Here is a 121896-nt window from a genome sequence, read left to right as displayed (position 1 = left end):
GAAGACTTGAATAAAAGTTCCGTATTATTGCAGTCTTGTTAAAACAACATGAGAAAAGCATGCAACAGCCAGTGAGATATTGTCTACACATGTCAACCGTTAGTCATGGCATATCCCATCCATTTTTATATAAGGCAACGCACACGTCTTGTTAAAACCAATCCTGAATCCCAACGGGTTTATCACACTCCTGATTAACATATGGAAAGGTCACCGTTATACCTGTCAAGAATGCAAGATGCAAATCTTGTGCCCACTGCAAACAATACAATAAGATTATTAATACATCTGTATCTGATACATGAAGATAAATATATACATGATCTACTAGTGTCCAAAGCCTCATTGCTCTAACAATGTCTTTTAAGCGATAATCGTTGCGTGTAGACGCTGCCATTATTAGCTTTTCGGCCGATCAATGATTTTATGTTGAGTTTAAAATCCATTGTTTGGCCGGGCAGCTGATAGCAGGAACTGCATGCTGTGATTCTCCACGGGAGTGCTAATAACATTGTATTCAGCTGCAGTCCCCTGGCAGAACAAAGGGCCTGTATGCAGATGACAGACCACCTAATGTTATTTGCATACAGCAAAGGAAGGCTCATTTACATGCAAATGAAGATAATACGCTACAAATTAGTGCCCAGTGGCAGCTTATGCAAAATGATCTCTCAAACTGTCAATCATCCTATCTTTTTTGAGCGATCATCTTTGTGTGTAAGTGGGCCTTAAATCACCATAGGTTTACTATGGACAGCACAGCCCCAGCGTCCATGAACAGAGAATCTCCGCTCACAGGATTTATATCGCAGCATGCTGCGATTGCCGCGATTCTCCGCGGTGAGCCTATCTATTAGATAGGCTCATCTCGGAGACCTGTCAGTGCTCCCCCTCCTCCCCACTAGTGATATTCTGCTTCGGCCGTGGACAGGGGGACTTAGAACGTTACATTTGTACCCAGGAGGGCACCTATGATAGCGGGGTAATCTATCTCCTTGCTTGTATCTGAGTGAAACACGCTTGCACAAATTTGGTTGTCTGCTAATGGATTTTTCCATTGTGAGCACAAGATTTGCATGGCAGGACTATTTGCCAATCAAAGTAAAGTTTTCAAGTCAATTATCACTCAGTGGCAATATAAGGTACGTCATGTCATAAATTGCAACATGACAAGCGCCATCTATTTGATAATATGTGCGGCTTGCAACATTCCGTATGTTGGCTGTACATTTTGCCCATCAAAACTACAATTTTAACCATCACCTCTCAGATAGCAGTTATGTTGGCACCATGCACACTTCTATGGTATTGCAGTACATAAGGGTAATATTGATGCATTGAAAGCGGTGGAGATCAAAGGAAAAAACTCAGGCTGCATTTTCATGGGTGAGAAACTCGTGCGAGTTCTGTGCCATGCAATATGGAGGGAACTCGCCCAAGTAATAAAAACATTTATATAAAAGGGTTCATTTACACAAGCGATTTTTTGCTGAGACTGTTGGTCCGAGTTTGAAAAATGGTGGCATGTCCTATTTTTGTGTAAATGTCGCACAATAGTAGGACGTATAATGTGCGGGGTTTCGCACCTCGTACAGCACTCGGACGGGTTGTCTGTGTGCTGTGCAATGGGAGTTGAACCAAAGAATCTCAGGCACAACTCACATGGCCTGTTTAAATACATCATCAGAAGGGGAACAAGGCTTCACGTGAAGTATGCTGCTTTTATTCCTTATAGTGCTCACATCTCAGGACAAGTATAGGATACTACGACTGGGCGGTATAAAGGCAAGTAAGTATACTGACACTGGAGAAAGAAGAGCATGCGAAGCGGTAGCTGGGTGGGATCTTTGTTTTCTTGCATTTAACTTATTTAAATACACCCCGCTTGTCTTCTGCATCCTCCACTCCGAGCGCTTGGCTGTATAACAGCTGGGCGCTCCGAGCGGGGAACAGCTGGATGCAGAAGACAAGTGGGGACACCACGCTTGTCTTCTGCATCCTCCGCTGGCAGCGTAAGGTGATCACTCATCTTGAGCGATCATCTTGGGCTGCAAATGACGCAACGATTATCGCTCAAAAGTCGCTTGAGCGACATCTTTTGAGCGATAATCGTTGTGTCTAAATAGACCTTTAACGTGATATGATACCGCAGTGTGCCGTGCTATCAGGGTGATTTATTTACACCTTGAAACACTTTGCAATAAGTTTGGTGTGTTAAGATAAGAGAACAATAGTCCAAAAAGGGTTAAGATAACTTTCTTTTCTTTTTTGTGTTTCTAATATGAATGTGCATCCCATCCTGACTGCAGGTCTCCTGACCCGAAAACAGAGCATCCTAGAAATGTATGATGCTTAGAGTTCAAGTCAGCCGTCTCATGTTCAGGCCAGGATGCACATTTGTATTGTGGACGCAAAAATGTGACCAAAACATGGTGGTGTGTCACTGGCCTTCATGTCAAACAAGATGTCACTTTGCAGCATTACCAAGTTTTACTGATTAATGAACTTTCCATATGCTAATTAGGAGTGTGATAATGCCGATGGTATTCAGATTGTTTTTAACAAGCCACATTTATGGGTTGTTTTATATAAAAATGGATGATGATCCACAAGGGTACATCCCATGGCCAAGGACTAATGTCTGAAATGCGTAGGTGTTATCTCACTGGCTGTGGCACGCTTTTGTTATGTTATTTTAACAAGATTGCAATAAAGAAGGATTTTTTTAATTCAAGTATCCTTGATGCTGGAGTCTGCTGTGCCTGCTACATCCATTTAGTACAGAGCTGTGGTAGGACATAGAAATGTGTGAGAATTTTTTTCCTGTTGGATTTGTATTGGGATCATGCCATGCTGGATTGGATGCTGTATGTAAGCATTGCTTCTAGTGGAGAGTATGTATGTTGATACGGCTCTCAGTGGTACCTGTAGAGCAGTATACGAGGGCTCTGAGCTCCGCCATACATGGCTCCGCTATGTACATGGTCTCTAAATATTATAACTTTGAAATGGGATAAAGAGAAGGAGCTCATCTGTGTGGGGGAATGGAGTGAAAACGTCCATAGGCTCCACAGGGTTGTCACTGCTTTGCTCCTTATTCCAGGACCATAGCAAGAGTTGTACTGAAGATACAACAATATATTATCTGTTATCAAAAAAGTTTACAGCTTTGTACTAGAATTAGGGCTTATTACTATTAATTTTGGCACTTATTACGCATACGAAAGGAGTCAATGAAAGTACATGGATTTTCATGTACATTAGCATGTAAACACTGCGTGTAGACATAGGCGTACATATAGATGTTGCTGGGGTTGCGATTGCGACCCGGCCCCTGAGCCCCAGGGGGCCTCCTTTCTACACACTGACCGCATTACTTTCACTAATGTCTCTGTGCGGGCTGGCAGCTTCTTCTGCACATCGGCGCTTCCTTACGGACCTCCGCTCAGACTCCTCCCCTTTAATGAGTGCAGAACCAGATAGGAGAGGAGTCTGAGCGGAGGTCCGGGAGGAAGCGCCAGTGTGCAGGAGAAGCTGCCGCCCCGCACAGAGACATTAGTGAAAGTAACTGCGGTCAGTGAGCGGGACCTGTGTGATGGGGGGGGGGGCCCTGTCTGATGGAGGGGGGAGAGAACGGGGGGACCCTGTGTGATGGAGGGGGGAGATAAGGAGGGGGGAACCTGTGTGAGGGGGGGGGGAGGGGGGAGAGAACAGGGGGGGAGATCCTGTGTGATGGAGGGGGGAGAGACCGAAGGGGGGACCCTGTGTGATGGGGGGGAAGAACGAGGGGGACCCTGTGTGATGGGGGTAAGGGGGGAGAGAACAAGAGGGACCCTGTGTGATGGGGGTAAGGGGGGAGAGAACAAGGGGGACCCTGTGTGATGGGGGGTAAGGGGGGAGAGAACAAGGGGGACCCTGTGTGATGGGGGTAAGGGGGGAGAGAATGAGGGGGGGACCCTGTGTGATGGAGGGGGGAGACAACAAGGGGGACCCTGTGTGATGGGGGGTAAGGGGGGAGAGAACGAGGGGGACCCTGTGTGATAGGGGGGAGGGGGAGAGAACGAGGGGGGACCCTGTGTGATGTGGGGGTGGAAAGAACGATGGGGACCCTGTGTGATGGGGGAAGGGGGAGAAAACGAAGGGGACCCTGTGTGATGGGGGGAGGGTACGAGGGGGACCCTGTGTGATGGGGAGGGGAGAGAACAAGGGGGACCCTGTGTGATGGGGGGAGGGGGGAGAGAACGAGGGGGACCCTGTGTGATGGGGGGAGAGAATGAGGGGGGACCCTGTGTGATGGAGGGGGGAGACAACAAGGGGGGACCCTGTGTGATGGGAGGAGGGGGGAGAGAACGAGGGGGACCCTGTGTGATAGGGGGGAGGGGGAGAGAACGGGGGGGGAGAGAACGAGGGGGGACCCTGTGTGATGTGGGGGTGGAGAGAACGAGGGGGATCCTGTGTGATGGGGGAAGGGGGAGAAAACGAAGGGGACCCTGTGTGATGGGGGGAGGGTACGAGGGGGACCCTGTGTGATGGGGAGGGGAGAGAACGAAGGGGACCTGTGTGATAAGGGGAGGGTACGAGGGGGACCCTGTGTGATGAGGGGGGAAGAACGAGGGGGGACCTTGAGTGATAGGGGAGGAGAGAACGAGGGGGACCCTGTGTGATGGGAGGGGAGAGAACGGGGGGGACCCTGTGTGATGGGAGGGGAGAGAACAGGGGGGACCCTGTGTGATGGGGGGGAGAGAACGAGGGAGACCCTGTGTGATGAGGGGGAGAGAACGAGGGGGACCCTGTGTGATGGGGGGGAGAGAACAGGGGTAGGGACCCTGTGTGATGGAGGGGGAGAGAACGAAGGGGGACCCTTTGTGAGGGGGGGGTAAGGGGGAGAGAACAAGGGGGACCCTGTGTGATGGGGGGAGGGGGGAGAGAACGAGGGGGACCCTGTGTGATGGGGGGAGGGGGGAGAGAACGAGGGGGACCCTGTGTGATAGGGGGGAGGGGGAGAGAACGGGGGAGGAGAACGAGGGGGGACCCTGTGTGATGTGGGGGTGGAGAGAAGGAGGGGGACCCTGTGTGATGGGGGAAGGGGGAGAAAACGGAGGGGGACCCTGTGTGATGGAGGGGGGAGAGAACAGGGGGGGGAAAATGAAGGGGGACCCTGTGTGATGTGGGGGTGGAGAGAACGAGGGGGACCCTGTGTGATGGGGGAAGGGGGAGAGAACGAGGGGGGACCCTGTGTGATAGGGGGAGGGGGAGAGAACGGGGGGGGAGAGAACAAGGGGGGACCCTGTGTGATGTGGGGGTGGAGAGAACGAGGGGGACCCTGTGTGATGGGGGAGGGGGGAGAAAACGGAGGGGGACCCTGTGTGATGGGGGGAGGGTACGAGGGGGACCCTGTGTGATGGGGAGGGGAGAGAATGAGGGGGACCCTGTGTGATGAGTGGGAGAGAACGAGGGGGACCCTGTGTGATGGGGGGGAGGGGAGAGAACGGGGGGGACCCAGTGTGATGGGGGCAGAGAACGAAGGGGACCCTGTGTGATGGGAGGGGGGAGAGAACGAGGGGGACCCTGTGTGATGGGGGTGGAGAACGAGGGGTATCCTGTGTGATGGGGGAGAGAATAAGGGGGACCCTGTGTGATGGGGAAGAACGAGGGAGATCCTGTGTGATGGGGGAAGGGTAGAACGAGGGGAAGTGGGGGATTCTGTGTGATGGGGAGGGGAGAACCAGGGGGATCCTGTGTGATGGGAGGGGGGAGAGAAGGGGGGGGGAGACCCTGTGTGATAGAGAGTGGAGAGAACGAGGGGGACCCTGTGTGAAGGGGGGGGAACGAGGGGGATCCTGTGTGATGTGGGGGAGAGAACGAGAGGGACCCTGTGTGATGAGGAAGAACGAGGGGGATCCTGTGTGATGGGGGGGGGAAGGGGAGAACAAGGGGGACCCTGTGTGATGGGAGGAGAACGAGGGGGATCCTGTGTGATAGGGGGAGAACGAGGGGGATCCTGTGTGATGGGGGGGGGGGGGGACCCTGTGTGATGGGGGGAGAACGAGGGGGATCCTGTGTGATGGGGAGTAGGGGGAAGGAGAACGAAGAGCATCCTGTGTGATGGGGAGTAGGGGGAAGGAGAACAAAGAGCATCCTGTGTGATGGGGAGTGGATGGGGAACGAGGGGCGTTCCGTGTGATGGGGAGTGGAGGGGACGAGGGGCGTTCCGTGTGATGGGGAGTGCTGGGGGGGGGGGGACGAGGGGTGTTCTGTGTGATGGGGAGTGGGGGGGGACAAGGGGTGTTCTGTGTGATGGGGTGTGGGGGTACGAGGGGTGTTCCGTGTGATGGGTAGTGGGGGGGGAACGAGCGGTGTTGCGTGTGATGGGGAGTGAGGGGGGAACGAGGGGTGTTGCGTGTGATGTTGTATTGTTATTATGATATCTCCAATGTATGTGTGTGTATATGTGTGCATATATATATATATACAATTTTTTTATTTTTTTGTTTGCTTGTTTCAACTAATTTTGAGCGATAATAATTAGGCGTAAATGGGCCTTCACTGTACTATATGTATTGTCACACGGTAATGTGGGTAGTGCAACCCCATGGTGCTCTGTTTGTTCAGCAAAAACACATAACAGGGCCGTAATATGTCGCTATAAGGAGTCATGGACTTGTGATCTAAAACGCTATGTCCTAATAACCACGGCCGGATTTCCGCCGCGTAAAACGCGGTGTTTTACTGTAGCTATTAGGTTCTATTGAGCCTAATAGCTCAATGCAGATGCTGCAGCATGAAATTACCCACAGCATGTCCTATTTGCCGCGGGTATACACGTAGACAGCTCCCATTGTAGTCAATAAGAGTCGCCAGTCACGCTATACTTCCGCTGTAGCACACCAGAAGTATAGCGTGAATACGCACCCCACCCACCGCGTCATATGATGCTGCCAGCGGGTCATGTGACACCGCCGACGCGTCATATGACACTGCTGGCGCTTCATGCGCTGTACTGCGCATGCGCGCCGGAGCATCATGCGGGGCTTCGTGCAGCCGATCCGGAGGTAAGTATGGGTTCTTTGGGGGTGCGCCATGACAGACTTCGCTGCAGGACAACATGGCGCTGTGGGGTTTGGAGCAGGTGTGGGGGACAACATGGCGCTGTGCGGTTTGGAGCAGGCGTAGCAGACAACATGGCGCTGTGCGGTTTGGAGCAGGTGTAGCAGACAACATGGCGCTGTGCGGTTTGGAGCAGGTGTGGCGGTGGACAACATGGCACTGTGGGGTTTGGAGCAGGTGTGGCGGACAGCATGGCGCTGGGGGTTTGGACCAGGTGTGGCGGACAGCATGGCGCTGGGGGTTTGGACCAGGTGTGGCGGACAGCATGGCGCTGGGGGTTTGGAGCAGGTGTGGCGGACAGCATGGCGCTGGGGGTTTGGAGCAGGTGTGGCAGTGGACAACATGGCACTGTCAGGTTTGGAGCAGGTGCAGCAGTGGACAACATGGCACTGTCGGGTTTGGAGCAGGTGCAGCAGTGGACAACATGGCACTGTCGGGTTTGGAGCAGGTGTGGCGGTGGACAACATGGCACTGTGGGGTTTGGAGCAGGTGTGGCAGACAGCATGGCGCTGGGGTTTGAAGCAGGTGTGGCAGTGGACAACATGGCACTGTGTGGTTTGGAGCAGGTGTGGCGGTGGACAACATGGCACTGCCGGGTTTGGAGCAGGTGTGCTGGAGAACATTTGTCTCCACCATGAATGGTATTTCTTGGGGAAGCACAGAGGTAATGACTGAGGAACGAGTTGTGAGGGGACAGTTACATGAGGGCGGAGCAGAGAGCGCGGGACAACATGTGGTGTGCGAGGAGGAGCCGCCCGGACGGGTGAGGAGAGCTCTGAGGAGGGGACACTGCTTATCACATCATGGACGGGGAGCGGGCACTATAGGGACGTGTTGCCGGCCGCCTCCATGCACCGGCCTCGGGATTATCTGGATTATTGACCCTGACTACATCCCGTTACAGGATAGAACTAGAGTAACGGCCGCTCGCCACTTATTCATAGCGACGTTTATACTGATGAGGTACTAGAACTACCCCACGTAATCGGTGTAGCACCTGCCAAGGTAGCAGGACCCTATAGGAACAGGCTGTACCACTGGGACACGAGAGGGGAGAGGAGAAGGAAACTTAGTGTAGACTCCGGCCGTTCCTGTCCGCCGCTGATGGGCTCAGCACGTGACCTCTCCCAGCTGCGGAGCTTGTTCGCCGCCTGTGATGTGAACGGCTCCGGGCTGGTGGAGCTGGAGGACTTCACCGCGCTGTGTACGGAGCTCCGGCTGCAGCCCCAGCTGGTGCGGCCGCTCTTCCGCAGACTGGACGTGGACGGAGACGGGTTAATAGACTTCCAGGACTTCTGCGCCGGCTTCGAGGAAGTTTCCGAAGCCCTCAACTTGTCCGCTTATCAGCCTGGCCAGCCGCCCCCTGCCTGGGAGGAGCTGGAGCGGAGGCTGGGGGGAGAGACCCGGCACCTGACCAGGTAACTGTGCATTGTCACCTATGTAGTGTGTCCGGGACCGGGTCACTGGCTGGCCTCACTATAACACCTATATATAGGCGGTCTCCAGACATGACAGTCGCAATACTTGCATATTGCAACATTGTATCTAATGGCTTTCAGTGGGATCACCTTGCGGTCTTCCATCCAATGCAACAGTAACAAGGTAGTTGCAAAACATTCCAAACTGTTTGATCTGTGATCAGAAGGTGCTTCGGATTTTGCCATCATAGACTGCAGTGCAAGGCCTTCTGATTGTGATGTGGCCGTGTTATTGAGGCTAGGGCTACGTGACAACGGTCGTCCGATTCAAGATCGCGGTGTAGCATTGGAATCTCCTAATCTTAGATAGAAGCCCATGCAGGTTACTTTGCAGGTTGCCACAACTTACAGATCATAAAAATAAATCCAACTTCGCTGGATGGTTTGTGATTCGCGTGTCGTGCCAACTTGCGAATAACATTATGACCTGCGGCGACTACTAATAATTATAATAAGGGGATTGCACCGTCATCTTTGACTGTCTCGCAGCCAAAGTCACCATGTAGCCCTAGCCTTAAAGGGGTTGCTTGATTACAAAAAAGGGGGAAAAAAAAGCTGGTTATGGGTTAGAACAAGAAGGGGGGCATACTCGCCTGTTTTCGCCCCCCCCCCCCCCCCGAACAGGTCCCGTGGCCGATAGTGCTGATGTCCTGACACTGTGGCCTTTTGACCTGGCCGCAGCAGTCGCCTGACCTCCACGGGGCAGCCGCACTGGTACAAAGCCACAGGGGCAGTGGATCATGAATCGGAGCACAGGAGGGCATGCTGTGACTAATTTTACACAGACCATCGGTCTGCATTGCTCCACTGATATTAATGGGTCCAGTTTTATGTCCGATTTTGCTCACTTACAAATTCGCACAGACTTTGAATGAAAAAACTCATCCGTGTGAATGGGCCCCTAAGCACATAATCCGATGCACAGCATGTTCGCCAATTTTTAGCACAATTTGAGTCAGAACTCCAGCACGTTTTACTTAGGGCCCCACCACACTGTCCTCTGCACCATCCATTTCACGTACGCAGTGCAGCGGTGTGTCCCGGCCTGACCGCCGGTCTCCGGACCACAATTGGGAGCATCATATGCATGTATGATACTCCTGAGTTGTACGCATTGCAGCCAATACATTCTGCCGCTAGAGACCGAGTACGGGCTGCAGTTGACACTGCGCATGTCCCGGAATCTGACATTACAGGCATGCGCAGTGTGAATATACATTTTTTTATTTCAAATTTTCCACTCAGTTCAGATAGAGGAGATACATATGGAAACGCTGCTCCTTCGCAGTGAATGCAAATGGACAGCGTATGATACGTGGAGAAATAGAGCATGCTGCGATTCATTTCTCCTGCGTAGCGATATGCAGTGTCCACACGCCGATGTGAATGGAAGCCCATAGGCATTCATTGCTAAAATACACATGCGTAATATGTGGTGAAATATGCCCATGTGAATGAGCCCTTAGGCTGTGTTCACACGTAGCTGATTTGCTGCAGATCTACAACAAATTTCACCCCTTCAATTGAAATCTGTCTCGATCTGCAGCTACATGTGAATGCCCCCTTACACTCTGTGGCTCACAAGGCAGTTCTGATTGTGGTTTCAGAAAACAGAACGTGACTGCGTCGTAAATGTGCCAAATGTAATAATGGCATGCGCCATTTTTGTATTAGTTCAAAGTAATCCAGCCAAGAGGGGGTGTCAAGTCTCTAACATGTTTAGCAAGATGTATCACATAGCGTGTGTCATTGTGATAAATTTGGTGCAGCTTTTGTCCGTACAGTCAGGTTTGCATCAGTAATCGCAAATCTTCATCCGTGTGATCCTGCCACAAGCAAGTTGTCTGTGGTTTCTTCATATACATCCCTCATGGACAGGGGTCACTTGGAGAGTATTCTGAGGGCCCAACCTCTAGAAGAAATGCCCGTCAAGCTGTGTTTTCATGGCGCACAGGACATCACTGTGCCATGCGATATGCATGCGAGTACGATGTGAGGTTTCCCATTGAAATCAATCACACACACTTGCCGATCCTCTGGCACTTGTGAAACATGTGCCTGAAGATCGCGATTGCACAGAAGTGATGCAAGGGGTTTTCGAATGCAAAAAAAAAATGTCTCGCCGTGAAAAAAACTCATGTTGGCAAGCATGATATCAGGCCTAGTTTCTTGGCTCAAGATCGCACACTCGCCCGTGTGAAATTAGCCTTAGTCTCAAAACCCCTTTAAGCGCACGTTCACACATAGCAGAGTTGGTGCAGATTTTCCCCTTAGAAAATAAGCACCAAAATCCACAACTCTGGTGCAGATTGTGAGGCGGATCAACAAGGGGTGAAATCTGCTGTGTATCCATCTTAAATGAATGAGCCAAGATATGGAATGTGACGCAGACCTTTCATGCAGGACGGAATATTCTGCACTAGCCTTGTAGAAGGTGCCCTCCGGCAGAATAATTAGCCCCAAAGTCCGTACTGCTAACAAATGGATTTTGAGATCGAATTGAAAATAGTTAAATCCTGACGGCAATTCTGCATCAAAATCCAGTTGGGCTACAAAGACTTCGGTCGGGTTGCTGATTTCCTGCTCTGCAAGCAGAATAGTAAAATAAGTCCCCAGCACTGATGTGCACAAGCCCTAAGGAGTACATTACATGGCCCCTTGGTCCGATGCAGCCACCCCACCGCACCAGACCTAGAAGCTTCTGCAGTTCCTTACCAGTCATGGCAGAATCACTGCTGAAGCCTGTGAGTGGCTGCAGTGGTCACATATACATAGAATGGCATGTCATACTGCAGGAGCTTCTTGGACCGGGATGACTATGCTGGGGATTGGGGGCTACTTAAGGTTTGAGTACTACTTATTGAGGTGTTACCTGGCCATACTCCCACAGCCGTGTAATACGCAGTGAATGGAATCCATGAAAGTCATAAATAAGCGCGAGAAATAGATTGCAGCATGCTGTTTCTCTGCGTGTTACGCAGCATGAGAACAAGGCAGCGTATGCAAACTGTCCATACACAATACATGGCTAGCTGCGCATGTGAGATATGCAATAATGCACAGTAGACTCGCTGCTATACGGGATCTGTCTGCATCAAAACACCCTTTAAAACCCAGCGGTGACACCCACAGCTTTTTACCAAAACCCTCGTGGACATGAGCCCTAAGCGGAAACTTGTATAATATTTGTAAGCAGGTGACTGATGAGGCGATGTCAGCATTGACAGCTGATGACACCGATGTAGCGCCCCCGAGCCATGAGGCATGATAATGTACTGTATATAGCCCCGGAGTCTGCCCTCTGACTGTGAATGATGCTAGTCAATATTTGCTATGAGGGCATTGTCTGCTTATTCTGTCGCAGAGAAAGCCTCCTATCTGCTGTGTGCTATTACTCTCTGGCATCCTGCCTTGTTCTCCATGTCTGGTTTCACGGGGTCAGGCTTACTAATACATGTCATTCTGCGGATCTCTTCTGTAGATGGATGCATGCTTTTTATTTCTTATATATTTTTATTTGTTCACTTATTAAAAAATGGAGCCTAAATCATTTATACATCTCTAAAGTGGATTTCACATAGGCCCATGCACATGGCATAGTATGGGGGCAGCGAGGGGGAACCTAGCAACCAATGGGTGAGGGCGGCACAGGAGAACTTGAAGGGTAAATTTTTGGGTGTTCTCAGGTTTCTGGAAATCTCATTTTGATCCTCCATACAAATTTTTTTTTTTTGTCCCAGCAAAACGAGACATCCGACTTAATTTACCCATCTTAGGCCTATAACCTCCTATCCCTGCGTACAACATATGTATACAAAAACTATCATTAAAACCAAAGATTGGACATTACAGGATGCTGAACGTGGCATAATAATTACCCAATATTCACACTGAATATTATATTAGGAGTAAACAGCCATGAAGTAACTAAGATATGCCATGCACATTTCCAAAAATCAAAGCAATAATCACCTACCAAACATAATGTATTGAACTGCACCCCCCTGTCCAGCCCCCCTTGTCTATTCATACGTCTCTCCCAGGTTCATCTTTCATAAGATGCACAAATGTATGCGTCAAAATGGCCATATTCTTGGTATGCTGGAATAGGCCCGACCCGTGTGACCACTTTGGTGGTCCATCCCTGTAGGATTTTTAAATGGACAGAAAAGCCTTATCCACAGCACTTTTTGATCCAGCTAAAAAAAATGTAAAGGGGCAGAAAGCTAGCGAAACGAAGAACAAACTGGTCTCTGTCTCTTTTAAATATATTTTGCCATTAGGTTTAAGAAGTTTGACTGAGCTGAGCTCCTAGTCACAGAGGTGGACCTTACCGGCTTCTCCCTGCCCTCATCGTGCAGACTGATGGCTGTCATCCCTTTTGTGCATCGGGAGGGAACTGTCACTATGCATGCTGTAGGCGGGAGAGGCCGGCGTGGCCCACCTCTGTGACTCGGAGCTCAGCTCAGAGACAAACTTCGTGAACTGAACGCGGCAAGGGCATGCATTCCAAGGCTATGGCGACAAGCGTCACCTCCCCTCCCTCGATCTCATTGTGGTTCCACGAGACGATGGAGATGGAGGACCTCACTGCATTAATTAACGACTCACAAGAAAAGTTCACCAAAACTTGGTACCATTGGACTGCGTTAAGGCTTTTTATGTATTTTATTTCTGTATGTACGTTATAATGGCGACCATGTGAATGGGGTACTATTCCCAGAAGCTTGTAACTTTCCATTGTCACGTTGTAACTATGCAGGACATCCAGAAAGCCTTTTATGCCAATGTCTGCCATTAAAATTCACAATTTTTTGCGAAGCTAGGGATTTACACACTAATGTGCAACTCTCCAGCTTTTTGCTCCATTCTCAGCACTTGTGTGACAAGTGGGTGTGTCTTGTTGGGAGAGGGTGTGGCTACTCTGTAAAGTATACCAGAAATGTACTTCAATTCGGACCTGGCATAGATTTCTGTGCAGGTGCATGGAGGAGCTGGGGTGCATCTAACACATGAATAGCCGTATGCCTCTTCATGTATTGGACGCTGCAGAGGCTATTTGCGCTAGTAAAAAAAGGAAAACCTAACGGAACGCAAGCAAACGCAAAGCTTTCTGTTTTTATTTATTTTAAACTATTGAAATCTCTGCTCCAAATTTTGCAACGGAGATGCAGTGCTTGGACGCGGTGTGAGCGCGCCTTCATATGGTGCCGGCTTCCAGTTTTGCACCAAGACAGCCGCCCGTCAGTGTTTTGGCGGAGTATGTAAACAATCTGACAAGTAGTCTCCCCTGTTCTACACTCCGGGATTATGCTGTCTGCTGAGCAGCCGTGGACATGTTTTCCTCTCGCTTTTCTCCTCCACCAGATACAGATGTTACTACTTGGTCTTACCTGTAAAACTAGTCCAGGAGGCTGAATCAGCGACATTGTTTTCATATTACAGTGTTACATTTCACTTGTGTCAGACCGGTGGAATGCAGATAAATAAATGTGACAGATACGTGAGCGAGGTGTGCAATATCCCTTCATGCTCTCTTGTAATAGCTCATTTCTTTTTTTTTTTTAATGGTTTCATTTCGTATTTTAATTGCAGACACTTAATTAAGTTGTTGCCAACATTCAGGCCTCATTCAGACGGCTTTATTACAGGTTATGCCTGAGAAGCTCGGGCACAACTCTCATCAGGCAGTGCACAGTGCCCACTGCATGTCCTGTTCTCGTCTGTAGTATGGATGAGAGTAAGACATGTAGTGGTTTTTGTTGTATGTGACAGCCAATGTGACAACTAGCAATACTGTGTTTCCACAAAAATAAGCTGTACCCTGATTTTTGGCTATTTTCGGGGAGGCTTGAAATAGAAGTCCTACCCTGAAAATAAGCCCTGGCTAGACCACATAAAAAAAATGAATACATTTCCTAGCAGGCGTGGCCTGGGTCCCTCCCGCTCGTCTGCGAAGTTCTGTAGCTCCGCGGGGCTTCCTGCACTCTTCAGCCACCGACAGAATATCACTTCCTGGTTGCGGCGTTCATAAATCCCGCCTCCAGGTAGTGATGGCTCTGATTGGCCAGCAAGCGCTGCTCTCAGCCAATCAATGCAGCGATTGCTGAACCAACGTGACGACTGTGATTGGCTGAGAGCAAAACTTGCTGGTCAATCGGAGTCATTGCTTCATGGAGGTGGGATTTATGAATGCCACAACCAGGAAGTTATGTTCTGTTGGTGGCCAAGGAGTGCAGGAAGCCCGGTGGAGGTACGGAACTTCGCAAACCTACGGGAGGAACCTGGACCACAGCTGCTAGGTATTAATAGGACGCCCCCCAAAAATAAGACCCTGTCCCTTTTTTGGGGCAAACATTTATATAAGAAAGGGTCTTATTTTCGGGGAAACACAGTAGTACAAATGGCAATGTTTTTGTGCTGAACCATCCCTCTAAAGTGCTGGCCACTAAGGGTCTCGCCTCCTTCAATTTTGCCTTCTGTCATGTGACATATGTCTCTTGTAACAGACACTGATTACAGGAAGTGGGGGGGGGGGAGGGTGTGGTATATGGCTAACTAGAAATCTATTGTGGAGAGGGAGGGGAGGAAGGAGCTGCAGACGGGGGAGGAAAGTAGTCCTTATGCTGTAGCTAATAGTGCGTGTTTACTGTGTCACAACTACTGCTCAGTACTGCTGTATAATGCTCTCCATGATACTGTTAAGGGTGTTCTACAGAGATAGGAGAGCAGGATATCTTCTCTCTATGTGCAGTGTATGGCGGACAGCGCAGCGGCCACTAGCTCAGGGAAAACTGAGCATTAAAGATGGAACCTGCAGAGGGGAAAAGCTGGTGGTAACTGCAGTATCTAAGTCCTATAATGGCCAGAAACTCATGCGCACACGTGGCAGCCTACTTTAGAAAGTCACCTAAAATGACAGGTATGCTTAAAAAATATAAAAGTCAGCATATTCCACTAAACCATCCAAATAGGCTTGGTATTTGAAGGATTCTCCAAAATGAAAAGTCACCAAATCATTGAGACGAACCCATTGATTCCTGATATCCCCAGACTTCACACCACATTGATTTGAGGGGCTTTTTCCATTGCCCCCTTCCCTTCCACGACTTGCCAGGCACAAATGGGGTTTTACATGAAAGTATACCTTCATCTTTGATAAACGAGGCTGTAGTCCGAAACGTTGCAACATTTTTGTCTGTATGTGAAACCTCTATTGCCAAATTAAATCAATTTTTTTAGTAATGTGCATCCCATTCCAATAGTTTGTCGTCGTTCTTTTTCTGGAATTTACCGAGTTCGTCACGACTTTATGGTGTTGTCAGTACAGTGTTGTGCGTCAGCGGTAAAGGTGACAATGGCTGGCACTTGTGTGACAGAGGCCGTCACACTGAGTCACTGGTCATTGAGTTATAATTCTCCACCTAGACTGCAAACATTGGTGATGATGTAGTAGGTATGTGTGACTGTCCCAGCAGCGTTACACCTGTTTGTAGAAGATAGAAAGTGCCATTGCCCACATTCCTTGCCATCCCAGGCTTGGCCCGCTGAGCGTCATGTCTTTTTACTAGATTTATACATTCCTGATCCGGGGTTATTACATCTACAATCGCTGTGTTGGCAAGGTGCAGTGGTTGGCAATTAACGCTCTGTGTCAACAGAATAATTTATGGTTTTTTTTTTTTGTTTTAGTTTTTTTAAACTAGAGGAGATTCGTATACAAATACTGCACTCATAGTGTCAAAAACAGTCCCTCCCTAATAGAAGTTGACCAAATTAAAACTTTGTGTGATTGGAACGTTGCTATAAGTAAGTGATTACAATATCAGAGCAAAAGGATAATTTATTGTGCAAGACTGAACACAGGGAGGCTTTAGTACCCTGTTGTACCACTTCTAGCTTGTATACAAGATGTGATACAGACGGGCATGGAGGTTCTAGTACCCTGTTGTACCACTTCTAGCTTGGATACATGATGTGATACAGGTGGGCATGGAGGCTCTAGTACCCTGTTGTACCGCCTCTAGCTTGGATACAAGATGTGATACGGGCGGGCATGGAGGCTCTATTATCTTGTTGTACCGCCTCTAGCTTGGATACAAGATGTGATACGGGCGGGCATGGAGGCTCTATTATCTTGTTGTACCTTCTCTAGCTTGGATACAAGATGTGAAATAGGCAGGCATGGAGGCTCTAGTACTATGTTGTACCGCCTCTAGCTTGGATACAAGATGTGATGTGGGAATGTTGTATGCCTCTAGCTTGGATACAAGATGTGATGCGGGCATGGAGGCTCTAGTACCCTGTTGTACCGCCTCTAGCTTGGATACAAATTGTTATACTGGTGGGTATGGAGGCTCTAGTACCCTGGTGTACCACTTTTAGCTTGGGTACAAGATGTGATACAGGCAGGCATGGAGGCATACGGGTTCCATATGGTATCCAGCAGCATATCTCTCCACATTCACTATAACTGAGTCTTTAGATCGTGCTAACTCATAGACTGTTGAAGTTGGCGTCCCAGATGGTCCGACTAATGCTCTATTGGTAATAAATCTGGTGACTGGGCAGCAACGGAAGTGTGACAATGTTGTGGAGGCTCCTTTGACCCCCTTGTGTGTTCGGCCTGGCATTATCCTGCTGGAAAATGCCTCTTGGAAGCCGCCATGAGAGGAACACATGTGGCTGCAAGATGTCCAGAACATATCGCTGAGCTGTCATTATCCCTCATACCACTACTAGGGGTGACTGACTGTTGTATGCGATGGGGACCCAGACCATCACATCAGCAGGGGGCAGTGCGCTGCTTCTCAGCAAAGGCAGGATCGAGGCGCTCACCCAGAGGTCTCCAGATACGAACATGGCTGTCCTCAATGCTCAAACTAAACCTGGAATTCACTCAGTAGCAGTCCAGTTTTGTCTTTCACTGCAAACAAGTGATGGTGGGTGGGTGTCAAAAGTAGTACACGTAATGGGCGCCATGAGACCAAATGTAGGTCAAGCACATGAATATAGTTCAGACAGACACAGGGGTGTAACAATGGTGCTACCGGTCTCTGGATGGCAGACAACAAAACAGTTGGAGCTGTGCGTGCTTGTTGGATGACCTCTCTACTAGTTGTCTGTCGATGGCGTCCTTGTCGACTTGTGTATGTGCCCTTATGCATCCGCTGGTCCTAAGAGTCTGGTTCGAAACGGCCCAGGTGGTCGGTAATTCATCCATGTGACCATCCAGATCCTTGCATTCCAATACTGCATCCCTGATCAACCTCTGTTCATTGGGAGAAATTGCTTCGATTGCGTTGTAGAGGCGTCTAGTGGTCAACAAGTTCTACACAAGCGGATAGAAGGAGCCTACACACAAGGAGCCTCGGAGAGCCTTTTATAGGTCAAGCGTGGAAACACTTTTAGGGCCTCAGGTGGCAAGACCGCTCATCTAATCACAGCACACCTCTTGTCATTTGCATATCTGCCTGAGGTGTAACTGCATGCTGAGTTTTGCAGCAAATCGACAACTACTTCTAGATCAATTTGCGCTTCGGATCTTATCCGCAGCATATGGGTGACATTTCTTGAAATCTCATCCATATTGCCTGTAGTGTAAAATGCCACTGATTTTCTACAACTAGTCCCACTGCAGAAAATCCAGAGCAGCTCTGCAGCGTGTGAACGAACCTTTATAGCGAATTTGTTGCAGAGGTTTCTGGTTCTGGTCATTTGGTCGGGGCAGCTTCTGCAGCTGCACATGGATTTCTTCAAGGCCTGTTTAGATGAGTGGCACTGTAACAGACAAATCTGCCATCTGTGAATTCACCCTAATAAGGGTAGATTTGTGTGTAATCTATATATTATATCTTGATCACTTTTTTAAATATATTTTTTTAATCCCTGTGTTTGCTTTGCAGTGAGACCAGAGAGCGACTATGGAGTTTACATCAGGAAATTCAGGGAGTTCCCGTACCTGGACTTCTTGGGCAATATGAAAAACTTGTTGAGAACATGTCTTATGACTTCCGTGCTCTGCGGCTTAATATGGAAAAACTGGAGTCCATTCTGAAAAGGTTTGTTTGGCAAAACCTGGATCTAAGTGTGAGATCGCTATTTTCCTTCTTAGTAACCATGGTGAGAAGAGTTGGTCTGCAGGGGGCGCTGTCAATAGGACTCTTGTGTTTTGTTGTTGGGCACATTGGACAGGATACAGTGTCAACAGCGCAGCATGAAAGCAGGACATGGGGGCAGACCGTGCTCTCCGAAGCAGTCTGTTTGCAATTCCTTATGAGAACTAGTTAGTAAATTAGTGCTACCCTAAGGCTGGCTCAACGGGCGATAAAATTGTGCGATGCTATAGTGTGTTAAAAAAGGTGAATTATGAAACCAATGATTTTCATTGGTTTCTTTCATGCGATATTATGTGCAAAAAAAAAGTAAATTGCAGTATGTCCATAATGTTGTCTAATTGTGACTGTTTACGCAGGGGTGTAACTATCAGGGGTGCTGAAGGTATGTCACACTTGGGCCCTAGAGCCGTAGGGGGCCCCATATGAGATCAGTAGTACAGTATAAATGAAGCATTAGATTTGGGGGTCTTGTTACAGATTATGCATTGGGGGCATGCAGCTTCTGTACTACTTTAGTATTTTGAGCAGTTTGCATCATGCCCGTCACTTCTTCACTTGCAGAGAAGCGGAGTGACAAGTGGACGCGGCTTGCTGTTTGGTCAGGATTAAGACATATATATAAAATGCAACTTTAAAAAAAATGTTACATCTCTATACTACGCAGATCCTGGATTAAAAAAGGGGCTGTACTTTTTAAGGGGTTCTGTCAGTAGAAAAAAAAAATCTATGCTTGCCTATTCCTCCCCAGTCAGTTGCCTTGCGGCATCTTCTCCTCCTCGATCTTCTCCTGGCTCCTCCATTTCCCCGGGTCACCTCACCTCCAGCCGTCTAATTATCTTCTTCCTGTGACTTTACATACGTTGCCGGTATGCTCCTTCCTGCAGGGCAGTGTATGTTACATCACTAGTGACGTAGCATTCACTGCATAGCAGGCAATGCCGATCCTCTGCAGCCTGATTTAGCGCAGGCGCGAGCTTTTGCCAGAACTGCGCATGCGCGGAAGTGAGCTGTAGCGAATGAATGCTACATAACGGGAAGAAGAGGGGCCGGCCGGCTGGAGGTGATTTTTGCTTGGTCCGTGTTATGAATTTTCCTTACAAGGGGTGTATCGCTTGTTTTGTGATTCCATAAGCAATAGTACTTGCACTCCAGCATCCGAGGAAAATGTAAAAACAATTCTTCGTTGATACATATTTATATCATCATGTATAAAAAAACGAAAGATTGCTTCTAATTTTCCTCTATTGCTGGAGCACAACTGCTATTGCTCACAGCTGAGATAGTGTGTTAGCCGACGGGGTCTTCATGCATCTAGTCTTACCTGTATTCACGTGAGCTGATGGAACTCAGAATCCGGTAGGCGATGACGTGGAATTCGTGACTTTTCTGCAATGTCAATTGCAGTAGGGCCGCTGGTCCATTCGGAATCCGCACTAAAATAGAGCATACTGCAATTCCTTTTTTACTCCTCTCGCGGAACTCGCAATTCAATTCCGCGAGTATGCAGGAAGAGGCGCTTTTCAATAGCATGTAACAAATGGTATTTCTTGGGATCTGCAGTGCAGACACCGACCGCGAATTCCGCAATGGAAATCTGTTCGTGTACAGCCAGACTTACTTAGGCCTCATGCCCATGGCTGGATCGGATTCTGACGATGAAATCTTGCAGCGGAACCAGACCTGGCGACTCTCAGAGCCCCCCACCCCCACCTCCCCCATCCTATACTCACCTGTCCAGATCCCCAGTGAGTGTCTCATCCGGCATGCATCCGCAGTGCCCACTGCGCCAAATATCGTGGGACGGACTGCTTCCATTCACAGTTGATTTCCACTCGTGGGCAGGGGAGCATCATTAACACAGCATGTCTATGGACGGTCATTGCTGCGGAATTCGCAGCGGGTGCCTGGCTGTTAATTCGACAGCAATAATCCGTCCGTGGTCATTAGGCCTTAGACAAGCATTTTTATATGTTGGTCTGAGTAAGTCTTTCCTTGTGCATATTGAATGTTGCATAAATTGCGCACCGCTCTGCTTGTGCTGCTACTCGGTTTTTGTTACTATGTGGTGTCTGTTGTAGAACGGAGGAGACAACCGCTTCCCAGATGGTCGAGCTGGAAGAAGATTTGCAACGTCATTTTGTTAAACTAGAAAGTCAGATTCATGAGAAGGTAAGATGGCACAGATTGGACTGACCGGGTTCTAAGTATTATCTTTGTCACATGGTGCGATTTATTTATTCTTTTCTCCTGCTATCCATTTTCCAAAGACACGGAGGCAAGAGCGGTTATGTACTCTTCATGGTGCCTACTGTATCATTAGCAATACATTAGAGCCAAAATCACTGAAATACCTACAATACATTCACTGCAAATATTACATTATATTCCAAGGAGTGCAAAGTCACATCACAGAAAATCCTGTTGTGTGGAAATTATCATTTGTTTGGAAACTTTGGAAATCACCTCTTCAGTGATGTGTTTGGTCTCTCAATGATCTGATCATGTTGACCGTTTTAAAAGCACCTTTTACACGGGATGATAGCCGGGTACAGAATTGCCTGACGGTTGTCCCAGGGGTGATCGCTCCTGTGCTTTTACATAGGAGCGATGATCGCTCAGTGAATGGAGGTGGAGCTGCCGGAGATCGTTCCAGCCCTCTGCTTCCATCCACAGTAAACAGGCAGTCGTTTATAGATGAACAGTTGCCTCTTTACACGTGCCGATTGTTTGATTTTTATGCCTGCGTGTTCAAGACGATCATGCAAGCATTTACTAAGCCTGCTTGCACATGAACGGATTGGATTCTGCAGCGGAATCCGAACCTGTGCCCGATTGGCATCCATGTGTATCTGTCCTTTCTGTACTGTGGATGGTACCACCGCCGTCGGGCATGCGCAGTACGGATTTTTTATTCTTGTTGTTCTGCGCCATCGCTAGGCGATGGCGCGGGTACCCACGGCCTATCCCCAATGTCAAATGAGCCATGGGTTGGATGGCTTAAATTGACTTCAGTGGACTTTCATTGACTTCCAGTTGTCAATGAAAGCAGTCTATGCGGACACCGCACAAAAATAGAGCAAGCTGTGATGTTTTTTATTTTATTTATTTTTATTTTTTTCCTTCCGCTTGCGGAAATCGCAATTAGTTTCCCCGAGTGTGCAGGAAGAATCGATTCTCCATGGCATGCTATGGATAGTATTTACTATGGAACCGCGGTGCGGACGCTGACCGCAGTTTTCGCAATGCAAATCAGTTTGTATGCAGGAGCCTTAACTATGGATGTAGAAACTGAGTGCACGCAATGTAAGAACACATGATAAAAGGTCTATATAGCATTACATCAAAAGAAAAACACTTGGGCCATATGTAGACCTTTTATGTTTTTTGTTTTTTTTTATATGATTTTTGAAAAAATTTGTTTATTTACAAAATGGCCCAGGAATCAGCTGATCGGCAGGGGTCCCAAACAGCTGACCCCTGCCAATCAACTATTGATCTATCCTGAGCATAGGTCATCAATAGTAAGTTCTGCACAACCCATTTAATTACATATACATGAAGTTAAATGAGGCTTACATTCGTTTAACACTTGGTTCAGACTAGGTCTGAAAACTCCCTAAGGGCTCCTGCACACTAGCATTTTTTTAATGCTGCGATATCACTGCGTTTTTGTTTTTTTTTAATGCAATTGTCAGTGGGACTTTCTAATGTTAAAAACGCGTCGCACAAACGTGTGATGTGTTTTTAACATTAGAAAGTCTCATTGACAATCGCGTTAAAAAAACGCAGCGATATCGCAGCATTAAAAAACACAAGTGGGAAGGAGCCCTAAGGCCACATAGGGCGCATTATACAGTGATTATCCCGAACACCATACTAACCGAGGTACAACCCCGCCATTGATTTCAATGGGGCCTCGCAGACCAGCGTTTTAACGTAGTGCTTCTAGCGCTATCTGCTCTATTTTTGCGCGTTTTAGTATTTAGCGCACCTCATCCCCCATCACTATGTTGGGATGCGTTAAAAATACGCTGTAACATGGAATAAGCCACTTTCAAAACCCGCGCCAAATGTCTCAGGACTTCAGCTGCGGAAATCTTGCGGAATTTCGATGAGGTCCCACTGCGGACCCCTCCGTGTGAACCCAGACTTACTCTTTCATCAAAGAATCCACCCTTGGCTGTGATGACAGCATTTATCTACTTAAATAAATCCATATTCTCAAATTGGCTTTTTGTTCATTTCTGAAAAATGGATGATTTATCACATTGATGGTGTATTAAAACTAATGAGCTATGGTGTATGTATGCAAAACACACGCAAACATATAGGTCATCTGTAAAAACTTACTTGATCTTCCAGCCAGTTTTTGAAGTTGAGGTGCTAAGATCAGCTGCTCGCACTCATGCAGGCGCTCATGTGCAGTACAGCTTCTTTTGTTTGTATTTCCGAGCCGTCTGTTAGCGATAACGTGGGTACCTGCAAGGTAATTGCGTATGAGCTGCGGGTATATCTGTGACCATTGAGCACAATGGGCTCTTTTTTCCGCAAACTGACTACACAATTCCGACCCGCTAATGTGAGCAAAACTACGTAATCCAAAGCATTTGATTGATCCGCGGATCAATCGCTCTCAGAATCTGCAATTCCTATCCGCTTGGGTGAGAGCGGCCTAAAAGTTTCAATGACTTAAAAATGCAAAGTTTAAAAAAAATAAACAAATAAATAAAAAAATGCAAATTTCATACTACATTAAACGATGTCTTGGTGTGTTTTTTTTTTTGTTTTGTTTTTTTTAAAAGGTGCATTTTCATAGGCCAAATAATTACTCGAGTGAATTCAAACGATGGTCATTCGGTGTAAACCCTGCCACTGACGAGCAATGCTTCGCTCATCGTTTACTTTAAGCTTACCAAAAAAAAAAATACTTGCTGGTCGTTTAACCCCTTGAGTGGCGGGTTTCCTACCACCCTGTCGTGCCCACCAGGGCAGGTTTTTTAAAATGGTCTAATCATTGAATTTCAACTAATTTTGCAGTTGCGTCTCAAGAGCCATAACTTTTTCATTTTTCCATTGACATGGCCATATAAGGGCTTGTTTTTTGCGGGACAAGTTGTGATTTTTTTAAACAGGGGGGAGGGAAAAAAAATGGGGAAAAAAGAAAAAAAGGGGCCATGTCTAGAGATGAGCGAACGTACTCGTAATGAGTACTTACGCACCCGAGTACCGCCATTTTCGAGTACTTCAGTACTCGGGCGTAAAGATTCGGGGGGCGCCGGGGGGCGGGGAGAGGCGCGGCGGTGCGGGGGGGAGCAGCGGGGAACAGGGGGGAGCCCTCTCTCTCTCCCTCTCCCCACTCCCCACTGCTACCCCCCGTGCCGCCACGGCGCCCCCCGAATCTTTACGCGCGAGTACTGCTGTACTCGAAAATGGCGGTGCTCGGGTGCGTAAGTACTCGTAACGAGTACGTTCGCTCATCTCTAGCCATGTCATTAAGGGGTTAAATAATGTATTAACTTCCTTCTCTGGGTCATTACGACGCATGGATGGATACCACATGTGTGATTGTATTTTTGATTTTTTTACAAAGTAAAGGGAGACAAGTGTTTTTTATTATTTTTTCTTTAATAATTTTTTAACTTTTTTTTTTTTTTTTTTAATTTTTTTTTTTGACCCTTTAGGGGACTTCCACAGGGACCCATCAGGACCCCAGATCACATTCCGGGGGTCCGATGGTGACAGCCCTTTACATGCTGCAGTGACAGCCCTTTACATGCTGCAGTCACATAGACTGCAGCATGTAAAGGGTTAACACAGCAGAGATCGGAGGTTTACTCTGATCTCTGCTGTAAGAGCAGGTACCTAGCTGTCCTCTGACAGCCAAGCATTAAGCTCTCCCTGCCACAGAGACCATCGGCTTGCTTCTGACAAGCCGATGGTCTCTCTGGCAACCTGTAAACAAACCAGGAGATTGCCGACATATCGGCAATATCTTCTGCTGGTTTTTGAAAGCCCTTGCTTTGTTCTCTGTGGGTCTGTGCAGGCAGAGCACACTGTCACAGCTTGTGGCATTGTGCTCTGCAGCTCCCATAGTGATACATAGCCCGGAAATCTTCCGGGGTATATCACTATGGGCAGTGGAGCTCGTCACGGAAATTTTCCGGGCGTGCCACTCAAGGGGTTAAAAAGTTGTCTGGTGTAAATTCACAGTCTTTCATATTTGAATGACTTGCAAAGTAATTTGCATGGAGGTCTCTTCTACAGGCCGTCTTACACGGGCCGACAGTTTTTTTTTGTTTTTTTTTAACCGCTTCTCGCTCAGAGAAGCCAACGAGTCAATGAGGGTTTTTAGGCTGGGGTCACACGGGACGGAATTTCAGCAGAATTCTCGCAGAATGGCTGCATTAAAAAAAAGGCGAAAATTGTGCTGGAGAAGCGCAGCTTCAAAACCCACCGCCTTGGGTCAATTTTCATGCAGCTAGGCCGCAACGGATTGGCTGCATCGTGTGGATGAGATTTTTGCTAAATCTCGTCCACTTTGCTGGCTAATCGCGGAATTGGGAGCCATGGGTGGAATTGCCATGCGGACTTTCTGCATGGAAATTCCGTGACAATTCCACCCCGTGTGAACCCAGCCATGAAGTTAGTCGTTTAAAAAAAAATATATATATTTTTTTTTCTGCATTCACGCTAAACGATTATTGCTCAAATTGCGCTTGTTTGAACCCCTTTTGAGCGATAATCATGGTGTGTAAATGGGCCTTATGAACGATAGTTCAGAAGACGACTAAGGAACAATTATCACTTTGTCTAAAAGGCCAACAATCTGTCGTTTGTACGTTTCCCCAACTTTTCTGAGCGAGTATCTGAAGAGTTGCTCCTTGTAAATTTACGCCTGGTCAAGAAATGACCCCACAGGGAACACTACTTTACAATAATCTGCAGTGAAATACCAAAAATTAGATGACTAGTTCAACTGATGGCATGGTGTAAACGAGCTCATGAGACAATTATCATGTATTGTGGAGTGGAATATAATTTGCTGAACGGCATTTTCAGTCAGTTAATGTATTAAGTAGTTAATGAACATACACCCCAGGGGAATGCTGACATGGCTAATAAATTAGGATGCATGAAGACGAGGCACATTCTCTACATTTTGGATTAGGCATGCTCCCCGTAATTTGCATGTACATAATGCATAGTTGGTGTATTACAATCTCCTGATGGATCGTGGCATGGAGGTGATAAGGCGTGAGTATGCTGCACTACAGGCATGTGTAAGTGCTGAATGTAATGCATGTTCTGTTTGTTACCTGCTGCCTTCAAATGTCATGTATTGTCTCAGGAGCAACAGAGACTCCAAGCTACAGTCCAAGAGATGCAAAGAAGACACGAGACTGAATTATCAGAGCTGCAAACCAAGGTTACCAGGCTGGCAAAGGTAAGCTTCATGCTGTAGTATACGTTCATACATAAAATGTCAGGCTCATGGTCAACAAGTGTAGAGACTATTGAATGGATGGATGGATGGATACACAGTATGACCCCTATGTAGAACAGTTGTCGGACATCCAGCTGTATCATTCAGTTCATTTTCTGAGATTTATGCGGTTGAAACTGACATACAATTTACAACTGCTGACACATTAATGTTCTCTTATGGTACACCGCAAAGTTCAGCAACTACAGACAGGGAGAATATATGCGGTAATCTGCTTGTGCCTAAGATTATTAGAAGTCACAGAATTCCCAGATGACTTAATCTTTTTATTTATAGTTGGCAGTACACAATTTCTTATAATGCATAACTCAGCTGCTGCAGAACTTCTCTTTTGGAGGAATTGGAAACTTCATGTCAGTCATTGATTAATATGAAGAGCCCTCTGCCTGTTTTATAGAGTGTTTTTCTGAAGTAGATGATGCAGAGAGAGATGAAGCACCTTCTGACACATGCTGATAGGTCACCAAACGGTTCTTTTTAAAGGAGCCCTACAGCAATTTTTCCTATAGTACCACAAGGCTTCTCACATGCAGACAGCCATAGGGCCCTCTTATATTAAAGGCTCCTTCCCTGTTGTAAATCTGTATTCACTGGCTTTCCACTGAGCCATTATAGAGGGCTGTATGACGGTGCCAGGGGATGGTGTAGGAAATCGGGAGGACAGAGTAGAGCAGACAAAGATGCCATAACAGAGGGCTATAATTCACTTTGAGTGATTTTTTTTTTTTTTTTTTTTTTTTTTTTTTTTTTTCTGCTCTCATCAGCAATGAGGGGAAATAGACCAGCAGCTACCCAGGGATGAGGGATAGCTGTGTAGTATTGGGTGGGCGTGATTATGCTACACAACCTCTGAAAGGGGGAGCTGAGCTTGTGTGTATTCCTGAGAGAGACCAGCTGATTAGCTGAGAGTGCCTCCAGGTAGAAACTTGAATGCAGGAGAGCCTGCAAACCAAATAAGGAGGCTTTCTAAATGCATAAGAAGGAAAACTCAATTAAAAAAAACAGAATAGTGCGCCATTTGTTTTCTGCAGGAACTTTGTAAGATATGTGTGTATTGTGTTTTTGTTGTTTTTTTGCTCAGCAGCTGAATGTCATGTGACTTGCTTTTCCTGTGTTAGAGTTTGCACCAGAAGGAGAATACTGTTCATCTACTTATAACTGATGCATTCTGATGTAAAATATAGACTGATTTTCATCTGAGCGATGTGATAGACTTTCAATTAGATAACTGTTGACTTTGAGTCCAGCTCCTCCATTTTTGTTTCTATGGTCATGTGTTGTGAAGTGCAGCTTTCAATCGCTGCGGCAAGACCTCTTGGCTGCTGATCATACGATTTCCCTGCAGATTGCCTTGCCTCACCTCTTAGATGGAATGTGACATTCTAAGTATAACTATCTTTTTACTAATTTCTTTTTTTTATATTTTTATTTCTAAGCACAATGATGAACAGAGAACTCAAGAAACCAGAGAGGAAAGTGCGAAACTTAAAAAACAAATCTTTGATCTTTCCCAGGTAAGCAAGTAGAGCACTGTCACATGTAGTAAGGGTGGTATTAACATTTGCGTCAGGAGGAGCATGGAAGGGGAATCCTTATAGCCAGACAGTGCCGCATGGATCCCATTGACTATAATGGGGTCCATTCGCTTTCTGCTCAGTTCTTTCTAGTATTTTGTGCCACATCTGTGACAGAACCTCCAACCAGATGTAACAACGCTGATGTGAAACGACCCTGAGACTTGTCCATAGTTTACGTGATGGCAATAAGCTGCATGTTATCAGTCACTTTGTTCCCAGGAGAGGAACTAAATTTGAAATGTTTTTGTATTGCAAAGCTCCGTGTAATTTTTAGGTATTCCATATTCACAGACTAATTTAATAGAAAACCAATTCATCTAGGTGTAGCCTTGATTCATTATGATATAACTCTTAAATATTTATTTCCCGTTGGGCCAACATGTATTGCAGCTCTCAACTAAGATTGTAACTAGAGATGAGCAAGTATACTCGCTAAGGCACATTACTCAATCGATTACTCCCTCTCTCCCGCCCGCTCCCCGCCGCAACTCACCTGTCACTCGCACCGGCCCCCGAATCTTTAGAGACGAGCGGGGAGATACTCGGCTAAGGCACTACTCGCTCGAGTAATATGCCTTAGTGAGTATACTCATCTCTAATTGTAACCGCTCGCATCAGTCTCTGACTCTATTGGAACTCGGAATCTAAATTCACAATCTCAAACACACTAGGGCTGGTTTCATAGGAAGCCTATTAACTCATCAGTATAATGTTGGGGGAAACCTGAGTAGTGAGAGGAAACCTACACAAACTGAGGTAGAACTGAAACACCATGGAGCATATTGTCCTTGGTTGGATTGCAACCCAGTACGCCTGCGCTACAAAGAATCATCGCTAATCCCTGAGACCGAAAATCAGAAGTTAAGAGACTAATACAACACAGCTGTCTGCTATCTCTTAGTATCTAGGCAGTGACCAGTGAACCGTACCACACAAGGCAAGTTCCCTTTATTTACTCTCTACATGCTTCAGCACGGTGTATTATTTACTTGGTGATTCGTACTCGAAGTCGTGAAAAACTTTTTCAGATACTTCTTCTATTTTCCAAGTAACTGATTTAACATGTTAAGACATGTTTTGATTCCGATTCAACTAACTGCTACAGGTACCATTTATTTATCTGCATAGCTTATCTCTCAGTTCTAATGGGCCTATTAGGCTGGGTTCACACAGGGCGGATTTGCCGCGGCAAATCCGCCCGCGGCCGCTAATCTCGGGATTAGCCAGCCATGTGGACGAGATTTCTCAGAAATCTCATCCACACGGGACGGCCAATCCGCTGCGGTAAGTCAGGCTGGAACGGCCGCAGCCGCGGTTTCTGAATATGCAGCATGTCTGTTTATCCTTTCTTTCCGCCGCGGCCGCGCTCTTCTCTGTGGAGCGCGGGCTGCAACGGAAAAGCGAGCGGCCGGGCCGCTTCAAAGCCGCCGTGGGTTTTTCCGCGGCGGTTCTCCCGGCGGAAATCTCGCGTTTTTTGCTGCGACCAAAGCGCGGGATTTCCGGCGGGAATACGCCCCATGTGAACCCTGCCTTACACTGAACTAATTCTCAGTTGCACGAGTGAATGAGCTGGTGGCGTCCTTACTAGCTTGTTCGCGCTCCTGCAGCCTCCTTAGACAGGCAAATCATCGTTGGAAATTGTGAACTTATTCAGTGTTTCATATTTGTTCACTCGCATTGAAGCTGAATGATTGATTATTTTTTAGTTCTCTATGATATAACTTCCCCAGTTATGACCTTTTACAGATATATTTAAAAATATCTCTGTTTTATCCAGTCTGCTTATTTGCATTTTTCTGTTCATTTAGTATAATTCAACACTGTTTTATTGCAATGATGAAAGCTGTGAAAGAAACAATTGATAGAAATACATCCTTAGGCAGTCACAGGATCATTCTCTTCACACTTTAATCAAAAATTGGGAAGACTATGGCCACTCACAGATGTGCTTTTTACCGCAGCATTTTGACCGGCGCGGAATACCATTCCCATTAATGTTCGAGCGCTGTTTGCTGTTTTTCTACCGAGATTAACGCACCTCCTCACCCATTACTATGATGGGGTGCGTTAAAAACCTCTGTCGGAGACAGTAAACTGCGTCCAAAAATGGCTGTAAAATCGCGGCACAATGCCGTGATTCAAATTGCAGCATTTTGTCAACAGTGTTTGTGTGTCCTAACTGTAAAGACCTTTCACCCAAAGAAAATAACCAAGAGTCTACATTTAAGCTCCGAGTGTATGAGGACATAGGCAAATTGCTATAAAATTAAAATATCATAGTTTGGCGTTACAGCTTCATATTCTTGCACTCCACATAACCTAATAAGAACATTAATTGTATGAAATATACAAGGTACAGACTATTTGGTGTGTATTTTGCCACAAATCTGCTGTGATTGTGCTGCAGAACGTACATGTGTTACATTCAGATTGGAATTCTTTCACAGATTCCATCCCATCTATTAAAAAGAGTAAAATCCACAGTATTTGTACAACCTCATGAGCATGCTGCTGCTGAAGGGAAGATTTACCTCTTGCTCATATTTTTCCACCAAATGTTTCCACTCTATATGGATGTGAATTCTGAACACCCCCATTCTTGTGTATTACACTCTAAAGCCTCCCTCACACAGGCATTTGCAGAAACGCAGCATTTTTGAATGCTGCGTTTACTGCTGTTTTTAGCCCAGTTTCAGCAGCGCCGTCATGCGTTATGCCAGCTATTTGGCTGTGTTTTCAGCACAGCTGAAAACTCAGTTAAGGATACTGAAAAAAGTAAATAAAAATCAGTACTCCAATTGCAGGTGCTGTCGGCGTCCCCGCCGGTGTTTTCGGAGATTCGGGCCGGCTGCCAGGCGCTTGTCAAGCCGGCATAGCATCAATTGCTAGAGACGGGGATTGAATTCGCCACCTCCCAGCAAGAGATTGTTCTGATTGGCTGAATCGGCTCAGTGACAGCCCTCTCGCCCAATCATAGTGAGCGCTATTCAATCCCCGTCTCTAGCAATAGATGCTTTGTTGGCTTGACAAGTGCCCAGCAGTCAGCCCAAAGCTCCGAAAACACAGACCGGGACCCCCACGACACCTGCAAGGTGAGTATTGATTTTTTTTTTGTCTCTCAGATAGTGTAGCTAGGATGTTTAGGGCTGCCAAAAACACGGTACCAAGTTGTACCGTGTTTTCGGCAGCACTAAAACTACTGCCCATTCATTTCAATGGGCGACGCAGGGCTGAAAAAGGCCAAAGATTAAATGTGCATTGCTGTCAAAGCGCAGCGTTGGAAACTCTGTGCTTTGACGCTTGTGTAAGAAGCCCCATTGAAATGAATGGGAGCGCTGTACAGCATTTAGCGCTGCGCTGAAAAAGCAGCGCTAAACGCTGTACAAAGCAGTCTGTGGAGGAGGCCTTGCATAGCTGCGGAATGGCTTGCAGAATCTGCACCACAGAACTATAACCGTTTCTTCTGACCTGCGATGGATGTTCCGGGGTATACACACCTCACCCGGTTTCCTCCTCCATACCTTCATTAAAGCTATGACCTATAAAGTACCTTATCTCTGATACTAAATTACTCAGCTCTTTGCACTGAAGGCTGTGACTTCATCTGTTAATATATTACCAACTGGCAGTTAAAGGAGTTTTCCAGGGAAGATACTATTAATGACCTGTCCTCAGGATAGGTCATCAGTAGTTCGACTGGTCAGGTCCTGAGCCGCAGACCCCAGTCAGTTGATTGTGTGCCCAATGACAGCACCGTTAATGCATAGGGTTTGGAGTGGAAGACGCTGCTCCAACCCTGGTGTAGTGGCAGGTGCTTGTAATTGCAGGCACAGTTATCATTGAAATCCATGCAGGCTGCAGCTCACAGCTTGGTTTACCTCAGTAGTAGTCTCAGATATAGAACATCAGAAGTCTCCAATGTATGCCACTAGGCACAGAGTGGCGTTCTTCGGTTGTTGCCTTCCAGTGTTTTAAAAAAAAAAACAAAAAAACCCCCAAAAAACATTATACACAGGCAAGCGTACCATACAAAATATAAGCATGCCAACACCTATCAGGCTAGCTTATGCAAAAAGGACATTTTGGGCATAAGCTAGGTGCATGGGGTCCTATGGATACATTTGCTGTGTGCACTGGTATGTTTCCCAGTGCATACTCCCAATGAGTAGTAAAAGTGAGCTGTGAACAAAGCCTAATAGCATTTTTCTCCCTTTTTTTTTTTTTTTTAAAGGAAAATGTAGACTTGAAACGGACCCTACTAGAGACGCAGACAAGCATCTCGCTACTACAGACTGACTTGGACAGGCTGAAAAATGACTTTACTGATCAGCAGGCGCACCACGCACGGTGAGGAATGGAGGGAGCTTCAGTTGTTTAAAGTAAATGTAAAAGTTCAGTTTTGTGTACTTAATTTTGACGCTGCCTAATACAGCGAGCACAAGACCTACAGCAAGCACAGGACGTGTACAGGAGAAGACAGGAAGATAAGAGTTACACGTATTGCCTCTCCTACTATATCTGCAATGTTATATGCTAAAGGGGTGTTCAAACTATAAAAATAGCTTCCAGCAATATATGAAAAGATGGATTACTCACCTGTTCACCTGCCTGCGCTTTAGTACTGATGCTCTTGTAGATCTCTGCAGGGCCCTGTTTAACATTCCAGCAGCAATGATATGCCATGACCACTGAGGTCAGTGATTGGCTGCTGATGTGTAAAACAGGTGAGGCATTTTTTTTTTTTTGCATTTTAGTACATACTGCTACCACTAATTGGGCATATGAACGTCAGAGAGGGTTGCAATCTTATAGGACATACGGACTGGGGTTGTCTTCCTATGAGAGCCCCTTTTTACAGGCCGAAATTCAATCACTTGAAGAGTTCGTGGTTGAAATACATTTTGTAAGTTTTTCTTCTAAAATGACACTTGGTCTGACTTCATTAGTGCATAAAGGGTTTCTGCATAAATACATTCTACTATGCAGACCAGAGGTTATCGTTGGCATGTCTGCTTAGAAGACATATGTATTGTTCCCAGTGCAATGCCCAGCTTCCAAAGTAATATCTCCTTCATTTTCTTCTATAAATATAACCCTTTGGTGTGTACATTTCTGGTAGTGGACCCCTTAGAATATCTCAAATAATGATATAGATGATGTACACTTCCAAAATGAGTTTCTTTTTTTTTTTGTAATCCTAAAAATCATTATTACCTTCATATTTCATCAGTTTTGCTCTTATACTACATAGAAGGAAGGCTTTAGTATGACACTTCAGTTAATTACTAGTATCATGGTTATGCTGAGCCACTTGCATTGAATCAGAGAAAACTTGATGTTGTCTTATGTCCAAACCTGAAAGGATGCTGAAGCCCCTGTTTAGCAGGATATAACAGGCTACCAAGAGTGTAATCTGTTAATGCTGTAGGTTTAAATGGTCACTGCGCTTTGGGACAACTTTTGCTCATGTGATAGCCAATGGGATGACCATATAGGTAAAAGGTATTTGCACTTTTGAATGTTTTTGTGTTGAAAAAAATCACTCTAAAGTGCTGGCCACTAGGGGTATCCCTTCTTTTTTTAACGTGCTGTCCACTGCCTGTTAAGTCTTTTTCTAGTAACATAGACACACACCAGTACTAATTACCTGAAGTGGAACAGGGTGGTGCCTCATGCTGCCCATAAAAGTTTATGAAGAGGGAGGGATGAGGGGAGTTGTAGGGAGAGAGAAGCAGAAAAAAATCGCACAGATGTTGCAGCAGCAACTAGTAAGTGATTTACGGCTACTGAAATTGTATCTACACCGCTCAGTACCTCTTTAGTGTCCTCAATGCTGATCTCATTATTGAGTCTGTGTTTTACACAGGGTTAGGGAGCAGAATCTGCTGTTTTCTCCATGTGCAGTGTATGGGAGACACCACTGCAGCAGTCCCCTCCCACCAGCTTGGGGACAACTGAGAACTGGATATACAGCATGCAGAGGGGAAAACTGCTGAAAAATGCAGGATACAAGTCATAATGGCCATAAATAGTGTTATCCCTTCTGCACACACGTCATGTTATTCTGAAAAGCCATCAAAGTGCAAGTATGTTTTTAAGCTTACTCTTTAACTATAGTCTCTTCATATGTAACAGAGAAAAGTTACTAATGAAAACCATGATCGAGGAGACCACAGGATACAGCAACCAGATTAAGTTACTGAAGTGAGTAAAAGAGTTTTATTTGTATTTTATTTAATATAATTTTTTAATATATTCATTTTATAATCTAACACTTGTATTTTGTAAATACAATATAAAAAGTAAAGTTTTATTAGAAATAACAGTTGTTTGAGTAGATGTAAAAATAAGATGCACGTTGGGACCATCTACCTTGTGTTATCAGTGGCCAAAAATAATTTGGAAATCTGATGAAACCATAATTTCCTGGTGTCACGTACAGGAGTTTAAAGGGAAATGGTGACCATGTTTGTTCTGCTCTATATGAGTGTAAACTAGTGTCCTGATTACAGCGTTGTCACTTGCTTGTCAGTATGCATTAGTTTTGATGAAGTCAGTTTATTAGGTGCAGTGCAAACTGAGTTCTGTGTGAGCCAGGAATCCTTGTATTCATTAGTGACAGGCTCCTCCTGTCACTGATTGACAGCCTTCACCCTATTACATTGCATAGGGAGAAAGCTGACAATTGGTGGTGGAGGGGAAAGCCTGCTGCTTATGAATACTGATGACTACAGAGTGTGCGCGGGTCTTTGATCAGACTCCTAGATCACATTGCACCTGATAGCTTGGGATTTTATGAAAACTATTGACAAGTGACACACAGCTATAACCAGAGTGTCTGTCACTAGTTAAAGGGTCTCTGTCATCACCTTTGAGCCCCATAAACTACATTATGGGGCTTAAAGTTGAGGAGAAGGGGTTCCAGGGAGCTGCTTGTTGTACTCACTGGGTGACTTTCACAAGGCTCTGTGCATGTGCTGTCCCGTAAAGGGGAATGAAAGAGCGGGTGCACACCGTCTTGTGAAAAGAGCACAGTGCTGGAACCAGGGACCCCTTCTCCTCACCTATTTGAGCCCAATAACATAGTTTATGGGACACAAAGGTGAAGACAGAAGCCCTTTTACCTAGTGACCTTTATGTATCGGAGGCTTACTTTTGTGTCTGCTCTACATTTGCAGTGAAGCCAACAGGTCTCTGTATGACAGCAATGACAGCATGCGGTTTGCACTAACGAATATTGAAAATGAAAAGAAAAGGGTGAGTGGCGAGACAAAGGCATAAAGCTGCATAGTGGCTGGTTACAGGTTACAACTAGAATAGGCTGAACTGGATGGACACTTTTATTTTTTATTTTTCAGCCTTACAAACTATGGTGCTCTGTAAGGTTTACCCCTCATCTTACAAGTTACCAACCTGTAATGCATATAGGACTATATTCCATATATACAAGACATACCGCTCAAATCCTGGGCCTCAAAGGTTGCATGCTCATCTTGCACAAATTATAATCATCCTTAGTCTAGTTTCATATCCAGCTGTGATTTACTTTCCAAGTTCTACATCCGGTTTTGTTTTAGTCATGCCACACAAAGAGCGTGATCTCCACAGTGGTAATTGACCATCTTGGCGTTGCACAGGGAAGTTGTTCAGAACTTCGGACAAATAAGCATTAGATCCTGCCTTACCATTCAACAGGCGATGCTTTTCCTGACCGGTTTTGAGGTTTCCTTCCTGGAGGTTACAGCTTAAAGGGGTTGTCTCGCGGAAAGCATCAAAATTTTAAATTACCCCATTCCCCCTGTCACCCCCCCCCCTGGCATAAAATAGCAAATTAAAGCGGTTTTTAAATCGCTTGCTACTCACCGATCCGACGAAATAAGGAGTTTAAAAAATCTTCTCCCTAAGATGGCCGCCGGTCCTTTCCCAGGGATGCACTGCGGTCTTCTCCCATGGTGCACCGCTGGTCTTCTCCCATGGTGCACCATGGGCTCTGTGCGTTCCATTGCCGATTCCAGCCTCCTGATTGGCTGGAATCGGCACATGTGACGGGGCGGAGCTACGATGACGACGCGGTGACCAGCTCTCCGGCACGAGCGGCCCCATTCACCAGGCAGAAGACTGCACAGCGCAAGCGCGTCTAAAAAAGCAAGAAGCCAGCGAAATTAGACGGAACCATGGAGACAGGGACGCTAGCAACGGAGCAGGTAAGTTAATAACTTCTGTATGGCTCATATTTAATGGACGATGTATATTACAAAGTGCATTAATATGGCCATACAGAAGTGTATAACCCCACTTGCTTTCGCAAGACAACCCCTTTAAGGCTAGTATTTGTATGACTTTGTAATACAGACTAAATGTAATCTATAGTACGTCCATGTCTCATCTGTATATTCTTTCATCGGTGGTTTCTGTTGTGGGGGTGCAGTGTGTTTTAGCTCAATGGAAAATACCAGTGAATGCAAATACAGATGCAATATGAAGTAGCCCTAAAAACTTTCATTGCCTCCATATTACTTTCTACAAAGCACGGATTAAATATAGATTTGATATATGCTCCTCTGAAAGCGGCCTTAATCCATGTACACACTAGCTGTGAATGGAAGGTGCACCTGAGAGCTCCTGGCACAACTAGCATCGAACAGCACATTGACCTGCATTGGCATGTCGTATTTCTCCTCTGCGACTAGGATTTCGGCATGGAATAGGACATGCCATGAGGTTTTTTTTTTGTTTTTTTTTTTCCACGTAGACAATCATTTTGCATGAAAAGCCATCAATGTGCCTAGCCTTATAGGTAGTAACGGGCCATGTGCTGGCCATTCATTAATACAAACAGCAACAGCACACTGAACAAAATACGTAGTTATGGGCCTTTAAACTAAGTGTTTTTTTTTGGGGGGGGGGGGGGGGGCGTGAAACCTATCATGTGTGAACTTTTCTAAAACAGATCTGTTGCGGACATTTCTGCACCGGTTTCATAATTCAGAATCCACCAGTGACTAAGCTTTAGTTATAGACCTTTTTGCAACAAATCTTCCGTGTGTGAAAATACCCTTTAAACTTTGGTTTCTTTGACCTTTTTGAAGTACAAGGAAATTTTAGCCTGTTTATAGAAGGACTTTTCCTATTTCTATTACTCTGGTAACTGTTTCCTCCTTCTGTTTCAGCATTCCTCCCCAAATCCTCCAAAGGATGCCCCTGTGATTACCTATAGCAGGTAGGATGTAAATCTAAATGTACAGCACACTTGATGAGTAGAGCTGGTGGTGTCCCAGTGTGTGAACTGCTGAATCTAATCTGTGCAGATTAATGTCCTGAAGGTTATTAAAGCGACCCTCTGGTCCTGAACAAAGATGGCCGCTCCAGCTGCTCTGACTCCCTGATGCACACTGTGCGCTACTATGCATCTTTAGTCTAATAGGCTAAGGGCCCTCTTACACATGACCATTATCGTTCTCCTTTGTAACAGCCTGCAGAAAGTGAACAACTGGACATGAAATGTCTAGTCATTCCCTTTCAAGCAGCTTAAAAGATGAATGTCAGGGGGAGAGCGGGGAAAGAACTCTTCTCCAGTCACCTCGCCTCCCTGCGGGCCGCCCTGTCAGCGATCCAGCGATGCTCGCTCCTGTGCACAGTGAGCATCACAGGGACGAGTGTCTGGCATCGTTTGCCTGCCACTCGTTGCATGTAAGTGAGCCCTTAGACATTACACACTGCAGTGCTGCCCACATGAGCAGCATGTAGTAATTTACACGCTCAGACTACCGATGCATACTACGGCTATTGGGTAGTCAGAGAAGTAGTGCCAGCATCTTTGTCCAGGCCTGGACAGTCGCTTTAAAGGGATTGTCCAAGATCTTATAAATTATTTATTTTTTCATAAAAACGGGCTCCCTTTACCAGAAAATAATAAACAACCTTAGGGCTTATTCCGACGTGCGTATATCGACCGGGTTTTTACGCCCGGCCAATATACGCTGTCTCTCTCTGCAGGGAGAGGAGGCGGGACGGGAAAAATGCACTAAGCTCCCGCCCCCTCTCCACTATTTGCAATTTGAGGGGGCGGAACATAGCGGCATGCCTGCCCCGCCCCTCTCGTTGCAAACAGTGGAGAGGGGGCGGGAGTTCAGTGCACTGCTCCCGGACCGCCTCCTCCCCCTGCAGAGAGGGACAATGTATATTGGCCGTGTGTGAAAACCCGGACGATATACGCATGTCAGAATAAGCCCTTATACTTGCCTCTCCCAGGTCACTGCATGTTTTGCAACATACTCCGGTCTCTGCGCTGGGTCTGTTTACCGGGTGCAGTCAGCCTATACATGGGATGTCAAACACCACTGCAGCTAATTGTAGATCCTAGTGCTTGAATGCTGATGTCTAGGATTGGCTACAGCAGCTTGTGACTCCTCTCAGACAGGCTGCTACAGCCTGTAAACATCATGTCACAGGGAAGACCTGGAGCTGTCAACATGGGAGATGCAGGGATCTGGGAGAGGCAAGTAGAAGACAGGCTTCACACTGGCTTAAGTGTATTGACGGGCGCATTTGCGCAGTGTATTTGTGCGACAAGCATCATGATTTTACATGTGCATATTTTGCTATATTTTTTGCCCTGCATATTTGCGCATGCAAATAACCCAAGCATGCTGTCTTTGATTTCAATGGGCAATTAAGTTTAATATGTGCTATTTTCGTGCGCAATACGTACAAAAATAGAACGTTGTTTTCTGGCATGGGGAGCCTTTCTTTTTTCTTTCTTTGCCATTCCCTCTTAAGTTCTTTTTAAACCTATATATTTACACCTAATATTCACCTTCAGCACCATTTTCTATTATTCCAATGCATAGTGTAGGAATTAATAGGCAACTTTTTGAAGAGTCTGAAGTTTTTTACAAAGTTGCTTCACGTGTTATTTTACAATAATTCAAGCAATAAAAATGTAATGATGCAATAATTCACAAGCGATGTGTATCACCTGGTGCGGGGAGGGTTCCCGTCCTTATTTATGTGCTGCTATTGGGAAGAAAATGTTTAAAGGTTTTGAAAATAAGCTGTACAACTTCTATTCCTTAAAGAGCCACTCCAGTGACTTGTTTTCCATTTGTTATGCAACTTCTCTCCTCAGTGTGTATGTATAATAATTTATAATATATGTCAGCTAGTATTACCTTGTTTAGCTATTTCTCTCGGATACACCTGAAGAGGAGGACTCCAGGAACCATCATCTGATCTCCTTCCGACCACCTGACATTTAATTGGCTTTGTTCTCTCACAGTCACTTGTTCAGTTAGCATTAGAGATGAGCGAACGTACTCGGTAAGGGCGATTTCGCAATCGAGCACCGCGATTTTCGAGTACTTCACTACCCGGGCGAAAAGTACTCGGGTGCGCTGTGGGGCGGGGGGTTGCAGAGGGGAGTGGGGGGTAGCAGCAGGGAACAGGGGGGAGCCCTCTCTCTCTCCCTCTCCCCCCCCCCCCCACTCCCCGCTGCAACCCCCCCCCCCCCCCCCCCCCCGCTCACCCACAGCGCACCCGAGTACTTTTCACCCGAGTAGTGAAGTACTCGAAAATCGCGGTGCTCGATTGCGAAATCGCCCTTACCGAGTACGTTCGCTCATCTCTAGTTAGCATCAAACCTGAATTATGCTATTACAATGGGCTGTACCACATAGTCCCATCAGAGGGGTAGACAGAAACTCCTATCGCGATTACTGCTAATGATTAGAGGCTCCTGTCACACGCTATAATGAAAGTCATCGCAGCTCATTCTACTGACTGTATACTCTTTAGTTCATTAAGGAGAATATAGAGGATAATGATGACTTGCTGTCCTCTCAGAAGGCAGAGATGATACAGACTCTAGTTGTCCATGTGATGCTGAGTTGATGCATCATGGAATTGCTAGCATATCGTAGAAGAACAAGCAGGGGGAATCTGAAAATCAAGATGTCTCATAAGCATCAGTCAGGAGGCTGCACTGCATAGAGTTAACTAAAATATACATAGGGAATGTCCAGAGTGTGACACTCAAGTGAGGGGTGCAGGGATAGAACAATGTGCTTTCTCTATAGTGGCCCTTTAAATCTGGTATAGAATTCTACTAAATTAAAGTGGCACTCCAGCTATTTTTTGTGCCTGTATAATGGTAAATCACCAGCAATATTTTAGAAGTGTAGTATCCTTTTAATTCCAACTCAGTTGCATCCATGCATTTTCAACCCTTTCATTATGGGCAGCTGTGTCATGATCCCAGTCTGACATCAATCCAGAGCTTGTAGACTTACTTATCCTTCCATATGCATTCTGTGTTTAGGGTTTTCTGTATTGATGTCTTTGTAGCTCTTATGGAATTTGTTACACAGTTCTGGCTTGTAGCCGTAGACCACATGTGATTAACTTGACACCAAGAAGCATTTGGAGTTACACTTGCTGTAAAATAAAACTTTTTCAGCATTTTAGTCTCTTGCGCAGGTTGGATTGTAATGGATTTAAATCCATATTGTTCTCTAACTTTCCTCCTAGGTTTTCAGCAGAGGATGATCCTTATAGCAAGTATTCTGATGTCGCCAGCTGGGCCAATAGATGTAAAGACAGTGGTGTGTCCCTACCCCGAAGCCTTGGGTACAGTGACATAGAGTGCTCAGCAAGTGACTTTGGAAGTGATCAAAGCCACAGCTCCGATGAGCCCTGGGAAGGGAGTGTTTCCTATGTCAATTCTGAAGCAGAGGTAAATATATATATATATATATATACATTTACTGCATTTGGCAGCTATCGAGGAGTTCCCAACTGGGAGAAATGCCTTTTAGTAGTTGAAGCCATGTTACTGTGCTCTTCTAATATTGCCTTTTATGTTTGCAGACAATGGAGGCTAGATCAGAAGTGGATGGACGGACTAAAGGGAACCCCTCACAGCCATTAAGCCGTTGTGGCTCTACTGCCTCTTCAAAAAGACGACTTACTGTATTTACTCCAAAAGTGAGTAAACCATTTTGGACTTTAGTGATTGAGGAGAAACCATCTGGATAGCTGGTGTATGTATTTGCTACCAGTGCTGTCGTACATATCATTGTGGTTGTGTTGGGTACTGCAGCTCAATCCCATTCACATGAATGTGCTAACTTATGGTTCTGTGCCTGGGTGAACAATGAAAGGGACTTGGCTCCTTTATGTAAAGAATTGGTGGGCCTAGCAGGAGTAGGACCCCCACCTATTAAATATTGATTGCCTATGATCTGGACAGGTCATGAATATTAACTTCTTGGGAAAAAAAAAACTTTAATTTTGGTCTGACTTCTCCACCATTTATCATCATTACATGTCTAGACATTTTCTGGTGACAAAGCAGTTTATGCCGTTACATCAGCGTTTCCCAAACTCCAGTCCTCACAACCCAACAGGTTATGGGCCATTTACACAGGACGACTATCACTCAAAATTAGTTTGAACGAAATTGAGCGATAATCGTCCAGTGTAATTGCAGAAAAGTAACTTTCTATTTGTTATCGCCGACTTTCAGTCAGCATAAAGACCATCGCTGGATTGCGGGCTTGTTTGGGTCGTGGGAACTGAGGTTTGGGAAACGCTGAGTTGCATGCTGCTCTGGATCATTCTCACTGACTGTTCAAGTCAATATCCCCTCTTTAAAATATTTTTACCCCAATCTAAATATGCTTAAACTTCTGCATGTTATTATACATTGAACTCATTAAGAAAACCGTGCATAGTCCTAATCTCCTTACCAATAACCTGGCGATAAAAGGTGGAGATTCACTTTAAGAGGTCTAGTGGGCAATCTTATCAGTGATCGACAGCTGTCTAATAGCTGCCGATCACAATGGGACCGCCCACTGGACCATTACGGTGGAGTTCACATGGTGCGGAACTTCCATGCAGACCCTTCGCACGAAAACTCCGCAGCATTTACAGTAGCAGTGACCTTGAAATTTCATCCACAAGCTGCGTAAATAACCCACATAAAACCTGTTAGAAATTGAATTCCGCAGCATATGAATTTTATTGCGGTCTCTGCTGCGGAATTTGCTATTTTATACCCTGCTTTAAAACCTGCATCAAATGTTGCGGGTTTGGAGGCAGACTTTCCGCAGCTGATCTGCAGCAGAAGGCCCGCTGTGGACATTCTGCTGGAAATCAGCCCTGTGTGGACCCAGCCTAAAGTGCCTTCTGTCAGAGCCAGGGTTGCAGTGGAAGTACCTGTGTAGTGGGCGGCACTCTTAAAAATCTGTTACAATTGCAATAATGGGCATTTTTTCTTGCATGTACAGTTCAATGTGGCTTCTGTATTCGGTCAGTGTCTCAGTCTTTTTACTTCTGCGTGCCATCCATTTTTCATGTTCTCAAAAAAAAAATTGAATAAATAAAAAGCCAAATTCTTTTTTTTTTTTTTTCCTCTGAATCATTAAAAAAATGCACGCAGATGGCATTGGTGTGCCATCCGTTTTTTTTTTGTTTTTGTTTTTTTTGTTTTTTTTCTATTTCTGTTGACTTAAATGGGCAAATCCCATGTGTAAAACGTATCGGAGTAGTGCGTGCAATGATTTTTCTTTCACGCAGTTCGTGTCTGGGGAAAAAAAGCATTAGTGCGTGTGTTGTCACACAGTAATATGGGTCTGTAGGCCGTCCGTATCTAGTCCGTTTTTAAACCTACTCCACATGAAATTAAAAAATGGTACTGTGCTGAAGACCTTTATAGTGCATCCTTTCCTGCAGACCTATATATCGCTGTGCTCCGTTCCTCCTGCTCTATATCATACTACCTGCAGAATGCCCTGCGTTTTCAGGCTGCCAACTTCCCTTTAAATCATTGTTGCTTTGTAAAACCTTGCTATTTTTGTGTTGATTTGCAGAAAGAAGGTCTGACGCTGGGAGGATCTCAGTCGGCCAGTCCCATATACAGGCTCGTCTTGGCTGGAGATGCGGGCTCTGGAAAATCCAGCTTCCTTTTAAGACTGTGTTTGAATGAATTCCGAGGCAACATTCCAACCACATTAGGTGGAGTGCTTTAGATTTCTGTATTGACCTAAGTGCAGGATAAACAACCGTGTACAATGTGTCTCCATCGGTTCTTCTCTGTACCTGTCCATATATCTCTAGTTGTCTTTCTATTGGTACACAGTGTACCCTCTGCAATCACTTGGAAGCAGTTTGCTTATCTAGTTTATTAGATCTGTGTGCTCCTTACCCATTTCGGAACCTTTGCCCTTGATTATACGGTGTTTCTCCATCAGATCACTTTATTAGCCGTGAACTGCCCTTGCTGAGTCTATTTAATCCTCAGGTTTATTTTATTTGGTAGTGTCTTGGCTATCCACTTGCTATAAACATAAAGTTAGGATTTTTTTTTTCTATTTTAGGAGTGGACTTTCAGATGAAGAAACTTCTTGTTGACGGAGATTATACAACACTACAGATCTGGGACACAGCTGGCCAAGAAAGGTGTGTGCAAACCTTAAAAATATGTGCCTGTCTGCACTCCTAAAACACTCTAGCTTAAAATAGCTGTAAAGGTGATGTGAGATACTTACAGCACAGTTACAGAAGTATTTAAACTTTCTTGTAACATATTGTCTCAAGAGGGGGACTGGCGGAGCTATGGAGTAACATTAGTTTGGACTACTAAACAGTGAACAAATTCCATTTGATGGAAGGGAACGGACAGCTGCTCTCAGTGTAATGTCCTCCACGTATTTAGATGCTTGAAATAACCGCTTATAACCTTGGACACTTTGTATTGGACTATCAATTGGGAATAAACAAGGTTCTACAGGAGTGCGCTTTGACTAAAGGTTGATGATGATTAAATAGATTTCCAGGATCCTCGCCTTCTCTTATCTGCATTTAGGAACCTGTTATTCTATCAGTGGTTATTTAGTTATTTGTAGTTTGATTCTTTACTTCCTGTGATGGAAATCCATTATGTACTGAGCTCTTTAGCGGGTTTACACACAAATATAGCAGCAAATATAAGCAGTATTTGGGTATGTTTACACATAGCCACTTCTGCATCACCTGACCAGTGGCACTGAGCTCAAAAGAGGACGCTGGGTGAAGGGGTGCGCTGACGGGGTGAAGAATTGTGAGATGAGGGGGAGCATTGTCTCTGCTGAAATCTGATGTGGGATACATAGCTGATTTTGAGTTAAAATCTGAACTGAAGCTGCAGATTTTTACTCTTTTGCAGAAATGGTGCGGATTTTGCCTCATGAATGTACCCTTGCAGTGTAAATCATGGAGGGGAAGTCAATCAACTAATTTCTGTGAAATGGGTAAACTTCAGACTACTGCAGACTCCAGTTAGCAAGATGGACTACCATTAAAACTTTTATTACAACCTAAATATACTCAATTCTATAGTGTATAATCCTAGAAAAAGGAGAGGGAGAAAGAGATTAAGGGTAAAGCTATCCCTATTCTAATGCTACAAAAAAATGGACCTTTCTATCAATCTTGGAAAACTCACCCTGACAAGGGCGATCTCAACAGAAAACTCCTGTATATGTCTTGTTGCAATCTATGTTAAGTAAATAAAGTTTATTTTTTTGGCTGATGTCATTGGGGGGACACAGCGAAGATCTTGGGTATAGCTCCTTCCACTTGGAGGTGGACACTAAGCAAAGGAAGAGTTGACTCCTCCTATCAGTTATACTACTTCTGTAGCCACTCGGGTAAATCTTTTTTAACTTGGTGTCCATAGGATGCAGATCTTCAAGATCCTGGAGGTTTCTTTCTTCTTTTTTTTTTTTTTTACTTTGTGGGTTCACAGGGTGACAAATCCCCCTACTACTCTACTGAGGAGAGGCACCAGGGTTGCCACTAACTTCCTTGTTGCTTCTCTACTTCCCTAAGGCAAGTTGACACAGAAAAGCACTAACTCTTCTATGACCTGCTAGTGAAGATCCTTTCGCCTGGATCCCTGGGCTCCCCTTCCCCAGTAAAGGACCTATCGATCACTCTGCTCGCTTCTAGTCACCACGACCATGTGTAGGATTTCCACTTCCAGTGCCCATGATACCCTAATCGCCTCCACGATCGCCCTGCTCATGCCCTTTTGGTTGCTGCCCCTTCCAGCTTGCCTGCGCTTATTCAGTCGCCGCCCCTCTGGTCTCTCACTTTTTTGCTCACCTTGCCTCTTCCAGCCTGTTCTCACTTGCTCACGAGGAAGAGGCCTTCCCGTTGCATCTGTGCATGGATTGCGCTTGCCACTGATAGGTGCTCGTATTCTGCCTGCCTACGATTGGCTGCAATACTCTTTTGGTCGTGGAATTTCGGCTACTAGTGAGCGATTCTGCCTCCAATTTTCTGCGCTCTCCTCTTGGGCACCATGTTCGGTGGATCCAGAGGTCTGGAGGTGGTGGTTGGGATGAAACTTGAACCTGGGCAAGACCTGCCTTAGGCAGCTCCTTGCCACCCTAGTCCACTGTATCCTCGTATCCTTTACATTATGCACAAAGCTAAGCAAATTTGCCTTGTTACATACAGCTACAATGTCTGATTCTTGTGGGGAATTCCACTTTCATGCAACTGGAGCCTCTTTGCACAAACTTACAGCCTCCCAGACCAGCCAGTGGATCTGTCCCAGGGATACCCACTACCCTACAGGGTCCTGAATCAGAATGGGCGTGCTGCTTCTCAGTGGCTACCAGACACCCGATATGCATATGACGTGAATAATTGTAGATAAATTGAATGATTTAGACCCATATGAAGCATCTTAGTGGATTATTATAGCACATGACTGCCAGGTTCTGGGGATTTTTATGTGTAATTAATTCTTAGAAGTAATCTTCCAGAAATTAGATATACATCCAGATATTGAAATGGTAACAAGAGATACTTACTTACTTGATTCCCTGAACATTGGGTGCAAAGGGGCATCTACAGGAGGCTGCTAGTGGGATCACTCTTGTCAGGGTGAGTTTCCAAAGATTGATAGGGAGGGCTATTTTTGGTAGGGTCAGACTAGGGATAGCATTACCGTGCCTCACTTTCTCCCCCCTACCCCCCTTTTTTTTTAAGGATTACATAGAATTGAGTATTTCTAGGTTATAATAAAGGCTTAGTTTTAATAGTAGTCCCATCTTACAAACTGATAATTTTTTTACTTCCATTTTTGATTCACCCTGTGAATGCCAATTGGATTTAACAATTGTAGAGTTAAGTTTTCAACAGGGTTGTATATTAGGAATTTTTTTTCTAATGAATTTTCAACACCTATGTGTTGTATGAGGCTGAAAAGAAACGGGTGCAGTTTTTGATGTGAAAGGAGAAGTATAGGCCCTTTCTTTATATCTTCTGTTCCTTTTTCAAACCCCTTTTGGTTTTGGCTCTAAAAAAGCGGCATGAAATCTGTATGTGTGATTTCAGCCTAATGCTAAAATTATCCAATGGCGCAAGCAGTAGGGGATTTCCAGCTGACAAACAATACATGAGTATATCAAGCGCAGTACAGGGAGTCCTGAGTTTTGTGACATCAATGCTGGAACACAATCTCCAATTGCTGCACCCCGGCCCAAGACATTCTTCATCTGGGAAGGTAGACAGAAAACATGAGGGTGTGAGTTGTAATCGCAGTTACTCTCTTGGCCACATTGTTCTGTTCAGTATGTCATATATGTGTGTTTTGTCATTTCTTTAAGGTTTCGCAGTATAGCAAAGTCTTATTTCCGTAAAGCACATGGGGTTCTACTTATGTATGATGTCTCGTCTGAAGCCAGCTTCCTCAATGTACGGCAGTGGATTGATGAGGTCAAGGTATAAATGTGGTGTTTTTTTACTTTAGCCCATGTTAATGTTTAATTGGAATTACTTGCTATCACAACAAAGATCCTACTGTAAATCAAGTTGCTATGGGCAAGAACTTCGCTGATTTTTATTATTTTACTCTTTTGCATTTTATTTCCATAGACCATTCCCAGTGAGTTTTGGAGTGGATTCACATGTAGCGTAAATTCTACAGCAGGCAAAATCCATAGAAGAATTTTATGCCATGTATTCTTTGGGAGATTCCACAACACATACGTGGTTTAACTTTTATGCATGGATATGTTTTGCTTCTGCACCTTTTTCTATGTGTGGTGTGGAATTTTAAGTAGACTTTAATGCTATGTGAAATTTTGCACCAAAATTTGCAACACCACATCCACAATACTAATTCCAGTAGCTTCCTTCTACTCAGTTGCTGTTGTTGAATTTGTGGCGTGTTTTTATAAAATTTGTTAATGCACTCCTTAGGCCTCATGTCCCGGGCGGATCTCTGCAGCGGAAGACCTGCGGAAACCATTTGCGGAAGATCGCGCACGTACTACGGCTCATCCTCGCAGAAAAAAAATCCGCAATCCAACCTCCCTAATTGATTTTAACCTTCAAATCCGCAGTGCATCCACAACTATATTTGCAGATGCACTGCGGATCGCACCCATTGACTTCTATTGAGCCCGCCCGCACGGAATTCGCACTGAAATGGAGCATGCTGCGATTTGTTTTCCAGACCAAACAGTCTGCCAATCAAATCTGCATGCTGAAATTCAGTTGCAGATGCCAATGCTTCCCTATGGGCACTTTTGAATTGCGGTTCCTTCATGCGAGTTACCCGTGCGGATTCCGCAAATCAAATCCACCCGTGAACGTTGGGCCTAACTAAGCTTGCAAGATCTTGTGTTTTCTTTATTCTTTGACTATTTGTGTGTTCACCACATGGCATTGTGTTTTTTCCTCCTGTTCTAGAACTCCTGTGATCAACCCATCCCGTTGATGCTTATAGGCAATAAAACAGACTTGAGAACAGAGGGCAATGAATCTGGAATTCAGACTGCAATGGGGGAGAAGCTAGCCATGGTAAGTGTAGAGTAATATCTGTCTAGTTCATGAAGTATTTGTATTCGGACCCGCGTGCTGAGCTTTATGTCTGGTTTGTTTGTTGATAGGCCTATAGCTCCCTCTTCTGTGAGACCAGTGCAAAGGACGGCACCAACGTAGTGGAAGCTGTGCTTCATCTAGCCAGGTAATGTCCTACCAGAAAACCTACGCCAATTAAAGGGGTTCTAAATGAAAGTATATGTTGTTGTAAACCTGTGTGAGCAGTATGACCGCTATAGAGAATCAGATGATGGTTTGACCCATGGCCATGACCACAGAGCTGCTTACAAGCTTATGCGTCTTGCCTTGTGAATAGGACACTGCTGTTGGTTAAACCATTCTCTCCTCCTTCCCTTCCTTCTATATTTGGTCAGGGCATCCTCATTTTGAGGGCTCGCTCACACAGTTGTATGTCTCCCAAGTTTCAGGCGAGCATAACATACACAGTACATGGCAAATATGCAGTTAAATCTCCATGGCCTATATTGATGCATGTAATACATACCAAAACGGACATGCTATGGTGTGTTAGTTTTTCTTTTTTCACGTGTGTAAACGCAGTATGAGTGGCCCAATAGAAAGCAATGGGCTTTTTGCGCCACATATTACTTGCATAATACCCGGGCGACATACGCCTGTGTGAGGCCCTTTTTATACTGAGCAGTTTAGGGCCATTTACACGGGAAAATTATCACGCAAAATTCATTCAAACGAAAATGCGCGATAATTGTCATTCTAAATGCAAAGCCATTGTGCACTATTTTTGCTTATTTTTTATGTTTTATATGTGTCTCTCACTTTCAACCGGCATAAAAATCATCGCTGGTTGCTTATTTCTCGCTACGGCTAAACGCTCCCTGCTCAGTGCTTCACATACTCGGCGGTGCTCTACCTGCCTAAACGCTGTACATGAGCGCTAACAAGTAGCGGAGACGTCACCCGCTCGTGCAGAACGTTTAGCCGACAGTCAACCCGTGTAAAGGGGGCATTAGCAAAGGTGTTGATCTGAAGTTATTAATGATGGCATATAATATTGTATTGTAATAGAAGGATCGGTGATCCAGGGATTATTCAGATTGCCAGATTGGAGTTGGGAAGGAACTTTCTCCCTCAAATGGGGAAAACTGGCTTCTCTCTCATTGTTTGTTTTGGGTTTTTTTTTGCCTTCCTCTGGATCAACATTGGGGGGGGGGGAGGGTAATAGGCTGAATTGAATGGACATATATGTCACAATTTACTGTTCTCATCTGTCCATAGAATAGGCCCCGTGTCTCCTACCACCCTTCCCCCTTCACCCTCCCCATTCCTTTGTTCCAGTTGAGTGGTGGCCAAGCATGCACGCTGCCACTTCATTTATATCAATGCCAGAGTACAAGTGTTCAGATATTTCTGGCATTCCTATAGATCTGAATGGAACAGCAATGCACATACTTGATTATCGCTCCATTCAAGCTGATCCTCGCTGCAGTGAAAAGGAGAGGGAGACATGGGACCCTCATTCTTGGGTTTGCTGGAGTTCCCAGCAGTGTGACCCGCCTCACTGAGCAGACTATTATCACCTATCCCATGAATGGGTGATAAGTCACTTTGGGGATTACCTTTTTATGGGTTCTGTTGTATGGTTTATGAACTATAAAGGCTAGTCAGTGAAGTGATAGTAAGGTTCACAGCATCCTGGCAGGAATACAGAACATTGTTCCATTCTACAAGCAGTAACAACCGGTGCTAGACGGACCTTGTTGACTATAATGGGGTTCTTCCAGCACTATTTTCTCTGCCATTTGTGGTGTTTCTGCACCAAAGGCTGCAAATGGGGCCTGGAATACAGATGAGGACCTGGCCCGACTGAAAGCTGCTACTTAAAAATTGTATGAAAAAATCATGAGGTCTTAAACTTGGTTCACACAGTGCTGATTTGATCCTTTTCAAAGCCAAAACAAGGAATAAATCCTTAACACGTAGTTCTTTTTGTTGGGTCTTCCCCCACTTTTAGCTAAAAAGGCCTCCCAAACCGCACAGAATCTGCGCTGTGTGAACACTGCCTCGCTGCTACATTAGGAGGTCATGCAATTTGCATTTGTCTTTGCAGGCAAGTGAAGAAATCTGTGGATGTGGCAGAAGAAAACGCAGAATCGGTGACTAAACTCAGTATTGCAGAGAAGTCGTCTAAATGCTGCGAGATTTAAGCGCACATCAGAACGGCGTCCTGCGGACATTAGAATATGGAAGGCGTTTTTGTTTAATCTGTTATCTGTGATGGAAGGATCCTCTATCCCAGCAAGGACAAGAACATTTTTAAGGTTGAACAAACATTACTTTTTAAACGAGCTCTCAGGAGAACAAACATTTTGTATATTATTATTGATGATAAATCCCTTTTTTCAACTTCATTTGGATATATTTTATGACTCCACTGCCTGTAACTAAGCGGCTTAGGAATTTCGAGATTGATATTTTAAAGTTCGGGAGGCTTCTCAGCTGGATGACAATTGTGAAGTGACCAATAGTGCTAATTTTAGTCTAAATCTTGTTCTGTGACACGAGGCAGAACGGTAGAGAAATGCTCCTCTATGAGGTCCTTTGTGTTTACTTATGTTGCACTGTGATGACTGCAGCTCGTCCTTGTGGAATGGACACTTCATATTTGACAAGGCACCTTTTGGGCTCTTGTAGAGCTGCAGTATAAGAACTATAAACGTTGATGCAGAGTTATACTTTTTATGGTAAATAAAGCTTTTATTTTATGTATTTGTGAGTTTTATAAGTTATATACAATTGATTCACTAGAAATATAAGTGTTCTTATACTAAAAAGTCCCATGGTCTATATGTAAAGGGCGATGGCAGTTTTGCAGCACTTCTAAGTTACAATAAAAGCAATCCTACATTAGATGAGTAAATGACAAAATATGATACTAAGGCCGCCTGCAGGCGGGTGGAAATTCCGTGGCGGGATTTCCGCCGCTGGAAGCCTGCATAGGATTGCGTTAACAAACGCAATCCTATGCAGATGGCCGCGCGAAATCTCGCACGGCAAACAAATCGCGGCTTGCTCTATTTCTGTGCGGGGCTCTCTTTCCTTCTGGGGAAGACTGATTTGGTTTATATTCTTGACCATGTTGTCCAGGCCTGTAGAAAGTTCAAACATTAACTTATAGGGAAGTCAACTTCCACTAGGTTGGTACTTTCCCATTCCTCAAAATTGAGTAAAAGGACTACAACATCCTGGGGACAGTCACATGTTCCACATCCAATGCTTTGTACCTGATCCAGTGCAGTAAATGTCCTGTTGGGGGCTTTATATCGGGGAAACAGGACAAAAACGGAGAGCCAGGATGAGATCTCATCGCCACTCAATTGTAGAGGAAAAGATGGAATTACCTGTGGCAAAACATTTTTGTGGTCATGGACATGGCATAGAGCAGATGTGCTAAACAATCAAGCGGGGTCCGGTGATGGACAGTTCTTACCTTTCTGTTGCTGGGTGCGGACTGTCTGTTTAATGTTAATCTGCTAGACGTACGTTATGAAAAGCTGATTTTTATTCCTTCATTATGTAGCTATCCCCCAGTATATATGTTGGCTAGTGTTGCTTTGACAAAGAAATAACTAATCAAACTCCTGGCCTCGTTTTGCTTAATCTCGAATATGACCTCGAAAAAAGGGGCCATGCAACGATTCATCACCCATGTATAGGACTCCATTCAAAAGAATAGAGCTCATATTCGCGTGAGGTTTGCGAGTCTCGCAACACAAATTTTGCATGCGTTTCTCGCCCATGTGAAACCAGCCTAAGAGCAACCTCATTAGTTAGTCCTGAAAAATTGAGCCAGGCACAAGGTACAATGTCTCCCCTAATCTGATCCTGATGGTCGAAACAATCCTCTCATGCAATGTCACAATGCTAACTTTGTGTGCAAGTATGTTTTAACCCCTTCCTGTACATCATGGGAGGGAAGCGGTTCCCATGACATTACATACATGTATGACACATTTCCTGATGCCATCCGCAGCAGTAACTGACAGCTGGGACCGGAGACCACTTTTACCCTAGCCATTAACCTCTCACAAACCAATATTAAGCAAAGCAGTTAAGAAGCGGGGAGCTCCCTCTGATATCAGCCCTCTATTATCCAGCTGCAGAGGTCCAATAGGCTTCCATGAAAACTGGAGGGCGCTGGTATTGCAATGTCTTATCTGAACATTCATAGGTTCAAGTCCACTACATGACACGTAAAGGTAAAGCTAAATGTTTAAGTATACCCCACCCACCCCCATTTTGCATACTTTTTTTGAGTTTTGTATTGCCGCATCCATAACAACCATTAAAATTGTTCAATCTTGCATAGTTATAAACAATGCTGTTTTATGACTTTACTTGCCAAAAAACACAAATGTGACTAAAAAGTTGTATGTACCAAACCGTGGTAGCTATAAACACTACAGCTCATCATGCAAAAAAAAATAAATTTTTTTACAGAGCTGAGTATTTAACGTGTTTTTAGTATAACTTCACTTATTTTCCCCAAGAAAGGGATTTTGTGTACAGGTGGAAACAAAAACCATTGTATTGCCATTTATACCATGTGGTGAATGCGCTCTCATATATATATATATATATATATATATATATATATATATATATATATATATATATATTAATTAGAGTCAGAACTGATCGTCTATTGGTAGCATTTTGGAGGTAGAAACACTGCAGCTTAACACTGTGAAGAAACCCTCATATTGCTGTGTTGATATTAAAAAAATAACTAAACTTAACTTTTGAAAAGTAGAAGTGAGAAATCCCAAAAGTCACCCTGTCCTTCAGGGGGTAAAGAGGTTGTCCAGGAAAAAAAAAAAAGCTGCTTTTTTCCCCCCAAAACAGGATCTCTTCCGTCCACATATTCTGTGTGTTGTTCCAGCTCAGCCCTATTCACTTCAGTGAGTAAAAGAAATGAAAAAGGAGGGTGGAGCAAGACCCAGTGAGGGTAGTGGAATATTTATGGAGTACACAGAGTTTTCAATGATTGAGTATTTTGAATGGTGCAGGTGCTGCCAACCAGATGACGCTCCACCAGTGTGGGCGTAAGTGTAGCGAAAAGGATGTGAAAAGAACTGGTATGGAGGCGCAACACTCTAAGCTACTAGAAGATGTAGATCAAAGTCCAATGTGTGATGGTGAAAGCACTTCTTTTTTTATTATTTTTTCAGAAATTAAAAACCAGCAATGGAATACGCGTTTCGGGGAAGAACCCCTTCGTCCATTATCTATTTGTACTTATCACACAGTCCTATCCAGCCGAACTGACGAAGGAGTTCTTCCCCGAAACGCGTATTCCATTGCTGGTTTTTAATTTCTGAAAAAATAATAAAGAAGTGCTTTCACCATCACACATTGGACTTTGATCTACATCTTCTAGTAGCTTAGAGTGTTGCGCCTCCATACCAGTTCTTTTCACATCCTTTTTGCTATTCACTTCAGGGTAGATGAATTGCATACCTGGCCCAACCCCTGGACAGGTGTGGTGCATGTCTTTCTATTTCTGGACAAGTCCTTTTAACCCCTTAGAGACCAGGTTTTTTCGTTTAGTGGTACCATATAATGTACAATGCTACTTTTAAGGAGGATAAAATGTAATTATTTTCACTCGTTCATTTAGGCTAGCCTAGGTAGCAATGATTGATCTTTCTTTCTGTAAAGAAAAGGCCAGAATAGATACTGAATCACAAAGCAATTTCACTAATAAAGTTCTGCATGGCTGCAGCTGCCTCTTATTACAGAGCTCCATGGAGGCTGTATAAACTCGCATGCAGAGAGCTCCCCTAGTGGTGGTTGAAGGCAGCCTGAAAATTTTACCATTTAACTATGTATCCAGTAGCAGAAAAATAGCTACATGCATTAAGAAATTAAGGCCTAATTACCACAGGCAGATTTCCGCTGCGTATCACGTGGCAGAAATCCACGGCGTTGCCCCGCAGCTATTAGGTTCTATTGAACCTAATAGCGCAATGCTCACACAGTGCGGAATTCCGCCCCGTGAAATCATCCGTGGCATGTTCTTTGTGCCGTGGGTGTGTCACATGACACTGCCAGCGCATCATGCGCGACAGCACAGGATGCGGAACATCGGGCAGCGGATCCAAAGGTGAGTGTGGGGTCTGGGGGGATGTGCACTAGGTCTAAGCGCGACTCTCAGCTAGATCTTGGCCGTCCATTCTGCAGGCATTGTGTTATAGAGCAGAAGGAGCATACAGAGTGAGCTATAGTTTTGAGAAAAGATTCAGTATAAGGCTACATTCAGGCAAACTCCACATGGGCAAGTGCAATATGGAGCTGTGAATTTCCTGAGGACACAAGGTTTTTTCACAGCAAAACAGTCTCCCATCACTTGGGGGAAGAAACAATCCTCCTGCCGCTTCTCCTATTCGCAGCAATACCGCAAATTTGTAGCGCTACAAACTCACATGTGGCATGACTAGGTAGCATCACATGCGAGGATTTTCAGGAAGGGGGCAAGCTTGAAAATAAGCTGTAGCTGAAGGAAGAAAAAAAAAAAATACTGCACTGTCTGGATAGCCACCGCAGCTTCTCCCCATCTTCTGGACAGGTATTGAAAAATCCCAGGCTCCTGGAAGTGCTGGCTGTGATTGGCTAAGACTCAGCCAATCACAGCCAGTGTGTGATGAATGGCTGTGATTGGTTCATTCAGACATTCATCGAGCATTGGCTAAGCGTCAGCCCAACACAGCCAGCGCTTCCAGGAGGCGGGGATTTTTCAATCCCTGGCCAGAAGATGAAGAGAAACAGTACTGGGACACAGGGAGAGGCTTCAGTGGAGAGCACTTCTAAAAGGTGAGGTATGTTTTTTTTTTGGGGGGGGGGGGGGGGGGGGGGCTCCAGTAGGATTTCCTACTGTCAGTTGCATCGCACGAAAACCGAGTTTTCGTACAATGCAACAGAGAGGAAGGCTCTATCGTGAAACATGGGCTACAAAACCTCGCGAGTCGCATGCATATCACCGGATCTGCGAAGTTTGTGTCTGGTTGTTGCATGCTACAAAGCATCGCATGTGTGACATAACCCCTAGGAAAGCATGAGCTTCACATACATGTGATTTGTAGCAAAGTGACTGTCGCCCATGTGAAGGAGGCCTTATACTGAATCTTTCCCCATAAGACTAGATAACAACCTGCTCAGCTCCTCCTCCTAAAACATGATACCTGCAGAATAGACACCATGTGCAAGCTGCTAGCTTTCCTTAATCTGCAATGTGCTTGGTGCGGCTCTTCCTCTTCAGATAGAATATTCCTGCCAGTATGCCCCAGAGCCTGTGGTGCTTGCGGTGCTGTTCATTGTTGCTGATGGTGGAATTGTTTGTACTGCTGGCAAGATTTAGGATTATAATGCATACATTAAACATACCCAAAATACAGAACATGACATTTCAAGCATACCTGTCAATTTTTGGACATTTCTGTACATTTGTCAGTTTTTACATTAAAACAGGCTTTTCAGTGTAAAAGTTCTATGGTTGAACACTTCTTTAAGGCATTTGAGAAACATTAAACCTATGGAAATATACAGTCCTACATTTAAAGTTGTTTCCATAGGATATTTTTTTTTTTGTGGGACAGAAAAGTGTGATCTGCAACACTTTACTATTCAACAAAGAACACAATACCCAATTTTATCGGTTCAGTCGCGTCCGACTCTTGGTAACTCTGCAGGCCAGAGTATCCAGACATAAGGGAGGGCAGAAGTATCACTTCTGAATTACTCTTCACCACTATAGGCCAGGGGGTACATCAAGCTCTACATTTTAGTACTCTTGGTATTAAAACGCATACACTTGATGGATGGTACACTCCTGCTGTGACCAGCCCCTTATTGCCTCAAAGAAGTGATAATGGGTAACAAAAACCTAAGACATTACCCACGGAAAAAGTCACTTTATTAAATAGTTGACTGGATCCACCGTGAGTACAAAATGACAATTTAATTAAAATCATGGTGAAGTGCATGTTCACCCTTGATTTCCATGAGAGCACGCTTGCTAGAGCCGACTACTAACCAATGCTAGGTCTGCATATGAGATAGTAACAAGAGGGAAAGAAATGATGGGCCGAGCTCTGTGCAGGGTTAGAATCAAGTGGTATATTTATAATATGTACACAAGGCAGAAAAGAAATCTATGCTACTCGTTTATGACAAAAGGAAAAGGCTGGAAATGATGCACAGCGGGGAGAACTCTGCATTGGGGCAAATAAAGCCATTTAGCCAAATGTTTTTGTTCAGGGACTGGGTAATGTATCATCACGTCGTCATCATCATCTTCCACTACCAGATGCAACCTCGAAGCGCTATTTTGGGTCGTCTTTTTTCTCCGCAGCCTTTTTCTGCTTTTCTTGCATTATCTGAGCGTCTCTAAAAAATAAAAGAATAAAATGGTATCACATAAAATAATCATCATGGCCATTAGAACTGGTTTTACTAAGTCAAGAGAGATGACTAGTCTTTAACCCCTTCTTGCCCTATGATGCAAGTGTATGTCATAATGTCAAAAAAGGAAACAGAGCCTGTCCCGGAGCAGACAGGATAGAAGTTAACCGTTTCTGGACATTTAAGCCCTTTGATTTGCTTCACTAGGAATGGGGTGGGGGTCAGCATGACAAAAGCAATGCACAGCTTCTATAAAATAACAGATTGATATGCATTGGGCTTTCATTAGGAATTGCCATTTTCTCAGTCTTTGCACGGTTAACACGTTATGACATCAGATACAACAAACAGCTGCTATCAGTCTGCTGTGTCTGGGACTATAAATATTTTCGGGGAATGACTCACGGTATCCCTTAGAAAAGCGCATCGGGGCGCCAGACTTCGGGTTTGTTATCATAAATGCTGCTATTGTAGTTTTTGGCCATTTGATATAATGTAATACTGTCTTTGGCTTTATAAGACATGGTTTTACTCTTGCACTTACACTAGTAGGAAAGTGTTTTTTTTTTTGTTTTTTTCTTAACAAATTTTGGTAGCCATAAGAGATGAGCGAGTATACTCGCTAAGGCAAACTACTCGAGCAAGTAGTGCCTGACAGGTGAGTTGCGGCGGGGGGTAGGGAGAGAGAGAGATCTCCCCTCTGTTCCTCCCTGCTCCCTAATCTTTAGAGACGAGCGGGGAGATACTCGGCCAAGGCACTACTCGCTCATCTCTAGTAGCCATTTATATGTTATTTGCACTTTGTTAATGTGACTCATGTCGTGTGTGGTGAGCAGACGTATTGCTGTGCATAGCAGCGTATCTCAAACTGTCATGCACAGTCTGCACTTGCTTCATTAATTTTTTTTCTCTTAATTGCCCACTGTCTCTTTACAACGTTGCATATAAATGCCACACATACAGTGTAACTGCGTTTGTACAGCAAATATTTTACACCCATAGAGAATAATAGGACGTAATAGAACATGCTGCGTTCTTTTTACGTACGTATTATATGCCATGAATATATATAAGTGTGAATGGTACATTCATTGGCTCCGTTCTCTGTGCATTATGCGATGAAATTGCGTTCGCGTGAGCCTGCCCGTAATCTGTTTTTTTTTTTTTATTATGGCTGTAAACCTTCCTGGTTATTTTGTTAAATAGTTTGGTATTAAAGATTGTCTTATTTTATCGTCATTGGCTGCGCTACGATTCTGGTTTTAGGTTCTAGGAAAAGATCAAAAATGACAACGTTAAGAACTACTCCAAATCTGTATCTGAGTGCATTAACGCGGGAACTGAGACTGATATTGCGATATTCACTACGAGTGCGATTTTCCAGAAAGTCACATAGCTGAACATGCGATTTTGACACGTGTGAAGAGTCAAATGTATCTTCAATAGGAAAATTAAATATTGCATCACAACTGTCTGAAACTCACATTTTTCTCACCCATTGGAAACAATTGGCAAGGATTATGCGGGCTCACAGAAAAATAAAACATGTGATTTTTATATCTCCTACAAGAAAGAGGGGGGAAAAAATTTACACGTAAATAGATCCATTGAAAACAATGGGGTCTAGTTCAGTGCGAGTTTTGTACGTCTCGCAATGCAAGAAGATTGTGTGAATGCACCCTGACTCGGGTGTGTGAACTGCACCATTAGTTCAGGTAGGTGACGGTATGTTATACATCTATCTGGACATTAGATTCTCATCATTACAAGACAGATCTGCCACATATACACGTTACCTCTGCTTTCGTGCAGCAGCCGATAAACCATCATCCGCCTTTTTCCCCTTGTCTGGATTTTTCTTCATGTTCTTTGCTCTAGCGAGTTCACGCTGGTTTCCACCTGCAAAATTAAATCTGGTTACTCCTCATGGTGGCTAGATGACTAAAACTATCAAATCACTTTGGTGATAAAAAGGCAAAATAAAATAAAGATAACATGGCCCGACAGATCTCAAATCCCAGAGCTATATGCTAGGCCAAAATGAAGAAGAGGTTACTTGGAAATGTTCTCACACTTAACGTGCCCACCCCTTCTGCCTTCTATAAGGGTACAGGGGGCTTCCAACTCTTGAAGATGACAAGTATCATTGAAGAAAAAAAAAAAAGGGGGGAGGAGGGGTCAGGTGTGTTTGATATGGTACACAAAAGTCTTGTATCAACTTAATCCGCTCTTCGAATGAAAGATTCTACGAATTAACGACCTTTTTTTTGCATAGAAAAGCTGAGTCCTCTGAAATGCTCTCCACTTCCCTCAATAGCTAAAGTAAATACTGTATATACAGTTTGCTCAGGGGGGCTTGTGTTTATGCGAGGAATTTCTAGCCAGGATTTTAATTAGTGCAAAGGAAAACCATTGTCTTTTGCCAGCATGAGTAAACAAGCAGTCGTTGTGTTTATGCACAATGTTGTTCAGGCTTTCAAAGACTAAATGAATAAAAGCAGAGCGAACTAACATCCATTTTTATGCGGTAAACGAATGAATACTGCACAATAGCTTTGCATTTACATGTAGCGATTATTGCGCAAATTCATTCATTCGAATGAATTTTGAGCATTAATTGTTGCGTGTAAATGGGCCTTTACTGTTCACATCCACTGCTAGGCTCTATCATAGGTACCAAACCTTAAAAGTCACCCAAGGACCAAATCCAGTGCAGCATGGTCACAAACATGGCCTGACGGACCCCGCTGACTGTAATGGGGCCCATCATGCCGCTCAGCATTGTACAGTCCTACCCCGGATGTCCTTATATCATTTCCTTGTTTTACTTCTCTTACAGATCCGTATCCCAGACCGCTTACATTCATTTATTGATGACTTTCCAACCGCGTCTGTTCCAGGCATCTGCTTTATCCTAATCTAAAGTGTAGTAGTACTGATGGAAAATCGGAACAATGCCGCTGGCCCAGGGGAACATTACACTAGCACGAAGTGAGCGCGACAGCATGCAAAGAACTGAATGCAAAAACATCAGGGCTCGCCGCAAAAGGCTCCCTGGTATGGGACAAATGAGAGCGTCAAGGAATGACTGGTTAATAAGTAGAAAAATATCAGTGATGGATACAACGTGGCAAGGAAAAACCATTAACAGTTAGAGTGGTTGGCAAGAGATTTTTGCTTCTACGTGGGGAACCTAGTATAACTAAAATCCAACACCGGGGTAAATAACCATCCTCTAGATTAAGAATACATTACAAAGGAAGGCGGCGGACATGCAAACCAGGAATTGTGCTACACGTTTCAAGCACTTCCATGGCAGAACGGTAGTGCTTGAAACATGTTGGACAAATTCCTGGCATGCATGTCCGCTGCCTTACTTTTTAATAAATATTTTTTCTAATAACAATAGGAGTTTGTGGTTATTTACTCGCTTTCTGGAGTTCAGCTATACATAATGTGAGCAAAATCTGCGAATCCGCCTGATGTGAACACAGCCAATGAGTGACTGCGGCGGATTGTCCTGCGGCGCAACATACACAGGACTCGACAGGCCAGGTGAGCGAGTATTGCTCGCTTGTATTAGCTCAGCCGTCAGCCTGTGGAAAGAAAACAGCTTTGCATTTACATGTAGCGATTATTGCGCAAATTCATACATTTGAACGAATTTTGAGCATGAATTGTTGCGTGTAAATGGGCCTTTACTGTTCACATCCACTGCTAGGCTCTATCATAGGTACCAAACCTTAAAAGTCACCCAAGGACCAAATCCAGTGCAGCATAGTCACAAACATCGCCTGAAGGGCTGATTATTGTGAATGGAGGAGGGCGGAAGAGATCTGTGGAGCGCTCCGCCTCCATACAGTGCGCCATCACTCCTGGGCTAACCACAGGAATTGTCGCTGGGATGGCTGACAGGCACTTAGGCGCCCCACAATCATCGCGGCTAAAAGTAACCTTAGGGAAATGTATTCATACATAAAAACTAATCCATAAAGTAGATTACTGGGCAAACAACTATGTAATTGGATAAGCCCCAGGGCTCATGGCCACAGGCGGCTCTGCAATGCATATTATGTGCGTGATATACACAGTGAGAATATGCCCATGTACATGAGGCCTTAAGCTACCGTCACACGGGTGAACGCAACATGAGAAACCCCGACCGATATTGCACTTGTCAACGTGCGTTTTACCCTCGGATGTGAGGCGGTTTTCCTACCAAAATGCCTCGCATCACTTCTGTGAATATCTGAGCCTCCAGCGCTTGTTTCAGGCGTTGGAGGATTGGCAAGCGTTTCCTATTTATTTTAATGGAAGCATCACGGCATGCAGCGTACGTGACTGTCCAATTGGAAACAATCTGGAGGAGGGAATGGATGGGAAACTGATTAAATTTGCCGAGGACACAAAGCTAGGAGGGCTAGCTAACACTAAGGCCTCATGCCCACGGCCGTGTCGGATTCCGCCAGTGGAATATCGCAGCAGAATCTGATATGGCGCCCCCCCAGAGACATCATACACACTTCTCCAGATCCGTCGCGAGAGTCCCATCCGGTGAGTCGGCGCCGAGTGGTGTATTCCCGCAATACTTCCACTGAGCTCACAGCGGACGTATCGCAGGACGGACAGCTTCGATTGACTGCAATGGAAGCAGTCTACGCAATATAGAACATGCCGCGATTCTTCCCGGTGAGCGGGAAAAAAATGCAGGCGATTTCTGCTCATTGACATGGGATAATCATTTAGTACAGCATGTCTATGGACAGCTATTGCAGCGGAATCCACGGCGGGTTTCTGGCTGCGATAATTCATCCGTGGGTATTGGGCCTAAAGAAGAGAGGATTCAAAAAGATCTAGAACAGCTTGAACAGTGGGTGGCTACTAACAGTATGGTATTTAACAGGGAGAAATGCACCTGGGCAAGAAAAATGAAGAAAAAAGCACATACAGAATGGGAGGAATTGGGCTAAGCAGCAGCACAAGGGAAAAATACTTGGGTATACTAATAGATCATAGACTGAACATGAGTCAACAATGTGATGCAGCAGCCAAAAAGGCAAAACGATTCTGGGATGTATTAAGAGAAGCATAGAGTCTAGATCACGTGAGGTCATTATCTCCCTCTACTCTTCCTTAGTCAGACCTCATATGGAGTACTGTGTCCAGTTTTGGGCACCCTACTTTAAATAAGACAGACAAACTGGAGCAAGTTCAGAGAAGAGCTACCAAGATGGTGAGCGGTCTGCAAATCATGTCCTATGAGGAACGGTCAAAGGATCTGGGAATGTTTAGCTTGCAAAAAAGAAGGCTGAGAGGAGAGTTAATGTTTCTCCAAAAATAAGACCCTGTCTTATATTAATTTTTGCACTAAAAGAAGCACTAGGTCTTATTATACTTACCTAGCAGGCTCGGTTCAGGTCCCTCACACTGCTCTCTAGAGCTCTGACTTTGATTTACCAATGCATAAATCCCGCCTCCACAAGGCGATGACTGTGATTGGTTCTTTGATCGCTGCTCAGCCAATCAATGCAGTGCTTAATGAACCAATCACATTGGTTTATCGAGCGCTGCATTGAATTGGCTGAGCAGCTCCAGAAAACCAAATCAGGCCCATCCCTTCCTGGAGGTGGGATTTATGAATCCCGTAACCAAGAAGTGATCATCTGTGGGTGAACGAGGACTGCAGGAGAGGCTGGACTGAGCCTGCTAGGTAAAGATTGTTAATGTAAGGCAGCTAGGTCTTATTTTCAGGTAAACAGGGTAGCTGTCTACAAATATCTGAAGGGCTGTCACAGTGCAGAGGGATCAGCCCTATTCTCATTTGTACAAGGAAAGACTAGAAGCAATGGGATGAAACTGAAAGGGAGGAGACACAGATTAGATATTAGACAATGAGGGTGATCAATGAGTGGAACAGGTTACCACGGGAGGTGGTGAGTTCTCCTTCAATGGAAGTGTTCAAACAAAGGCTGGACAAATATCAGTCTGGGATGATTTAGTGATCCTGCATTGAGCAGGGGGGTGGACCAGATGACCCTGGATGTCTCTTCCAGCTCTACCCTTCTATGAAGCAGGACATGATTTGTAGCATTGCTGAGAGCAGACATCACTCATACGTATGACCACTTTCAAAAGAATAGAGCATATTTGCGCACGTTTTGTGCATCTTGCAATACACCAACCTTGCGAGCGTTCCCCGCCCGTGTGCATGTAGCCCAAGGACTCGCGCACACGTATGTTTCCCACATGCACAATATTAAATCTGCAGTAACCATACATGTAAGGCCTCCTGCACACGGCATCCCACATGTGGCATCCAGCTCCTGCAGCGGCGCCCGCATGTAAGTAACTGCTCTTCCGCCATCTTTTCTGTGCTGCGGGTGGGCCGGCCGTTAGCCTTCGCACATGTGCAGTAGTTTTTTTTTCTTGCGCTGTTGCTAGGCGATACTGGGGAATCCACAACATGTCTGCAATCACCACTGCAGACGGGCCGGACGGCCTCCACTGACTTCATTCCGTCCGTTTGGAGTATGCTGCGGTCTCCGCTCGTGTGCAGGAAGCAGCGGGTCTCCGTAGGCAGTGACGGGCGGGATGTGCTGCAGACTGCGGATTCCGCAGCTAATATCTGCCTGTCTGTATATTATCCCCCGCACAGACAGGGCGGCTGCAGCGGCTCATCCGCACGTGGAGGCACGCAGCTGTGCGGGCCGGCAGTAATACGCGGCGGCGCGGTTTGACCCTTCCTGCTCTCCGTTATATCGGGGTGTTGATGTCCCTGCTCCCCCTGCAGGCGCCGGTCCACAGCTCTGTCACGTTCCCTGAGTCCTACGCAGCCCCCCGCACTACTTGTCCCCGGCTCTCCAACACTGGCTGTCGTCCCAGCCGCCCCCGGGGAGCCAGGCCTTGTTGACGTGGCAGCAGGCTCCGGCCTGTACACGCTCCCATCACAGTTGTATGCCGCAGCTGCACACTCCTCGCCAATGTGCACACATAGCCGCGCTCACCCTCCGCTACTCACGGGTCATGGCTCCGGTTCTCCGGGACTCGCTCCCCAGTCCTGCGCCAACTTCTTCCTCAGTCCACTGCGGTTCACCGTTTGCCCACGCTGATTGGTTATCCCACGTCACGTGGTCGTAGCAACAGTCTCACGAAACAGCTATTTCCAAGGTGTTACACACAAGCCCCGCCCCTTCTGAGGGCGGAGCCTCTATGTAAGATCGGCGAATGGGAGCGTCCGCGGCGAGTGCTCATGTGTAGAAATGTTATTATTGTGAGCTTTAGGGTAAAGCGTAGAGGCTTCTGGGAAGTGTCACTTGGGATCAGTTAAACGTGGATTCTGACGTACTCGACGTTCTCCCGGTGGACGCTAGAGGGCAGCACGTACACGTACTAGCACTCAGGAGGCATATATTTATATTCCACAACACTTCTGCTCGATTCACAACCTGATTGGTTGTTTGGGTTGGCTGATTCACAGTGATTGGTTGTTTGGGTTGGCTGATTCACAGTGATTGGTTGTTTGGGTTGAATCGAGCAGAAGTGCTGTAGAATATAAATATATGCGAGGCTCCTCACTTCTTCCTCTACTCGCCACTAATTCTACAACTTCCCGGTATCATACAAACATGAAATTTGGCACGTCCATTCTTTAAGTCCTGAGGGCTCCCACACATTAGCTTGTTTTAACACGAATGTCAATGCGATGTGTTTTTTTACATTAGAAAGTCCCATTGACAATTGCGTTAAAAAAACGTAGCGTTAAAAAAAATCGCAAGTGTGTGGGAGCCCCAAATAAGAAATGTAAAGGTGTCACAACCTGATTATTGAATGCTAACTGCAAAAGTATTGGCACCCCTGTGTAATGTACCTAATCTAATTCTCTAACTTTAATAATGTGGTACAAGAACATACAAAAATATACTTCAACTGCTGTTGCTTCTCGGTTATCAGCCAGAAAGCTGAAGCATATTATAATCTTATCTGCTATTCTTCTAAACTCACACCATTGTAATTGGATGCCAAGAAAGCCGCCTAACTTACACCCCCCCCCCCCCCCCCTCCTGCTTTTCTGGTAGAAGGTGAAAGTACTTTCTTTCCTTCTGAGTTCTTCCTCCAAGACTCTGGCCTCCTTCACACGGGCGACACGACATCGGTGCAATAACAAAGCAGCGATATTTCATCGCTAGTCCATGCAATATCGCTGCGTTTTCTCACGGCAATACCACCACGATTTTGTAGCACTACAAAGTCGCAAGTGGTGCTACAAAGTAACATGCAGTGATTTTTTTTTGGGGGGGGGGGTGGACTGGGGCTTGAAGTATAAGCTCAGTCCCGGAAATAAGTCCTAGATGCAGAGGGGGGGGGGGAGTATACATCACCTTAGAAGCTCTATCCGGGGTACACCGTCCTCATGCAATGCAACAGAGAGGAAGGCTCCATAAGGAAACATGGGCTATACTCTGTATGAAGTTGTTGGAATGTCTTTGAATACGCACACTGGGCTTTGAGATGGAAAACCCACCAGTGTCTGTGCGCACATAAAATAAACGTAATCATTTCCTGAAGTAGATCCTGGGTGTTCTGTCAAATGTCGTATATCAGTAACACTGACCCCTGTATTGGCTTCAGTAGTAATAGTGTCCCTCACAGTAGCCCCAGTAGTAATAGTGTCCCCTATATCAGCCCGAGTAGTAATACTGTCCCCTGTATTGGCTTCAGTAGTAATAGTGTGCCTCACAGTAGCACCAGTAGTAATAGTGTCCCCTATATCAGCCCGAGTAGTAATACTGTCCCCTGTATTGGCTTCAGTAGTAATAGTGTCCCTCACAGTAGCCCCAGTAGTAATAGTGTCCCCTATATCAGCCCGAGTAGTAATACTGTCCCCTGTATTGGCTTCAGTAGTAATAGTGTGCCTCACAGTAGCCCAAGTAGTAATAGTGTCCCCTATATTGACCCTAGTAGTAAGTGACCCCCACAGTAGCCTCAGTAGTAAAAGATTCCCCTCTGAAACCGATATACTCACTCTTCTCCTGGTCTTAAGAGCGCCGCTGTTCCTTTTCACGGCACTGCTGCGTGCGGACGCCTCCTACCTTCTCCTCTTCTCCTGCGGAACCAATGTGGGGAGGTCAGGGGAGTAGGATCCCGGAGGCACACACTGTCGTCAGTCTGTGCATCTCTCAGCAGTGCCAAAGAGTGATTACGACCGGAGAGCTGCGGCACCCTGGCTGCTAATTACCTTTATGGTGACTCCATGTGCCAAAAGCTTCACAGACGTCACGAAAGTGGGACAAATGGCTGGCCCGCTTGGGACCAGAACAGTCCCAAAGCAAGACTGTTCCACTTAAATCAGAACTTCTGGTAACCTTTAAATGTACATATATTATGTTCAAAGAGGTATAGATCCGCGCCACCACACAAAGATCAAGAAGTCTCAAATTAGGGATTTTTACTCACCTGGTGCAAAGCGGGATCCCCACAGAAAGGGGGGTTACCCGCTTGCACCGATGATCCCCGTTAGCCTGTAGAACTATAGGTGCTTTGTGCAGGATCCCCAAAATCCTTGGTCCAAGGAGATGCAGCAGTAGAAGATCGCCCCAGAAGGTATCAAACCCAACAATGGGGAAAGTGCAATGTGAAGAAAGACAAAAAAATTCATTACAAATTTACACTGACTTTTATGTACTATATGTACAAATAAATATACTCTGCTACATATTGAGGAGTTCTGACAGTTTTCTTGTTCGGACTGCAAGACCCCTAAAAGAGCGCAGAAGGAGTTTTTTTGTCTTTCTTTACATATATTATGTGATATACACTACATTTTTCACGGCTGGATTCAATGGGCAAATGTAGACCGCTACATTCTTATGCAGAGATATACATTGGAAGCCTTTGCGTACTTATGCAATATATGTCAGGAAATCTTCTTTTAACCCCTTAAGAACCAGGGTGTTTTAGGACCAATCACTTTTTAGGGATTTTAGCCATGTGATGGTTTTACTGCCTTGTTTTTTTTCTTCAGCTACCAAAATTATTTTTGGTGCTTTTTTTCCCCGTGACCTGTAGGGCTTTTTTGTTTTAATCCTTTTTTTTCTTTTTTTCATTTTAGTTTTAAAATTAGTATATTCATGCTAAAATAAGTTATGGGAATGGGTTCCTCATTTTGTGTCGTACGCTTCGATATATAATTTGTATAGTTTTAATAATAATCGTTGTTTAGCACCAACTTACTCCACAGCACTTTTAATGCATGAGGGAGCTGAATCAGGATGGGGTGGGGTAGTATAGGAGGTATGGGGGCAAAGAGTGAACATGATGGGTGTAATTTGAGAGCGCGGGACTAAAATCAGGGGAGTTGGTATGCTTCTTTGAAGAGTTGAGTCTTTAGGGCACGTATGGAATTCAGTGCATCAGGGATTGTCCGGATGTCTTGGGGTAGAGCGTTCCATAGGGTGGGTGCTGCTCTGGTGAAGTCCTGGAGGCGAGCATGTGAGGTTCGTATTAGGGGGACATCTAGTCTGACTGTGTTGGCGTGTGGGATGGGTGATGTATGGACAGGAGGGAGGTGATGTACGGTGGCGCGCCGCCATGGAGAACTCTGAGTGTGGGTGATGAGTTTCAATTGAGTTCTGTAATACATGGGCAGCCAGTGCAGAGACTGGCATAGTGCAGGGGCGTCTGAGAAGCAGCTGGACAGGAAGAGGAGTCTAGCTGCTGCATTTAGTATGGATTGGAGAGGGAAGAGTCTAGTGCGGGGAAGGCCAATTAGCAGTGAGTTGCAGTAATCAAGTCGGGAATGGATGAGGACAACAATAAGAGTCTTTAAGCATGTCCATGGTCAGGAACAGACAGACTTTGCAGTGTTCCTGAGGTGCAGGTGGCAGGTTTGGGCCAGAGATTGGATGTGGGGGGGGGGGGGGGGGAGTCCAAGTCCAATGTGACCTCTAAGCAGCAGGCGTTCTTTCTGGGGATATGAAGGTGCCAGCTACTGATATGGAGATGTTAGGGAGAGGGCGGCTGGTGAAGGGTGGAAAAATTAGGTCAGTTTTTGAGAGGTTAAGTTTGAGAAAAAGGGAGGACATGGTGTTTGAGACAGCAGACATACCGTCGAAGATGTCTCGGAGGAAAGGTGCAGAAATGTCACAGGAAGAGGTTTATAGCTGGGTGTCGTCAGCGTAGAGGAAGTGGAAAGGAGGTAGAGTTTTGGTTGTCGTCGGATTTGGGTGATTTTTCTTTTTTCTATATATATATTTTTTATTTTATTCTGTAATTTTTAAACTTATTTTTGTAACTTTTTTTTTAATCATCTATGACCCCCCATGACATCATATAAGACCTCTGAGGGTCATTCACATTTTTTTATTTCACACTTTTCCACTGTAGCTGCATCTATAGGAGCCCCAGTTACAGGGGGAAACATCCCCCTGTAGTGACAATAGTTACTAGCCTAGCTGATCTGGGTCTGCTAGGACCCTGCAGCTGTGCTGTAACAGGGGCACCCGGTGGTCATATGATCTCCGAGTTACATAGTGGAAGTAATGCTTCTACTTTCACTCTTTAGTACATAGCGCTCATTGAGAGCTATGTAGCCAGGAAAGAAGAAGAAGGCAGAAGCTGTTAAAAAACGCTTCTCTCTTCTCCAGATCCTCGACTGTGTCTGAAAGCCAAGGACATGGCCTGTTACTACTTGATTGCAGGAGCAGAGGCCGATAGCAAAAATGCAGCGCCCAAGAGGTAGCGCTGTATAATTACCATGATTGGTCTTTAACATGTTAATAAGTTGTCTAAAAAATGAGAGCGGCAACGCTGACTATGTTTTATAATTGAATGTGGATATCAAACTAGATACAAGGGGAATAAAAGTTTTCAACTTCTGGATATGTATCAGAAATAAGTATAACGTAGGACAATGCACACGTCACCTAAGTAAGTTTCTGGCCATGTTTAGCAGTTTTGAACGAGTTCTGTTCATTCTGTAGGAAAAAAACATTCCAGTTATGTCTGCAGCTCCGGTTCTATCAGGCATTTTAAAACTAAAATTTCCGTAGCATGTTCGTAGTCCTTACAGAATTGGAGCCATTTGAAGTGGAGTCAGGAATACTGAATTTGCAGCTGTCGATTTTTAGTCAGTGTGTGCAGAGGAAGGAGGGGGAGGGGAGATCAGCCTGCAGGGAGGGGTGATCTAGATTTTTCTTCATATTATCACCCGCCCCCCACCATAATCCAGAAAGCATATTTGTTCTCTGATTGTCACATATGGGGTTTTCCCAGAAAATAAGTGAATTGTTGAGATGTTCATCTAATCACTACTCCACAGACTTTGACCCCACAGATGCTGCAGTTATTTCTGACTGCGGCATCTAAACATTTTTAGAGAAAACAAAATGTTAAAACTTTTTTTCCCTTTAAATATTAAAAAAATGAAAAGAACAAAAAATCACACTGCACATAATGGGTATCACCACATCTATATCAACCCATGCTATAAAATATTACATCACTTATCAAGTATGGAAAATTCCATAAAATAAAATTCCAATATAGCTATTTTCTGATCATCTCGTTTCCCCAAAAATAATAATTTAAGAAATCATATAGAACTCAAAATGGTACGAATAAAAACTTCAAACTGTCGCACAAAAAAAGAACCCCGATATAGCTTTTCGACTGAAAAATAAAAATGCTCTGGTCCTGGAACGTGGCGACACACAAAGATAATTATTTTTGTGAATGCCATAAAAATAAATCACAAAAAAATGGTGAAATAGCTTTTTTCAGTTGGCCCCAGAAAAAAATAAAATAAAAGCTATTCAATACATTATATGTACCCAGAATTGGTTCCTATAAAAACTAGAACTCATCCTGCAAAATACAAGGCGTCATACAGCTATATGGCTGAGAAAATAAGGTTAGGACTACTGGAACACAAAATGGGATACAATTTACTGGCTAAAATTAGTTATGTCACTAAGGCTGGATTCAGACGAACGCATATCGGCTCGGTTTTCACGCCCAGCCGATATACGTCGTCTCTCTCTGCAGGGGGGGGAGCCTGGAAGAGCCATGAGCAGTGCTCTGAGCTCCCGCCCCTCTCTGCCCCTCTGCACTATTTGCAATGGGGAGGGGTGGGGGCAGGGCTAATTCTTGAAACTTAGCCCCGCCCCCGCCCTGCCTCCTTTCATTGCAAATAGTGCAGAGGGGCAGAGAGGGGGCACTTCCACACCCCCCCCCCCTGCAGATGAGGACACCGTATATCGGCTCGGCGTGAAAACCAAGCCGATATACGGTCGTCTAAATCCACCCTAAGTGGGTAAAAATGCTCATAAGGCAACTGAGTTCTGTGTCAAATACATTTACATGAGATATAAATTCAAAATTTCAAATTAAAAAGTTACAATTTTAAGTGTTTTTCCAATTATAATGTGTCCATGTTTATGTTCAGTGTATAAGCTGCCGATGTATGCTCTGAACATAGAGCTCTAACCTATACAATTGTATATCAGACTGTTGTATATATATTACCCATAGATTACAATTGAAGGGCCATTCCAGTGAAAACACATTTTCCATCCCCGCCCCTAACCTGTCACACCCTGGATGTCTCCTCTGTATATTGCAGTCACTTCCATGTAGTTCAGTCCTCTGTCTCATCTTGATGGTGATTTTTTTTTCTTTTTACTTTCACATCTGTCCCATGATGCATCAGCACATCATGAGCTGAGGCTATAGCTTTTTTGGCTGCTGGACGTACAGTTTAGTTATCATTACCTTATATATTCATCTAAATAAGCTACAGACCATAAGTATACAGTCAGGCGGCCGAGCTGTGATCTCCTCTATTATAATAGTGTGAGAGGATCTTAGGGGTCATCATCAGTAACTGTGGTAGGAGTGTCTTTATCCCCCTATAGGCTGTTTCTGTGGTGGGTTCATGTAATTGCATTACACAAACTGAGAAACTTACTAGAAACTGAACACCTAACCCCAAGTTGATCTGAGCTGGTCAGAACTAAGATCTACATATATAAATCTCCCGGCTCAGGGACATTATTCAGTGGAATTAGGAATAACAGTTATAATACAAGGGCATCAGCTATTTCAAATGCACAAAATACATGGAAGTCCCCTTTTATGTTGCCCCACTGGCCTACTTTTGTAGACACTAGCAAAAGTTTTGAAAAGGCTCTGCAGGCTTCAATTAAGTATTTCCCGGTAAACAACATTCTAATGATGCTTGTTGTACAGGGGGGCCACGCAAAATTAGCACAACACTCTTATGAAGGCTGGCTAAAAAATAAAACTGTGTTGCCCATAGCAACCAATAACATCGCAACTTTCATTTTACCCAAGCAGTATAAGAAATGAAAGCTGCTCTGTAATTGGTTGCTATGGGCAACACAGATTCTCTTTTAGACAGATTTCATAAGAGTCTGGTACCGGGCTACTTCTCCGTGGCCCACCCCGTAGATGAGTGAGTGTGAGGCATAATGTGTAGATACATAATGCATCCACAGGAGGGCAGAGCTGTTTTGATAATAAACTGCACTGCATCAGGCTAAGGGTGGTTTTTAGAGATGAGCGAGCACCAAAATGCTCGGGTGCTCGTTACTCGAGACGAACTTTTCGCGATGCTCGAGGGTTCGTTTCGAGTAACGAACCCCATTGAAGTCAATGGGCGACCCGAGCATTTTTGTATATCGCCGATGCTCGCTAAGGTTTTCGTTTGTGAAAATCTGGGCAATTCAAGAAAGTGATGGGAACGACACAGCAACGGATAGGGCAGGCGAGGGGCTACATGTTGGGCTGCATCTCAAGTTCACAGGTCCCACTATTAAGCCACAATAGCGGCAAGAGTGGGCCCCCCCCCCCCCAACAACTTTTACTTCTGAAAAGCCCTCATTAGCAATGCATACCTTAGCTAAGCACCACACTACCTCCAACAAAGCACAATCACTGCCTGCATGACACTCCGCTGCCACTTCTCCTGGGTTACATGCTGACCAACCCCCCCCCCCCCCCCCCCGCACTACCCAGTGTCCACAGCGCACACCAAACTGTCCCTGCCCAGCCTTCAGCTGCCCTCATGCCACGCCACCCTTATGTCTATTTATAAGTGCGTCTGCCAGAGGAAAAGCAGGCACACACTGCAGAGGGTTGGCACGGCTAGGCAGCAACCCTCTTTAAAAGGGGTGGGGCGATAGTCCACAATGCTGTACAGAAACAATGAGAAATGCAATCCTGTGCCACCTCCATCTGGAGCTGCACACGTGGGCATAGCAATGGGGAACCTATGTGCCACACACTATTCATTCTGTCAAGGTGTCTGCATGCCCCAGTCAGACCGCGGTTTTTTATAAATAGTCACAGGCAGGTACAACTCCGCAATGGGAATTCCGTGTGCACCCACAGCATGGGTGGCTCCCTGGAACCCACCGGCGGTACATAAATATATCCCATTGCAGTGCCCAACACAGCTGAGGTAATAAATTCATGTTTAATGCAGGTGGTCTTCGGCCCACACTGCATGCCCCAGTCAGACTGGGGTTCTTTAGAAGTGGACACATGCAGTTACAACTCCCTGTGGACCGACAGCATGGGTGGGTGCCAGGAAGCCACCGGCGGTAGATAAATATATCCCATTGCATTGCCCATCACAGCTGAGGTAATAAATTCATGTTTAATGCAGGTGGGCTTCGGCCCACACTGCATGCCCCAGTCAGACTGGGGTTCTTTAGAAGTGGACACATGCAGGTACAACTCCCTGTGGACCCACAGCATGGGTGGGTGCCAGGAAGCCACTGGCGGTACATAAATATATCCCATTGCAGTGTCCATCACAGCTGATGTTATGTGAGCTGTAATGCAGGTGGGCAAAAAATTAATTTGATTACACTGTAGGCGAGGGCCCCCAAAAATTGGTGTACCAACAGTACTAATGTACCTGAGAAAAATTGCCCATGCCCAACCAAGAGGGCAGGTGAAACCCATTAATCGCTTTGGTTAATGTGGCTTAATTGGTAACTAGGTCTGGAGGCAGCCCAGTTAAAATAAAAATTGGTTGAGGTGAAAGTTTCAACGCTTTAATGAGCATTGAAACGTATAAAAATTGTTTACAAAAATTATATGACTGAGCCTTGTGGGCCTAAGAAAAATTGCCCGTTCGGCGTGATTATGTCAGGTTTCAGGAGGAGGAGCAGGAGGAGGAGGAGGAATATAATACACAGATTGATGAAGCTAAAAGGTCCCCGTTTTGGATGGTGATAGAGAACGATGCTTCCATCCGCGGGTGCAGCCTACGTATTGTTTAGGTATCGCTGCTGTCTGCTGGTGGAGAAGAGAAGTCTGGGGAAATCCAGGCTTTGTTCATCTTGATGAGTGTAAGCCTGTCGGCACTGTCGGTTGGCAGGTGGGTACGCTTATCCATGATGATTCCCCCAGCCACACTAAACACACTCTCTGACAAGACGCTAGCCGCAGGACAAGCAAGCACCTCCAGGGCATACAGCGTGAGTTCAGGCCACGTGTCCAGCTTCGACACCCAGTAGTTGTAGGGGGCAGAGGCGTCACCGAGGATGGTCGTGCGATCGGCTACGTACTCCCTCACCATCCTTTTACAGTGCTCTCGCCAACTCAGCCTTGACTGGGGACCGGTGACACAGTCTTGCTGGGGAGCCATAAAGCTGTCAAAGGCTTAAGAGAGTGTTCCCCTGCCTGCGCTGTACATGCTGCCTGATCTCTGCGCCTCCCCTGCTACCTGGGCCGCGGAAATGCGCCTTCGGCCACTAGCGCTGTCGGATGGGAAGTTTACCATCAGTTTGTCCACCAGCGCCCTGTGGTATAGCATCATTCTCGAACCCCTTTCCTCTTCGGGAATGAGAGTGGAAAGGCTCTCCTTATACCGTGGGTCGAGCAGTGTGTACACCCAGTAATCCGTAGTGGCCAGAATGAGTGTAATGCGAGGGTCACGAGAAAGGCATCCTAACATGAAGTCAGCCATGTGTGCCAGGGTACCTGTACGCAACACATGGCTGTCCTCACTCTGAAGATCACTTTCAGGACCCTCCTCCTCCTCCTCCTCCTCTGGCCATACACGCTGAAAGGATGACAGGCAAGCTGCATCTGTACCCTCAGCAGTGGGCCAAGCTGTTTCTTCCCCCTCCTCCTCATGCTCCTCCCCCTCCTCCTCCTCCTCCTCTGGCCATACACGCTGAAAGGATGACAGGCAAGCAGCATCTGTCCCCTCAGCAGTGGGCCAAGCTGTCTCTTCCCCCTCCTCCTCATGCTCCTCCCCCTTCTCCTCCTCCTCCTCTGGCCATACACGCTGAAAGGATGACAGGCAAGCAGCATCTGTCCCCTCAGCAGTGGGCCAAGCTGTCTCTTCCCCCTCCTCCTCATGCTCCTCCCCCTCCCCCTCCTCCTCCTCCTCCTCTGGCCATACACGCTGAAAGGATGACAGGCAAGCAGCATCTGTCCCCTCAGCAGTCGGCCAAGCTGTCTGTTCCCTCTCCTCCGCATGCTCCTCCCCCTCCTCCTCAACGTGCTGAGATATAGACATGAGGTTCCTCTGACTATCCAGCGACATACTGTCTTCCCCCGCCTCCGTTTCTGATTCCAAAGCGTCTGCCTTTATGCTTCGCAGGGAACTTCTCAAGAGGCATAGCAGAGGAATGGTGACGCTAATGATTGCAGCATCCCCACTCACCATCTGGGTAGACTCCTCAAAGTTTCCAAGGACCTGGCAGATGGCTGCCAACCAGGCCCACTCTTCTGTAAATAATTGAGGAGGCTGACTCCCACTATCAGGGTTAAAATTCTAAATACAGCACCAATCGGGCCCACCCCACTTGCCCCGTTGCCGGCGGTAAGAAGAGACACCACACAGGGATCTGGTATCATTCCTCACACGGGACATGGCTCTCGGCTGTGCCCACGTCGCCGTGCTTTATTACAGATTACATGAGATCTTATACCCTTTGTCCCATCCCCAAGGGGGTGATGGGCTCATAACCATATATGCATTATTAACAAGGGCTTCAGTAACTTTTTAAAACTTAAATTTTCTTGTTGCATCACTGCTAGACAATCAGGCTGGTATTCTATTTGAAAAAGATCAGAACCTTGTTGCAAAAAATTTTTAAAAAAATTTAAAAATGGCTTGCAAAAATTTTTTTTAAAATGGCTGAATTTAAAAATGGCTGACTTGCAATACCTAGATCACCTATGCCTTCTCCCCCCCCCCCCCCTTTAAACCAGGGTACTCAATTGGAACAATAGTAGCCGGGTTTACGTTAGTACAACATTGTAAAAAGATTTGATGGATGCAGATAAGGCCTGTAAAATGTTAACACCAATACCAGAGACATGAGTTACATCGGGGAAGAATAATCTACAAACATCTATTCATATTTGAAATGTGATATCCCTTTAAGTGAATTCATTATTAGTCTGATCCTGCCTGCAATATCTTTATCAAATTTCAGACAGGAGAAAAAAAAACAAAACAAACTTTTACTAGCTGTTCAAGATCCTCACCCCTCCCTTGTAGAGAAGAGGGATGAAACATTACTACGTACTATTACATCATCTAGCTCCACCCCTTCGATATTGGCACATTGCGTCCGTCTTCTCAGCTTAATTTCAGCGTAACAGTCTAAGCATCCACATCTCAACCAAGCAAAGTCCCATGCATGGGGAGGACTTTTATCCCCAGTCAATTATCTGCATCACACATTCCACCACAGCCCGAACACGGGTCACTAACTCTCATCCATCCATGCGCTCAAGTTTGCTCCGTCACCCCCCTTGGAGGTGTACCAGTCCATACAGATGCACAGAAAAAAAAGTTTGACAAACATACATACATCAGTTGAAAAACATTGAGGTGAGTGCTTTTAATTTTATAAAGTACACGATTCTATTGAGATGAGATTGTGAATGAGCGCTATTTATGACAAATTATGTGAAAAAGTTTGCTGAGTGACTGAAATATTCTATATTTCTTATCTACTGAAGCTATTATATGCTGTATTAAACACTGAAGTGTTTTAGTTTCTGTGGGTATTTTTCAACCCCCCTTGTGACCCTGACTGTTATCTCTCCGCGAATATGAAACACAGACTGAATAAGTTTTAGCTTAAACTATTGCCTGCATTTTGAAATCATAATTAACACATATCCTGGGACCTTGCAACATTCATTTTCAACCCCTGTATAAGTAAGAATATACATTAGAAATTACTATATTTCCCTGCCTACTAAGACAGTATAACTAATTAAATTCATTTCAATTCATTGTAAGCAAGCCAAGATATTAACCAAGGTTGTTATTGCATTTTCTCTCTCGCTGTTATCTTCTTGACCTTGGAAGGCTACACAGAGACTCGCAGCTACATGTCAACAAACTCTTCTCCCCTAAAAGCAAGCTCAGTTAACTATTTGCACTTACAGTATATACATATATACACATATATATCCACCTAGTATGGATTATACATATTATCTATTATCTATCTTGTATTATACACATTTTCATCTCTCTTTGCCAACAAATCACATGCATTGTAACTTCCTTATCGACTTGCTTGCTCCTTCAGCACTTTCTCTCCCCTACCTAACTGCCAATATAACCTTTAATAGACACTCTCCTGACGCCCTCTTGATCACTTACTGTACTTTTCAACATTTCACTTACGGATACTTTCTTAAACAAATAATGTGTACATACAACTTTCTCTGACTGTCTCTCTCTCTCCTCCTCCTCCTCCAGCACTGTCTAGCAAAACCTTGGTCTTCCAAGGCACCTCTCGGTCCTAAAGACCTCCTCCCAGACACCATTTTGTAATCTGCCGTGCGGGTCGGTGTCACACATTTTCATTAGAGTTTTCTTACATTTTACAGATTCATCCACACGGCGGCAGCCCTTGAGGGGCTCTGTCTTCTTTAATAAGATCTTACGCATATTACAACAACAACAATAATAATAATAATAACACGCTCCATAGAATGCATCCCTCTTAATTTTCAAATTGTCAGCCCCTTATATACCGGCAGAACAACCGAGGGTCCCTTCTCCTTATGGAACCAGCCCCATAAAATGCATCTCTCTGAAATCAAATCGCTAGCCCCATATATAAGGCAAACCGACCGAGAGTCCCTTCTCTTATGAAGCCTTATCTCACAAAATGCATCCCTCTCTGCTAAACCATTAACAACTAACTAAACTAAACTGAGTGTCCCTTCTCTTGTGAGATTAAATGAAAAGAAAGAGAGAAAAAACAAACTTCTGCAGATACACCAATCTCCACTATTATTAAAACGTTACAGACTTCAAAGTACAAATAGACTACAGACTAGTTTCCGGGTGACCGATTGGTGCGCATATCACGGTCAGTGGTCCATGACGGCAAACCCGGAGCCCACACGAGTTAACGTGTAGAACTCTTAACCCAACCCGTCCGGTCACAAACCACAGATAGTCCCTCCTGCTGCAAGACTCGCAGTAAAACACAACATAAATATATGCTGGCCTTACCTGGAGTTCTAAGTGAGTTGATCAGGCTCGGTTTGCAGCAGGACGGTTTCTCAGTGGCGTGGATCCGGGTGGAATGCGTTGTAAGCTCCGGTTTTGTCGCCGCACGTTCGGGCGCCATTTATCAGGGTTAAAATTCTAAATACAGCACCAATCGGGCCCACCCCACTTGCCCCGTTGCCGGCGGTAAGAAGAGACACCACACAGGGATCTGGTATCATTCCTCACACGGGACATGGCTCTCGGCTGTGCCCACGTCGCCGTGCTTTATTACAGATTACATGAGATCTTATACCCTTTGTCCCATCCCCAAGGGGGTGATGGGCTCATAACCATATATGGGAAGTCCGGATTTGCGGACTGAGACAGTGAAAATCATATAACAGTCATTATCTTGATACTGGCGCCTCTGGCTTGTACAGAAAATCACGTATTCAATTAACTTCAGTGCAAAGAATCACCCACTCAATTCTAAGAAGTCCGGATTTCGGGCCTGAGACAGTGAAAATTATGTACATGGTTGAACATCTTGATATGGGCTTCTGGGAAAACAGCCAAGTACATGCGTCCTTGTGTCTGGTTCGGTATCTTCTCTGAATTTCTAGAACATCTCTTGCAAAGCCTCTTGGAATATCTGATGTAAGGCGACATATAAGTTTTTTCTCTCATTTGGAATTGTATAGAACTTGCATACAGGTATAAAACATAAAAAAAACATATGGCAATATATATATATACCCTCACACCACTACGCTGCCCATGTTGGAGTTGGTATTCCACAATAGCTCTGCGCTGCTCATAGAGCCTGGCCAACATGTGGAGCGTAGAGTTCCACTGTGTGGGCACGTCGCACAGCAATCGGTGCACTGGCAGATGAAACCGATGTTGCAGTGTCCGCAGGGTGGCAGCGTGCGTGTGGGACTTGCGGAAATGTGCGCAGAGCTGGCGCACCTTTCCGAGCAGGTATGACAAGTGTGGGTAGCTTTTCAGAAAGCGCTGAACCACCAAATTAAAGACATGGGCCAGGCATGGCACGTGCGTGAGGCTGCCGAGCTGCAGAGCCGCCACCAGGTTACAGCCGTTGTCACACACGACCATGCCCGGTTGGAGGCTCAGCGGCGCAAGCCAGCGGTCGGTCTGCTCTGTCAGACCCTGCAGCAGTTCGTGGGCCGTGTGCCTCTTCTCTCCTAAGCTGAGTAGTTTCAGCACGGCCTGCTGACGCTTGCCCACCGCTGTGCTGCCACGCCGCGTGACACCGACTGCTGGCGACGTGCTGCTGCTGACACATCTTGATTGTGAGACAGAGGTTGCGTAGGAGGAGGAGGAGGAGGAGGGTGGTTTAGTGGAGGAAGCATACACCGCCGCAGATACCACCACCGACCTGGGGCACGCAATTCGGGGGGTGGGTAGGACGTGAGCGGTCCCAGGCTCTGACTCTGTCCCAGCCTCCACTAAATTCACCCAATGTGCCGTCAGGGAGATATAGTGGCCCTGCCCGCCTGTGCTTGTCCACGTGTCGGTTAAGTGGACCTTGGCAGTAACCGCGTTGGTGAGGGTGCGTACAATGTTGTGGGAGATGTGGTCGTGCAGGGCTGGGACAGCACATCGGGAAAAGTAGTGGCGACTGGGAACCGAGTAGCGCGGGGCCGCCGCCGCCATCATGCTTTTGAAAGCCTCCGTTTCCACAACCCTATACGGCAGCATCTCCAGGCTGATCAATTTGGCAATGTGCACTTTTTAATGCTTGAGCGTGCGGGTGCGTGGCGGCGTACTTGCGCTTGCGCTCAAACAGTGGTGCTAGCGACGTCTGGACGCTGCGCTGAGAGACATTGCTGGATGGGGCCGAGGACAGCGGAGGTGAGGGTGTGGGTGCAGGCCAGGAGACGGTAGTGCCTGTGTCCTCAGAGGGGGGTTGGATCTCAGTGGCAGGTTGGGGCACAGGGGGAGAGGCAGTGATGCAAACCGGAGGCGGTGAACGAGCATCGTCCCACCTTGTGGGGTGCTTGGCCATCATATGCCTGCGCATGCTGGTGGTGGTGCCTCCCCAGCTGATGTTGGCGCGACAAAGGTTGCACACCACTGTTTGTCGGTCGTCAGGCGTCTCTGTGAAAAACTGCCAGACCGTAGAGCACCTTGACCTCTGCAGGGTGGCATGGCGCAAGGGGGAGCTTTGGGAAACAGTTGGTTGATTATTCGGTATGGCCCTGCCTCTACCCCTGGCCACCGCACTGGCTCGGCCTGTGCCCACACCCTGACTTGGGCCTCCGCGTCCTCGCCCGCGTCCACGTCCTCTAGGCCTACCCCTACCCCTCAGCATGGTGTATTACCAGTAGTGCAGAAACAGAACGCTGTAATTAAATGTGCCGCTTATTGGCCTGTGGTTGGAGGCTGACTTCGTTTACGGAATGCCAGGAAATAATTTTGCGCAAGCCTGCTGTAACACTTAGCTGGCTGCGTATGATTTTGTAGATCTACTACACCCAGCACACACAGACCCAGAACACTGAGCACAGTGACAGGCAGGCCAAATAGATTTTTTGGCCAATATTTTTTAGAAAAGGCCCACTGCCTATATTCAATCAATAATATGTCTTCTGTCGCTGCCTCCACACTTCTGTCCCTGGACTATGTCACAGAACTGCAGAGTGTTGCACTGTCAACTGCAACACAGCGGTGATTTCAGAGCCCAGACAGAGCCAGGAAATAATTTGGCGCAAGCCTGCTGTAACACTTAGCTAGCTGCGTATGATTTTGTAGAACTACTCCACCCAGCACACACAGACCCAGAACACTGAGCACAGTGACAGGCAGGCCAAATAGATTTTTTGGCCAATATTTTTTAGAAAAGGCCCGCTGCCTATATTCAATCAATAATATGTCTTCTGTCCCTGCCTCCACACTTCTGTCCCTGGAGTATTACTGCAGGGCGCAATGCTCTGCACGGCCGATATACCAAAAAAAAAAGTGCAACACTGCAAAAAGCAGCCTCCACAGTACTGCACACAGTTAGATGTGGCCCTAAGAAGGACCGTTGGGGTTCTTGAAGCCTACAATAACTCCTAACACTCTCCCTATAGCAACTCCAACACGATAGCACTTTCCCTCAGCTATGTCAGAACGCATCTGTGGCGAGCCGCGGGAGGGGCCGATTTTTATACTCGGGTGACACCTGATCTCGCCAGCCACTCACTGCAGGGGAGTGGTATAGGGCTTGAACGTCACAGGGGGAAGTTGTAATGCCTTCCCTGTCTTTCAATTGGCCAGAAAAGCGCGCTAACGTCTCAGAGATGAAAGTGAAAGTAACCCGAACATCGCGTGGTGCTCGTTACGAGTAACGAGCATCTCGAACACGCTAATACTCGAACGAGTATCAAGCTCGGACGAGTACGTTCGCTCATCTCTAGTGGTTTTCCATCTGCATTGGCAGTTCTGGTTCCGATTTCTTGCTCTATTCGAGAAGCAGGAAAAAGGGAATTCCTGGGCCAAATAGCTCTGTCTTATGACGGAACCGAACAGCCACAAACGGACTCCATTGACTATAATGGGGTCCATTAGATTTTCGCTCAGCCACCCGGCATTTTAGCCAGAAAAAAAAGCGCTGCATGCAGCAGTTTTTCTTCCGGTATTTTGCGCCAGAAGTTCCGAAAGCAGATGTGAAACCGGCCTAAGATACCCTGTTTCCCCAAAAATAAGAACTACCCCAAAAACAAGCCCTACCATGATTTTTCGAGATTTTTGTGGAGGCTTAAAACATAAGCCCTATCTTGAAAATAAGCCCTAGCTGCATTACATAAAAAATACTTACCTAGCAGGCTTGTTCCAGGTCCTCCTTCTGCTGTTTGGAGCTCTGCAATGCGTCCTGCAGTCTTCCTTCACACACAAAAGATCCCTTCCTGGTTACAGGATTCATAAATCCAACCTCCAGGTAGCGATGGCTCTGATTGGTTCTTGAGCGCTGCTCATCCAACCAACACAGCGCTCAATGAACCAATGTGATGGCTGTGATTGGTTCATCAAGTGCTGTATTGATTGGCTGAGCAGAGCTGGATGAACCAATCAGAGCCATTGGGTTCTGGAGGCGGGATTTCTGAATCAGCCAATCAGCCCCGCGGCTTTGCGTGTTGGAGCTCCACAGAGCAGCAGGGGGAACCTGGCCTGAGCCTGCTAGGCAACTAGACATCCCCCGAATATAAGACAGGGTCTTATTTTCAGGAAAACACTGTGTGTATACCGTGTGTGTGTGTGTGTGTGTATATATATGTATATTTATATATATATATATATATATATATATATATATATATATATATATATATATATATATATATGTGTGTGACAATAGACTCATACACATGTAATATCTGAATAAAAAAGGATAACTCTTGTATATACTAACCATATAAAAATGCAACGTTCTTAGCATATACTTGGATCAAATCATGTGTCCCCCCCCCCCCCCCCCCCCCCCACACACACACACACACATCCAGGTTACCGTGCTCAAGTTGATGTAACAGAATTGGGTCTGTTTTTGTGTTTTTCATCTCATCATTCCTATTTTCAGAATTATTATTTATTTTAAAGCACCATTCATTCCAAGGCCTTGCATGTATGTAAATGTGGGTTAACCTGCACTACATAAAAGTAAAGCAAGTACAATAAACACAAATACTTAAGGGACAGGTAGGTACAAGAGGAGAGAGCACCCTGCCGGTGAGAGGGTGGGGGAAGGAGAGAATGGATGAGGGTAGAAGCTGCTCATATAGTAGTGTAGTGCTAACAGGGTTACTGTAGATTGTATGCTTTACTTTACAGGTTGCTTTTAAAGGTTTCAAAGTTGGCAGAGTCTGATGTGTTGGGGTAACGAGTTCTAGAGGAGAGATGAAGCACGGGAGACATTTTGAAGTTGAGAAGGAGGTCTTGTGTGGACCGGACATTACATGTGGGGAGGTATTAGGATATTAGGTCAGAGATGTATGGAGGGGAGCTTGTGAACACCCTTGTATGTCATTAGTGGATTATCTTCTTTTCTCTTTCAAGGCTTTTCTCTAACAGCCCCAAACCTATGATGAAATAAAACTGTATTTTTGTAAACCCGTCTCTTTTTACTTGGCATTGTATCAAGCGTTCCTGAGTGCCTTGCCATGTTGTGCTAAACATGGGTAGCCAACAAAAGAATTGGCAGAGGGGAGACACAGAGGAGTAATGAGGGCAGTAGTGGATCAGCCCAGCAGCAGAGTTGAGGATGAATTGCAGGGGTACATAGTGTTGTACATTGGAGAATGTAGCAGTAGTCTAGATGGGAGATGATGAGGGCATGCAGTAGTATTTTTGTTGACTTGAGGTTGAGGAAAGAATGTATCTGAGAGAGGATTTTGAGTTGGAGACGGCAGGAGGTGGTGAGGCTTATATGTGTGCATGTTAACAGAAAATGTGTCCAAATGAGGTACAGTACAGCCAAAATATAATGTGAACACCTAATGTTATCAGCTTTCAGTATTTTCCAGCGGCAAGCTCACTTATTCTTGTTTTGAATTTGATCACGTTTCCTGTATGCGAATTCTAGTATTAAAAATTACTCACAGATTTGTTTACTGTGAAACATAAGTCTCCTTGATGCGTGTGGGGGTGAAGTCTGGAGCCTGTCTGGTCTGATTCCACAGAAGAACTACTGTAGCACAAATTGATTAAAAAGTTACTGCTGAACACTTTTGGAGGTCTTATGGAATTCAGGCCTTAATAGGTCAGAGTTCTTTTGGCAGCAAGTGGGTGAACTGATGAGGGGCAAAAACCCCGAAACAGCTGTCTGTGTATGGTTTCTGGCTATTGGTCTTCAATTCCAAATTATTGTTATAAAGACTTGTATATACAGTCCCACATTGACTTGCAGGGATGCTGCCTTCCAATAGGTGGTGTTGCAGGGGTATTGTTCCATCTTCCATATTTGTATATTTCCCAGAGGAGCATGGATGATCTTATAAGTCTCCTCACTCACCTCCTAGGTGCTCTCCTTAAGGAGTGATGATACCCTTCTAGACCCACATCATAAGCATTTCGCTAGCCAAGCCAGAAACCTACAGCATGCTGATGGGGGACAAAACCCCCCGAAACAGCTGTCTGTGTATGGATTCTGGTTTGGCTTACAATTCCCAGGCATTGTTATAAGGCTTGTCTAAAAAGTCTGACATTGATTTGCAGGAATGCTGCCTTCCAATAGGTGGCGCTACAGAAGTATTGTTCCATCTTCCTTGTCTGCCCAATATTAGGCAGGTGGTTTTTATGTTATGTCTGATCGGTGTATACCATTGACCTGTGGCTTTAGGAGCAAAGATTCTTACATCAATGTCAATGCATGCAGCTACATCCTTAGTCAATAGCAAAGTTCCCTGAAAGGCTCCCAGCAGAGGGAACTGCAAACGTTTGAGACGTTGTCAGGCAGTACAATACTGAACATGAGTTTATAGCGATGTGAATAAAACGTTTGTGACACATCTGGATTTTATTATATGGTATCAAAATTTAGAGCACTGTTCAGGTCATTGGACAACTGAAATTTGGGTACACGTCATAAGGTAACTGAGGTTCTGACAGTGAAAGTCTTTTGAAGTATTAATACAACTTTGATAGTTGTATGCAAATGAGTGATGGTTTAATGCATCGACAGCAGCACCTATGGGAGGGTAACTACCTCATTATTCCATCACTCATTTGCATGGCTTTTCTCCAGGGAGCATTGCATGGCTCATAAGACTTGCTAAACCTTCATGATGATGCTCTCTACAAAGCATCTTCAAGCTTAATACCCAACAGTTTCCTGCTAATCCATGCTTTTTGTTATGGGACAGAAGAAATCGAAGAAAATCAAAGAATAAGTTGACTTCGACTTTCCGGGATTGTATGAGAAACATTAAGTAACTGCTGCTTGGACATTACACATTATGGGAAATCTGTCAGGTATTCAGGTGCTGCTTCGCGCCATTCCACTCTATCTCTGGTATTATCACGGGAAGATCAGCTGCGTGTCTGTGGACATTCTTCATATGCTACCTGCTTAATTTTTGTAACTACTCAACAGAAGAGCTACTGTAACAGAGTTTAAAGGTGCATTTAGACACAAAGATGATCACTCAAAAAATGATTTTTAAGCAATTATTTTGCATAATCTACTAATTGGTACTAATGCCTATTAGTACCAATTAGTAGGGTGTGAGCTGCCAGGAGCTATATTCAGAGAACAGACCACCCGCTGTTCGCTGAATACATTCACTTTGTTCTGCCACAGAAATTGACAGCTGAGACAATGTAATCTGTTATCAGCACTCCCCAGGCAGAGCACAGCGTGCAGTCCGTCTTATCAGCTGTTCTGCTGAAGGATGGATTTCATGCCAAACTGAAATCCATCGTTCGGCAGAAAACTGAAAGACAGGCACATTTACATGCAACGATTATTGCTTAAAAGATGGCTTTTGAATGAATTTTGAGTGATAATCGTTGTGTCTAAATGAGCCTTAAGAGGGGACTAGGCGTCTTTTTAGAGCAGTATGACATTACAGAATATAGGCATTGAATAGTCAGAATGGGTTGTTGATAGGGTGATCTTCAAAATGCCGGACATGGAGTCAGGAAGGAACCTTCTCTGAAGAGTGTTGATCCAGGGATTATTTTGACTGCCATTATGGAGTCAAGAAGGATCTTTTTTTTACCCCAGGGTGGGGCAAATTGGCTTCTGTGTCATTGTTTTTTTTTTTTTGCCTTCCTCTGGATCAACATGGGGGGGGGGGGGGCAGGCTGAACTGGATGCCTAGCATACTATGTGACATCCAACCCAGTGTTATAGCCGGCCTATAACATAGATGATGTCTATATCTGGGCCCTAGCCCTGATCCTGCCCACCATTCCACCACTAAGCAGTTCATATAGGTGTCTGAACTCCTTACCTTCTGCAAACAGTGGTGATCCAGACTGTGCCTTTGACTGGTCCTTGATTCTCTCACCCCAACTTCCTTCAGTGGCTCTGGATTATTACAAGTGACCAGACCATGTACACAAGGTGCCCCGATTCCCTTTTGTGTGCTTGTTCTCTGTGTTATGAGCCATAGGTAAGCCAGCATGTGGTTCATCCCTACAGCTGATATGCCTGACAGTATAGATTCCTGTCTTATCTCTCTACAATGGAGGAATGCGGATGCCAATAAGTTCAAATACTTTACATTTACATCATGAAGTGTCAGAGGCCAGCTGTCCTTCCAGTCTTCAGGGACAGTTGATTCTTTATTAGGTTTTTTCCATGGAAACTTGTGTCCCTGGAAGTGTCCCTATTTTCTTAGCATTGAGTAACGGATCCAAATAACCTTCTGTTAATTTCATCACTAATTTACCCAGCTCTTCAGTTCAGTTCTTTGGTCTCTTGTCATGTAAAAGTAAATGAATGAAAGACTTCTTTTTCTTTCTCAAAATTATTTTACATTTTGTCATAGATATAACAGAATAACGTAACATTGTTTACTGCACACATTCTCTAAACACCTCGTTTGTATTTAACACTGGGAATTACCGCGGTTTTCTTACCACAGGTATTGATGGCATATCCATTATATATGTCAATACTTGGCAAAGGGGATGTTAAAAAGAGCTTTATATGCAATTCCTAACAACACACGGTTGGTAGGAGTGCTGTTTTGGGGAAAAAACCCTCCTAGACATAAATAGTATATCTAATTGATATGCCATCATTGCTTAAAGGGGTTGTGTGATTACAAAAAAAAAGTTTTTTTCAACTGCTGGCCATGAGTTAAAACAAAAAAAGAGGGCATACTCCCTTGTCTCTAGCCCCCTGGAACACAACTGAGCAGCTCCCATGGCCCCAACACCCGGTGTGGATGTCTTCAAGAGATCAGGTGACCACTGTGGCCAATCAGAAGCCAAAGCATCACCATCCGAACTCCTGGCATCTGTGCTAAAATTCTGGGTGCCATGATGCCAAGAGTTCAGGACGGTGATGTCCGCACCGGGTGCTGGGGATGGGACTGTGGGAGCCACTCAGCTGTGTCCTGGAGGGCCGAAGACAAGTATGCCCTCTTTTTGTACATTAACCCATGGCAAGCTGTTAATTTTTTTTTTGTAATCACGCAACCCCTTTAAATGTGAATGTTCACCTTTGATTGCCATTTTGTTAATTTCATATTTTTTTAATATATCTTGCAGCATTATTTTTTGATACAGAGCTCCAAATCCTATATATATATATATATATATATATATATATATATATATATATATATAATCACGCTACTAAAAGTATTTGGACATCCCTATCATTAGAATGGATCATGTCTCATTAGCATGTCACGTATCATAAACCATGTTACATGACTTGCAGACTCTTGGAGGTATCATCCATGGTTTATGATGGGAATGCACGTGTGATACGCGGTGAAAGCACGGTCGTAGGCAAGAGCCCTTAAGCTATCCATCATGAAGTGCAAAGTGTCAGTCTGTCTGCGGTGGTGGAAGGAGCGTAGTCAGACAGTTGAGCGATGGAAGAGCATAGTAGGGAGTGAAAAATCAGGCCACTCCATCTTCAGATTAGATGGACGTACCTGGATCTGGGGAAATCCTTTTGCCTGGGTGTGTTGTGCCAACAGTTAAGTATGGAAGACGTTCCATTATGATCTGCAGACGGTTTTCGTGGCATGGTCTCAGTCCGTTGGTTGTAGTGGCAAGAACAATGTACACGGAGGTGTACCCTGACATTCTAGACAATAATGTGCTGCCGAAAATGTGTCAATGTTCTGGAAACGGTCAGCAATACTTCCAACAAGACAACGCGCCTTATCACAAATTCAATACTATTTTACATTTGTTTGAGGACATGGAGGCTCCACAATTAGACTGGCTGCACAAAGTTCTGACTAGAACTCTACTGCTTATTTGGTACAAACTGGAATGTCAGGTCAGGAAATGTAAGAGAACTTGCAAGACGTTTGCAGGATAAATAGAGGGAAATACAAGCTGAAGAGTATCAGATGTTAGTAGAAAGTATGCCACGGAGAGTATCTGAAGTCTTTAGTGTCCAATTACTTTTGGTAGGATACTGTAGATTGAAACCTTGACATTCTGGATGCCCGCAGTCACCAGAAGAGGGAGCTATAATGTTATACGGCACACTGAGCTGATAATAAAAACTCCCAATAAACTCATGTGCAGTAAGCTCCCTCTAGTGGTTGCTGTAGATAGCCAGAATGTTATGTTGTAGTTCTGTTTCTATGTAGCGGATTTTGAGTTCTGTATGAAAATACCAGAGCTCCAACCACTAAAAAAACAACATACTAGAAAAACAGCACAGAATGTTGGTTCTAAAATGTATTGGTGTCACAAGGTGCACATTTAGGCCATATTTACAAGGCCAAGAAAATTGCACAATTTCTGTAGGTTTGCATGACACAAAGAACTTGTGCAATGTATTAAACCATTGTTTTCAATGGGTTAACTTACACAGGCGTTTTTGCACTCGCACCAATAATGCAAGATAGAAAAACTGAAAGAGGGCTTATTTTCGTATGATTCACTGGCAAGAATAGGACTTGCAATGTGTGCTATCTGTCTGCTGTGTGGTGCAAGTTGTGCCCGAGAATCTGGGGCAGAACATGCTATCGGCCGTGTAAGGCTGACTGTCCACGGGCGTATTTTCATTGCATTCCCCACGGCGATAATCCGGCCGCAGGGAATGAAGTGAACGCTTTCCATAGCGTTGCTATAGAATGCGCAGCCCCCCCCTGTCCACGAGTGGAGAATCGTAGCAATTCTCCGCTCGAGGGCGGCAAATCGCGGCATGCCACAATTTGCCACGATTCTCCGTGGTAAGCCTATCTGTCAGATAGGCTCAGTGTGGAGAACCAACAGCTGGCTCCTGCTCCCCAGCGGCGGAGATCCGCCGCGGGATATTTCTACGCCTGTGGACAGGCAGCCTAAATCCATCCTTGGGGCGTATTCACATGGACGATTTTTCGCATGCCAGTTCCTTCCGATTGCGATATGGATCAAACACGTACAATCTTTTTATTCACATGAGCGTTTTTCTCTCTGACCAGTGGTCCAAGATAGAAAATCTTTGAATGTCTTATTTTTGGGCGATTCTTGTTTAAAGGTAAGGTAAAGTCCCCTAGTGCAAGCACCGAGTCATGCCTGACTCCTTGGGTGATGTCACATCGTGACATTTTCTCGGCAGGCTGTTTTTGCGGGGTGGTTTGCCATTGCCTTCCCCAGTCATCTTTTACCCTCCAGCAAGCAGGGTACTCATTTTACCGACCTCGGAAGGATGGAAGGCTGGCTACCTGAACCATGCAACTGAACTTGCAACCTTCAGGTCGTGAGCGAGAGCTTATGACTGCATTTCTGTTGCCTGCTGCACTCTGTGCCACACGGGGCTCATATTCTTGTTTAAAAATCACCCATTGTTTCTTATGGCAGGCAAAAAGAAAGAACTCGCACTCCCGTATAAATGCACATTGCATGCGAGTATGATGCAATTTTTCTACCTTGACTGTTGAAAAAAACATGCGATTTTCAGGCTCATGAAGAACACAAGTGCAGTGATGCATTTTTCTCGCAGAATGCAACACAATAGCAGTCAAGAATCGCACGTTTAAGGGTGCAGAAAAGTTGTATGAGAATCGCACTTGGCCGTGTGAATACACCCTTACCTTGAAGATGATAATAGTACTAGGGATACAGAATATAATCCTTTCCATTTAGTACTTTCATTAATACATGAACATAAAGAAAATTGCCTTCTTGCTTGCACTTCATCTACAGCACCAGAGCCCGTCACCTGCTGATGAGTATGGAGAGCGTGGCCCATTGGCTCCATTAGTGGTGGCAGTGGGGGCCACTGTGAGTGCACTACTAGACACAGCTTCATTAATAGAAAAGTTTGTCTTCAGTCATCACATATTATCTGCACAAGTAGTAACTGGTAACTGTGAATCACACCTGAACATTGTCCTGTAAATATCAATATTTAGGTGGCCTGCACAAGGATGAAAGTTGCCAGTAAACTTAGTAACGCTGCAGCCACGGCTCCGATCAGCAGCATTCTGTTGGTTACCTGAGGACACAGGAAATACAGAGGTTAGGCACACCACGACCACTCTGGAGACAAAGTGACAAATGACTGACAATCTTGCTTTATAGTTGGTAAATGAAAACTTACACCGTATTGTTACTACTTGGCAGTGCTCACAATACGCAGGGTGTCCACACAAATGGTACTGTTGTACCTTGACTCCACCGGATGTGGTGGGTGTAGCTAAGTGTTAGGGAGCTTGACAGCAAGGTCACGCCCCCAGTGTCTGACTGGCTCACTCCTCCGCCGCTGTGTCTTCTGCTGGGCTGCAGAGAATGTTCCCCGACGGCTGCGGTGAGTAACCCCGACACTGTGGAATCGGCTCCAACTCTCTCCCCTCAGCTCCTGCTGTCTCCCCTTAGGTGATCCAGGCAGCAAGGTCCTGCCGGCAGGGGGGTACAGGGTTTCTTACTGCAGGGGACACAGGCGCCAAGCTCCTAGCAGCGTCCAATGTCTTTTGGCCAGGATGGAGGGTTAGGGTTAGTTTAACTGTTAGGCTGAAATTATTAGCTGTAAATGCGTCCATGTTAATGCTGGCAAGCACTCACATGGAACAATTTACAGCTATTAATGTAAGCCTAACAGTTAAACTAACCCTAACCCTCCATCCCAGCACAAACTGCTTCCACGCTGCTCTCGGCCTCTGAGCTGTGCTGGGTTAGCCAATCCGCTCATATGAGCAGACATGCGAATGCTCTATTCTTTTTAATCGACACGGAATACCACGGATCATCTGTGCAGGTGACGATCGTGGATTTCGCAATCCAAATCCAGTCGTGTGAGACCGGCATTACTTATGAAAAAGTTTTTATTTCTTATGTGGAAATGTTGGCAGTCGTCATTAACAGATAGAGTACCTGATGAAAGGAACAGTTGATCAATTTTTGCAACGGCTTTGCACACCAACTACATATACATATGCTGTTTAGAGTTACTTTTTAATATATACTTTTAACCCCTTGGAGTCCATACTCTGTAAATAGTCCTGGGTTTGATGGCAGACTGCCTGGATAGTGAATTGATCCTACGATATTTTTGAATTACACATTTTTTTTTTTCGTGGTGTTGTCGGCGAAGGGAGGGGAGTCTGCAGCTTTTGCAAAACCATGAAAAAATAAACATATGGTAAGAAAACCTAAATGTGACCAGGAATTGACTAACATATGTCAAAGTGGCAAAAACATTTAGTCATTTAAAGGGTTATTCTCTAGGAAATGCCATCACTGTCTCATCAGCTTTAGTATTGCGTCTCTTTAAAAGTTTTTCTCTGTACAACTGCGCTCCCTCCCGCTGGCTCTGCGGGAAACTGCTGCCAGCCCTATTGCCTTGAATGGTGCTTTGCTTCAGTTCCCGGCACAGCAGGTGGCACAGAGCACCGCTGTGCAAGGAAAATTGTGCAGGGGAAGAAGCATTAAAACAGCTCCTTCAATATCAGAATTAGAGGAGGACCCTGCAGTCATATCCTAGCGATATGTCCTCACTTTTCTGATGGGAATAACCTTTTCATTGCCGTGTTCTGGAATTCAAAATTAGGATTTTTTTTCAAAATGTAAGTAAAATCATAAAGTAAAAAAATAACCAAAAACATACTTACACATATTCCAGTCCATTTATACTTTCATTGTGCATCCTGCATAAAACAGATGCACTATTCACAATGCCATGTAAATAACGTGTCCACATTACAGAGAACGGAGGATTCAAAAACCCACAACAAATAATCCGTCTTCAATGTTTGTTTCTGCAGCCCTTGCCATAAACTAAAAAAATATATTGATACACAGATTATATAGATCCATGTTCCATTGCTGCATGTGTGATAAAGTAGAGCTGCACTTACAACTTATGTTGGGATAGTGGTTTAATTTCTGTAAGAGAGCCCAATTGTTGATTTTTTTTTTTTAAAAAGGCCAAAAATTTGGGTCATGAAAAGACCCTACAAGTACAATACCGGTATGCAAATACCAGAAAATAACATTAAGTGATGTGTTACATGTGAGAGAGAACTCACCCTCTGTTTTGCACTGTGACGAATAAGCGGATTTAAGTCATCTCTAAGCTTAAGATGAGCTTTGGGGTTAGTTCTCACCAGGGATTTGGTGACTTCAGGCTGTCCTTTTTGTCTCCTTACCAGCTTGGAAAGCTCTGCATGGATTGCCTTAAAGGAAACAAATCTTTCTATTAGCCGTATTCATTGTATTAATCATAGTTGTGTTTGACAAATAGCAGAGTAGGCATATCTCCCATTAATAAGGGAACCCAGTGATGAACCCACTGGCCTCAAGAGGTCTATAAAATCATTAGAAGCATTCTTAAGAATCAATATGGAAAGACTAAACACAATAGATATATTTTTGTGACACTGATTGCAGGACAAGCAAAGAGTAATCCTTTACTTGTGTTAGTTCTGCACATTTTTATTCTCTGGTGTGATAGAACCAAAACATATTACTCTGTTTACAATTGACTTATTACCATCAAATGCCCTTTTACACTGAATGATTCTGGCTACATTTAACATATACATTTTTTTTTACTGCCCCCCACCCCACAATAAATATTCCCCCTTAGTTCCCACACACTTCGATGCCTCCTCAGTGCCACAGTCCACAGTAAATATTTCCCAGAATCGGTCCAATTAATACATAACTTTTTATAAATTAATTAAAATGTTGTCATAGTAAAAAGACAGAAAAGTCAACAATAACCAACATTAAACCAACTTTTACTTCTTACTAGGATGCAAACCTAGCCGCATGGTAGTGTTGTTGACTAAACACAATGTTCGTAACACGGCTCTGTGCAAGTCCCAAGCCTGAAAAAATGGGGAGGAGTGGAAAAAGACATGGTGACCTACTCCACTATATACCACAAAAATACTTAATGATTCTCTCGAACACATGTTTGAGGATATGGTGCTGGAAACTGGGCCCCCCAGGCTGGAAAGCACCTACAATGTTACCAGGGAAGAGCAAAGCGTATTTCAAGTAAATCGGGATTTTGTGACTCGGACAAGGGAAACTCATCTTGGTGCTGGCCTATGATGTTGCCTGCGGTAAAAGAGATCGCCCGCAATTTACTAAAATGCATAAAATAATTGGATCATGGAATGTACATGGAGTGAACATTGGCAAATTAGACATTGTATAGAACGAAATGCAGGGATTAAATATCGGCCACATGGGGATCAGTGAACTTCACTGGACAGGGAACAGATACTTTACCAGTGGTAATTTAACAGTTTACTACTCAGGAAATGAAAGCATCTGAAGGAATGGTGTCTCCTTCATAGTGAACAAAAAGATTAGTAAAGCTGTCCATGGTTTCTGTGCCATAAGCAATAGAATCATGACCATCTGCATCAACGGAAAACCTCATGCCATATCCATGATACAAATTTATGCCCCTACAATTGACGCAACAGATAAACAAATCAAAAAATGTTCAGCAAATCCTAAAAGAAGGACATCATTTACATCATCAGTTATTTCAGTTCAAAAATTGGCACAGAAGAAGAAACGCCAAAAGTAAGGAAATTCGACTTAGAACAAAATGATGTCGGTGACCGACTTTTCCAATTTTGCCAAGAAAACCAATTAATGATTATGAATACATTCTTCACAAACCAAAATGTCACTTGTACACTTGGATGTCTCCTTACAGAGTTCGCATTGATTACATCTTGTACCCCCAAAAGTGGAAAAGTTCAGTTCTAGGAGCAAAATGTTCCCAGGCTCAGATTGGGGTTCTGACCACCAACTGCTTGTTGCCAAAATCAAGCTACATTTTTGCAATTGCAGAAAAAGAGGTACAGCATTGAAGTTCAAAACTGACTCAGACGAACTATGGAAAGAAATTAAAAGCATTACAGCAAACAAAAATATACCATGCAACAATAAAAACAACCTGGCAATCAGCAGACACCATCCAAATCACCGACATACAACGAGAAGTAAAAGCTACTGGAAACGGAAGATTTCCAGTGGCTAAATGCCCAGTTTAAGCACGAAGCGAGGAAAGACAAGAATGATTTTGAAATGCATGCTGCATGGAATTAGAAAAAGCAAACAAAAAAGGACACACCAGAGAGCTCTTCACTCATGTTAAAAAGGCTTGTGCTCTTTTTGCATTGTGCAGCGCAACATTAATTCTCAATCAGAATGGCAAGGAATTACACGATCCTGAACAATTCAAGCATAGATGGTGGGAATATACAGAAAAACTGTACGCAAACAATTGCAGAGGCCATCAAATGCAAACAGAAGGACTAACAGAATTAGAATCGGATATCCTGGAGGATGAAGCTGAGTGGGCACTGAATCAGCTACCAAACTAAAAAGCCCCTGGAATCAATTGCATACCTGTTGAGCTGCTCAAGCCCCTGCAAGTTTAGACCGCACTCTGTCACAATATTTAGGAATCGTGGCCAAAAGATTGGCCAAGGCCAGTTTTTGTGCCACTTCCCAAAAAAGGTGACCCGAGAGAATACTCAAACTACGCATTGATAACCCTAATATTGCATGCAAGCAAAATCCTACTGAAGATTATACAAAAACACATGCCGGCAATAATAGAACAGGAACTTCCTGATGCACAAGTCTGTGTTCACAAAGGAAGAGGAACAAGAGACGAAATTGGAAATCTCTGATGGGCACATGAAAAAAGCCTGGAAATACCAGAAGGAGGTGAATGCTTCATCGGTTACATATGCTTTATCGATTACGAAAAAGCCTTTGATTGCATGGAACGAGACAACCTGTGGCTATGCTTAAAACAAACGGGAGTCCCGGGACATCTGAGGCAACTCATGCAGTCGTAATATGTGAACCAAGAGGCTACAGTCAAGACCTTCAACAGTAACACAGAACAGTTCAGAATCGGGAAAGGCGGACGCCAAGGCTGCATCTTATTCCCTGCATTGTTCAACCTGTATGCAGAGGCGATCTTGAGGCAATGCAATTTAGATAAATTCAACATCAGAGTCAAGATCAGTGGAAGAAACATCAACAATTTCAGGTATGCAGATGATACAACCATGCTGGCAGAAAGTCAGGAAGATCTTGAACAGCTGATACTAAAAGTTAAAGAAGAAAGTGAAGAAGCAGACCTATATTTCAATATCATGAAAACTAGGATCCTGACAACAGCCAGTAACGGTACAGAAAAATAAACAATGAAGTAATCAAAGCAGTTCAAGACTTCATCTTCTTCTGATTAAAAATCAACTGCAATGGAGAATCAGGACCCGTAAAAGAACAATGAATAGAGCTAGGTGGCAGTGCAATGTTAAATAGGGATAAGCTCTAATAAAACAAAGATATAAACATTGCAATGAAATGCCAGATAGTCAACGCAATCATCTTCCCAATCACAACTTGCGCCTGCAAAAATTGGACACTAAAGAAAACGGACCAGAAGAAGACTGATGTCTTCGAACTTTGGTGCTGGTGAAAACTCCTATTGATTACTTGGACCTCCAAGATCACAAACAAAACAGTCCTAGACCACATCAAACCAGAGTTTTAAATGGAGGGCAAGATTACGAAACAGAGACTTTCATACTTCAGCCACATAATACGAGGTAATTCATTAGGTCAGCAGCAAAAGAAGACCTGGCCAACGGAGATCACGCTGGGTTGATACTATCAAAGCCATCATGAACATGCAAATGATCCAACAAAAAGAAGCAGTACAAAACAGAACCGCGTGGGGAGGGCCGATCCATAAAGTGTCCGAGAGTCGGTCCTGACTAAACAGATAAAGATGGGATGGAAATGAGCAGAGTATCATTCCATACTGGAGGACATGTTCACATTGTTTATTAATTGTCAGATCTGTTGGCCAGATTTTTCCAATGTGGATTTGATACTAGGGGCTTTTTCACATGGGCATGTTTTAGTCCCATTATGATAATCACGGCCTCATAACAGGATGAAACGAAACCATTGATGTCAATGGTTTCATTTTCATTAGCGGTATTCTCTCCCGTTAATAGTACCGGCGGGAAAAGATAGGACTTGCCCTATCTTTCTTGCACATAGTATTTTCTACTTGCGGGAAAGATAGGGTAGGACCTATCTTCCCACAGTTTTTTTCCAACTTGCGCACTATGGCTCAGAGTTTGAATGGGCCGATGAAAAAAAATAAACACGGTTTATTTGCAACTAAGCTCTGTAGTGGCAAGCATTGTTGCGCGTACGCCCATGTGTTTTTGCCCCTAATCAATGGGAGAAATTTGAGGCTGAGCCTTTGAGTTCTGCTGCAAATTCGTATGTGGATCTATAAGTCTATTTAGCCCCATGAGCCCTATTTAGTAAGGAAACCATGTCAAGAATTAACATTTCAGCTCTGTATGAACTACAGCAAAGTTATACATGGCATTCAATTGTTTGCAGACACTTCAGAGAACTAGTTAACACGTAAAGATCAGTTTAACATTATGTATCTCCTAAGTACATGCCATTTTATCACTCGTGTACTCTTGTTGTACTATTCATATATCTAGAAGTGTGATTTACTACAAATGTCTAATTAGAAAAGAGAATTGTCTTTCAACATTGCCTTGTTCCTGCTATTTTTCATTATTTTAAGGTCATATTGGTAGATCGGCTAAAATGCCTTTTCTCCAAGGGCTGGGATGGGCTCAAAATGATGAAAGTACAAGAGAAAGAAATGTAACACCAAGTTCTTCTTTCATCCTGCAGGAAACTTATGAATCATTTACTGTACATTACGAGGCTCCTAATCAAAGCAGGTTTATCAAGTGAGGTTTTGAAAAATGTACTGTCACTAAAATGACTATTGTAGTTGTACTGTATGCTATGTGATCTGTCCAAGCAAATGTGTAACGAGAGCACATACGGTACTTTTTGTAAGTTAAAAAGTGAATACGTAAGTATGGACTTTGCATTGGTTTTCAAACTGTCTTCTGCATCTTTATGCAGCTTGAAAACCGTAGTGTCCGGATGATACATAGATGTGAATGACTTTTGTAAAAAAAAAATCACATTTTGAGTTTGGATACTATGCATTTTTAGTGCATGTGCTATCTTTTTTTTAAAACTGCAGCTGCCACCCCTTTCCCTAAGAAAGAAAGAAGAAGAGTTTTAACTGCAAATGGTCTATAGAAGCAATTCTTTTTTTTCTCGATAGCATCTTAGAAACAATTCTAGAGAGAGAGAATTTAAAAGAACGGTTTCCTTAACGGAAAAGAAAACCATGGAAAAACTGTGTCTGTGTATGCTGCTAAACAATGATGTGGTGACTATTAGTCAGAAAAGCATCATGGGATCTGAGCATTTAATGGTAAGTATAATATATATGCCCTCAGTAATGAGGGTTAGGTATCTAACCTTGTGCTTGGGTCACATGAGATCATCCTTAGAAGATTCCTGAATATCTGCCCCAGTAACACTTGGCCCAACGACGGTATCCGATTGGCCAGCACAGAAATAGAATGAAAGAGAGGAGCAGAATCGCTGGCCTAGTAGCAGCAGCTGATTGGCTGGCTGAAAAACTGAGGGAGGGAGCTGTTCTATAAGAACCCTGGAGATCAGGGATGCAACAGCAGTTAAAGAATCCAAGTGAAAGTTCCCTCGCCCTCCCTTCCCTTTGGTTTACCCTGTTGTGTTATTCGATTAAGAGGGTGGTTTTGGTTGGGATGGGGACTTGAGTTGGAAGAACTAAATCCTCATTTAAGTTATTACAAAGTTCATGGTGGTATAGGGGCTGGAGTCCGGTTGGCAAGGCTCTCATAAGTTATATGGTTACTTGTGTCGTGGTGACCAAGTATTAGTTTCAATAATTACATGGTGATTGATGATATTGGTTTAGGGGAAGAAAACTCCCCAACTGAACCCTTTAATAAAATACCGCAGCTTTGTATCTCCAAAAATTCAATGAAGCTGGTTTAATAGGTCAATAATGCATAAGATTCCATGAAGGGGCCACTTCCCACTGCTCACTGGGAGTCCCATCAAGTCAAATTGATGGATAGGCTAGCAATATTTGTCTTAGAAAACGACTTTAGCAATATCAAACATTGATCAATTAAAGAGTAGCTGCGCTTTGTTTTTGTTTTTTTTAGTATATTTCTTGTACGAAACTCCTCTTCTGCTAGGTGAGGATGTGGCTGAGAAATCTGTCTCCAGCTAGCTACCTGCCTAGCTAAAGAGGGGGCTCCAGCAGTGCCTTCACTATTCTCTCTTGTGCAGGCACAGCTGTTTCCATATAACAGTGTGTTTATACAGCCAGCTTTATATGGTATTTTATTGACTTTCAAACAAATTTCATGTGTGCTCCACTGCTCTGTCCTCCCAGCGCTGCTTATTCCTATCCTGTCTCCTTTAGCTTTGTCCCCTCATGCTGTGTAAGAAGGTATTTTGTGCTACAGACAGCACCTGCCCTCACAGCATGCCTGTTTTCTACTGGACTTGATGCACTGTCAGGGTGTCAGTGTACAGTACTGTACATCACAATCCAATCCACTGAGACAATAACAGTGCATTGGGTCCAGCGGGTACCGGCACTGTGAAGTGGAGAAGCTGTCTGCAGCATAGAACTGCTTCTCCTTACACAGCACCTAGGAACAGAAGAGTGAGACAGTAGACTAATAAAAGCAGTGCTGGCAGAGAGATTATGGAGCTGAAACAAAATATGTTTGAATATCAATAAAATACTGTAAAAAGCTGGCTTTATAAATAAACCGTTACAGGGAAACAGCTGTGTCTGCACTGAAGAGAACAGTGTAGGCACAGCTGGAACTCCCTCTGTAGCTATTTATTTAGCTAGTGGAAGACAGATTTCTCAACACCATAGCTGAGTATGGTTTTTCACAATGATATGCAACATAAGCTGATAAAACATATTGCAGAAATGCTGATAGTGTACTTTATACAAATTCTTAGCGACACACAAGAAGAAGCAATTAGGGTGTTCAGGTCCCTCCCTATTAGCAAGTGTAAAGAGTGACTACAAAAAGCAGTTCATGGTTAGGAGGATCCAAAGTGCCTGTACGTTACATAGACGACCCATTACATTGAATATAACATATACTTCCTATAGGGGAGGAGGGCATCGGCTACTTCCCCAATAACCGCTGATCACTGGGTCATCACTAAGGAAACAATATGGAAGGGTCTACATGTACTGGTGATTCTTGTACACACATAGCTGCTTATTCTGAAAAGTCATCGGAGATGATATTTACACTTTAAGAACCGACAAGAAGAGTGGAAAGATGAAGGCCTTGTGAGGGCTGGAGATTACAAAATGTCCGGAGGGGACAGATTGTAGATTGCTTTGTATGTCATGATGGCTGCGTAGCTTGAAAGTACTGGAATGTTTTCTGTACTACTGAGGTGTAAAAATAATGTCGAGCAGTAACGTGTCCAAATATAACACAATAGTCCTTAGATCACATAATGGATATGACTATTTTATGCTATAAAAAGTAGATCATTATTATAGAAAAGAGCATTATTTGATTAGATAGGCATAAGCATGGGTTCTAGCTAGAGATGAGCGAGCATACTCGCGAAGGGCAATTGCTCGAGCGAGCATTGCCCTTAGCGAGTACCTGCCCGCTCGAGAGAAAAAGTTCGGCTGCCGGCGCGGGTGACAGGTGAGTTGCGGCAGTGAGCAGGGGGAGCGGGGGGGAAAGAGAGGGAGAGAGAGATCTCCCCTCTGTTCCTCCCCGCTCTCCCCTGCCGCTCCCCGCCCGCCGCCGGCAGCCGAACCTTTTCTCTCGAGCGGGCAGGTACTCGCTAAGGGCAATGCTCGCTCGAGCAATTGCCCTTAGCGAGAATGCTCGCTCATCACTAGTTCTAGCATACAATGCTGAAATCTGACAGGTTGATTCTAAGAGCATTACTCTGCAGGAAAATGATGAGGTCAATGTTGCCTATATTTTGGTTATCTCACTGCATAACTTTTTTAATTCTTTGCAAATCCAGTGGAAACTCCAAGTAAAATTTAGCTGTATTATTTTCCATCGGGTGTAAATGAATACCCCCATGATAAAGGTATGCCTGAACAAGCTTAAAAGTGTAATTGTAATGACAGTTTATGTAGATCTCTGGTTTCACATTGAAATGGAAAACTAACCCGACTGTCTGAGAATAAGACTCAGGAGAATATCTGCAGTCATTTTAACCATTGCCCTTGATTTAATATCTTTCCATGCAAATCGCTGGTGTCATAAGATTAAAGGAATAGTAAGACCAGGATAAGGATTACTGCATTCCAACAGGAAGACATCAGGCATCAGAACAGCAAGTCCTGTTATTACAGATCTGTAGCACTTTAACCCCTTCCCAACAGTCATATATGACCTGGCATACTCAATGCAATTAGGACGCATATAGAAGTCTACAACATATGCTGTATATATAGGGGGCTTGGAAGCTGAGCCCGCTCCATACACAGTGACACCCGCCCGCAAGAGCTGCAATTGGAGATAACTCAGATCGCGTCTGATAACATTTTAAATGCCACAGTCAATTCTGTCAAAGGCATTTAAATGTCCCAATTAATTGGGATTTAAATGTCTCAAATGGCCCCGCCATGATAAGATCTAAGGGGTGCCGTCCAAGTGTCATGGCAGCCTGGGGCCTTCTAAAGACCCCCACAGCTGCCATGATTGTTTGCCTATTAAGGGTGACTACCCACTACAGTTTTTTTTTTCACTGCGAAATTCGCAGTGTTTTTTTCCCTGTAGGGGTCTATGGGACTTGTAATGTTAAAATCGCGATCGCGCAAAATCGCAATTTACCGCGAAATCGCGATTTTGCGCAATCATGATTTTAACATTACAAGTCCCATAGACCCCTACAGGAAAAAAACGCTGCGAATTTCGCAGTGAAAAAAAAACTGTAGTGGGTAGTCACCCTTAGATATGCGCTTTAATAGAAAGCCTGTTATAATATAGTATAATGCAATACCATAGCATTACAGTATGCTGTATAAGCAATCAAACGACTGCAAGTTCAAGTCCCTTTAGGGAACAAAAAGAAGGAAAAAGAAATAAAATAATTTTTTTTTATTTTTGTAACAACTAAAAAGTTTTTAAACATTAAAAGTTGTTGCATCAAAAAAGTACAAATTCTTATCACTGTATCTGTAAAGGTCTAATTTATTAAAATATCATAAATTAATTCAGAACACTATCAGAAAAAAACCTCCACAGTGCCAGAATTCAGCTTTTTTGGTCACCTAGTCTGCAAGACAAAAATTAAATAAAAAGCAATAACAGAAGTCATATACACCCCAAAATGCTACCAATAAAAACTACAGGTTGTGGTTGCATCAATTACTCTTGGTCACAAAAGGGTTAACCATGAAAAGTAGATGGCCAAAAAGAATAATCAGGTTTCTAGTCCTTAACTTGCCGTAGACGTAAGACAAAAATCTGTTATTGGGTACAAAGCACATTTATGGTACAGCCACATCTCTGCAGCAGAAAACCTGCAGGGCCCCCAACTATAATGCTTTATTCATAGTTCTGGCTCCCTATATGGAGAAGAGAGGCCTCATGGGCCCCCTAAGGCTCCTGGGCCCCGAAGCAACTTCTTTCTCTGCATTCCCTATAGTTACGCCAGTGCTTAAACTGCAAAAGAGAAGAGAGCAATGATAATGATAAAGCACTTCTGTCTTCTCCTCAGGGTTCCCAACTGTCAATAACAACTAGGCACTTAACCTGCTAAAGCCGGAGCTGTTAAAACTTTGTGCCAAAAGGCAACCCCTGTTCTTATGCCATATGCCTGGCTGAACATAGCTTCCAATGGCAAAATCAATTGTGGTAGTACATTTGTTGGAAAAGTTGTATACTTGCACAGCAACATCATTTGCTAGGGCCCAATAGCAAAGCTGAGTAGCTGCCTGTTCTGTTTCATACCACCACACTGCCAACTACCTGAAACGGGAAGTTACGTTGTCGCCACACAGTTGAGAAGGGCACATTTTCCACCTGCTAACACTGCAGCATTTAGGTAGACCACATGACTGGGCAGATTATCATCACCATACTTTGTACTTGAGCATACAATAAAAAGTATGAAAACCCAGCTTTTCTGTGGTTATATGGCTATAACATATAATATAGAAGTATCATTTTTTTGAAAGATTCTGCTCTACATTTTTTGAACACTTTTCATCTTGTGATGAGCAATCATGTTAAGACTGCTTACCTTTGTTGTAGGTTCCAGTTTAAGTGCTTGCTTGAGGACAGACATGGCTTCTTCATAGTCACCTCTTTCTGATAAAACCTGACATGGACACAAATAATTGACCACTGTTAGAAACTTAGAAGATTGACGGCAGAAAAAGATCACATGGTGTATTATTTTATTGTAACTTTTATATGAGAAAAGGCTATGGTTATCGCAGACATGTTTAGGATTTTGTGAAAAGTGTCCATAGTTTGAGATTTAATTTGTCCAATGAAGACAAATCTGATTTTCCAATGTTGGTAATGCCCAACAAGTAGATGACTTTTTACTGAAAAAATATCCTGTCAATCCTAAAACAACCTTGCTGTCATAGCTAATCTTGCTGTGTCTCAGGGCAATCATTAGGGACCTAATGAATTCTCTAATATTCTTTTATCTAGCAGTAGAAATGGTCAGTCATCTATCCCTGATTGGGTGGAACTAAAGTTTTGTGCATCATTGGTAACCACCGTCCATTAGTACTTCTGTAGAATAGTACATGACTCCAGTCAATACACTGTCTCTGGTTCAAGCACATTTCGATGACCCTTAGCTAAGTTAAAGAGGATCTATCATAGTGTAAATTCAGCAGGGCTGGCTGCATAGCTTTGCAGCCATGGTTCTTCTGACTTTATCCCTGTTTTTTTCCTCATACTCCCTTCTATTTGCTCTAGTGGTCTCTTCTTAGATTTGGCTCCCTGTACTGTAAACCCATCAAGTGGACAGTCCACGCCACTCACTGTCAACGGATGATGTTGGACTGCCAATCAAGTTTGACGTCACCACTTGACAAGTTCAGAGCATGAGGAGCTGGACCTAAGAAGACCCTATTTAAGTGAACAGAAGTAAGTTTGAAAAAAAAAAATAGGGATAGAGTCAGCGTGGCCATGGCTACAAGGCTATGCAACCAGCCCTGCTGAACTTACACCGTGACAGGTCCTTTTTAATGAATACATTATAAATAATTACAATGGATAACCATTTTCTTACTGCAGTTTTTTTATGCTGTCCTTAGCTGATCTAATTTCCGATGACCTAACCTGCTGTACTGTCCTACCACATTGCAGTACTACGTGAAAGCAAGGCAAATTAAGCCCATAATCCAAAAGTCATTAGTGACAGGAAATTATTTTATAAAGAAGTACAATAACAGTCACTGATTATTATAGTAATTAGGACTCTTGAGAACAGGTTGAAATGTACTTTCCGAAAGCTCATACAGACCTGATATTAATTATGGAAAAAGAAAAGATTAGTTTGTGGTATTTGTCTTCGTCATACGTTAAAGGGTAAGTTGACATTACCTTGCCTTTCCTATAAAGTGCCTTTGCATTGTCTATATCCATCTCTAGGACCGCATTGCAGGAGTTAATGACGTCATCATAGTGATGAAGCTTCAGCTGGGCTGCTGCCAGGTTATTCAGACATTTGATTCGATGCTCACGAATCTCCTCTTCTTCTTCTGAGCTCAGTGGGTCTGAGTAATATAGATAATGGTGAGTCATTATCTAGGAGATAAGTGTGTGAACATCCCGCTCCATGGTACCATGACAACATAACCAGACTAAATGCTAAATGTATTTGATTGAAATATTAAGGTTTGCCTTCCCGTACCCTGCTTCATTCATCTTTCCAAAGTGATAATTTGCTCATTTAATCACCACAGCCATCATGTAAAATGTCTTAGAAAATATTTTGACATGCAATGGAACTAATAATAGTCATTTATATTACGGGGGACCTTACTCCTATAGTATACAACTTAACTTTCTCGAATTTGAAAAGGAAGTGTCACTTCATGTCAGTCATTGAATAACATAAATCTGCCTCTTCCTCTTTAAAACACGGTTCTGCAACAACTTGGTCACAGTCAGGGGAGTAACTATAGGGATACTGGAATTACAGTTGCACCTGGACCTTTGGCGGACACAAAAACCATTCTCTAACTTAAAGGGGTATACCCAAATTTGACTTTTATCACCTATCCACAGGTGATAAAAGTCTGATAAATCAATCAATAAAAGTCCCCTCACCAGTACCACCACCGATCCCAAGAATGGGCATCCCCTCTCCTCCCCACTGCAGACAAGAGCTTGGCTATACCCTGTGTAGTGGCCGGCGCTCATAACTATAGGTGCAGCTCTCATTGAAATCAATGGGAGTTGCACTTGTAACTGCAGGCTGGGGTCCCATTGATTTCAACGAGAGCCGCGTCTGCAATTACAAGTGCCAGCTGCTACACAGGGGTCAGAGCAGTGCTTCTGCTTCGACCCCGGTGTATCCTGGAGGGCGCTGCCTGGATAACCCCTTCAAGAATAATTCTTGTGCAGTGATACCACTGTATGTATTTTCGGGAGCATGAGTTTATGGTAGAGTTGCATCTAGGAAATTATGCCAGAGATAGCCTATAGCAAACCTATACTATAAATTGCCTGTGACATTTAAAGACCCCGTCACAGGTTTTGCATGCTGATGCAGAACCTGTTTGTAAAGAGAAAGGAGAACATGTTTCCTAAAACATGTTATCCATAATTCGAAAAGCACTACCTCTAAACATTGCTAGCCACAAGAAAACCATAGTGTCTCCTTTAACAGTCACAGTGTGCCCATACGTTAAACTCAGCCACTTTTAGTCGCCTCTTCCAGATTTTCTCACCGCTGCCCTACTGCAAGACAGCAGCCACTCATAGGTAAATTCCTCTTTATGGGCTCAGGTTGGCACAAGAGAAACGGCCTACAGCAGAGAAGTTTGGCAAGTAGAGATGCACAGTGCTGGTACAGTATTGCCCACCTCTGTACAATCAGCACAATCCGACATTAGAAAGCTACGTTTATACATGTATTATTTACATACATGTCAATGGTAGAAACAGGTTAATGGTGAAAATAACTTATATAGTCAGATTGCTCACTCTAGAATGATTAAATATTGTCTTAATATCCATCTTTACTCCATGTTCTAGAATTGCTGGCATATATGGCATGGTGCATTGCAAACCAAATCAACCTGTCTTCTCTCTTCTAGATCTTTCAACCCCCAAGGAAAGCCAAGCAAAAAATAAAATAGATCAAGTGTTTTATAAAAAGACATTTCTTAACTACTACTAATCATACATTCAGTTATACACCTCTTCCCAAGACCTCATCCCTGTCTTACTGGAAAATGCCAGTGATTTCTGTCTGCTGTCTCTAACATCATGTCCCTCCTCTATCTGAAGCTAAACTTTTCTAAAAGTGAACTTCTTGTGTTTCCGACATCCGCTAACCTACCTAATCCTGATATTTCCAACTTTTCAGTGTGTAGTGCTACCATAACATCAAGACAGCACACCTGTTGTCTTGGGGTCATATTTCACTCTGATCTTTCCTTTACTCCCCATATTAAATGACTTGCTTGTGTCACCTGCACCTCAAAAACATCTCCAGAATCTGTCCTTTTCTTATAGTAGAAACAGCTAAAACTCTTATTATTGCCCTGATCCATTCTTGGCTTGATTACTGCAACTTACTACTAATTGGTTTTCCCCTTAAAACCCTTCCCTCCCCAATGTATTTTAAAATACAACAGCCAGGCTCATATTTGCTCAGGCCGCTACACTGATGCCTCCACCCTGTGCCAGTCACTGTACTGATGCCTCCACCCTGTGCCAGTCACTGTACTGATGCCTCCACCCTGTGCCAGTTACTACAGTGATGCCTCCACCCTGTGCCAGTCACTGTACTGATGCCTCCACCCTGTGCCAGTCACTACACTGATGCCTTCACCCTGTAACAGTCACTGTACTGATGCCTCCACCCTGTGCCAGTCACTGCCCTGGCTGCCCGTCCAATATAGAACATAATTTAAACTCCTCACTCTAATCCATGAAGCTCTTCACAGTGCTGCACCACCTGATATCTCCTCCGTCATCTCTGTCTCCCACCTTACCCATGCTCTCCACTTTGCTACTTATCTTAGACTAAGTTCCATCATAGTCCAAACCTTCCTCTCCTGTTTCAAAGACTTTTTCCAAGCCGCACCAGTTCTCTGGGATGCACTACCCTGGAAAACTACCGTATATACCGGCGTATAAGGCGACGGGGCGTATAAGACGACCCCCCAACTGTCACCTTATACGCCGGTATTACAGTGGAGAAAAAAAAAAAAATTCATTACTCACCTCCCACGGCGTTCTGTCGCGCTCCTGCAGGATGTCGCTCGCTCCGGCAGGCTGTCGCTCGCTCCTCGTCCCCGCCGCAGCATAGCTTTCTGAATGCGGGGCTTGAAATCCCCGCTTCCAGAAAGCTAATACACACGCCGGCAGCCATGACAGCATTGAATGGCTGTGATTGGCTGAAGGCGCACGTGTTAGCAATCACACCCATTCAATGATGTCATTGAATGAGTGTGATTGGCTGAAGCCACGTGTGCTTTAGCCAATCACAGCCATTCAATGATGTCATGGCTGCCGGCGTGTGTATTAGCTTTCTGGAAGCGGGGATTTCAAGCCCCGCATTCAGAAAGCTATGCTGCGGCGGGGACGAGGAGCGAGCGACAGCCTGCCGGAGCGAGCGACATCCTGCCGGAGCGCGACAGAACGCCGTGGGAGGTGAGTAATAAATTTTTTTTTTTTTCACTTTTTTTTTGTATTACCGGCGCATAAGACGACCCCCGACTGCAGAGCAGATTTTTCGGGGTTCAAAAGTCGTCTTATACGCCGGTATATACGGTAGGTTAATCCCCAACATAGACAATTTTAAGTTTGCCTTAAAAAATGCATCTCTTTAGGTAGATATATCACATCCCCTAATCTAACTCTTTCCTATCTACACTGGTTCTACACTCTCCATCCAAACCTGATCGCAGTATTCCCCTCACCCCGTACATACTAATGTACTTCTATAGATATTGTCTGGTGCCTGGCTCACATAGCTTTATGTATACTACCCTAGTTATATAAGATGGCCAGATCATTGTAAAGTCTAAGCTCTTGTTCCCATGGGTCACCTCTTTTCCGAATAGACCGTACACTCTTATGGGCAAGGCCTTCACCCCTATTGTTCAATTTGGTTATTAGTTTTAGTATGTAATGTTTAACTTTCTCTCTACATGTATCCTCTGATTTGTAAAGCGCTTCGAAGTGTGCTGGCACTTTAGAAATAAAGATTATTATTATTTAGGATCCCTGGTGGCAGGGAAGGGGCCTGGGTTTCACATACATTGTATGGTAATGATATAGTAATCGCTAATCCAAACCAAACATACCTCACCGTTTCCAAGAAAAGTCGTTGACAATAAGAGACAAATCTCCAACAGCCTATTTTCCACCTGAGGTAGATGGAGATCCTCACCTTTTTCAAGATCCCAAATCTTTTGAAGTTCCTATGTGACTACTTTCACAGAAATATAAAGGTTAGAGTTTGACATTGAAGCTGAATCTCTTTAATTGAACCTTCTCCTTTTGGTCCCTCTGCCCCTTTAACTAGTTTCTTGAGAAATTTCTTCTCCTCGATAACCAAAAGACCTGAACTATGATTAAAAGGATTGTTTGAAGATGAATACAGGCACCACTCACTACTAAGAGAGGCTGAAAAATCCATCGGAGTAGGCCCATTTATGAAGGTGCTATTAAAAAGCATGTTGGCTCCTATCGCTGAAACACCATCATTAATATTTTTGTGAAAGCAGTCATACAACAGTATACAAACACTGGCTATCCCAGAAGAGGATGCAGTCTGTTTCAAAGATGCTGCTTTAGAACTGTACAATGATTAGTATATTGGTTTTAATTACCTGCTGTGCTAGGTGTGAGGATAGTCAGTGCTTGGCTATAAGAGTGCATGGCATTGCGATATTCTTCACGCTCAAAATGGAAATTTCCACATTCCCGTTTCTGGTTCGCAAGAGTAATGCGGTCAGCGGTGGTGAGAGCTATCAGGCTGGGCTTGTCTCTGACTTCTAATAAAGTCACTTTGTATAGTAGAGAGGCATCGGATGGAATATCTGGGTCCCTATAATGAGGAGTAGAGCAGTCAAAATTACAACTACTGCATAAATATGTTATATGTCATACTATATATTATTAGTGTTATGTTGTATTAAAGATCTCAACCCTATTAAAAAGCCGGGACCATGAAAGTATCTGTTTGGTCCAGCACCTCTCCCACATGTGTTTTTGTTATTTTTCACTTTAGCTTCGTTTCAGTATTGTGAAATGGAAATTGTGAAATGGCTCCAGATGGCGACTGAAATGGTCCTCAGTGCCACTAAAATAAATATATTATTCCTGAATTTTTAGACTTCTTAAGGTGATTTTCGATTGAACGATTATTGTTCAAAAAAGTTGTTCAAACAAGTGAAAGTGAATGATAATAGTTTGGTCTAAATGTGAGCCAGCAACTGAATACTGAATGAGAATTGTTCACTTTTCATTCATCGTTTATTTTATGCTGGTTCGTTGGCTCATTCACTTATTGTTCAGTGTAAACAGCGCTCATTCACTCCCTCTCATTCACTTATACAGTGAATGTAAAAGGCTGAACGATTGTGAACGGTTTCTCATTTGAACAAACCAATGATATATCTGCCTGTCTAAACAGGCCGCACGAGAGCAAATGAGCTATCAATGAAATCATTCACTTGTTCAAACGATAAATTGGCTCATCTAAAAGGACCCTTAGGAGGCAAAGATATCCAAGTGATTTTTTTTTTTTTAGGAAGTTTTCCGGCACTATAAAAACTTGGCTACTTTCTTACAGAAACTCTGCCACATCTGTCTATTGGTTGTGTCTGCTTTGTCAGTTCGGCTCCATGGCATCAATGAGCTACAGGGGCGTAACTATAGAGGGTGCAGGGGATGCGGTTGCACCTGGGCCCAGGAGCCTTAGGGGGCCCATAAGGCCTCTCTTCGCCATGTAGGGAGCGCAGTACTATGAATAAAGCATTATAGTTGGGGGCCCTATTACAGGTTTTGCATTGGGGCCCAGAAGCTTCAAGTTATGTCTCTGTGCAGCATGGTTTAGGTATGGGTACGGGTACAGAAACAGATAGAGGGGGGGGGGCCCAGCTCACCTTTTGCATCAGGGCCCCTGAGCCTTTAGTTACGCCCCTGATGAGCTATAATATCAAACACAACCTGTGGATAGCGCAGTGTCCTTTATGGAAGAAAGCAGCCATTCTAGACCCCCCTTTCAAACTCTGAGCTCAACTACATAGACATTGCTTTAAATACAACATTATGGATAACTGCAGCTGTCACTAGTGGGAACTTTATTACATGCAATGTTATTAGCAAGTTCAATTTATAATAGCTCCCTCCCTCCAGCTACCTAGAATATAGAGCTCATTGTTTCCAGTAAACATTTATGATTTAATCAGTCCACAGTGTAGTGTGAACACTTTTTTATGTTACTTAATAACGTTGTTTACATGTAATCAATATTCATTTGTTGACCCAAAAATATTATTTGGCTCCTACATTTTTATGACTTAGAAGCCAAAGCCATCCAAGTGACTTTCTTGTTGTCCAGAGTCCTGAACAAGCAAGCAGTCTAAGAATCCAAGAGGAAAGAAAAATATAATAGAAAGATACTAGTTTTTTTTATTTTTAAAAAAGCATCAAAAAGTCCATCAAACTGTGCTGTGGGAACTCGGCCCAATTCTACATCCTGAGCTGCTATGGCATAACTGCAAGTCAAGTTGCCTTCCACCTTGGGTGTTGTCAGCACACTGACAATCCAGCTTTAATTTGAGTAGATGAGTTAGCTGAGACAGCGGGGTTCCCAAGGATACACTGTCTTTGGGCGGTTTCGGACAGTTTCAGACAAGCACGGAGGGTAGTCGCACCTGAACGAGAAGAATTTCTACCCCTTTGCCGACTTTTCAAACTCCACGCCGGAGTTTGAAAGAAACAGCGGGAAAATAGGTGCTGCCCGATCTTCCCCACGCGATGTATTCTCTACATTTAGGAAAGATGAGCCAGGTCCTATCTTTTCTTGACCGTACAATTAACATCCAAAAAAAGAGCTAGAGAAAACTAAACCACTGAAATCCATTGAAATCAGTGGTTTGGTTTTGTACCGTTCGACTGTAACCGCCCTTTTCAGCTACATTTAGTTCAAGAAATTCTTTTAACCGTGTAATCTTCAACATAGAGGTCCGATAACTAGTGGGGCAAGCTTACATTGAAGCTATTTACTCAGCCGATTTTACTGCGCGAGTTTTGTGTGTCACGAGATAACAAAACTCGCACTAAAATAGAAGCCATTATTTGCAATGGTCTATTTACATGGGCGATATTTCTCTCGCAATGAATAGTACATGTAAATGTGCGATGTCCTGCTCAGACTCGGATGCAGTGTCCGTGTTCTGTGCGATGCGAATCACGCCTGAAAATGTCGAGCGCGACTTGCTATTGACCATGTACATACATCCTTATGTTACATAATATTGACTTGTGCATGCAAATTGGTAATTCAATATATTTCATTAAATAAGTCCAGTTCATCAAAATTTCAACAACATATTACATTTATACTGTGTACAGCAAAAATAGCGCGGCACTGGTAAGTGAGAAAAATCTATGTGGTGTGAAATATTTTAGTGTAAAAATGCCAAAAGTATTATAGAGATGAGACCTCCATTGGCTAACTAGGAGAATAATACTGGATTTTGTCTTTTTTATACAAGAGTATTTCACATCACATAGATTTCCTCTATGATATATATTCTGTTTCAAGCGTTTTAACACTTTTTATTTCAATCAGAATATTCATTATATTCCAACATCTATGCAGCTATCTTGAATACAGTGGTGCTATATCAGATGGTTGATGTCACACATGCAGGTTTTGTTCAGGTTTTTATATCATTTTTGAAGGCAAAATCAGGTATGGAGCATAAAAGGAGAGAACGTAAAAGGGCTTAAACTGATGGGCGTGACTTAGTCCAGTTATGCAGCTATGAAAATCATGGCCGCGCTTAACAGGGCGAAACGCAACCATTGATTTCAATGGTTTTGTTTTCACTATCAGGATTGTTGGGAGTTAATACTACTTGCGAGAAAGATAGAGCAGGACTTTTTTTTCAAACTTGCGCACAATAGAGTTTGAATAGTCCAAAAGAAGAAAAACCCGGTTCATGTGTAGCAGTGAACATATTAATGCACGTGCCTATGTGTTTTTGGCCTTTATCTGCTGCTGCAGATTTCTGCTCTACAGCCCGCAATGTAAACATGCAGATTGTAGTGCAGAATTTTCTTTGTCTCTAGGGCACATATATATATATATATGCTTTTTTTCTGTCCGATTTCTGGACAGAAAAATTGATTCGAAAATCAGACGGAAATAGTACTCATTGATTTGAATGGATGTATGCAAACAGGCTTATTTTTTACTTGGACGAATCGGAGTAAGGACTCCTTCATACGGGTGATTTTGTGTGTGCAAGATTGCTCGTTCAAATGGCATCAACCGCACCAAAATTGATTTCAATGGATTCCCTCACATGAAGCATTTTTGCTTCCCCGTCGGGGGAAAAAATATGCAACATGCTCTATTTTTGTGCACATTTGCGCACCCGAGGCCCCATAGGAGTTTTGCAGTGTTAATCGATAACATTGAGGACTAAGTAGGCTGGCCAGCCTACTAATTAGATTGCCCGCCTAGTAGGCAGTCTGCCCACTTAGTAGGCTGCCCCACTTGTTCCAACATGGCAGTTGTGTCCCATGCTGAAGTATACAGGTCAGGCATCGGAAAAAAAGTACAGTAAGGAGCATGGATCTGCTCGTGAGAAGATGTGATAGCGCTCAATTCTAAGCCCTAAATAAATCCCGGCATATCCTATTTTTGGACGAGAATAGCACTTCTCAGTGTGAGGTATTCGGCATATCAGACCGCATACGGACAGGATGCCCAAGTGCTGTCCGTTGCACGTTACACTCCAGAATCTGGGTGCAAGAGTTCAGGAGGGTGCAGGTGCTCACTGCCCTGTGGGGGGGCCTGCTTACCTGTCCGGCATCTTCCGCATTCTCCCTTCTGCCTCCCGGCTCGGCGATCATGTGACCGCTGGGGTCAGGTGGCACCCAGTGGTCACATGATCGCCAAGCCGGGAGACAGAAGGGAGAATACGGAAGACGCCGGACAGGTAAGCAGGCCCCCCCACGGTGGAGGCTCCAGGCTCGGCGTTCATGTGACCGCTGGGGGTCAGGTGACACCGGCGGTCACATGATCTCCGGCCATAATCTCTGGTAAAAACCCTTTCTGCCTTCTCCTCGGGGGTCCTCGATGAGGACCAGTGCAGGAGTGCATCCGAACCTGATGTGTCTGATGATCGGGTGCAGATGCACTGATGCACTGCAGTGTCAGGCCAGCCCTGACATCAGACCTGTGGAGGGAAATTATGATGTCGGGGCAGGCCCGACATTGGATTGGAAAGGGTTAAGCCAGCAAAGATCAATTAGTAACGTACAATATACTGGTTAGAGGTCCAAGAACCTATTCATCCGATCTAATGCTGAGAATATTTAATACTAATGCCAGATATCCAGGAACTTCTCATTATAATGTTTTTTTTGGATTCTTGATCATTACAATATGAATCCGAATATATTTGAAATCCAGAACCTAAAAATGAATCTAAAAATATTTGAATGGAATAAATGGCAAGTCTTCAGTTATTTCTGATTTAGCAGCGTCTGTTAAATGTTGACATATAAAGCAACTTGGCAATACCAGAATCTGCAATGTGCTAGAAACATTTTCAACAAATATTTTCTTGATTGCATTTTTCTTGGTTTTACAAAGAACTATTTTGAGAATGCATTCATATTGTTATTTATTGCTGGGGACAGCTTTTTTACATGGAGGGTAGAGAATAGAGTTTATACTTATATTTTCTTGAAAAGGCCTATACAGGAGCCATTCAGGGGTACTGAGATAGGAGTTACACCAAGGCCATGATGTCTAAGTTGGGTCAAACACCCCTCTATATGGCACATAGTAAGTGAGAATCCCAATACAGGTTTTGCATTGAGGTTCAGGAGCTTCAAATTTAGTCTCTTGGTCTATATGATAAATTACGTTTGTTTCAACTTATGTGATTTGTTTCCAGGCCATATGACAGTCACACAGGAACATGGTTCATTAGGGTACCCATACACATAGCATTTATCCACTGCAAGCATAGCTCTGCTAATTGCCGGCCAGCACCTATACTCATCACATTGTTGTTTGCAGTCCGGCCCCTGCATTCATCAAGTCAATCAGCGGAGTTCCGCCCACCTTTTGTAGCTGAGAAACCCTTTGTGAATGAGTACCCTTCATATCAAAAGCAACACCAGCAGTGGATGATGCTTTGTGGATGAGGACCCTTACCGTAGTTATCAGGGCATTGTAAAGTAATGAGCCATCCAGCTGTGTGTTCATCATATGACCAGTACTGATTTCTGTCTAGAGATCTTGAAAACAATGAGGAATTCATGTACAATGTATATTAGAAAATTACAGAACTTCTTCATTATAAGGTGATTTTTAAAATTGTATTTTCACAAAATGTCTGGTCAACTGTTTCCTCGTTATGTCCATTTCTTGTTTATTCATGGTGGGCCATGGAAAAGTAGCCCAGGACCCCAGTCTTATGAAAGGTGTCTAAAAGAAAATCTGTATTTGTGGCCCATAGCAACCAGTAAAATGAAAGCTGTGCTGTGATTGGCTGTTATAGGCAAATGACTATGGCATATTAATTTTTACATTGTTGGATTACTTCCAGAGTAATCCATGACATCATAGAGTGAATCATGCAACCTGCTGTTGTACCCAGTGCTCATGATCCAGCTGATGCAATCATGAACAGCCTGTAGAGGAGGACCTCCTTCAACCCCCTCCATTCTAGCCTGCTCAGTACAGACCAGCCAGATCACACCATAAAGGTGAAGTCAGATGACAGCACTGTCACAGTGTTCAGTGATGATGACACTCCCTGCGGGGATGAATGAATCCCCTGCCACAGCTGTAAGAGCTGTGGTAAAAGACCACGATGTTCTCCCATTGCTTTCAATGCAGCCAACGCTGCTGCTGCCGGAACACTGAAAGCTATGGGATGCAGGCAACCCCCGCAGTGATTTTCGGGGAAGGACTTTAAATAAAAGACCTTCCCTGTAAATCATCCCAAGCTGTAAAAAAAAATTTACTCACCTAGCAGCACTGTCGGGGCTCTGGCGCTTTTTCTCCCTGGCTTACTGTCAGTCTTCATCTATCCCATGGTGGCCGGGTATTGAAAAATTCCCGCCTCCAGAAAGCGCTGCCTGTGATTGGCTGAGTGCTGTGACCCATCAGAGGCAGCGCTCAGCCATTCAATGGACAATGTTTGCTATATTTGTGGGGAAGTGACATTTGCCAACCAGAAGAAAAGAATCACTTCTCAAATGAAGAAAACAAAGATCTGGTACCGTGTTAGCCAGTAGAGCAAAATGTGATTGTTCTCAGCAAGAGAAACGACGTAATCTTGTAGATATGATACCTTTTAATGGCTAACAAAAATACATGATGTTATAATAGCGAGCTTTCGTACCAACGCAGGGTACTTCTTCCGGCTAAAATGGATTGGATCTGAAGAGGCATGCATATTTATACATACTTATAACATACATACTTATGACAAATGTCATGTATGTTATAAGTATGTATAAATATGCATGCCTCTTCAGATCCAATCCATTTTAGCCGGAAGAAGTACCCTGCGTTGGTACGAAAGCTCGCTATTATAACATCATGTATTTTTGTTAGCCATTAAAAGGTATCATATCTACAAGATTACGTCGTTTCTCTTGCTGAGAACAATCACATTTTTCAAGTGAAGAAGGCATATCATCTTTACTTCGGATGCAAGATTGGTGACCAAGACAAGCCTTGGGCCCCGCAAATATGCTGTGCTACATGTACAACACAGCTTTCATAGTGGTTGAATGGCAAAAGACCATCAATGCTGTTTGCAGTCCCCATGGTGTGGAGAGAGTCAAGAAATCACACAAATGACTGTCACTTCTGCTTGGTTCCTCCTCTTTTTGGTGGTATAATGAAGCAAAAGAAGTTGAGAATACTCTGTCCCAGCATTCCGTATGCATTGAGATCAGTTCCGCATGGTGAAGGACTTCCTATTCCAGAACCTCCAGCAGAATATTCTCTTGATTAAGCTGATGAGGACAAGGGTGAGCCAACCTGTTCTTCTCCTGGTTTGTCAGCATGCAGTGATCCAGATTTTCACTGTGGTGCATCGTCAACCCCATAAAGAATAATACAGGAATAACTAAATGACCTGGTTCGTTATTTGGACTTATCCAAGAACAAGGCAGAATTGCTAGATTGAAGACTCCAATAATGGAATCTTCTAGAAGAAGATGCCACAGTTACTTCATATCAAAAGCAGCACCAGCAGTTTGAGCCTTTCTTCAGAAAGGAAGGTAATCTGGTATTCTGTTCTGAGATTGAGGGCCTCATGAATGCCTTAGAAATCACTCATGACCCACAAGAAGGGAGACTATTTGTGGACTCTTCGAAACTGAGTCTGAAGGCTGTGCTTTTGCACAATGGAAACCGTCTTTCATCTATTCCAGTAGCGCATGCAGTCCACATGAAAGTGATGATAACTTAAAGGGGTTGTCCCGCGCCGAAACGTTTTTTTTTTTTTTTTCAACCCCCCCCCCCCCCCGCTCGGCGCGAGACAACCCCGATGCAGGGACTGAAAAAAAGAACAGCACAGCGCTTACCTGAATCCCGGCGCTCCGGTGACTTCTATACTTACCGGTGAAGATGGCCGCCGGGATCTTCTACCTCCGTGGACCGCAGCTCTTCTGTGCGGTCCATTGCCGATTCCAGCCTCCTGATTGGCTGGAATCGGCACGTGATGGGGCGGAGCTACACGGAGCTACACGGAGCCCCATAGAGAACAGCAGAAGACCCGGACTGCGCAAGCGCGGCTAATTTGGCCATCGGAGGGCGAAAATTAGTCGGCTCCATGGGAACGAGGACGCCAGCAACGGAGCAGGTAAGTAAAAAACTTTTTATAACTTCTGTATGGCTCATAATTAATGCACAATGTACATTACAAAGTGCATTAATATGGCCATACAGAAGTGTATAGACCCACTTGCTGCCGTGGGACAACCCCTTTAAAGCAGCTACTGAATTTCATTGAGTATAGCAAGTACAGCTGGCACCTCTGTGGTGATTTGAATGTAGTTGCCCTTTTAATGGGACTGTAGCAGGAATATACAAAATACATAGGTTTCTTATGTGAGTGGAATAGCCGAGCAAGGGAATTGCACTATTTGCGGAAGGAATGGACTTGCAGATGTAGTAGTTGGAGAGAAGAATATCCAGCACCCAGCTCTGGTCAAGGCTCACAAAATCCTGCTCCTACCCCTTCACATCAAACTAGGTTTGACGAAGAACTTTGTGAAAGCTGTGGACCGGAGTTCGCCAGCTTTCCGATACCTTCATGAAAAATTCCCTCAACTCAGCGAGGCAAAGATTAAAGAGGGAGTTTTTATGGGTCCTCAAAGATCCACTTCCTTCCTTCCCATCTGGATTTCTTTCCAGACAACTGTGGTATGGTTAGTGATGAACATGGAAAACGTTTTCATCAAGATATGGCAACAATGGAACAAAGATACCAGGGAAAATGCTCCACTACCATGCTGGCTAACTACTGCTGGGCACTGCACAGAGATGACCTGAACAGCTGTACAAGAGCCATGCAAAGAAATTTAAGACATATTCCATTACTTGATTTTGTACAGATATTAACCATAGGCCTATTACTATTGGCATGCATTTCGTGATGTAAGCAATTATTGCAGATTACAAAAAAATAGAGCCAATTTTGCATTTTGACTGTCGTATTCATGTTGAGCACATAAGAATTGATAAGAAATTAGTAATCCTTATTTCCGTAACATGACTTTTGTAAAAGTTTGTTGACCAGTCAACAGCTAGAGAACGTGCTCAAGAGATGCTCCTGGCATTGATAAACAACCAGAGCATGTAATCTGCACTCTGAGCATGCTCAAAATGTAAAAATTAATAGGCCTTTCCTAGTAGTGTGGTGCCAGGATATTTTTCCATGTCTCACCCTGAATTTTGTACAGGGGAAATTCCATCCTAGAAGCTTTCAGATATCTTTTCACAGGCTTGTCCTGCTTTGTAGGTGTCCATTTCTATTATTTACAGATCCTTGGGCAGCTGCTTTTAAGAGAATTGTAAATTTGTACATGCCATTAGTATTCTCCACATCTGATTTGGATTAAGTTCTAAAAATTTATGGGTCTTTAGAAAAGCATAAAACCGTTAGATTAACTGTAAAGGTGCTCAAATGCACAAAACTTTATACCTCTGTTTTTCATCATAAAAGAAGCAAAAAAACAAACTTGATTAATATGTTATATTTAACCTAGTTTCCTACTTCTTTTCACATAGAAAATCAGGAGAACTTGGCCTTCCACTGGATCAACAAGGTGTGTGTGTGTGGGGGGGGGGGGGGGGCGGGGGAGGGCAACAGGCTGAACTAGATAGACATTATCTCCCTACAGCCTAGCATACTATGTATGTTACTATGTGGCTGGGATCAAACAGGGCGGAATCCCGTGGGAAATCTCGTGGTTTTCCCACAGCGACAAACCGCGAGATTTCCGCCAGGAAAGTCCAGCTTTAAAACCTGCAGCACTTAGCCAAGGGTTTTGGAGCGGCTTGGCAGCATGCTTTCCCATTGCGGCCGGCGCTCCCATAGAGAGGAGCGCGGCCTCAACGGAAAAAAAAAAGACATGCGCAGCACCGCTGGCTAATGCCGGCCTTGCCGCGATGGATTGGCCGTCCCGTGTGGACGAGATTTTTGACAAATCTCGTCCACATGATTTGCTAACCACGGGATTAGCGGCCGTAGGCAGACTTGCCGCAGCAAAATTCCACACAGAATTTCCGCGTCAAATCCGCCCTGTGTGAACCCAGCCTAAGTCATGCCAAAACTTTTGCTCAAATGTTTCTTGTTGGAAACCCTTGCGCAACACGCTAACCTCTGGTTATTTGTTATTGCTTAAACAGAATGTTTTATAATAATCCCTATTTATTGCAGGTATTGAATAATATGTCTTAAAGTAAATACCTTCCCAGAATACCAAAGGCATAGAGGCCATTTGTCAGCAGGAATGCCACTTCTCCCAACTGCATCGATCGAACACCCATCTCTAAAGCCTGTGTACACAAAACATGACCAAAATCAGACATGGAGGGTACAATCATTTAATAGTTGAAAACAATGTGAAAGTAATGTACCATTTGGAATTATCCAGATGTCTCCATGGTTGTCTGGACCTATTTAGTTGATGACCTTGCCTTTCTTAAAGTCTCCAGTTATGTGCTAAAATAATATTATGCAGGATTATATATTCCATTAAAAGGATTTTCCAGGATTAAAGTCTCGGACGAGCGCTGAGAACTCTTCTCAGGCCTGTGATGTCAGGAGGCAGTCTGCAGGACCGCAGAGGAGCGGCGTGTTGCTGCCTGGCTGGTACTTAATTTTTTAATGGGCATATTAATTAATATTTGCTCTGTAGTTCCAGTCTGGTGGAGGCAGGGCGGACGCTGCTGTGTTCAGAGTGTGGCCCCCGAGCTTTTATCTAGTGTCTAAGTTCCTGCAAGCAGCAGCACCAATGGCAGTTGAATGTGTTAGGGTTCACACCCAGATCACAGCAGGGATCATTGCCACCCATCAGGCCGGAACTATAGTGCAAATAGGTTAAATACTGGCTACTGCCTGGCTACCAGTGGGGCTACTAACGCAGTTTTTATTACTACTGGGACCACTAACTGGGTCACTATTACTACTAGGGCCACTAGTGCCTCTAACAGGGTTAGCATTGCTACTACGGTCACTAAAAGTGTCACTATTACTACTGGGGCCATCAAAAGGGACACGTACTATTGGGGCCACTACTGGGGGGGACAATTACTCTTACACATTTCAGACAAATCGCAATGGTTTAAATATGTGTTGAGTGTCTTGTGTACTGGTGCTTTCGGTGCCTAGAAAATAAGTGTTTTGGGGTTTTTTTTAGCAGGAGGGGAGCACTAGTTCACACTTTGTCTCAGGCAGCATAAAAACATGGGGCTTCCCTGCTCATGCTGATATGCAGTAAAATGACAGCAGCGCTCACCTGAGTGCCGCAGCCACATCAGATAGCTGATCAGCAGGGGTCCCAATATGCACACCGCTACCAATTTGATAATAATGGCCTACTCTGAGGATAGGTCATCAATATTAAAGTCTTAGAAAACCCTTTAATCTCCAGCTAGCGCATCATGGACTGTCCAATGCTCATGCTGCACACTGCTTTCTAAGGCCTCATTGAGACGTGATGATGGGACTCCTTGCGGGGCTGAAAGAATCCCCTGCCACAGCTGTCACAGCTGTGGCAGAGGACGACGATGCTATTCCATTGCTTTCAATGGGGCTGGCACTGCTGCCACCACATTGAAAGCAATGGGATGAAGGCAACCCCTGCAGGGATTTTCAGGGAAGGGCTTGAAATATAAGCCATTCCCTAAAAATAAGAACTAGCTGCTGGAAAAGATTAAAAAATTATATACATCACCAAGCTGCGCTGTCGGGGCTCTGGCGCGTCTTAAGCCCATTTCTCTGACACTGTTCTAAAGCATTCTCTTCTGGCCAGGGTTTTAAAAATCCCCGCCTCCTGAAAGGTTTGGCTCTGATTGGTCACAGCGCTTAGCCAATCAGAGGCAGTGCTTTCTGGAGGCTGGGATTTTTCAATCCCCCGACACCAGAATACAGAAGAAGACTGCCGGGGATGGGGAGAAGAGCCGGACGTCGCTTCTAGGTGAGTTATCTTTTTTTTTTTTTCTACAGCTAGGGATGATTTTCGGGTTATAGCTTATATTTCAAAGCCTTTCCCTGAAAATGATCGCTGCCCTCATCCCATTGCTTTCAATGGGGCCGCAATGGGATGGCATCGTGCTTCTCTGCCACAGCTGTGACAGCTGTGGCAGTGAATTCTTTCATCCCCCGCTGCAGTCCCCTCATCACTGAACACTATGACAGTGCTGTCACAGTGTTTAGTGATGAGGGGACTCCCCATGGGGATTAACAGAACCCTCCGGGATTCCCCTCATCCCTGCAGGGACTAAGGGGTTAACAGCGCGATATTTAAAACGTGAAGCACCTCTTAAATGCCCTGCTCTAAGCAGCAGGGAAGCTATTCCTATGCGAAGGAATTTCCATTAACTCCTGCTCCCAGGAGTCAATGAAAACTCCTGCAAAACGCGCACCTATGTCCTATCCTTTTTAGGTGTGCGCTATTTTGTACTTCTAATTCCCCGCATATGAATGCTTCTATAGGAACCCATTGGTTGTTTTAGAACCGTGCATTTTGCGCACGCAAAACACACCCTCGTGTGAATGAGGCCTACAGGGACAGCAGCAGAGCACAGATTCTATCTCTGAATGTCATAAACCACTTCTGACTCTGATCAACTCTCTGCAAGCACAAGCAAATTGTTATTTTCTCTGCAAGTTCCCAAGGAGCTCATGACAACCACTGATCAGCAACTAATAAAGGAGCCACCTGTTTGAAAGCCCCTTCAATCTTTGGAATGGCAGGAACTAGATAAGTATAATTTTAGGAGTAAGTAAGTGCCTTCCCTCTGGGCAGAAGGGTTATTTTTAACTTTTTCATAGAGGGTCACCTTAAACTTCCCATCAGTCCTCTGACTGCAACTAATGACAAGCAAACCTAAGGATTCTATCACCATTATAGTGCAAATAATCATTAAATTAAGTGGTTTACACAATAATTGTCAGGTGTGCAGCGAGCGAACGATCAGTCACTGAGCAATGTAAAAATGGGCAAGAATGGAAGGATAAATGATAATTCCCCTATTTGTCATATGCTGCTGATTGTATATCAGCAGCATAGCCCCTTGTGTAAGCAGGCATCTATCTGTTGGTTGTTAATGGAATGGCATGAGAGGAGAAAAGTCAAGCGATCAACAGCAAGATAAATACATGTGACGTTAATGCAAATGTTGCATGTCTTAACGATTGCTATATCATCAATCAGCACTCGTTGGCAATTTATTTGCCCGTGTAAAAGGACTCTTAGCTGGCATGGCTTTGTTATAAACATAAGCTGGTGAATTTCATATATCTTTACCTGTATAACATCACCTTCATCCAGAACAAAGGACAATTTTGGATCTTTCTCCACTAGACTTCCATCTTCCAAAATTCCCATAAGGTAGACCGTTACTTGTTGCCCAGGAAGTGGTGTTGAGTCCTCACCACGACCTGGCCTCAGAATTTTCTTTCTCAGCAATTTGTCATCTAAAAGACAGAAAAACATGAGACTCTGACGTTCTGGAGACTACGGTCCACTAAAGTGCTTTTTACTGTAACGGAGTCAGGAGGAGTAAAGTTTCTCCTTAGGGAGAGCACCTAGTAGATGTGAAAAACTTATAAGGTCATGCATGTTCCTCTGGGAAATTTATGCTAATAGGAAGATGAAACAATGCCTTTACAGCGCCACCTATTAGAAGGCAGCGTTCTTGCAAGTCAATGTCTGGCCTTGTTACAAGGCCTGTTAATAGCTTGTGTTACCTTGCTGACAAAGGGACATTATGAAATTACAACCTCAAGGATGTTGCAGGCTGTACAGCAGATGAGCCAAATCCTCACAGAGCCTCTGACAGTGTGGAACTACAGAATGTCCTCAGATCAGCACAGGGGATTCTGCCTTTTAAAACTGCAGTCATTTATGGGATTTCATGATTTTTAGTCTCTTTAAGAACTGTAAAAGTATAGTTACAGAGGTTGTCAACAGGTTATTAATAAAATGCTAAAAATGCTAAATTCTATTAGGATTTAGCTGACTGTCTTCAGTCCAGCAGTATAAAACATGTGGTTTGGGCGCAGTGAGCATTCCATCGCTTTCTTTCTGAGTACAGAAGAAACTGCCGACTCCTGGGTGGTAGGTGAGAACGTGATATTTGGCACGGATATTTTCCCCTGGGGCAGCTCCTTTTTAAAGGATTTTTCTGCTATTCAATATAGTTGATGCAGCCAAGTAAAACTACATTCAGCTATTTCTTTCAGAGGTACCAACAAATTGTATCATAACTGGACCTGCGTTTAAAGAGGTGTAAGTGATCATTACTTTATTCCAACATTCTCAGATACAGTAGTATGCATAGAATTTAAGGGGCCCCAAAGCAAAACTCAGAACTGCCCTTCCCTGAAAAAAGATTATATTGGACACAACATATCTATAACACGGTAGGCTTAGATATAATTACAATAATAATGCAGGCACCAAAAATAGTCAGCAGTTCTACGGTGATAGTAATGCCAATGTAGTTACCTCCAGTGATCACAACTAACGTCTTCTCTAGAGATGAGCGAACGTACTCGTCCGAGCTTGATACTCGTTCGAGTATTAGCGTGTTCGAGATGCTCATTACTCGAGACGAGTACCACGCGATGTTCGAGTTACTTTCACTTTCATCTCTGAGACGTTAGCGTGCTTTTCTGGCCAATAGAAATACAGGGAACGCATTACAACTTCCCCCTGCGACGTTCAAGCCCTATACCACCCCCCTGCAGTGAGTGGCTGGCGAGATCAGGTGTCACCCGAGTATATAAATCGGCCCCTCCCGCGGCTCGCCACAGATGCATTCTGACAGAGATCAGGGACAGTGCTGCTGGTGCCGGAGCTGCTATAAGGAGAGCGTTAGGAGTTATTTTAGGCTTCAAGAACCCCAACAGTCCTTCTTAGGGCCACATCTAACCGTGTGCAGTAGTGTGGAGGCTGCTTTTTGCAGTGTTGCACTTTTTTTTTTTTTTTTGTATATCGGCCGTGCAGAGCATTGCGTCCTGCAGTAATTTTACATTGTCCAGGGC

The 121896-nt window shown here is 44.4% G+C and overlaps 3 protein-coding genes and 1 long non-coding RNA gene across 5 annotated transcripts; 1 reads left to right on the top strand and 3 right to left on the bottom strand.

Moving 5' to 3' along the window:
* The first annotated feature begins 7873 nt into the window (after positions 1-7873).
* LOC136612400 (ras and EF-hand domain-containing protein-like) lies at positions 7874-50410 on the top strand. The gene is made up of 17 exons (XM_066592727.1): positions 7874-8525; positions 18491-18646; positions 20782-20872; positions 26052-26147; positions 27644-27721; positions 32016-32131; positions 33920-33988; positions 34963-35041; positions 36955-37004; positions 40310-40514; positions 40649-40765; positions 42655-42799; positions 43162-43243; positions 46444-46558; positions 47531-47641; positions 47731-47807; positions 49752-50410. The coding sequence occupies exons 1-17, from the start codon at positions 8212-8214 to the stop codon at positions 49846-49848; spliced, it is 1998 nt and encodes a 665-aa protein (XP_066448824.1). The 5' UTR covers positions 7874-8211; the 3' UTR covers positions 49849-50410.
* A 5386-nt stretch (positions 50411-55796) lies between these two features.
* SERF2 (small EDRK-rich factor 2) lies at positions 55797-63275 on the bottom strand. 2 transcript variants are annotated; one of them, XM_066592724.1, is made up of 3 exons: positions 63120-63275; positions 57898-58000; positions 55797-56086 (listed from the first exon to the last, which is right to left on the bottom strand). In XM_066592724.1, the coding sequence occupies exons 1-3, from the start codon at positions 63124-63126 to the stop codon at positions 56023-56025; spliced, it is 174 nt and encodes a 57-aa protein (XP_066448821.1). In that variant the 5' UTR covers positions 63127-63275; the 3' UTR covers positions 55797-56022. The 2 variants fall into 2 exon arrangements, with proteins under 2 accessions (XP_066448821.1, XP_066448822.1); XM_066592725.1 differs by having other exon boundaries at positions 63106-63240.
* Positions 63276-65120: 1845 nt separating this feature from the next.
* On the bottom strand, positions 65121-84758 carry LOC136610775 (uncharacterized). The gene is made up of 3 exons (XR_010790164.1): positions 84566-84758; positions 65337-65659; positions 65121-65204 (listed from the first exon to the last, which is right to left on the bottom strand). It is a non-coding gene; the product is annotated as an uncharacterized lncRNA (long non-coding RNA).
* Positions 84759-88647: 3889 nt separating this feature from the next.
* Positions 88648-120343, bottom strand: FKBP8 (FKBP prolyl isomerase 8). Its single transcript, XM_066589386.1, has 7 exons — positions 120155-120343; positions 117091-117179; positions 106732-106949; positions 102263-102435; positions 100938-101015; positions 90764-90910; positions 88648-88734 (listed from the first exon to the last, which is right to left on the bottom strand). Exons 1-7 carry the CDS (start codon positions 120341-120343, stop codon positions 88648-88650), a joined length of 981 nt encoding a protein of 326 aa, XP_066445483.1.
* Positions 120344-121896: the final 1553 nt, after the last annotated feature.

The sequence above is a fragment of the Eleutherodactylus coqui genome, chromosome 2 (assembly GCF_035609145.1).
Source record: "Eleutherodactylus coqui strain aEleCoq1 chromosome 2, aEleCoq1.hap1, whole genome shotgun sequence".
Classification (NCBI taxonomy): domain Eukaryota; kingdom Metazoa; phylum Chordata; class Amphibia; order Anura; family Eleutherodactylidae; genus Eleutherodactylus; species Eleutherodactylus coqui.
The sequence above is the reverse complement of the archived record's forward strand: the minus strand, read 5'-3'. Positions and strand labels throughout refer to the sequence as shown.

Excerpts from the sequence above, each read along its gene's own strand:
- LOC136612400 (XM_066592727.1), top strand. The coding sequence starts at position 8,212 with ATGGGCTCAGCACGTGACCTCTCCCAGCTGCGGAGCTTGTTCGCCGCC. Across the intron at positions 35,042-36,954 it reads TTGAAAATGAAAAGAAAAGG|CATTCCTCCCCAAATCCTCC; the intron begins GTGAGTGGCGAG and ends CTTCTGTTTCAG. Across the intron at positions 43,244-46,443 it reads GACACAGCTGGCCAAGAAAG|GTTTCGCAGTATAGCAAAGT; the intron begins GTGTGTGCAAAC and ends CATTTCTTTAAG.
- SERF2 (XM_066592724.1), bottom strand. Across the intron at positions 56,087-57,897 it reads GCTGCTGCACGAAAGCAGAG|AGACGCTCAGATAATGCAAG; the intron begins GTAACGTGTATA and ends TTTATTTTTTAG.
- FKBP8 (XM_066589386.1), bottom strand. The coding sequence starts at position 120,343 with ATGTTTTTCTGTCTTTTAGATGACAAATTGCTGAGAAAGAAAATTCTG. Across the intron at positions 106,950-117,090 it reads GCCTTTGGTATTCTGGGAAG|GGACCCAGATATTCCATCCG; the intron begins GTATTTACTTTA and ends TCCTCATTATAG. Across the intron at positions 102,436-106,731 it reads CCTCACACCTAGCACAGCAG|ACCCACTGAGCTCAGAAGAA; the intron begins GTAATTAAAACC and ends TATATTACTCAG.